This window comes from Hippopotamus amphibius, chromosome 2 (assembly GCF_030028045.1).
Source record: "Hippopotamus amphibius kiboko isolate mHipAmp2 chromosome 2, mHipAmp2.hap2, whole genome shotgun sequence".
NCBI classification, from domain to species: domain Eukaryota; kingdom Metazoa; phylum Chordata; class Mammalia; order Artiodactyla; family Hippopotamidae; genus Hippopotamus; species Hippopotamus amphibius.
Genome location: NC_080187.1, coordinates 48,666,837 through 48,773,071, shown reverse-complemented (window position 1 = coordinate 48,773,071; position 106,235 = coordinate 48,666,837). Strand labels below are relative to the sequence as shown.

General features: G+C 38.9%; 2 protein-coding genes across 2 annotated transcripts; both read right to left on the bottom strand.

The window, feature by feature from the left end:
* Nucleotides 1-44,000: 44,000 nt before the first annotated feature.
* Nucleotides 44,001-90,286, bottom strand: C2H9orf57 (chromosome 2 C9orf57 homolog). The gene is made up of 4 exons (XM_057720629.1): nt 90,132-90,286; nt 50,996-51,096; nt 47,180-47,335; nt 44,001-44,125 (listed from the first exon to the last, which is right to left on the bottom strand). The coding sequence occupies exons 1-4, from the start codon at nt 90,284-90,286 to the stop codon at nt 44,001-44,003; spliced, it is 537 nt and encodes a 178-aa protein (XP_057576612.1).
* Nucleotides 90,287-95,911: 5,625 nt separating this feature from the next.
* On the bottom strand, nt 95,912-96,524 carry LOC130846110 (NOP protein chaperone 1-like). Its single transcript, XM_057724124.1, has one exon. It carries the CDS (start codon nt 96,507-96,509, stop codon nt 95,937-95,939), a length of 573 nt encoding a protein of 190 aa, XP_057580107.1. The 5' UTR covers nt 96,510-96,524; the 3' UTR covers nt 95,912-95,936.
* Nucleotides 96,525-106,235: the final 9,711 nt, after the last annotated feature.

Genomic DNA, 106,235 nt, shown 5'->3' with positions numbered 1-106,235 from the left:
TACTCAGTATTTTTCTGGTGAAGTGCTCTAAATTTAAAGCAATAGGTCCAATTGTTATTCTAGAAAATACATAACTGATACACTACAGAGTGTTCAGAACATCTGGAAACATAGAGAATTCTGTATGTATTATACTTCATCCCAAATCATACTGAACATTATATTTGGAAGTACAACTGAACAGTTACATACTGTTTAAAAATAAGTTTCTCCTATGTTTCTCGCCTTTGGGACACTTGTGGCTGCCAGTGGAACAAGGCAGGTGCAGGGAGAACAGCTGTCGGTGGACAATGACGAAAACAAGACTTACTGAAACAAACAAGTGTTTCTTTTAAATGATTTGGAAACAATTTTGGAATCCATTTCTTGGCAATGGAAAGAGTACACTTCAGATCCTTTTAAGTGATTGATTTATATGTGGGAAGCCCTCAATTGGTAGTTCTGGAAATACTTAATGATGCTATGCTACTGTCCATAAAATTGAGAGGATATCCTACAGAAAATGAAAATCCCAGAGGAAGGAAGACATGTGGTAGCATGCTGTCTCTGCATGGGCACAATCACCTTAATACAAAGTTTGTACTGGAGAACTGTAGTGACGTGACCAGTTACAACTGAAATGGGCCCTGGGGATGGATTGGAGAGAAAACAGGAACCCACAAAACAATTCCATTATTTGTTTGAAGAAGCATCCGACTGGGCAGTCTTTCTGAGTTTTTCCAGTCATATGGCTTCCTCATTTGCTCCTTTTCTGTGAGCCACTTAAGTACATTTTGCCTGCATGTGGAACATACCTACAGTCCAGAAGTCAGTCATGTTCTTCCCAGCTGTAAACTGACTACGAAGAGGACTAAAACATCATGGAATTGAACTTAAAGTAGTGAATTTGCTTTTTTTTTTTTTTTTTTTTGTTCAGTGCTGCATTAGGGGATGAAAAGATTTTGAAAGCATTTCAACTCTGGGGATGCTGACCCCACCAGTATTCAAGAAAGCTGTGAATCCACATGTGCACTTAGTATTGACAGTAGACTGAATAAATAATGTCTTACACGTGTCTACTATTTTTATGTGTAAATGTGATTAAACACAAATTCAATTAAAATTATTACTGAGTTCACAGTATTCTTAAAATTGTTTCCTCAAATTATACCAAATGTTCAATTAATATATATAAATATGCCAGGCTGTCACTGGTTTTGTGGTTAAAATAGGATTCTAGTCCTGGAAATGGTTGAGAATCACTGCTAAACGTATCAGCCTTCACTGTGCTATAAATTCTGTAAAATTGTATAAAAGCTTTTCCCACAACATAGTGATGATTCCATCTCTATACTTTTTAAATGCTTTATTGAGGTATATTTTATATGCCATAAAGTTAAGTGTATAATTTTATGATTTGGTAAATTTACAGTGTTGTACAATTATCACCACAATCTAGTTTTAGTCCATTCCCATCACCTCAGAAAGATCCATCATGCCCAGTTTTAGTCACTCCCCATTCCTATTCCCAGCCCCAGTCAACTAACCTTTCTGCCTCTATAAAATTGCTTTTTATGAACCTTTCAGATAAATGAAGTCATAAGATATGTAGTCATTAAGTCTGGGTTTTTTCATCTAGCATGACATTTTTGAGATAGATCCATGTTATAAAATGTGTCGGTAGTTCATCATTCTTTTTTTCTTTTTTGCTGAATGAGATCCCATTATATGGACGTATTAATTTTGTTTACCCATTTCAATTTTTACTGTTTCCACTTTATGGCTATTATGAGCAATGCTGCTGTGAACACTTGCATTGTGTTTGTGTGGACATATGTTTTCATTTTTCTTGAGTGTATGTATACCTAGGAGTGAGATTAATGGATCCCATGGTAAATGTATACTTAATTTTTAAGAAGCTACCAAACTGTTTTTCAGAGTGGCTGCACCATCTTATAGTCCTGCCCTCAGTGTTGGTGGGTCCACACTGAGGAGGTTCCACAACCTCACCAACACTTGTAATTGTCGATCCATTTTGATGATCACCATTCTAGTGGGTATGAAGTTTATTGTGGTTTTAATTTGTTTATTCCTAATGAATGATAATGTTGACTCAACATCTTTTCATGTGGTTATCAGACAATGGTGTATCTTCTTTGGTAAAAAGTCTATTCAGCTATTTTTCCTATTTTTAAAATTGGGTTGTTTTCTTACTATTGAATCGAAAGATTTATTTATGTATAGTCTATATACAAATCCTTTATCAGATATAACTTGGAAATATTTTTCTGCCAGTCTGTGGCAGATATACAAAGGTAACTCAATTTAAAAATATTATCCTTCACATTAAGTAATTACCAGTGTAGAGATATAATAATCCTTCTGGTAGCTATGGAAGTTTGCAGTCCTGAAGCCTGACAAACTGTCCGCTGCCCCTCCCAGCTACATGCTACATCATTCATGAAAATTTAAGAGCAACCGTTATGCATGCAGTCCTGTTTGGGTAGATTTTTAGAATCGGAAGACATGTGGAGAGCATGTAGTCCAGCACATTGCCCCAGTAGGTAAGTTAGTGTGAAATTTCATGTTAGGAATTTTTGTTCTCTTCTGTGATGGGTAAACTGTGGGCATGTCCAGTATGACTGTGGAGGGGAGGGGAGGGGTGTGGTATCTCTTGAGAATGTGAAGAAGTGGCTTTTGTTATCTTTAAATCAAAGTGGGATTTCAGTATTTGAGTACATGTGTAAAGGTATGTGTGTGCATATGTCTGTATATGTAAATAAATAAACATGATTGGAGGAGGTGGTTCAACCAGACACTTCATGAAGGATACAAAAGAACAACAGGATCTACCTTCAATAATGAAAACTGTGTATACAGTAAACCATAAAAGCCAAATGTGGATTCTCATATCAGCCTATGGTTCTTCCTAAGAAAATAGTGTATAAACATTGTAGTAGCAGGAACTGTTTTGGTCCATCTAGAGCCTCTTTATTATTTTGTAGTTTTATTTTCAAGATTGCTCTTGTCCACCACTGGACTGGCTGCTTTTTGCTCCACATCAGAGAGTTGTTAAGTCTTTGCTTATGTTCTTATTCAAAAATGAGTCTGCATCAGTTGTTTTCTATAGAAATCATTTAAAGATGTCTTACATAAAAATGCCCTGTGGGACTTCCCTGGTGGTCCAGTGGCTAAGACTCCGTGGAGGCTCAGGTTTGATCCCTAGTCAGGGAGCTAAGATCCCTCATGCTGCTTGGCATGGCCAAAATTTAAAAAAAATTAAAAACCAAATAGGGCTTCCCTGGTGGTGCAGTGGGTAAGGATCCACCTGCCAATACAGGGGACATGGGTTTGATCCCTGGGCCCGGAAGATCCCATATGCCACGGAGCAACTAAGCCTGTGTGCCACAACTACTGAGCCTATGTTCTAGAGCCCGCGAGCCACAGCTATTGAGCCCATGTGCCACAACTACGGACGCCCATGTGCCTAGAGCTGGTGCTCTGCAGCAAAAGAAGCCACTGCAATGAGAAGACCTTACACCAAAACAAAGAATAGGCCCCCTCACTGCAAATAGAGAAAGCCTGTGTGCAACAATGAAGACCCAATGCAGCCAATAAATAAATAAATGTATAAAAAAATAAGAATAAATAAAATAAATTCCCCACACCTGCGATTTCTTTCTGCCTGATGCAGTTTCTTTTCTCTTCTCTCTTCCCATTTGGTAGAATGAATTTGTTCCTGTTTGAAACTAAAAATATTTTCTCTGCTGCCCAAAAGTGTGGACACTCAGATCACTGTATTAGCCCCCCCTCAAAAAAAACCCCAGCAACTGAGATATGATATTGGGCAGTGGTCCCCAGACCTGGTTGTACATTAGAATCACCTGTGCTGTATATTTAAACTACGGACCCTCCAGCCCCTTAGGCAAGGCTCTTCTCCAAAGTTGATACCAGCTAGCTGGGGGAAGCCAGTAGGGAAGGCCGAAATGGCTCAGTCGGCCAAGGTCCGAGCTGTTGGTGCGTTGTGTCATTACAGTATGTTTAGCACAGCTAGGAGGGTGGACTCACCCTGCTCAACAGCCTGGTACTACCGACCCTCGGGCCCAGGGCTGTCTAAACCTCAGGTATGGGCATAACTGATGGGGACAAGCTAGCCTTAATTGGAAAACTTCTATTGTAAGGGGCAAATGTGGGTGAGATTTAGGAGCCATAGGGAACTATAGCAGGAAGATTAAATCTTGTGCTATGCGAGAGAGATGCGGACAAACTATTGGCAGAGAAGTGTCTGACTCCTGACTGGGTGACTTGTGACCACGTGGCCCACTTGGATTGCAGCAGCTCAGTCTTTGGGAGGTAGTGAAAGGAGGGGAGGAGTGAGAGGGGTACTGAAGGGCAAACGCGTCCTTTCCTGAGCAGGGGTCAGCGTTCAAGTTGCTGAAGGGAACCCGATTAACCTCCGTTTCCCATCTCCTTTCCTCTGCAGGTTCTGGTTCTAGAGCATATGATCTGCTCATTTGCTCAGGATTCTTAAGTTCTTGGGAATAGGTTTATGGAAGTTACCCACACCCACTCCTTAAATGTCTTCTTTTGTTTTTTGGTGGTGGCGGGGGGAGGTAGTCTCTCTTTTAACATAGCTTCATATGACCTAGCATTCTGAGACATCCAATTTCGGTTCTATCAGATGAGAGAAAAAGTGATAGTGAGGCTCCATTCTAATTATAACTTTGTCACTAAGTAGTTCTATGACTCCAGTAAATTACTTCGACTGCCTAACCTGTAATTTCTCCTTATGTAAAATAACAGAGTTGATCTAGATCAGTGGTTCTCATCATGTGGTCCGAGGACCAGTAGCACCAGCATCACCTGGGAACTTGTTACAAATGCAAATTCTTGGGCACTACCTCAAACACACTGAAATACACTTGGGATGTGGTCCAGCAGTCTGTGTTTGCACAAGCTTTCCAAGGTATTCTGATGTTTGGCAAAAATTTGAGAACCACTGGCCTAGATTAGTAGTTCTCAGCAATGGCTGTGCATTAAAATCACCTAGGCAGCTTTTATAACCTACCAATCCTGAGCTTCACCCACCAAAGAATCTGATTTAAATGACTTCTGGCGGGGCCCAGACATTGTTATGTGGTTCTAATGGACATCTAGATGCTATCTGATATCTGTTACAACTGAAAATCACTATTTCTAAATGTAAACGTGGGCATCCAGACCTGTAGCCTTCTTAGGCCACTAGGTGTTGCCATAATAGAAAAAAAAAAAGGCATTTTCAAAACTGCTGCTGGATATGCACAGAGGAAGAAAAATGTATTTCTTAACTTCTGATAACAGGTTATTCTGTGATTTATATCTGAGTACAATATGTTAAATATTCATTTGCAATTTGTTCAATTTTACGCAAAGGAAAAGTCCATGGATGATAGAATGAATTGCAGTATATACATACACTAGAACACTCCTCAGCAATAGAAATAAACAAACTAGTAATGCACACAACCACAATGCTGAGTCTCACAATTTGGTGAGGAGGGAAAAAACAAAAAACCCACCCCTTCTCGCCCCCAAAACTGGACACAAAATAGAAACACTGCATGATGCCATTTAAATAAAAATCAAAAACAGGCAAATCTAATGTACGTTGGTAGAGGTCAGCATAGTGGTCACCCTTGGGAACAGGGTGGTGACCACTAGAAGTAAGCACAAGGGAACTTTCTAGAGTGCTGGAAATGTGCTACTTCTTGAGCTGGTGATAGTTATATACATACTATGCATATGTATATTGAACTGTACTCTTTAAGATTTGTGCATTTTACTGTATGTTATTCCTCAATAATAAAGACTTAAAAAGTTGAAATGTAATCCTCAAGGGGAGTTACTTGGCACATCAGCCCAGTATCACTCAGTAGACTATTTTATCTGTGCCATCTGTGGTCACCAGACATGAACACAGCACTTTGATTTCATGTTGATGTTAAACTACAGTGTACAGTCTATCAATCTCTATGACCCCAAGTTAAGAAGGTAACGGCATGATCTCTATAAATTTAAAGCCCTTGTTTGTTTTGAGTATTTGTACCTGTCCAGGGCACACATTCTGCAGCAATCACTTGGGTAATTGATTCTCTTAGGGCAACCCTCTGCTATTTCCTCCTTACTCTTCAAATCTTGTAATAGAATCAAGGAAATAAAACTGCCTGTTCTTTCTTATCTGCAGAAAAAGTCCTCACCACCTCTCCTGTCAGTGATAGGAGGTCAATTGCATCCTAAAAAATCAAGGTGAGATAAGAAGAATCAATCTTTAGCAGACAGAGACAAATCCTTGCAAACTGTACTAAGCCATTCACTGTCAAAACAAGGCATATTAGAAGGGCATTCAGGGAAGAAAAATGTGTGGGGGAAATGAAAACTAGAGTCACTTAGCAAAATGCACAAAAATCTATCGGAAAGGGAGCCTTATCATAATAGATGGGAAATTACCATCCATTACTCAGCTATCACTTTAAAGCCACATGCTGGGTGATCTGATTTCATCGTAAGCCCTGCTAATCAAAAGCAGGGGCTGGACTGGCTGACGCCTACCTATGAAATCACTCAAAGAGAGCTGAAATCTTTATTCAGCTGGGACTATATTAAATGCTGTCAGTTTTCCCTGATTCAGTCATTTTGAAATGCTCTGCTCTGTCTCATTATGTTCCAATCACTTTGATGTCCTTCTATTGGAATTGGGTAGAATACATAGAGCAGATTTTTTTCTTCAGGTAGTTTGTTTGCTTGTTTTTAATTAATTAATTAATTTTTTTTATTTTATTGGCTGTGTTGGGTCTTCGTTGCTGCACAAGGGCTTTCTCTAGTTGCTGCAAGCAGGGGCTACTCTTTGTTGTGGTGTGCAGGCTCCTCATTGTAGTGGCTTCTCTTGTTGTGGAGCACAGGCTCTAGGCGGGTGGACTTCAATAGTTGCGGCACATGGGCTCAATAGTTGTGGCACACAGGCTTAGTTGCTCCTTGGCGTGTGGAATCTTCCCTGGGCAGGGCTCAAACCCGTGTCCCCTGCATTGGCAGGTGGATTCTTTACCACTGCGCCACCTAGGAAGTCCAGGTAATTTGTTTTTATCATGCTTTGGAACTCAGTCTGTGGATGTGTTATGACATAGCTCTGAACATTGAGGTATTTTCATTCATTCACTTATGCCAAACTGCCCCAGGTGCTATGGGAGAATCCATGGAAGGGTAAGATAGTTTCTGCTCCAAGGGGTTTATAATCAACTTTTGAGGACTGAACATAAACACACTAATGTTAATTTTTAAAAAACACAAGATATCTTCCATTCGTCCCTGTAGATTCACTCTCTATTTTGCTGCCCTTGCCCTGTGACCTGGGAGCCTGACCTTATGGGTTGCATCCATGGATGTCCTTGCCCTTTGGCTTCCAATTGAATTCATTCAATGGGAATCCCTGAAAGAAGATTCCAGATTATTCCCCTAATCCCCTTTCTCTGTGGTCACCATGGGCAGGCTGAGTAAAAGTAGAGAGAGGGTCTGATGGTTCTCTGCATATAGAGCTCTCTGTCTTCCAGATCTGGAAGGACAATCTCATAGCTCTTTCAGGCCTAGGGGTGGTAATGATGCTATGCTGTTCCTAGTCTCGGGGTACAGTACCAAGATTGTGGGTTCCCTATACCCTACTCATATCTTTGTAAACAGTCTCTGTAAACCAAATTCTCTGTAAACCATCCAATTTTAGAGTGTCATCTGTTTTTTTCTGAGATCTTGATTGACAAAAATTGTCACAAGTGGTCCTGGGAAATAGATGCTCAAAATGGGATTCTGGGTTTGGGTTGCACATCTATTTGAAGAACTTAGAGATACCTTACTTGCCAACAGGAAATAGGAAATATAATCTCTGATGTAAGGTAACATCCTGATTATTCAGTTTATCAGTGGGCATGAGATGAAGTACAGGAAGAGGACAAGGCATTGGGACATCAAGTAGCTGTGGCATTCAATCATTATGATGATAATAATATTTATATAGATCACTGAGCCACCTCACTTCTTCTGACAATCTTAGAGATTGCATGAAAGATAAAGGAGAAATGAAATTGTGTTTCCAACTGTAAGTGGATAATCAGAAAGCCTTTTGAAGCTTTTGAAGGTTGTCCGATTTTGAAGGATGAGAGCATCTCCTGTAGTCATGGAATAGATGGCATTGTGGTTACTATTATAGAAAGGGTCAAGGGAAAACTCTGGAACTAAACAACTTGCCTCTTCAAGATAGTAAGCCAAAAGTGATTCTCCGTTTCTAGAGGAATTGCAGAGGTTGGTGCCACCATCAAACACTTGAAAGATTTGTGTGTGTGATTCTACCATATCCGCTTTCAAATTGCTTGTTTGGCTAGTGTAAAAGTCAGATGGGCTATGGAGATGTTACTACACACTTAAACAGATGGCAATAACAATCATAACCATGACTTGGCTAGAGTATCATTACTAGAACAAATTAATATAGTCCTACGTATCTGTTTACAGCTGTTGAACTGGCAAATGCTTTTTTTCTATTCTCATCATTAGTAAAAATCAGAAGCATTTTGAAGTAGTTTGCCTTTTTAAGGCAGGGCAAAGTATACCTTTCCTGATTTGCCTCTAGGCCATGTGAACTCTCCTGCTCTCTGTTATAAAACAGTCCAAAGGGACTTTGGTCATCTTGATAGTCTACATAGCATCAGTCTAATCCACTACAGTAATGACACAATGCTAACAGAAACTGGGAAACAGAAAGTAGCATGTATCCTAGATGCCTTTATAAGTCACATTCATTCTAGAAGTTGGGAGAAAAGTCTGAGTGTTCAAGGGCCTTCCATGTGTGTGATGTTTTGTTTTCTTTTAATAAATAAACTTTTATTTATTTATTTATTTATTGGCTGTGTTGGGTCTTCATTGCTGTGTGCAGGCTTTCTCTAGTTGCGGCAAGGGGGGCTACTCTTCATCGCGGTGCGTGCACTTCTCAGTGTGGTGGCTTCTCTTGTTGCTGAGCACAGGCTGTAGGCACATGGGCTTCAGTAGTTATGGCACACAGGCTCAATAGTTGTGGTGCACAGGCTTAGTTGCTCCACGGCATGTGGGATCTTTCCGGACCAGGGGTCCAACCTGTTTCCCCTGCATTGTCAGGCGGATTCTTAACCACTGTGCCACCAGGCAAGTCCATATGTGATGTTCTGACGTGCAACAGGCTGAGACATGTCTCTTTAAAGTGAGAGGCATGTTGCTGCACCTTGCATTGACCACCACAAAGAGACACAAGGTGTGTTGGGTTTCTTTGGATTTTGGAGGGAGCATACGCCACATTTGAGCATAATATTCCAACCCACTTAGCTGGTGAGCAGTGACGCTCACAGTTTTGAGTGGGTTCCAGAGCAAGAAAGCATTCTGAAACAGTTGCAGGCTGAGCTGCAAGTTGCCCTGCCACTTGAGCCTTATGACCCAGTAGACCCAATGACACCCCAAATATCTGTGACCGACAGAATGTCTTATGGAACCTCTGGCAATCTCCAGTAGGAGATTGTTCATGGCAACTTTAGAGTCCAAAGCTGGGGGGAGAAACCTAAATGTTCATCAACTGGTGAATGGATACATAAATTGTGATATTTCAATAGACTACTACTCAGCCATAGAAAGGAATGAATTACTGATATGTGCAATGGTAAAGATGAATCTCAAATAATTATGCTAAATGAAAGAAGTAATAAAGAAAAAAGCATAGTTGCTGTATGATTTCATTTATATACAGTTTTAGAGGAGGCCAGCTAATCTATAGTGACAGAAAGCAGATCAGTGATTGCCTGGGGCAGGGGGGGAACTGGGGGGGTTGACAGGAGAGATCACAAACTTTTGGTGATGATGGGTATATCTAGTACTTCAATCGTGGTGATGGCTTCATGAATTTAGCGGTATATATTTAAACTCACCAAATTGTATATTTTAAAAAATGCAAGTTATAATATGTCTATTATACCTCAGTAAAGCTGTTTCTTTATATTTATTTATATTTATAACCCAATCCAGGAAGAAATTTCCTGGGTTTAATTATGTAGTATAGGAGTTTCAGCAGAGAAATAGATCATGGAAATCTTGCACAATTGGGAAGATGAGAGAAGGGAAAGAAAGAAAGGATGTTTGCGTACTCAGTAGCTTCCTAGGGTTTTTTGGTTTTGGGTTGGTACTTCATCTCATGTGATCTTCATGCCAATCCTAAGAGGGGGTGCTATTATATAGATTGTAGAAATAAGGAAACTCTAACTCAGAGAGGAAAAGTTTTAACTGAAATCCGTCTAAATCCACTTCATGTTCTTCTGCTTATACCATGCTATCTTTCTTTCTCAGGCCAGAAATTGAAATGGGCATTCTATAAGAGGTATAAGTGAAAGTAAAGATTTGGGGAAATAGATTCCAAAAGGTAAGAAGCAACTGCAGCAATGGCAGCAGGAACAACTGTGTTTGAGAAACAGTGGGCAGGCTAGCTTGACAGAGGAAAAGTAGCCTTTGGGGAAAGCAGAGGCAGAAACACTTATAATGGTGAGCAATAGTCAGATTTTTGAAGGCCCTGAGCTTCAGTGTGGAGAGTAGCACTTTGTGCCATAGCTTGTGGATCTTAGTGAACAACAGGATTCACTTACCCCTTAAGCAGTAGGCACAGTGCCTAGGACTTCGTGATATTTTCAGGAACCCACAAAAAAATGTTTAAATCCATTGTGTGTATATGTGTGTATGTACACACACACACACACACCCCCCATATCTTCTTTATCCATTCATCTGTCAGTGGACATTTAGGTTATTTCTATGTCTTGGCTATTGTGAATAGTGCTGCTATGGACATAGCGGTGCATGTATCTTTTCAAAGTGTGGTTTTGTCTGGGTATATGCCCAGGAATGGAGAGGCTGGATCATATGGCAACTCTATTCTTAGTTTTTTGAGGAACCTCCATACTGTTTTCCATAGTGGCCGCACCAATTTACAAGGAAAGACTTTAAAGTTTAGAAACCGAAGAGGTTAAACAGAAAGGCTAAATGTGTCATGGCCTGAGATTGCGAAATCAGGAAAATCTGGTTTACAGGAAATACTGATGCTCTGCTGAGTTGGAGGCTGATGCTGAAATTCTGGTATGAAGTGATAAGGATTTTGATCTGGTGGTGGCTTTGAGAAGAGGACAGTGTCTTTGAACTGGCGTCTAATTAGATTGGGAAGAGAGGGTTCAATATGGGAAACCACCCCTGGAATTTCCCACGTCTCCATCTGCTAGATGACCCCAGGCTTTCCTCTTACTGCCGTGACAGGAAGACAGAAGTTCAGAGGTTCCTCTCACCAAAGGCTGTGCTGGGTTACAGCCTTCACTGCCATCACCTTTAGCCTCTCTCATGTCTCTGGCACCCCACCTTGTTCTCTGTGGTCCTATACACTTATGTAGATTATTGTATCATTTACAAGGGTGAGTCAAAAATTGTCTGTACTCTGGTTATATTAAAACTTCTATAAATTCTACAGCCAGTGTGCGGATAATTTTTGACCCATTCTCGTACATTTGACATTATAATGTGAAGAGCACAATGTCACTGTAATTTTAGCAATCACAATTTTTATTTGTAGAATACTTTATAGATGTAAGAGTGTTTACTAGGAAGTGCCTTATAGCATACGACACCTCTGAGAGAGAGGAAGGGAAGATTTCCTAGTCTACAAATAAAAGCTTGTCAGAGGTCTGTCTTTGATAGTACTGGGATTAAAGATCATATCCTTTGATCTAATTCTCTTTCACTCCACCACTCACAGTCAGCTTAGATTTAGTTGAAAGAAGTCAAAGTCTTCACCACTTTGCAGGTTTCAATTCGATTTTAAAATACCAAAAACTTCTTTAAGGAAAACCTCAGTCTCTCCTGTCCACTCATCTTAGAGATATCTTCTAGGCACCAATAAAAGCCCTTGTTCCTAGGGTATACTTAGCCTTGATTTATTTCATCTTTCTCCTTGGAGCCATTATTCCCTTCTTTCTCTTTATTCTTTCTGTTCTGTCTATCTCTGTCTTTGCCCCTACACTCTCTATTCCCTCTCTTCTCTCTCCCTTTCTTCCTCTATCCATTTTCCCTCACTCCCACTCCTTTTTTCTCTTTATTTTTCCTTTTTATGTTCCTATTTTGATACTATCTCCCCAATATTTGCCTTAGCATCCTCATCAATCTGCCGCCTGCATCGAATTTAATTATCCGTATCAACAAATAACCTTGTTATATTTCCTTCATGCTTACAAAATAAACTTGCATTTCCAAAGTAAATCCATAAACTTTTTACAAATATATATTCAAACAATATAATTAGAAAATAAGCAAAGGACACGAAGAGACATTTCACTGAAGGGGATATATGGATGGCAAATAAACACATGGAAAGACGTTCAACATTAGCCATTGGGGGATGCAAGTAAAAGCCACAATGAGCTATCACTACTACCCATCTATTATAACAGCTAAAATTAAAAATAGTGGCAATACCAAATGCCGGCAAGGTAAGGATCTCTCACACATTGCTGGCGGGAAGGTCAAATGATACAGCCACTCTGGAACATACTTGGGCAGTTTCTTAAACTACTGAACACACACTTAGCATATGACTTAAAATCACAGTCCTGGGCACTTATCCCCTTGACGTGAAAATTCATGTCCATACAAAAATCTGTACATGAATGTTCATGGAAGTTTTATTTGTAATAGCGTCAAACTGAAGACAATCAAAATGCCCCTTTGTAGGGGAATGATTAAACAAATGTTTCTCTTTTATATACACAAGGTTGTTACAGACACTGTTTTGCAACATGCTTCTGTCCTCCCCCAACTCACTGTATCTTAGAGATATTTTCACATTGCTCAAAGGCTTCCTAGGTGGTGCAGTGGTTAAAGAATCTGCCTGCCAATGCAAGGGACATGGGTTCAATCCCTGCTCCAGGAAGATCCCACATGCCGCAGAGCAACTAAACCTGTGTGCCAAAAAAAAATAAATAAATAAAAATTAATTAGTAAAAAAAAAAAAGAGCAGCTGTGAATTGTTCCAAGAATAATTCCCCACTCATTTTTGCAACTGTATAGTATTCCATTATATACAGTTACATGCATCATAATTCATCGAACCGGTCCTCTGTCATTGATGTTAGGGTCCAATCTTTTGCTGTCACAATAATATTGTCAATGAATAACTTTATATACATGTCATTTTAAAGGCATGAATTTATGGATACAGGATAGATTCCCAGAAATGGAATTGCTGGATTAAAAGACTCTGCAATGGTATCTTTAATAACTTTAGCAAGTGACTGGGGTTGTCCATTTAAATTCCTACTAGCAATCAGAGTGAAGTGTTGATATTCTTTGCCAACAGAATGTGTTTTTACTTTTTGGAATTTTAGTCAATCTAGTAGAGGAGGAAAATGGTACCTCAGGATAGTTTTAATCTGCAATTCTTTCATTATGAGGGAGGTTAAGCAACTCTTCATAAATTTATAGTCATCTGTACTTCCTTTTCTGTGAATGGTCTTTGCCTATTTTTCATATTCTTTGCCCATTTACTGTTTTTTTTTTGGTGTTTCTCTTTTTGATTTCTAGGAGCTCTTTAAGTATTAGGGAGAGTGGCTATTTTTCTGTGATATTATTTGTAAAGATTTTCCACTATGAATCTAACTTCAAAGTCACTGTTTTCTTATATATTATTGCCTTTGAACATAAGGCAAATGCTTTTTTAAATTTATTTTTTTGGCATTATGAAGTATACTTTTCTCAAACAAGTAAATCATTCTCTTGCAGCTTGACACAATGTTCCTCTCTTTTGTTGCAGAATATTCCATAGGTATCGCAGTGTTGTCTTCTGTGTACTGTTCCTTGAGAAATGAGATCTTTCCAGCCCTGAAATTTGCCAGCAGAGAGGAGGCCTGCCCTGCCTCCTCCACACTTGGGAGCCCTTGGACTCCTCTCTGATCATCAGTGGGGGGGCTGCTTTCAGTTGTAGCCAGAAGTAGTTCTCAGGTGGTCCTAGAGTTCAGACTCCTGGATTAAGGCTGGCTGTTCTTCTGGACCTGCTACTTCATCACTTAACCTTACAGAGAATTTATTCCTGGATAATTTATACTAGCTTGGAATTTCTTGTTTTGTTTTGATCAGAAGTGGTACCTGAAAAACCACAATACCTAGAGAGCAACACTTGCTTTAAGAGCCTTCTTGAGTTCGCGGCCAGCATCAGCATCACTGCTCATGCTACATTTCTAGGATCTGAAGACTCAGAATGGGTAGAGAGAAGGTAATAATAGCGTTTAGGTGTGTGGCAATGGCCCTAACTGCCTCAGAAGAAGTCCTGCACTTTTGGGGTGACTTCTTGGTTTGTCTGTGATGGATAGGAGAGTGAGAGTAGTGGAAACGGCTCTGACGTTCACCTCCTTCCTGCTCAAACCTGGTACATGTAGCTGGCAGGGGTTTGCAGCTGGCCTCTGTGCTGACTGATCCATGACCGTGTGCTACCTATTGTTGAAGATTTTCTCTATTCACCCTCCACACTCCACCCCCCCATCCCCACTGGAGGCTTTGTTCTTCTTTCTTTCTTTTGACTACAAAGTTTAGTTTCAAGGGTCATAATTTGAACCAGCCAGTGATGGTTTCTCAATCACATTATATGTACTGAACATTAGGATCTGCTTCCTAACGGTGGATGTTTTTATTTTGAAGTCCTGTTGGGACTTTCTATTCTTTTGCACAGTGTTCCCCCCCATCCCCCAACCCCCTTTTTTTTTGTAAATCCCATTAAGTCAGGGGGATGTTTCAGCCAAGTGTTCTATAGCTGCCCTCTTAAACAGGAAGGACTTAGAAGCAGCTTTGGGAACCAAACTCTGAAAGTTGTATCCATTTTTTGGTCTGACTTTTCTAGAAGTTGGTGTGCTAATAACACTCACTGCTTATCCATATTGTAAGTAATGTAACAATTTATTGGATTGTTTGTATTTTGAGCTAAGAAACACTGGCCCTAGGAGAACCAAATACTGGGATGTACTGTCTCCCTGAGCATGTGATCTAGAGCAGTGACGTGTGACGGGGGATGCATCAGGATAGCCTGTGATGCTCATTGAAGGCCCTGATACCTCACTCTTATAGGTCCTAGCTTCTCCTTCCTGGTAGGTGGGTACTTGAGAAAATGGGATTGATGTTTGACAAGGGACACAGGAAGGCCCGTCTGTTTAACCCGCTTACTTGGGCTTTCGTTATTCTTGGAGTAGGATCCAGATTCCTTTCCAAGGCACTCAGGCCTGTGTGATCCACGGCCTCACCACCCTTATCTTCCTCTGATAGTGTCCTTCTCTTTTCTCACATTTCGGCCACACCAGCTTTTGCTGTCTCCCAGGAACGCTAAGCTCATTCCCACTTTAGGAACTTTGTATTATCTGCTTCCGTGTCAGAGTGCTGTTCCCCAGCTCTTTTCTACCCAGACCCCTCTTATTCTTCAGGTTTCAAGTCAAACATCCCTTCTTCAGAGAGGTCTTCCCTGACCTCTTTATCTGAGGTATCCTTCCCCAGAAACTCTACATTTCATCAACCTGGCTTTTTTCTTTTCCTAGCATTTTTCAAAATCTGTAATTTTCTTAGTTACGACATTCTCATTGACCATCATCTCCCAGCGGACCCTAGTCTCCACAAGGGCAGGCAGACAGTTTGGTTCTCCACTGTACCCCAAGTATGCATATGGTGGGCCATCACTAATATGAAATGAAAAGAATGGATGAACTCAAAGACATACCACTATCCTTTTGGAAATTTAATGGTAAGAATTATGAGGAAGATATGACATAATTCTTGTTTTAACATAAAACATCTTTTTCTAAAAAAAATATTTATTTATTTGTCTGCATGGGGTCTTAGTTGCAGCATTTGGGATCTAGTTCCCTGATAAGGAATTGAACTCAGGCCCCCTGCATTAGGGGCGCAGAGTCCTAACCACTGGACCACCAGGGAAGTTCCCATAAAACATCTTTAAAGACATTACTGTGGTAATCCCAGGGTCTGTGGCAGGAAACAATTTCCCTCAGGCCACTAGGGGACATGAATACCTAAACCACTTAGTCTTATTAAATTGTAGACAAGAATAAGTCATCATGAACTTTCACCTGTCAACGTCTTGTCTCACCAGGGCTCTGTTTTCACATGTGTTACTGTTGCTTTACTTTTTATTACCATGAAATAGATTTTACTTCCCTGGTGGCACAGTGGTTAAGAGTCCATCTGCCAATGTGGGGGACATGGGTTCGATCCCTGGTCCGGGAAGATCTCACATGCCAGAGCAACTAAGCCCATGCGCCACATCTACTGAGCCTGTGCTCTAGAGCCTGCGAGTCACAACTACTGAGCCCACGTACTGCAACTACTGAAGCCCACCTGCCTACAGCCCGTGCTCCGCAACAAAAGAAGCCCGTGCACTGCAATGAAGAGTAGCCCCTGCTCTCGCAACTACAGAAAGCCCGAGCTGCATGCAGCAATGAAGACCCAGCGCAGCCAAAAAATAATAAGTAAATAATAAAGTAAATCTTTAAAAGAAAAAAAAAGTGGATTTAAGTGAATTGCTAATACTTTCCTGCCTTAAAAAGCAGAAAAAGGTAATCCAATTTACTCATTTATGGTTAGAAGCAGAGTGTTTGGAGCTGGCAGGCACTAGGCAGAGGTACTAGTAAAACATTTTCAAGAATCTTAAAGAGTTTTCGAAAAGAAATCTACAAATATTTTTTAAAATAAAGAGTTTTTGAACTGGATGCATTCTTAGAGATCATTTGGTTTAACGCTATTTTCCTGGAAGACTAAATGGTAAAGTGGAAAGAGACGTTGGGTGTGTAGACTGCCACTTAAGAGCCTGTGTGACCTGTGGCAGATCATTTAATTTCATGGAGCCCGGCTTGCCTCAGCTGTAAAGAGGAGGGGGAGAAAGAGAAGAGTCAGTTTGTCCCAGTTAGTCCACGGTGATTGGTGCAGGTGAACTTCATTAAGTCAGCCGCTCAACAATTGCTTTTGAAGAGTTTTCGAGGTGTTAGCAACTGAGATGTGCTTTTAAGTCATGACTATGAGTTTCCAGTGTCTTCCGGAGGACTGCTCGTTTCTTTGTCCTGCTGTGGGTTTTGGGATATGGTTTCCCTGCTCTTACTGCTCTAAGAACCCCCACTGTTTTAGTCTGATGGCTGTGTCCCCTTTTTGCTGGTGCTTCTGGAGCTATTAGGAATTCGTTCTTTTAAAAATATTTTTTTTCTGCCATTACAATGGGATTTGAACAAATAATGAGTAAGTACATGTTCTCATTCCATCATCTTTGAAAAAATATTATGACATATAAAACTAACGTAATAAACACCGGAGCCATTTAATACATAAACTGTTTCCAGGACACTTGGTGTTCCCGTGTTTTCCTCCCCTGAGAAGCGTTCACTTTTCTGAATTCATGTTCTATCATTCCCATGTACTTCTTTATAATTTTCCATATGTCTGTGTATCCCTAGACTATATACATGTGCACAGACGTGTATTTGCATATAATTTATATATATATACACACACGTGTGTGTGCGTATATTTTTTGCCTGGTTTTATACTTTATAGAAATGGTATAATATTGCACACATCTTTCTATAACTTACTGTTTTTACTCTGGTTCATTCCTTTTCATTGCTCTTAGAATATTCCATTTTACAAGAATACCACAATTTAATACCTAAAATTTTTGTCTAACTAGGAAACGTCTTCAACCTAATAATATTTTTTGCCTTAAATTCTATTTTGCGTTAGTACTATAGCTACAAAAGCTTTTATTTTTGTTAGTGCTATCTATATTTCAATTCTTTTATTATCAATTTTTCTATGTTCTTATGTTTCAGGTCTTTCTTTTGTATATAGGATATGACTGGAGATTTTATTTTCCAGTCTGACAATCTCAGTCATTTAACTCGTAAATTGAGTTAATTTTTTTGTGTGATTCCTGATGTGCCCAAATTTATTTGAGTTATCTTTTGCTTTCTCATCCTGATGTTTCGTATGTTCCCTCTTTTTTTCTACTGCTGCTTTTGTTACTGACCCTTTAGAGTTGGTACCAAACAAGGGTCTTCCTGCCCAGTGTCGTTGGAGCCAATAGAATGAGACCAAATCTGGTTCAGAAGCAAAGGAAAATTCTAATCTTTGATCAAAGAATGGAGAGGTGCGAGCGAGCACCCTAGAGTACTTGTTCTCCAGACTGGCTATGGGTGGGGCTGCTTTATATGGATCTTATCAGTAGGGAGGGGAGGGGGAAGGGGCAGCGTTCCTGCAGGTTGGACGCAGCTGTGCTGCTCCGGCTCCAGACCCCAGCACCGTGCCCAGCGTCTCTGCACACGGCCCGATGCCGCCATCTTGAACTGAGGCATCCTGGGCGGCGCGTCTGCGCACGCGCCGGAGTGCAAGCATCAGCACAGCCATTTCTCACTGGGAGCTCTGTCTGCAGTGCTGGCTGCAAGGCTTCTGAACGCGGCATCTTAGGAGCAAGTGAAAGACTAAACACAAAGGAAAAGGACAAAAAAAGGTTAGATTTGATTACCCAGAATGGGCTTTGCCGGTGACACTTTCTTCTGAATTTATTTTCAATTTGACTTGCAGTTTCTTCTGTTTTGGATTTTATGCACTCATTTCTTCTTCTTTAGTGAGTAGCCTTAATTAACAATCAGAAGTGCATAGAAAATATTATATCTTGCTACTGAAAATGTGGTTCAGGAAGCAATAACGTTGGTATCACTTGAGCGTTGGTATTCCTTGAGCACCTGTTAGAAGTGCAGAATCTCAGGCCCTGCCCAGAACTGTTGTCGGCATCAGTATTTGAACAAGGTCCCCTGTTGATTCATGTGCACATCAAAGTGTGAGAAGCACTAGTTTAATGAAAAAACATCTCCTGTAATTAACAGATATTAACATCTTGACATAATTGCTTCATGTATTTATTTTTTTCTTTACATATTTAAACATAAATTGCAGAAAGGAAAAAAACGTGTATTTCAAATAGTTTAATATGGGTCTCTTAAGATAAGAACATTTCTATATATTTGCAATATCATCATCAATCTTAACAACATTAAGTATAATTCCCTAATATCACTTCGTACTCAATTAGTATTCAGATTTCTCCAACTATTTCCAAAAGAGCTTTTGCAGTTATTTAGTGTTTACTAGGATCCAGTCTTGGTCTCTGTGTAGCTTTTGGTCAGTATGTTTTATGTCTCTTAACCTTCTTCGAATCTAGAATACTGCCCTCCCACACACACCTTTTCTTTTTATGACTGTCTAGTTAAAGACAGGTCAGTTGTCTTGAAGAACGTCCTCAGTTCCCGATTTGTTTGACTGCTTCCTTGTAATGTTTAACTTGTTAAACATGTTTAACTTGTTCTTCTAATCCCTATATTTCCTGTAAACTACAAGTGAGAACTAAAGTCTTGATTAGATTCGGGTTAAGCATTTTTGGCAAGAACACATCATGGACAATGTTGTTTACTTACCATTGCATCACATCAAGTTGCACATAATGTCTCATTTCATTTCTTAGTGATGAGAATATTCATCACTGCATTTAGATGGGCTAAGCCTAATGCCTTCAACATAATGTTTGGTCTTTCCTCTTATGACTCACAGGTAACCCATGAAATATTTACTTCAAATATTTCATTCTCCATCCAATTTTTACCTATTGGTTTTACTGTTCATTGGTAATCTTTGCTGGACCCTTTGTTGTTGTTGTTGTTAGGTGCTACAAAATGGTAACTTTCTAATTTTTATTTCTTTTACATGTATTAGCTAAAATTCTTTGATAAGGAAGAGCTTTATTTTTGGCTAGAGCTGTTGGGTTACTCTATATGTATACTTGAACTTGGGGGAGGGGGCTGCCGTTGGGTCTTTTTTGCCCCAAGGGCTTTCTCTAGTTGCAGCAAGTGGGGGTTACTCTTCGTTGCGGTGAGTGGGTTTCTTTTGTTGCAGAGCATGGGCGGGCTCTGGGAGCACGTGGCCTTCAGTAGTTGCAACATGCAAGCTCAGTAGTTGTGGCCCACAGGCCCTAGAGTGCTCGGGCTTCAGTAGTTGTGCTCAGGCTCAGTAGTTGTGGCACACGGGCTTAGTTGCTCTGCGGCATGTGAGATCTTCCCAGACCAGGGCTTGAACCAGTGTCCCCTGCATTGGCAGGCGGATTCTTAGCCACTTCGTCACCAGGGGAAGTCCAGGGCTGTTGGGTTACTCTTAATTGCAGTTCTTACTTCAAAAGTGGTAGAAAGGTTTACAATCTTAACCCTTACAATCCGAATGTGTGTACTTAACAAAATCTAAGTTAATCCGTGCCTGCCCCCTGCCTCCACCTGCCCCCTCCCCGCCCCGCCCCCCCCAAGTTCAAGGACCTTGGCATTTGTCTTAAACGTTATTTTTGTCAGGGTTTTAATTCTATCTTCTTTTGTTTTCCCTCCAAATTAGACTTCATTATTACTGACATATAGTCAATCTCTATGTGTTTATATCTACCGGGATCTTAGCTATTTCTTTATCCCCTCCTTCCTGTTTCCTTCTCTCACCTGTGATCATTTCCCATCTTCAGGAACGTCTTTTAGCATTTCTCTAGGGAAAGTCTTTTGGTGGTAAGCAATTTTAGTCTTTGTTTTTCTAAAAAGGAAAAGAGTTTTACTCAGTATGTGCTTGTAGGTTGACCATTGTTGTCCTTGGTCTCCTTCAACCATAAGGAATTGCTGGTCACCACTCTGCCTTTCAATTCTGTGACTTCCTTTTGTAGGGTCCCTGTTTCCTGTATTCCATGTTGCCTCCTTCGTTGTTGTTAAAACTCCTTTACTTTGCTGAAGCACATACGACAGTGGCTTCTTAAGAAAGGACACATGAGCTAAATTTTCGGAGCCCTTGCATGTATGTGTCTTTATCTTCACACTTGATTTGTAATTTGTGAATTACTTTTCCTGTCTGAAAATGGTGTGGATCTTTAGTTTACTTTGTTCCTCCAAAATTTTATTGCAATATGCTAAGATGTGAGTCTTTTTCGTTTGTTTAAATTGGGCAGTTGGTGAGCTCTTTCCAGCTGAAGACTGACAATCCTATAGTCTGGATGTTTTTGTTTTGGATATTAGTTCTTTGATAATATCATTCCTTCCATTTTATCTGTTTCCTTTTTCTGGCACTGCTATTTGTCACTTGATAAATATCTTTTATTTTCCCTTTATGTTTCTTGTCTTTTTTGTCTTATTTCCATTTCTTTGTCTTTTGTATAAGGCATTCTGGGAGATATACTTAATTTTTATCATCTAACTCCTCTATTGAATGTTTAAGTTGTTTGGTCATACTCTGAGTTTTCACAGAACACTTTTTATTCTTGATTCCTTTTTCATAGCACACTGTTTGGTTTCTAAGGATGAAATATCTTCTCTTGTCTCAATGAAAATAATGATGGTTTTTAAAAAATATTTTATTCTACTTCCTACATTATACCTGTTTCCTCTGGGCTACCTTTTTTTTTGTGTTTGGTTTGGGCCTCTATTTTTCCTACTTGAAGATGTCAACAAATGTCTGGCTATCCTTGATTCATAGCAGACAATATATTCTATGAGAGTCTGAGAGAAGATTAAAGGATAAAGAGGATTTGCTTTGGCTGCCATTGTTTTTGAACTAAACATCGAATTCTTGATTACTGTCTTTCAACTTCATACATTATTGTCTTGGGAGGAAAAAAATCCAAGCAATCTTGACTTTTTAATAAGATGACTATGCTTTCTATGAGCGAATGATTTTTAAGCATACTTTTGTGGGAGATTTTTTAATAGTATTGAGTATAAGGAGATATATTACTTTGTCTTAAGTTTTGGGAGGGCCAACATTTTGCCCTTGCATACTTTCACAAGCATCAGACTATGAGTTGGGAGGCCTGGGTTCTAGTTTTTGGTTCTTGCTGTGTGACCATAGGTGTATCACTTACCTTCTCTGGGCTTCAGTTTCTTTAGGTATGAAATGAAATTCGTTTTTCTCATTGGGCCATGATGGGGATCAAATGTGATATGCCAATTGTCTTCACCCATAAATCATCAGTCAAAATATCCCTCCATTCCACAGAGATCTGTAAGCATGACACTTGTTCCTCAAGACATCATCCTTTCATAAATGATTACCTTTTGACTGAGGGTTGGCAAACAGCTGCCATATTTTAATTTCTTGTGACTTCTTTGTTTACAGTTCTCTAACCTGGTCTAGGAATGAAAGAATTGTTTCAATTATTTGAATCTGGATGAGACTCCTGAGGTCATATTCTATTTTATTTAGGCTTTGAATGGTCTTAAAAAACAAACAAACCCCCCACAAAAACCTGGCTGCATGAAGTTGATGTCACAAACTTGATGTCAGAAAAATGACTTTAGTCCATTAATAACCTTGGGTGGACAAGACAGGTGGCCACCCAAGGTTATTCATGTGTATAATGCAAGTATAAAGGAAATACTAATCTAAGAGTGACTAAGGCTAAAAGTAATCCCCTTCAGAACTAGGTCAAGCAGTTTATTTAGGGCTTGGATGGTGAATCAGTCTGTGGAAGCTTGGACTTCCAGGTTGAGGGACTTGCAAGGTGTTTTTGGGGAGTGTGTGTGTATAGCTTGGTCAGAAGAGTGATTCATCCTTCTAGAAGAGCCTCTCTGCATCTCTGTCTCTCTCTCTTGTGCTCTCTCCACCTTTTTCTCACTCATTTTCTCTAGCTCTCATACTCTCTAAGACTCTCTTTTGCTCTTTCTCTTAGACCTGCTTTGACTGCTGTTCCTTCCTGGCATGTCCTTTTAAGGTCTAGAGCAAGGGTTTTGCCTGAGACTCGTCAGGGCTGGGGAGGGAAGAGGACTGGTATCCCTATGACTACTATGGGTGGATCTCGATCTGCATCCCTTCTAGTATTCTTCTGTCCATTACTTCATCCTGTTCTTTATTTGGAACTCAGGGATGTCCACAGGGAAATGTTACTGGAGATCTAGATGCTATGGTCATCTCTTGTCAGTCCTCATTTCCTCCTATTCCTGCTTTAGTCTATGTTTTGAAGACCACTAGGCTTTTGGAAATATTTGTGTGCAAGAAAATGGGGAGTTTTACGGGTCCTCTTTATGTAGGGGGCACACAACCACAAAAAAAAATAGATAAGAAGGGAAACATAAGTGGTGAAGTTTAATTTTCATTCTCAAGAGGCTCATAGATGGCATTAAAAGGTAATTAGTCACTGATGAGCTTTAAGGGGGACATTTTTATGCGTATTTTTCTTCAAAAACAACCCACAGTCATGACAAGCCATGACAACTGAAATAAATACAACTAGTAATTAAGCACAGGTTTCCAAGATAATAATCCAGAAAGACCAAGTACAGAGAGAAGGAAAGATATATCTGTATGTTTATTGAGACACTATGCTAGCTGGAAAGCTATAGCAATGTTAAAAATAATAAATGACCCCAAGCACTTTGGATAACATAGCTGGATAAGAACAAATGGGTAACATCAGTGAAGTAGACTGTGCCTCTGTGGGTGAAGAGATGTTGTCAGCCTTAACTCAGTCCACTTCTGACATTTATCAGGCACACACCAGGGACAAAGCCCTGCCTTAGGAACTGGAGGGAGCTACAACATAAGTAAGACACTGTCAAGGAAGTAAAGACTTCCTGCTGTTTCATGTGTATCACATTTACTCAGATTATGCGGTTCTTGTGTTGGATTGTGTTATGTTCTCATCGGTTTTGTTCCTGCTAAGGCTGTGGGGTGAAACATCGTACTGTCTCTGTGTGGCATGTGGGTCTACCCTGAAGAAAGGGGCTGGGGAAGAGAGGCCAGATCTGTCAGGAAGCCAGAGCTCAGAGGGCTCTCAGAGCTCAAATATGAGCCACATTATCTGGTTGGGTCTAGTTCTGGGTTTCTGTGGGTTTTTTTTGGTTTGATATTTGACCGTTTTCCTTCTGAAAACGATCAGATGGTCTCTTTTCAATGGTCTGGGCTTGTTTCCCCTGTGCTTCTGAAGACACAAAGAAGGGTCTTAGATCCTTTCAAGCAGTGGTTTTCAAACTGTGGTCTCTGGACCAGCAGCATCAGCATCTACCTGGGAACTCACTTAGTAATGCACACTTGTAGGTCCCACCCAGACCTATTGGATCAGGAACACTGGGGGTTCCTGAAGTGATGTGTGTCTTAAGCCTTCCAGGAGATTCTGAGCCTGGCTCCCTGACAACAGCTATTTGGTGGTGAGAACTGAGTCAGAACAGCGCCCTCTGGAGGCCACATGGTCAAAGCAACTATGGAAAAGTTGCTAAATCCAGGGGGAAGAAGGGGGAAAAGTCCAGGTTTCCAAGCTCAGCTGTCCCTTCACACACAAAGAGATTTCTACCACAGTTAGCTTTAGAGGCTCTGGGATGATTTAATTAGGGGATGTTTGTGTTCTCTTTATAATAGTCCAGGCCCTCAAGATGGGTGAATTCTTTTTGTTTGTTAATTAATTAATTAATTTATTTTTATTTATTGGCTGCATTAGGTCTTCATTGTTGCGCGCGGGTTTTCTGTAGTTGCAGAGAGTGGGAGCTACTCTTCCTTGTGGTGTACAGGCTTCTCATCTGGGTGTCTTCTTTTGTTGCGGAACATAGGCTCTTGGCACATGGGCTTCAGTAGTTGTGGCACGTGGGCTCATTAGTTGTGGCTGGCAGGCTCTAGCACGTAGGCTCAGTAGTTGTGGCGCATGGGCTTAGTTGCTTCATGGCATGTGGGATCTTCCTGGACCACGGATAGAACCCGTGTCCCCTGCATTGCCAGACGGATTCTTAACCACTGTGCTATCAATAAAGCCCAAGATGGGTGAATTCTAAAATGAGTATTTGCTGTTCTATTTGCTTTTCCCAGTTCTGGTCTTCACATCACTCCCTTATTCAAAAACCTTTAGTGTTTCCCCATTAAACACTCCCTTCTGCCTGGTCTTCAGTGCTTCTGCAGCAGGTCCTGTTCCTGTTCTCAGGCTCTTGCTCATGCCTTCCCTACATGGAAAAATGTTGTTTCCTTACTTCTGTGCTATTGTAGTTCTGGCAATGACAGCACAATTTAAAACTGTGTCATCTCTTTAGGCTGAGCTCCTTGAGGACAGGGACCGCATTCTATTCCTTTTTATCCCCAGCATTTAGCCCAGTGCCTGGTTCACAATAGGTGATTGGAAAATGGTTTCAGAATGAATAAATGGATGAATATAACTCAAGGTCTAGTCATGTAGAACTAGTTGCTGTCCCTGGAACTTCTTGTTTTTTCCCTACAGTCCCTTTCCATGTGAAATCCCTCCCACGTTCACCTCTAACTTTTCAAAATCCCACCCATCCTTTAAGATTCACTCCTACTGCTCAGTGAACATGAGAAAGTGAACTGTAGACTATGGAATGTTCACTTGATCAGGCAGAGTCATCAGCTGGCAAGTTTACAAAGTTGCACTGTTCCCAAGGCAAAGTGCATCCCTGATAAACATAGCACAAATGATAACAATAACATTAATCTATAACATTAATGGTTTGTATTAATTGAGTTTTTATCGTGTGCCGAACCTTATAGTAAGCCTTTTACATATATTATCTTATTTAATTCTCAAATTAGCCTATGAAGAAAGTGTTATCTGTAAAATAATAAATGAGGAAATAGAGGCACAGAGGGGCTAAATAATTTGCCCAAAGTCATATAGCTAGAAATGTCAAAGCCAAGATTAAAATCCAGGTCTGGTCAACTCCAACATCATCACTCTTAACTTGAAGCTAAATAGATTACTGACAAACTATATAGATGTTAGAGACCTTGGTGATATGGAATCACGAATATAAACAGACTAGCAAAAAATCTGAACTCACGTATCAGTCAATGAATACATTAATATTTATTGAGCACCTACTATAGGATAGGCATTGTTCTAGGAGTAAGAGGATATAGAGAGTGAATAAGTCAGGCAAGATCCCTGCTCTCAGGGAATTTACTTTCCAGTGGGAGGACCTCTTGGAAGAGAAAATATTCAGGTAAGCCCTGGATGACTAGGAGTAGCCATGTGAATATTTAGGAAGCGTCTGTTCCAGGTAAAAAGAAGGAAGTGCAAAGGCCTCAAGGCTAAGAAAACTGGTGGAGGAACCAGCAACCACAAACCGCTGAGGGGCACTGACCCTGGATCAAACTTTCTGGGCACAGGTGCTGTGAGAGTAGGAAGCAAGCCCAGGCTGTATGTGGCCCAGAAAGTGAAGGTAAGCACAGGGGGCCAGTACCCTACCTGGGAAGGAAGACTGGAGCGGATCCTGATACGGCTCTGAATCTTTTCATCTGTGCCACTCACACTATTCCCAGTACTGGAAAATGAATCAAATTTATAGATGACTTTGGGGCAAATGCAAGCATCATCATTAAATAATATCAACACAATTCCACAAAGACCAATATAGTGTATAATGTCGTCTAGGAAAAACTTTCTTTTCAGAGGCATCATACTGACTGGGTTCTGCATGTCAGATGTCTCCCTACTTTGTTGCATTTTCAAAGTAATGTGATAGGAACCGAGCCCCATTTTCACTAATGCTCCAATGGGAGGATCCAATTTCCATGGTCTGCAGGGATACATCAAGGATCAGGAGTGAGGCCCAAGTGAGAGTGAATCTTTTGATAAAGATACAGAATTTAAAAGCAGTAAGACAGACTAAAAGTCAACCTGCTTTTTATTATCGCTATGCCCTGACAGTTATATACAAGGTCAGTGATAAATTCCACCTTCCTGCTGGGGTGGACCATCCCCATAGTGGCCCTCCTGGCATGTTTCCAATTCCAAGTCCAGTTTATGATGTGTTTTTGCTCCTCCTTTGGCCCCATTCTTGATGTCTTCCATGTGGTCCCCTGAGTCTGGCTTCCTTCTCGAGTGATTGTTGCCTTGTTAGGGGTGCTATGAGGAGCTCCCTTCCGTGTTCAGAGGCTCACCACACTTCCCTTCACAAAAGAACTTCCCCACATTGTGCTGCTTACCGGCTTTTGTCTAAAGCTATACTTCCTTCAGAGCATCCCTAAGAAAGAAGGCCTCTGGGACTTTCAGGGCTGTTCTGCTCTCTTGGCTGTGGCTCTAGCAGTGAGTGGCCACAGCCAGTCACTGCAATACATCCTCCAGGACACCAGCATCCATACCTCTTTGTGGAGTATATCCACAACCATTTACGCACAAATATTTAAGGAGCATCTCCCATAGGCCAGGTGCTGCCTAGACACTGTGGGGAGAGCTGTTAACCAAACAGACATGGCCTCTGCCCTCAGAGAAAATTGTTAAACAAATAAGAGAACAGAATAATTTCAGATGATGAAAAGTGCAATGAGGACAATAAAAGAGGATGATGTGATAGAGAGCAGCTGGGGGCAGTACCACTTAGATTCGGCAGGTGGGGAAAGCCTCCCAGAGGAGGACATTTGACTAGAAATCTGAATACCCCAAACAGACAGACAGGCCAAACAATTATGAAAAGACCTGGAGAAGAACATTACAGACAGGGGAAAACACGAGGGCAAAGTTGCTGAGCTATGAGTAAACTTGATGTATTTGATGCACTTATAGCAGAGAGAGGGGAAGGGATGGAGTGGGGTGGGTCCAACAGGCAAAGGCTATGGTGAGGAGTTTACATTTTGTTCTAAGGACAAAGAAGAGCCATTGAGCAGGTGAGTGGCCCAGTGTTATTTACATATATACAAGTTATATTACTTATTTAATCCCCTCAACAGATAGTGAAGAAAACAGTGCTTAAGACAAAGAAAGGAAAAGTTATGTGATGGATCCAAAGGTCACCCAGCAAAGGCTGAGCAGAGCCTGAAACTCTTCAAGTTTCAAGTCCAGTGTTGTCCTCTGGGCACCAGCTGAGTGCGAAGTAAGATTAATGGCAAGGACAAGAGTGTGGATATGGTATTTTATTCACACACATGCTAAGTACATGATAAAGGAATTGGGGAATGGAGGTGTCCTGGAGTGATATATTTCATAGTAGACTTACATGCAGCAGTTCATCTAGCTTTGGAAGATTTCTAGAAGACAGAGGAACTGGTTCTGGAAGAGCCTGACTTTAGGATTTTCAGTTCTATAGGGTTATGGGATAATAGTGATATTGAAATAGCTTAATCTTTTCCTCCTCCTTATTATCAATAGTTCAATCATATGGAACACTAACTGTGTGCCAGGCACTGTTCTAAACGCTTTATAAACCTCCCCCTCACCCAGTCTTTGAGTGAACATTACAGTCAGGGAAAAAGGCACAAAGTTTTTGAGATACTAATAAGCTTGGCATGTTGGATGAATAGAAAGAGGTCAATATGCAAAGAGCAGTGATGCATTTTCTCTTCACATCAAGCCAATGAGGAAGGTATTGCCATTATTCCAATGTTGCAGACATGGAAACTGAGGCATGGAGACGTTAACAATTAGCCCAAAATCAAACAGTGACTGAGTGGCCAGAGCCCTGTAGCCCACACTTTTAAACATCATATCACACTGCTATTTGCTGAGTGCACAGTAGGACCGGAGCTCTATACAAATTGTTCACGACCCAGCCCTGGAAGATGGCCATCATTAGTTTCCTCATGTGGTAGATAATAGAAGTTCAGAGAGTATAAATAATTTCGCCAAGTTGTCCAGTGGGCTGGGATTCAGATCCAGCTGTGACTGGTGCCTAAATTTACACCCTTTGCTTTACATTCTGCTGCCTCTTCGGCTCCCCAGGGAGGATCCCTTTCTTAAACTGGACGGAATAGCAGGCCTCTACCAATCAGAAGCGCAATGCTTAAACCTGGGGTCAACAGCATTTCAGGTGTTCTTGTTATTAGTGCACCTGAGATGCTTGGACTGAAAAAAAGTAGCTCTGGAGTGTTGCTGAGAGGAAGGTATAGGATTTAATAGGCAGGACCCACCCGGAAGTCATGACCAAGAATGTGGCTTAAAACCTAAAGCCACAACTTCTCCCGCAAGGAAGAGCTGCATAAAGTGACAGCCACTAGGGAACTAGGACGGTGCATGAAAGAACTCCAGCCTATACCCCATTACAGTAGACCCACTATCCAGTCTTTTTTTCTCATGTTTTCTCAATGACCGTCTGACCCATTCAATACTTAGTACCTTTTGTATTTCCCAAGTGGCAGGCTTGTGGTGACTTTGTTTTTTGGCCAAGAGAATTCCAGTCATGTGTATATATAAATTCTTCAGCTTGTATTTCTCTGAGTGTTTTCTCACATTTCCCATCAGTCTTAAATATTTCTTATGATTGTTTTCTAACAGTCGTCTTAACGAATACTAAATGTAATTATGTATGTATGTTTGCTGTTGAAGGGACTACTTATAATGACTATTGTGTGCTCATATTGGATTTTTACCATATCATTTAATAACCATGAAATTTGTACAGGAAAAATTTTTTATGAAATCTAAAGTCTAGTGCCAAGATAATTAACATTTTAGACAACAAGGTTAAGATATAATAGACCTATTGAAATCTTAGTTAAATTGGTATCTATATTTAATCTTGCTAAAAATTTACTTAAAGCTTCTACTGCCTGTTTTCTAGGGCTTTCTAGTCTTATGAAAAAGAACTGATACAGGACTTTAAACGGGTCTATTTCATTGAATCTATGTAGTCAACAGGTAGCGTGTTGCCGTGAGTAAATTGTATCAAAACTCCAAAATTTTATGAATATTATCTATAAGCCTATGATTATAAGGGTCTTTTAGGTTAAGGAAAGAATTTACGTCCGCAAGACTCAGAATTCAGGAGGTTATACTTTTCTGTAGATTATTAATATTCAAAGCTGATTCCCCCTCCAAGTGCTGCCTAGAAGTGAGGGGAGTTAATGGCCCCAGGAGCAATCCACAGCCAGTGAGGGATGGGAGCCAGTGAATAAATGCTACAGCCTTCCATCCTTCAGATGGAAGCTTCTACTTTTCAGGGGGTACCAGCAGAATCAAGATAGGACCAACCCTGACCATGCACACTTACACTGGCTTTTCTTCCTTTCTTGATTCACTTACCCTTCTCCCTCATTCCTGTTTCCTGGACCCATCTCACAAATAAACAAGCTGCCCTCAAGTCCTAGTCTCAAGTTCTGCTTTAAGGAGAATCTAAACCAAGATATTTAGACCAGAACTAGCCCTAGAGAACAGACCATTAAAATGATCTCTGGAAATGTCTTACTGGTGGTTGGTTAGTGGTTAAGTATGTGATGTTATCCTTTGCGTGTGGTAGCATCACAGTTGCTAAGGCTTTCAGTGTGGTGGGTTGGGTGGCATATAAGTGAAAGGGGAAGCACTGAGTTGTTCAGAAGCTCGGCACTTGAGTGATATGGGCAGTGGCTATTATAAAGATGATGGAGTTCGCTGGATGTCTGCCTCGGAATTTTTGAAGGAAAAGAAAAACACATCCAGGTCAGTCAGCTATTAATTCAAGGAAAGCTGTAAGAGCCAGAAGTCTTGCTTGGCAGTATATAAAAAGAGTCTTGTCTCTTGCAGCTATAGGGCAGCCTGCACTAAAAATCAGGCCCAAGATTTAAATAAGGTGGCAGAGCTGCAAAGAATACTTGAATGCACAAGCCTCCACCAGTCTCCTGTGCTAAAGTCAGGGCCTCAGGATAAAGAAATTTTCAAGGATGTGTCTAAGAACCTTGAGCCCCTCCCTATATTCCTCTGAACTCACCAGGCTGGCAGAAGCAACAGTCTCCTCTTGCCTGGAGACCATGCAAAGACATCCCCTGAGGTGGCTGTGTTGCAAGATGATGTTTGTTCTCAAGATCTGACATTCCCAGCCTCCAGCTCATGGCCTGCAGACCAATAACTAGGGTTCGGTCTCAGCATGACCGAAGAGGGGAGGTTTAAAACTTACTGTGGTAGAAATAGGTGTTCACCCAAATAATTGCAGGGTGTGGCTAGTATGTACTGTGTAGAACCAGGGGACCATGTGCAGGAATGGATTTTGAGAGTTTCAGTATGGGGGTGGTGGTGGTGAGGAGCAGAATATATGGGGGAGAGGGAAATGACACTGGAGGACTCTCCTGTGACTTGGCATTAAATGTCCTGGCAAAGAAACATGCAGCTGGACCCGACACGCTACTGGTGTGGGAAGCTTGAACATGATGATGACCTTCAGCAAGTGAGGGGGAGATGCCAGAACTGATGTGGAGGCATATGGAGGAAGGAGTCAGTATGATCAGAGAGGCGGGCATGTAGAATGGACTTACTACACAAGACCGGAGAAACCACCTGCTGAGTTGATTCTCAAAGAGGACCCAGAAGGTACTGCTTTATAAAAGTGGTGAAGAACGTACTAGTGAGGGGCACCAAGAATCACTGAAAGCTCAGTGGTGGCTGTCCTTGTAGGCGGGCATTAACAATGCAGGTGCTTTTGCAAAATTAATCTTCCTAGTGTCAATGGCAAGAGTAAGATTTCAGGATAACAGGCCGGTGGCAGCTCCTACGCATCAGATGCAAAGTATACATAGTTATCATAATTAACAGGGAGGGTGGAGTATCAGGCAGAGCACCTTGACCTGCAGGATCTGTAGTAATGGTTAATAGACTATGGTGTTTTTAGGGATGAGACAACTGGATTGCCAACCAAGTAGATGCTTGAAGTGTATAACCAGAAAAAATGAAGAACTGTTGAGCAAAAGACTGATGTCACTTTTCTGCTACAAACAGTCTCTCACCCAAATTTCATATTTGAGTGGTTCTCAGACCCAAGGCCCATCACTTGAAGGGCAGGAGGGGCCCTGAAAGTAGGCTTCTGCAACTCTCCAGCAAGTAAATACAATGCATATTCCTTTAATTCTTCCCCCACTAGAAGTATATAACAAAAAATTTTCTATATGAGCCCTGTCCATATAGACACAGGAACTGAACTCAAAATCTCAGAGGCTCTCCATTATATTCCTATTCAGTTCAATTGCATGACCTCTGCAAAAACCAGATGGGTTATTGCAATAAGGATGGACTATATAGACTTAAACAAAGGTACCCCCAGTTATAACTGCTGTACTGTATGTGGCATCTTTATTGTTACAGATCTGCCACTTGGTGTATGGTTATTGGTCTGGGAGTACATTTTCTTTCAATTCTTTCAGTGAAGGTGATCAAAAGAGTCCACAATGTGGAAAAAACACTGATGCACATTCACTGACTTGGACCAAAGTTATATTAACATTCCTGATCTCTGACACAAAATAATCTTCATAAACCTTGATCACCTTGATATTTTGCAGCATAACACGCTGGTCCATTATATCACTGATATAATGTTAATTGGAGCTGGTGAACAGAAAGTAGCAAATGTTACGGATGCTTTAGTTAGACATATGTGGTTCAAAGGATAAAAGATAAATTGAAAAAGATTAATGGGCCTGCCGTACTGGTGAAGTTATTAGGGGTCCAAATGTCTGGGTTATGCTGAGACATCCCTTTAAGGCGAAAACCAAATTATAGCACTTTATACCTTCAATTACTAAGAAAGAGGCTCAGTGTTTGTTGGGCCTCTTTATATTTTGGACACAGTTTTGAGTGGAGACCAGAGCAAGAAAGGACTTTATCACAGGTTAGGGTTGCATTGCAGTCTGCCTGGACGGTTAAATGACTGCTAAATGATTCAGCAGACCCTGTGGTGCTAGATGTACCCATGGTGGAAAGGATACTGTTTAGTCTCTGACAAGCTTCAATGGGAGAACCACAGCACAGACCTGTAGGGTTCTGGACATCATCATGCCTTCTGTAGCAGAGAACCACTCCCCATAGTAAAAGAAGCTCCATGAGGGCTATTGTGACATTGTAGAGATGGAGCAACCTGACCATAGGATATCAAGTGACTATGAGAATGGAGTTGCTCACCTTGGGCTGGCCGACATCATAACTCCTGAATCACAGGGAGCTGCCAGAATCCACTGCACGATGAACAATGGTTCATGAGGGTCAGGCCCCAGCAGGTCTAGAGGCTGTGTCACCTTGGTGGCATAGCACCTCTTTCTCAGTTTATGCACTTGATCTCACGGCCATTTCCAGATGATCTGATGGTGGAAGAGGAAACTTATTGTGCTTGGTTTATAGGTGGGTTGAATCAGCATATTGGGAGAAGGAAACGAACAGTTACCACATTATAGTCATTCAGTATTGATCTTCAAGGACAGGGTGAAGGGAGTCCTCCTGGTAGAGAGAGCTGTGGTTGGGATACTTGGTTGTTTAATTTGTATGGGAGGAGAAATGGCAAGAGATATGGATATATATATATATGCTTCTGGGTAGGGAACAAATGGTTTGGTTAGTTGGTCAGGGGCATGAAATTATAGAAAGATTGGAAGATTGGAGATACGTAGGTAGACCTAGAAGAGTGGACATAAGGGCATTCACTCCAGGGCAAATGCTCAGTAACCAGGTGGACAGGATGACTTACTCAGTGAATATCAGCCAGTATCTCTCCCTGACCACCCAATGCTTGAGCAATGGGCCCGTAGATGGAGTGGCTGTACTATTATAAGTGGAGGATCTGTATTTTTCCGGCAGAATGAACGGCCTCTCACCAAGGCTAACGTACTCGTTCCTGGCTACTGTCAATGCTGAGTTTCCAGCATGTTAGTACCAAGGGATGACATTGAACCCTCAGTGGGGTACAGTACCTGGAGGAGATCAGCCAGCTGTTCAGTGGCAGGTTGATAACACTAGACCTCTTCCACCTTGGAGGTGGCAATTCAGACCATGTTATGCCAATCCATGTCTGGGACTTCATTCTGGTTAAGGGGAGATAGTTTTTTCTGAGATTAAAAGCATAAAGAGGATCCATAAATGTCTTTGGGTATTTCTGGTTTAAACGTAATTACTAGCAAACCATTTGGTCATTTCCTCTGGTTCTTCCTTTAGGGAACATGAGGTGGGACAGTGAGCTGTTACCATTTTCCATAGGAAAGCCTTTTTAGAAAAAGATTTTAAATGCCTTCTTCGTAAATAAAAAATTCTGGTCCCAACTTCTCCCTCAGGTTCTCCTGCATATCTAAACCCCCTCTAACCTTCTAGCACTTATGACATGGGTGTAATAAGAGTTTGTCTAGTCTTAACAGAAAGGATTCTAACATTTTGAACCATCTCTAGAGTAGCATTTGTTAAAGCAACCAATGACTGGGCACTTCCTGCTTGCTAGCCACTGGACTAGGTGTTTTTCATAAAGTATTCTATTGTCTTTCAGCACAATTGTGCAGGGCAAATATCAGGATCATGACATTGTTGATGAGGACACCACAGGTCAGAGAAGTCAAGTGACCCGCCCACAGCTGGTCAGTTGTGCAGCTCGGACAGTCGTGGTTCTCAACCATGCACATAGGGTTCCCACTTGATTTTTGAACTTCAGAGCTAAACAATCCAGTGGGTCCACTGAACTCACTACACCCCAAGAATTACCTTCCCTCCTTTCTTTTTCCTATATTTTTTATCCTTTTCCCCTCTGTCAGACTTCAGACCACATCCATAGGCACGGTTACAGGTTGTGATTAATTAACTTGCCAAAAAGACCACTTGGCATACATTTTGATAACTCAAGGATTTTTCCTTGCGTAACTTGGTGCAGGATACTGTGACCTAAGGAGATAATAAGCAGAGCATCCTGGCTTGATTGACAAAGGAAAGAGCAGTACAGGGAGTCACTAGGATGGACGGTAGAGTGCAGTTCGCACCGTTGGCCACCAGATGGCAGAGACACTCAGGGCAGCTGGGCAAGCAGGCTGCAGGGGCGCTGAGGGCGTGGCTGAGGTGAGGCTCCCCGCAGGCCTGAGAGCCAAACGTGGAAGGGTTTGTTAACAGCGTTCTAAGCAGGGGGGACCATTTGTTTAGGCAAACGTAATTCGGAAAGGTTGAAAATAGAATTCACTGGTGAGTTTCAAACAGGCTCACTTTGGTTCTGATGGAGGATTTACGTCCGCCTCACGAGCCTCCGACACCCCCACTTTCAGAACTGCTGTGTACATTATCCTGCCCTGCCTTCTTGATGGAAACTTCAGAGCAGAGAGCAAGAAAGAAGAGGTGGTGAGCACGTATCATGTGCCAGACACTGTGAGATCCAGTGAATAAATGTTATTGACCTTGTTTTACAAATAAGAAAATTAAAGTTCAAAAAGTTGAGTGACGTGCAGTTACTAAACGGTGGAAAGAAACTCAACAGCCTCGATTTTTTTTTTTTAGCTCCAAAGCCTCTGTTCTTCTCCTGATACAGACCTTATTCAATATCTACTAGACCTCTCCCTTGAGGTTCAGATTTATGTATTCGACCTCATACTGGCAGTCTCCATGTGGACATCTAAAGAGTGTCTCAAACGTCGTATGTCCAGAAGAGAGCATTGGGATCCCTGTGGCCTGCAAGGGTCACCTTCCACACTGAAGATGACTTACGCCTCTGTCCCCTTCAGATCTCTGCTTGGAGAAGCCTTGCTCTACCCGTCCTATCTAAAATAGAGCAGGCACCATCACTTTAGCCCACCTAATTTTATTCTCATAGTATTTGCTTAACAGAAATTGGGTTACTGATTGTTGTCTCATTACTCCACTATAATGTAAGATTTCTAAGAGCAAGAACTTGTTCACTGCTATGTCTATGGTATCTAGAAGGGTTCCTGCACATAGAAGTGCAAGAAATATTTCCTATTCTTAGATGTCCACTGCACTTTTCCAATATTGGCCAGCATTACCTCTCACCTGGCTTGCTGCAAAAGCCTAAATGTTCTCCCTGCCTCCAGCTCCAATTATTTTCCAAGCTGAAGCCACTGTGACCTTTCTAAGATGCAAAGCTGTTCATCCGTTGCCCTTCTTAGACTTTTGGGGAGGATCTGTGTTAGTCTGGACCCTGGATTTTGAGCATCAGAAACCCAGCTTGCTCAGGCAAGGAGAAATTCTAGGGCACAAGAATCTAAGAAACTATTGAGTCAATAAAGTGTGGGAGGAGCTGGGATGCAGCTGGGCTTCAAGAACAGCGGGGTGGGGGATTCAAACGCTCCCTCTTCCCCATCTCTCAGTACTTTTCTGTTATCACCTTTATTCTCTCTCCTTGCACACTGGCATTTTTCACAAACAGAAAAACACAGCTGCTCACAAGTTACAGGTTTGCCATCCTTGTGTACAGATAGCGACTCCTGTTCTTAGTTTAAGCTTAGTTTAAAAATTCCACGTCAGAACTCCAGTTGGCCTGTTTTGGGTCATAAACCTAATCCAGAAACAATGAGAGTTTTCAGGGGGTAGATTAAGACACAAGCATTTTCTTTTCTTTTCTTTTTATTTTTAAGAACTTTTATTGAGATACAGTTAACAGACAATAAACTGCATATATTTAGAGTGTGCAGTTTGGTATCCCAATCTCCCAATTCATTCCCCCTCAAACCTCCCCGCTTTCCCCACTTGGTGTCCATATGTTTGTTCTCTACATCTGTAAGACACAGGCATTTTCTGTGGAAGCACTGTTGTTGGAGTGTGTGGATGAGGCCCAGTTCCCAGAAAAGGTGGAGAGATTCTAGAGAGCCAGCACACGGTAGGCTGTCACAGTCCTTTGTTGTTAGAGGAAAGGCAAACTCCTGGCATGCTCCAAGACCCTGCCATGTCTAGCCCGGCCTGCTTTTCCAGCTAAGCATGGGTCTTTTCCTCCCAGCTTTACTGAGATACTGTTGACTTAAAACATCTGTACGTTGAAGGTGGACAGTGAGATGACTAGATACATGTATATGATGAAAAGATTACCACGATAAGGTTTGTTAACATCTCCCTCCCTTCACATAATTACAATTCTTCTGTGTGTGTGTGGTGATAGCATTTAAGATCTACTCTCTTAAAAAGCATTTAAGTATATAGTACAATATTGATAATTATAGTCACCCTGCTGTGCATTTGAGCCCCTGATCTCATTTATATAGTAGCCGGGAATCAACACAGGTCTTGATCTCTCAGTCTGGGTACCAGGCATGCTGAGCTCTGCTTGTGCCTCAGAGCGGAATGTTGATCCCTCTATTTGCAATCTGTATCAATTAGATTCTCCAGGGAAAGAGAACCAATAGGATGTATATGTGTATATAGAGAGAGTTATTTTAAGGGGTTGGCTCATGCGATTATGGGGATGAGCAAGTCCAAAATCTGGCAGTTTGGAGACCCAGAGGAGAGTTACAATTCAAGTTCAAGGCTGTCTTCTGGCAGAATTCCGTCTTCCTTGGGGGAGGGTCCATCTTTTTTCCATTAAGGCCTTCAACTCTTCAGATGAGGCCCTCCCGCATTGTGGAGGCTGTTCTGTTTTATGCAAAGTCTACTGATTTAAATATTAATTCCACCTAAAAAATACCTTCACAGAAACACCTGGAATAATATGTGACCAGATCTGGATACTGTGGCCTAGACGAGTTGACACATAAAATTAACCATCAGAGAACGTTTTCCCTCCAACCTCACAAGTCTTCTGGCTTATTCCTATCTTTCAGATTTTAACTTAGTCATATCTCATTTGAGAGCCTTTTGTGACCAGTATTGGAGTAGGTACATCCCTTTTGAACCCCATATATCAGCCTTTATTTATTGATAGTCAGATTTATTACATTACAAATGCCAGTTTTTGTGGTTTCTTCACTTGCACCAGAAGCAACTGCATGAACATTGAAATTATTCACTATTGGACCTTTATGACTTTCATTTATTGAATTAATGAATCCTACATGCTTCAGATTTCTACCCTTATTGACTACATCTTCTTTCTCTCTCTTCCTTCTCCATAACCAGAGCTGTAACTTGACCAGCCACTATATTTTTGCCCCAGGGCTCTGAATTTTACAGTGTGTCAATTTTTAAATGATTGTGCAATTAATTCAATAACACATGTGTGTAGTATCACTAAGTTTAACACCTAGTTAGCAGGAATAATTAGTTAAAATAGGAAACTACCAGATGGTAATATCGATAACACCCATATGTGAGCCAAGACATGCATTGCAAAGTTAATTTGAGGGCATGTTTTATGCTCACCCTGGCACCAAAATTGATAGTTACAGTGCTGCTGGAAGTTCCATTCTACACAATAATTTCTGATGGCACATCTATTAACTTTATTAAGTATGCATGGGGATGAGAAGGCATAAAATATACTCACGCCAAGAAGTGATGGGAAGGATAGATTATGGACCTGCCTTTCTGTATTTGTCCTACTATTTGGAGCATTAGGATTTGAAGTTCTGTCAAAAAAGGCTACAAAATTACTTACTGGTGGTAATCTGCAAAGATCAAGGAAATATGCAAATAGGAGAAGCGTGTCCACCAGCAGGTACAGCCACCTCTAGTGCCTTCACGTGCAGGATTTGCAGCCGTATGGGTCTGCCCCTGGGAGGGAGGGTGTGAAATACTCTGGACAGACAATCAGTGCTGTAATGATGTGGGTGTTTTACCGTGTCTCCGACGTTGAACATTAGCCTGGAGTTTTAACCATAAAGGTATTAGCACATGAAATTCTTCACTGCAGAAAATCAAAATGTAAAAGAAGGCTCCCTGTTTATACAGCTTGTAATACTCAGCACTTCAGACTTCTCTCCATCATTATATAACTGAATGTTTCTTTCTGTGCAAAATCCTAGTCAGACTCAGAGTTGTTTATGAAGCTCAGAGTTCAATCATCATCCATTCCATTGACTTCTGTTTCTTTGTTCCTGTGCTTCCTTCAAAGACCCTAAGTCACATGCCTCAGAGACTTGAAGCATATGCTAAGGAGTCAGGGTTGTACCATCCCAGAGGCTCATTTCCTTGCCCACCCGTGTGGTTCTCCCAAGGACTGGCATTTGTGGAGGAGTGAAGGTCATATGGACATCACTGGACGATTCCCCTCTGCCACCTATCAGCTATGCCGGTCTCAATCTCCTCATCAGTACAGTGGGGAAAACAGCAGTGGCCATATCAGTGATAAAAGTTGTGCTTTCAATAGTAAATAAGTAAATAAAATAGAATGAAATAAAATGATAAAATGTGTGCTCTCCGGAACTTCAGAAAACCTTGTAACTGAGTGCCGGCAGGCAAAATGTTAACATCCCTCCTTTGCTAATGTAATCATTTTCAGCCTCTTCTCTGCCACATCCTCCAGATGCCCCCAATTTATCTATTGCAAAGAGTTTTCCTTTAAATGAATTAAGAGGCATTAGCCACCAAGGTTTCTATTTCAGTTACAGAAAGAAAATGTAATCAACAAGGAAGCCAACCTGGTATTCAGAGGATCAAGGAAGGTCCTTAGATTTATTAGCACTTCAGTCTGATGTTTTATAAATAGATTAAAATCAGGCTAATCTGGTATCACTTTGTCTTTAGGTGTAAGGGATAGGAAAAAAATAAGTTAGCTGAAGAAGACTTGAATGGATAGGGGCTTGAGTGGGAGGTGTAAAATAAAAAGATGTGATTGCATGTCTCTAGGCCATCTGTGTGTTTCGAGGGAAATTATGACTGAGAAATCATTAGAATGAAAGGAAGACAATATGACACTGAGATGCTGCTCTTGAAATCAGATCCCATGTAAACCAAGTATTGTGTGAGTCAACCTTGGGGGAAGGGAAGGGCCATACCACCCCTTGCACGATCAAGTGTGTTCGTTTCCCATGGCTGCTAGAACAAGAACGCAAATAAATTATCTTACCATTTTGGAGGTCAGAAGTCTAAAATGTGTCCACAGAGTTGCATTTCTTCTGGAGGCTGTAGAGAAGAAGCTGTGTCCTTGACTTCTCCAGCTTCTAGAGATTGCCAAATCTCTCTCTGACCTCTGCTGTCATATACAAGCAGACCTTGTTCTATTGTGCTTCACAGTGTTGTATTTTTTTTTACAAGTTGAAGGTTTGTGACAACACTGTGTGGAGCATTTATCGGTGCCATTTTTTCAACAGCATTTGCTCACTTCACGTCTCTGTGTCACATTTTGGTAATTCTTGCAATATTTCAAGCTTTTTCATTATTAATATATTTGTTATGATGATCTGTGATCAGTGATCTTTGATGTTACTGTTGTAATCGTTTTGGGCGCCACTAACCATACCCATTTAAGACCAGTGAACTTAACTGACCGGTGTTGTGTGTTCTGACTGCGCCACTGACCAGCTCTTCCCCTATCTCTTTCCCACTCCTTGGGCCTCCCTATTCCCTGAGACACAAAAATCCTGAAATTAGGTCAATTAATAACCCTACATTGGCCTCCAAGTGTTCAAGTGAAAGGAGAAGTCATATGTCTCTCACTTTAGATCAAAAGATAGAAATGATTAAGCTTAGTGAGGAAGGCATGTCAAAAGCTGAAACAGGCTGAAAACTAGGCATCTCACACCAAACAGTTAGACAAATTGTGAATGCAAAGGAAAAGTTCTTGAAGCAAATTAAAAGTGCTGCTCCAGTGAGCACATGAACGATAAGAAAGAGAAACAGCCTTATTGCTGATATGGAGAACGTTTTAGTGGTCTGAATAGAAGAGTAACCAGCCATAACGTTCCTTTAAGCCAAAGTCAAATCCAGATCAAGGCTCTAACTCTATTCAATTCTATGAAGGCCAAGAGAGGTGAGGAAGCCGCAGAACAGTTTGAAGCTGGCAGAGGTTGGTTCATGACATTTAAGGAAAGAAGCCACCTCCCTAACATAAAAGTGCAGGGTGAAACAGCAAGTGCTGATGTAGAAGCTGCAGCAATTTATCCAGAAGATCCAGCTCAGATAATTCATGAAGGTGGCTACACTAAACAATAGATTTTCAAAGTAGATGAAACAGCCTTGTGTTGAAAGAAAATATCATCTAAGACTTTCATAGCTGGGGAGGAGTAGTCAATGCCTGGCTTCAAAGCTTCAAAGCACAGGCTGACTCTCTTGTTATGGCCTAATGCAGTTGGTGACTTGAAGTTGAAGCCAATGCTTCTTTACCATTTTGAAAATCCTAGGGCCCTTAAGAATTATGCTCAATCTATTCTGTCTGTGCCCTGTGAATGGAACAACAAAGTCTGATAGCACATCTGTTTACAACATGGGTAACTTAATATTTTAAGCCCAATGTAGAGACCTACTGCTCAATGAAAGAATCCTTTCAAAATAGTACATTATTGTTCATTGACAATGCACCTTGTTATGCAAGAGCTCTGATGGAGATGTACAGGGATTAATGTTGTTTTCATGCCTGCTAACACATCATCCATTCTGTAGCCCATGAGTCAGGAGGAATTCCAACTTTCAAGTCTTCTTATTTAATAAATGTATTTCATAAGGCTATAGCTGCCATAGATAGCAATTCCTCTGATGGATCTGGGAAAAGTCCACTGAAAATCTTCTGGAAAGGATACACCATTCCAGAGGCCATGAAGAACATTTATGATTCATAGAAAGAGGTCAAAGTATCAACATCAACAGGAGTTTGGAAAAAGTGGATTCCAACCCTCATGGATAACTTGGAGGGGTTCAAGACTTCCGTGGAGGGAGTAACTGCAGATGTGGTGAAAATAGCAAGAGAACTAGAATTAGAAGTGGAGCCTGAAGATGACTGCATGGCTGCCATCTCAGGATGAAACTTGAATGGATGAGGAGTTGCTTTTTATGGAAGAGCAAAGAAGGTGGTTTCTTGAGATGGAAACTCTCCTGGTGAAGATGCTGTAATGATTGTTGAAATGACAACAAAGTATCTAGAATAGTATATAAACTTCATTAATAAAGCAGTGGCAGAGTTTGAGAGGACTGACTCCAGTTCTGAAAGAAGTTCTACTGTGGGCAGAATGCTATCAACAGCACCGTATGCTACAGAGAAATCATTTGTGAGAGGAAGGGTTAATTCATGTGGCAGACTTCATTGTTTCCTTATTTTAGAAATTACCACAGTCCTCTCAGCCCTCAGCAACCACCACCCGGATTGGCCAGCAGCCATCAGCATGGAGGCAAGACCCTCCACCAGCATGAAGAACTGTTAAATTAAGGGGTGCACCTTTTTTTTTTTTTTTTTAGAAATAATGTTATTGTACACTTAATAGACCGCAGTAGAGTGTAAACAGAACTTTCATATGCACTGGGAAACCAAAAAATTCACGTGACTCCCTTTATTGCAATATTTGCTTTAGTGGCAGTCTGGAACCAAATCCACACATCCCTGAGGTATGCCTATAATGTTAGAACTTGAAGGGTCTGAGAGATCATGTGATCCAATCCTCTTCATCTTATACAAGAGGAGAATGAGATGCAGAGAGACCAAAGTGACTCACCAAGGTTATCAGCTAATTAGTGACACAAAATAACAGCACCCACACCCCACACCTGCTTCCTATTTCTCTCTCTCTCTCTCTTTTTTCTTTTTTGGCAGAACACTCTTTGACATAAATCGCAGCAATATCTTTTTGGATCCACCTCCTAGGGTAATGAAAATAAAAACAAAAATAAACAAGTGGGACCTAATTAAACTGAAAAGCTTTTGCACAGCAAAGGAAACCATAAACAAAACAAAAAGACAACCCACAGAATGGGAGAAAATATTTGCAGTGTGACTAGAAAGGGATTAATCTCCAAAACATACAAACAGCTCATGCAGCTCAATATCAAAAAAGCAAACAACCTAGTTCTCTTCTCATTATATCACTTGGATTGTGAATTAAGGTTGGGAAGCCCTCTGAATTTAGTCACTGATTATCTGATCTTGTCATTTTCCCCTCAGTATATTGAGTAAATAATATTAGTTATATTTTAAAAAATAAAAGTAAAATCTCCATGAAGTTCACTGATTTAGGATAATCACTGTTTACCAATGTAGACGATGCAAAGAGTGATAGAATAATAGCAAACGGATTTAAATCTCAGGATGAGGAGACTTTTTTTGTAGTTTCAGAAATGTGGTCTAAGGAATATAGGTAAAAATGAGTGTGGAGGAAAATGTCTAGTTTCCTTGGGCTTTTTTTTTAAATGCTTGTTTTACTTCAAAGTTTATAGAAAAGTATTTGTTGAAGGCCCACTGTGTGTAAGATGTTTTCCTAGGTTCTGAGAAAAAAAATAATAAAAGAAGGTTATGAGATTTATTATTTACCATTTGAATTTCTCAAACTCCTGGAAATACAGAGAAAAACAGCTTTGAATTTTAAAACACAGCAATCTTGAAGTTGCAAAAGTAGGGCATTGAATGAGAATAATTGAATATGTGGCACATTAAAAAATGTGAAATGCAGTTCAAATTATATTCATAACCCTTTAAAATTCCTTGTGGATGGAAACCCATTTCCCTGCTTCTGCTGCATTGCTTGATCTGCCAAAACTAGATTAGCCAAAGCACTAAGGCGTGGTTAAAGTATGGAAATTCAGAACTTTGACAAATCCTAACACAGATGGGAAAATCAAGTACCAACCCTCACACCTGCCTGATCCCTTTGCCATTTGGGTTCATAGTTCTTACAGGCCAGGTCTGCTGATTCCTGGCTTATTTTTCCTGCAGTATTTGTTAAATCAGTTTCTCCTGTATAATAAATTGCCCTGAAAGAGCAAGGCAGTTTGCTTTGGAAACGAAATGAACACTTTCAGGTCACTAGGTATCTTGTGATACAATTCATTTGTAACTGTATTTTGGAGTATGGAAATATTTAGGAAAATTAGTAAACTAGAGATATGCATAATTTGACTCAGAGAGTCACATTTTTACTTCTTTGTAGCTGTGAAATCACAGGAAGGTGAAATAAGAAAGAGGAGAGGAGAAAGATGGTGTTGGAAAGGATGGTTCTGAGATGGGTTGGGGCTGGTGGCTGAGAAGTTGGGCACCTTGAAATCCAAAATTGATTTCAGACCAAAACTCCTACAACCTGCAAGTCTGAAGCTTTCGCAGAAGGCCGATTGATGGTAGCTGCCGTCTTGAGATGACCAGTTCAGGCTTTGAGATTGACTGATTACTCAAGCAACTTGGATATGGGCCCCTGGCTCAAAAATTGCACAAAGGACGATGGCAGCAGTGAGTAGAGTGAATTTCAGAAGCTGTCACAATTCTCTTGAAGCACTCATCTTGGTGCTCTGTACAGCCTTGAATTGAATACCATTGAACTCCACCTGGGGGAAACAAGAGGTCATAGTAGAATAATCCCTTGGAAGGTGCAACCTACCTGGCCTCAGATGCTTCGGATAACTAACAGGTTAAAAAAAAACAAAGCAAAAACTCTAGGTCTACCAGGATACAATCATTTTGCCTTTTAAGAACTCCCACCTAAAGTTATTCTAGTTGGGTGCTTTGTAATACAAAAGCTTTGAGATTGTAAAACAAAACAGCTTTCAAATAATAATAAGAGCTAATAATAAGAGCTATGCAATTGCCATTGACTGTGTAGAAATTTCTGAAATGTTAGCTGTTTGGAAGCTTGCTAATAATCATTCCTCAGTTTTACACAGGTCGTGAGTTATTCAAAGGGCTCAATGCACAGGAGGATCATTTAGATGTGTAAGTGCTTCTTAGGAATGGAGGTGTGTCTTTGACCTCATTTAATTTTCGCCCAGTTACAAGTAGTAATGCATGTTCACTGTGGAAAATGTGGAAAATACACAAAAGTGGGAAGTAGGCGACAGTAGTGTCCTGTAATCTTAGCTTTCCCAGCTTCAGTTGTGTGAGGGAGAACACAAAGAAGCAATTCTCTAAAGGCAGCAAAACTTGGTTGGAAACTTGAGAAATCAGTAGTCTTTCAACTTGGGGCGATTTTGCTCCCCAGACCCAGGACATTAGATAATGCCTGGGAACATTTCTGTTGCTACAACTTGAAAGATATTACCGGGATGTAGTAGGTATGGACCAGCAGTGTGCTAAACATTCTACAATACACAAAATAACCCTGTATAACAAAGAATTATCCTACCAAAGTGTCAACAGTGTTGACAAACTATTGATAAAACCATCAAAAGCCTAAGTTCCAGCTGTATTTGTTTTGCATCAGCATGAAATGGCAGACTTTCCATGTTAGAAAACTGCTCCTTTCCACAGCACTGCAGTTATCCCAGGTCCCTGACCCAACCAAGAGCTATTGTCAAGATGTTGCTATATAAGCGTCCAGGCTCTTTCTTAAGTGCAGAGCTTTAAGATAAACTTAAAAGATGATTATCTGTCCACATTCAGGAAGAGAAGAGCAGTCACCGAGAGCTAATATTTCATAGTTCCTCAGGGCTTGGCTCCTTTCCTCTTTAATAAAGAAGGCACAGGTGAGAGTCAGAGGGAACTTGGGGCTCTGAGAGGGGACCAAGGTTCCACAGGTTAAACAAAGCTAAAGTAACTCTGTTAAAACCAAAACCCCAGCAGACGTGACCCCAAAATCTCTTCCTCTCTCCCAATTGACTTTGATTTCCTCTAATTTGTTTTTTCTTCCCTTCCATTTCCATAGAGAAATTTAGAGTTTTGCTTTGTGGATTTTTATACATAAGTGGCATACTGTACATACTGTTTTGCAACTGACTTTTTTTCTGCTCAACAATGTTTTAAAGATTTTTTTCATGTTAACAAAGGGATCCGGTTCATTCTAAATATTATATAGCAATCCACGGTCTGAATATATAATAGTTTAACACATATAGACAAACATTTAGATCATTTTGTTACTTTATATTAAATATAATGCTACAATGATAACTTTGATACATGCCTTTTTGTGTTACATGTAAATATTTCTCTTCAGTAGATACCAGTGAATGAATTGCTTTGTAGAAAACTGCTTATTTAAAATTTTAACTGAAATTCACAAATTGGCTTAAAAAAAGACAAACCAGTCTAAACTGTCATTAGAAAATATATGAAAGTTCCTATTTCCCCATATTATCACTAAATCTTGATATTATAAAACTCATAATTTTTAGCAATCTGATGAGTTAAAAATATTATTTATATAATTTGCATTTCTTTGATATTTACTGATGGATTGAGGTGCCTTTTATGTTTTTAGGTGAAGTCATTTATATCTCCTCTTCTAAAAATTGCCTTTATATTTCCTTTAACAAATTTTGTTTTGTTTTGTTTTGTTTTTATTGTTGGTATTTTAAAAAATGAGTTTTTTAGAAGTTCTTTATTCTGGGTAGATATTAATATTTTTCTGTTATTTACTTTCCAATTATTTTCACCCAATTTATTCCTTATCTTTTGAATTTTGGGGTTGTCATTCATTTCATAAATTTAAAAATATTGATATATTCAAATTTATTTTTTATTTCCTTTATGATTTTTGCCTTTTGGATGTTAAGGAGGCCTCCTCTTTTTCAAGCTTAAAATATGTTCTTCAATATTTTCTTCTAATGTTTTCATCATTTGGATTTTTGTATTTCTCTCTTTAATCCACGTGGACAAGGCTGGCTTCCTGGGAATGAAACCTGTGTGATTGTACAGAGCCCTGCACCTAGCAGGAAATTATATATTAATTTTTTGTGAGGATGTGATTGGTGTGAATGAGGCAGTATATAGATTTATTTAAGAATGTGTGCTCTGGAGTTAAGTACTCACATTTGAATTAGACTACAACACTCCTTAACTGTGTGACACCATGCAAAGTTCTTAATCTTTCTATGCCTCAGATTTCTCATCTTTAAGTTGGGAATAGCAACAAGATCCAGCTCATATCATTGATTTATTGATGTGATGTAATCTAGGTAAAGCCCTTAGTAAAGCATCTAGCATGTAGTAAATGCTCAGTGAATATTTGCTCTTACACAAGGAGTTTTCTTGTGCTTATTTTATTTTATTATTTTTTTATAAATTATTTATTTTATTGGCTGTTTTGGGTCTTTTTTGCTGTGCACAGGCTTTCTTTAGTTGAGGTGAGTGGGGGCTACTCTTCGTTGTGGTGCGCGGGCTCCTCATTGCCGTGGCTTCTCTTGTTGCGGAGCACAGGCTCTAGGCGCATGGGCTTCACTAATTGCAGTACATGGGCTCAATTGTTGTGGCTCACGGGCTCTAAAGCGCAGGCTCAGTAGTTGTGGTGCACGGGCTTAGTTGCTCTGTGGCATGCAGAATCTTCCTGGAGCAGGGATCAAACCCATGTCCCCTGTGTTGGCAGGCAGATTCTTAACCACTGTGCCACCTAGGAAGCCCCTCTTGTGCTCATTTTAATTAAATGTTTTTAAAGTATTATGACTTACCTTTACTATGGACCTCTTTTATACAATACTGTCCAGGTTTTGTTCTGCAGGTTCCAAAGTCCAAAAGACATCCATGGAAGGGGATTGAGAGGTTGCATGATCTACAAATCACACCTTCAGCACCTTCGAGTACAGGATAGAAAAAATAAGGGGAAAATAGAGATGGACATCAGGGAGAGAAAAAAAGAGAGAAAAGAGAAATCCAAAAATAAAGCAGTGATTTTCAACTTTAAAAAGTGAGCAGTATTTTATAAGTTGATTATAAAAACTCACATAAATTTAAAATATTTTTATTTTGAGAATTTAATAGGGGAAATTTCATAACATATGCTACATTAAAGAACTGGGAGCACTCTGAACTGATACTAATTAAAAATGAAGCCAGGTGGACTAAACAACTTGGTTAAAATGTATTCTGTCCCTCAGAGCCTAATTAAATCAAACCAAAGTTATTTAGCCAGACTATTTAATTTCAGCCATATATACACTGTTAGGCCTTCATTTCCATGTCTAAGGCAGTACACTATATATAGTAGATTCTCTGTATTTATTGCTTGATTAATGTTTACATATTGGTAATCTTCAATACTCAAATTCAGTGGCTTAAAATGAAGTGTTATTTATTTTGGTTATGTAGAAATAGCCCAGAGATTCTTGAACTTAGTCAATGTAGGTAGGATTTGAAGACATTAACTGGAAGGTCACTTTCCAAATCTGGCTATGCATCAGATTTACTTAAGCAGTTAAAATAAAATGAACACAGATTTCCACAGCCTCCACAGAACCTGAGTTAGAATCTATAAGAGGTGGGGCCCAGGAATCTGAATTGTAGATATCCAGAAACAGTGGAGGGCATGTGATTTGAATATAGAAGTCTGGACCAGTTTTTGAGAACCACTGGTTCTACTGAATTCAGTTATTATGATTATTATAACCCCTGCAGGAAGCTTTGGCTAGTGATGGAGAGCTCATCATCATTAAACACAGCTCAGATTGTTAAAGGATTCTTCTGAAATTGAGCTGAAATTTGTTTTAATGTTCATAGTTCCAATCTTTTAATATATGAAAACCATTGCTGTTCCACTCCTATTCACTGCTTAACTCCAAAGAAGAGTTTACTAAACATTTTGTGCAATGTATTTTATATCTCCAACATATTGGGGATTAGAAGAGATCACTTTTAGTAGAAAATAGTCTAGCTGATGAGGCTAATTAACCTCTGTTGACTATTTTCCCCAGCTTCAAACTCATGTAAAGTCATTTTGGAAATATCACATTGGTTTTCTCACTGAGCATGACAGAGTTGCAATCCATAATCAACGATCAAAGAACTAAGCTTATGCCAAGGACACTGCTAAGCAATTTACATTTCCCACAATAAACCTTTCAGTCAGGTATTATAGTTGCCCACATTTTACATAAAAGAAAACTGAGGCCTTAAGATTTTAAGCAGCTCACTCCAGGGGCAGAGACAGGAGTTGAAAAAGATCTGTTGAAATCGAAACCCCTTGTTTTTAGCAAGCACACCACGTCACTAAAGTTGCCTACCTTTGTGTCACCAGACCTTCTGATGTCACCTTCTTCTTGCTGGAGATTTTGACTCTTTCAAGATTCAGGGTCAGTCGTCTGCCCAGAATACTAGGGCTGCTTGCTTCTTCAAGTCATGCCTAAGTGAATTTTCCTCCTGGACTCGTGATTTCTCAATTCATAACTTGTCCTTAGAGATCCACTGCATGGCTCGGACCTTTGGTGCCAGTGGCCCGCGCATGGTGGAGAGCTTACCTGATGCCAGGTCTTTCTCTGCCATGTCTGAGGCCCCTGGACTGTTTTCCTGGATGAGATCTGCTCTAGTTTCTTTCTTTCCCTCTCAGATGGTCCTTCTTCCTTCTGATTCCACACCCAGTATCCACAGCCTTCTTCCTAAAACCCTGTCCCTGACATTCTTTACGACAGCTGAAGCTGATGCCTTAACTTTTAGGCTTTCTGCTGACTGTATTTGTTCCATTGCATGAATACTTATAAATATGTTCACAGATCCCCTTTCCTTTCTTCCAGTCTCTTTTTGTCTGAAAATTTATTGTTAGTTTTATTAATATAACTAACATATATTCCAATTTGACAACTAAATTTGAATTTTCAGGTTTTATGTTAAATTTATAGTTTCCTCACATGATTAATTCTGAAGTATGCTATTCTACTTTATGACCTTATTGTAGGGAAAACCTAATAGACTATATTTAATTACTCAAATGCATATTATAAATATATGTGTAGTTATTTAAACATTATAAATCATGATGATGGTGATCTTTTTAAAATAACCATCCCTTACTTCATGGACACGCCTTACTTTGAAATATCTCTTTTTGCTGAATTTTCTTCTTTTATCCTCACATCTTTCCTGCATATCCAACAAAATTAATGCACTCTGCTGCCTGGATCGTTTTTTTTTTTTTTTTTTTCATGATATCCCAGACAGGGAAGTTGTTTTCTTGAAATTTTTAATCTATTCCTATGTTTCCTTCCACATTGTTACAGAAGAGAAGTATAAAGACTTAAAATGCAGAGACCCAAGCAGTCTGAGTTTTCTCCTGCCCTTTCCGCAAGGGGTAATCAAAACTCTATTGCAGATTGTATTTAGTAATGAGGGTGGTATGGGGAGCAGAGACTACAAACAAGTGGTCCAGGGGCTAGACCTGGGTTAACTTGCATAGTGCTTTCAAAAATTTTAACATGTAAAAGTTGGGAGAGTTTTCCTATAAACTTGAATTTCTGGCTTCTTCTGAAGAATCAGATTTGGCCGTGTTCGGCTCTCCTTTCTCCATGGCAGCTGGGTACTGGCTGCCCTCCTCTTGTTTTGTTACTGGATGGCTTTTATATTATCTGACCAAACACTTTAGGCATTTGAGATGGTGATCCTAGTATTAGGTAACAAAAGTCTCTAAGTCTTAGTATCAGAATTTTATTTATCTCTGGGATACCATGTAGATTCTTCCTGCTGACGTGTGGTCTCCAGGCCAAAAGCATCAGCATCACCTGGAAGCTTGTTGGAAATGCAGACTCTCAGGCCCTACACCTGACCTGCTGAATCAGATTGTGCATTTTAACAAGATCCCCAGGTCATATGTACATTAAGTCTTCTGACTCTAGGAGACCCTGCCCTGTTAACCTCTGGGTTTAGCATAGAGCAGCCACCTTCATTACCATCTTACCATTTCATTAGGAAGGAGAATTCCCACATGCTTGAAAATGCCTTTTTGGAGATATTACCTTCACGAACATCTACCTAGTTTGAAGGGTCTTAGGAATTCTGTAAAAGGGAGTGAAAGCTCTCTGTTGTATGGCTCTTTTATAAATGAAGGAATATTAGAGTTGGTGAAGATGAGCGCATATAACAGAAAAAGTGCTAGGAGAGCCTTGTCTATGCTTATTTGGTCAAATTAATTCATTTTGGGGCCATATTTATAAGGGCTTCCTGCCTTGGTTAGTTCCAGCTTAATGATAATAAAATCAACATGTGGCCCACCTTCTACCAGCTCAGTTTACTCATGCATAAAATGGGAAATAATAGCACTTAACTTATAGGATTGTCATGAGGATTCAGTGCATTAATACAAATAAAATATTTAGACCAGTACCTGTCATATAGTAAGTGCTGAATAAATGTTCGCTCTTATTGTTATATAAGGGTTTACTCAGGCTTCGCTATAAGCACCTTAAATACTTTATTTAAGGCCACCCTCCACTTATATTGTAATTCTGCAATTTCTTGAGTAGTTTTTCCTCTTTTTGATTTATGTGTTCTTAATGACTTACCACCTGAGAGGCAGAACAAGATAAAAGCACCACCGAAGATGATCCTTCTCATTTTAAGATTTCTAGCTGAAAAAGAAGATGCAAGGAAAGACACGTACCACCATTAAATCTTTCCTAGGGAAGTAATAAAGTTGTACATTTGTTAGCTATTAGAAAAAGGGAAATGACTAAGTTTCATTTATTTCATTAGGAAAGTATAAATCATTTTATGAAGGGGGAAAAATAATGTACCTGTCTTTGTCAAAAATTCACCATAGGAGACTTCCTAGGTGGTGCAGTGGTTAAGAATCTGCTTGCCAATGCAGGGGACACAGGTTTGATCCCTGCTCCAGGAAGATCCTGCATGCCACGTAGCAACTAAGCCTGTGCGCCGCAGCTATTGAGCCTGTGCTCTAGAGCCTGTGAGCCGCAACTGTTGAGTCCATGTGCTGCAACTACTGAAGCCCACATGCCTAGAGCCCGTGCTCTGCAACAAGAGAAGCCACCACAATGAGCAGCCCATGCACCACAAGGAAGAGTTGCTCCTGCTCGCCACAGCTAGAGAAAGTCTGTGCGCAGCAGCTAAGACCCAATGCAGCCAATAAATATATAAATTTATAAAAAAAAAATTCACCATAAAACTTTTCCTAGTTCCAGAACATTTTAATGTTAGGTGTCTTCTTATTATCAAATACCATTGCCTCCCTTAATAATTTCCCTGAATAGATGGCTAATGGGAAGCGGCTGCATAGCACAGGGAGATCAACTTGATGATTAGTGATGACCTAGAGGGGTGAGATAGGGAGGGTGGGAGGGAGGCTCAAGGGGAGGGGATATGGGGTTAGAAAAAGACAATAATAATTTCCCCGAATTGCAAAAATAGGAAATGAGATAGATAATATTTCTAGAATAATATCCTGTTAAAAATACTTTTAACTATTAGCCAAAAACTTTTTATTTGTGCTTTTTCATAAACTAGTGCTTTCATTACAAATGATCATGTTTATAAGGAAAGTATTTGTATGATAGCTAACAATAGTTAATACTTATTAAAATTAAGAGAAAGAAATTGTCAGATTGGCTAAAATATAACATTTCAGTTATGCGTGACTTACCTGCCTTCTTCATAAATGTATTGTGGGAATTTTCTAGGTCTGAACTTTTTTAAAAAAATAACAAGTAAAATTTCTGATGTAATAAAGTCCGTTATAACTGAAACCAGCAAGACAAGTCTCTGATCCTCCAGATTCCAAACTGTTTAAACAGTAAAAGTTGCCCAAGTAAACAGTTAGGAAAAATTTTCACCTGAACACTCTGATCTGTATGGAACTTAATTGCTTTATTTATGAAATTAATATAATAAGCCTAAGTCAGGCAACAGTGAAACTAATTAAGTAAATTTGGCTACAGATTTCTGTGTTCACTCTGCTAGACATTAATTAGTTCACATACACTTAGCCATGTGGGCCTTCTATCTGCTCATTATATAAAATACTTGATCCTGATATTCTAAAAAATACCATGTAATCTTTACAGCAGAACTTGGTGCATTCAGAAAGCAATTTGATTTTTTAAAATGTTTATTTCTAAATTAATATGTAGTTCCAAATTAATACATTCTTCTTGAAACAGATTAAAATATGAAGACTGTTGAAATCTCTTTTGACCATATTCCCACCAAACTGAATGTCTACCCCAAATGTAACCATATTAAATATGTTGGGTGTCCTTTTTATTCTGTGCATTTTCATAATACACTTATAATTTGGGAATATGTGTAATATTGCTTTTTGTTTTATTTTTGTAAAAATAGTATCAAATGCTACATATTATTTTTCTGTTTGTATTTCACTCAAAAATATGTTTAAAATCTTTCTAGCTTAGTCTTTAAAACTACTTCATTGTTTTTCATTGCTATATAATATTTTTGGTATGGATATACCATATTCATTTAGCCACTCCCTGGTTGATGAGCACATAGGCTCTTCTGTTTTTCGTTTTTTTTTAATTTTTTTATTTTTTTACTTTTTGGGGGGTACATCAAGTTCAATCATCTGTTTTTATACACATATCCCCGTATTCCCTCCCTTCCTTGACTCCCCCGGCCTCGAGTCCCCCCCACCCTCCCCGCCCCAGTCCTCTAAAGCATCTTCCATCTTCGAGTTGGACTCCCTTTGTTATACAACAACTTCCCACTGACTATCTATTTTACAGTTGGTAGTATATATATGTCTGTGCTACTCTCTCGCTTCGTCTCAGTTTCCCCTTCACCCCCCGCCCCCGCCCATACCTCGAGTTCTCTAGTCCATTCTCTGTATCTGCATCCTTGTTCTTGTCACTGAGTTCATCAGTACCATTTTTAGAGTCCGTATATGTGAGTTAGCATACAATATTTGTCTTTCTCTTTCTGACTTACTTCACTCTGTATGACAGACTGTAGGTCTATCCACCTCATTACATATAGCTCCATCTCATCCCTTTTTATAGCTGAGTAATATTCCATTGTGTATATATGCCACATCTTCTTTATCCATTCATTTGTTGATGGGCATTTAGGTTGCTTCCATGTCCTGGCTATTGTAAATAGTGCTGCAATAAACATTATGGTACATGTTTCTTTTGGGATTATGGTTTTCTTTGGGTGTATGCCCAGTAGTGGGATGACTGGATCATATGGTAGTTCTATTTGTAGTTTTTTAAGGAACCTCCAAATTGTTTTCCATAGTGGCTGTACCAACTTACATTCCCACCAACAGTGCAGGAAAGTTTTGTTGCAATGTGTATATATATCTTGGGCACATATGCAAGTAGTTTTTCTAAGACAGATCCTGAAAAGTGGAATTGTTTGTCACAGAGTATATTTGTGTGACATTTTAATACATACTATCAAATTGCCCCTGAAAGTAACTATCAATGTTTCTACCACCAGCTGAGTATGAGTACTTTTTTTCCCTCATACCCTCATTAATACTGAATCAAAGATTTACAATATAATGTTTATTAGTATCTAAAAATCTAAATTAAAATAAAATTATATTTTAGCCTATCAAGTTGACAATGATGAAGAAGTTATTATTGAGAAAGGGTATTCTGAAATATGTGCTTTTAGTGTCAGGAAATTTAAATTAATGTGTGTGTGTTAGTAACATACATACTATTAGTACGTTTACTCATATATATGTTAGTGTATTAGCACATGTGTGTATTAGTACATATGCACTATTAGTACATTTACTCTTACATGCATAGATACACAGTAAAGACTCTGTATTACACCATCTATATTATAGATGTGTAGCTTGCTTTAAAAAATTTAACTTTATATTTTGAGTATTTATTTTGTCATTATTCTTTAAGCATATATTTTTAAAGATTCTGTAATATCCAATATAATAAGTCAATGGACTTACTACAATTTATTTAATAATTTCCACATGTTTGTGTATTTCTCATACTTTAGTTGTGTTTTACTATATTTTTAGGATAAATCTGTAGCAATGGAATTACAGGAACAAAAACAATAAATATTATATACAGTTTTTGATACACATTAGTAAATTGTTTTCCAGAAAAGTAACACCAGTTTAGAGCTATAGTATGGCATATTCATTTAAAATTGTTTTAAATTGAAGTATAGTTGATTTATAGTGTGTTAATTTCTGCTGTACAGCAAAGTGATTCAGTTATATATATATAATACACACACACAATCTTTTAAAAACATTTTTCCATTGTGGCTGCATTCTGTATGTAATAGTTTACATCTACTAACCCCAAAATCCCAATCCATCTCTTCCTACCTTCCCTTCCCCTTGGGAGGAGTGAAGTCTGTTCTCTATGTCTGTGAGTCTGTTTCTGTTTGTAGATAGGTTCATTTGTGTCATATTTTAGATTCCACATGTAAGTGATATCATATGGTATTTGTCTTTCTCTTTCTGACTTACTTCACTTAGTATGATAATCTCAAAGTCCATCCATGTTGCTGCAGATGGCATTATTTCATTCTTTTTTATGGCTGAGTAGTATTCCATTGTACATATGTACCACATCTTCTTTATCCATTCTTCTGTGGATGGACATTAGGTTGTTTCCATGTCTTGGCTATTGTGAACAGTGCTGCTGTGAACATAGGGGTGCATGTATCTTTTTGAATTATAGTTTTGTCCAGATATATGCCCAGAAGTGGGATTACAGGATCATATGGCAACTTTATTTTTAGTTTTTTGAGAAACCTCCATGCTGTTTTTCATAGTGGCTATAGCAGCTTATATTCCCATCATGGCATATTCATTTTTAAATTCCCAGTGCTTAGCTTACACTGTGCCTAGGCCATAATAAGCTAATTTTTCTTTCATCCCTTTGGAATTTTTCCTTTTGCTCACAAATCTTCCATGTAAGTTTGTCTTTGGCCCTGAGGAATCACTATTAGAAAAGTATTTCCTTGAATCAAGGTGACATAATCTGATTAGTCAATCCATAAACAGATGTTTACACAAATATAAACTCTTAGGTATTAATTATGAGGACATTTTCCTTGATATATATAATCTATATCTCCTTTCCTTTAATGAGAATTTTTTTTGACTCTCTAATTGATATCTGTAGGAAATAGATTTTGGTGAAAGCAATCAGTATGGAATGTGGGGCCCTGAAAGTGATCATTGAGTGTCTTGGCATTTTGGGGAAAAAATTTCCGTCTGAGATGCCCTAAGAAATGTGACCGGATACAAAATAATGATACTCAAATCAATAGCAGTACATACTGTGTGATTCCATTGAACATATAAAATTCAGGAGCAGGCAACATGAGTCTATAGTGATTGAAGATGGAATAGTGGTTAACTCTGGGAAGGAGGATGAACTTGAGAAGGGACTTGAGAAAACTTTCTAGGGTGAAATGAAAATGTTCTATATTCGATCTAGGTGGTAGACATGTGTTTATATAAATGTAAAATGTTATTGAGCTGTACGTCTTAGATTTGTGCGTTTTACTAAATAATACCTTCAGGGACGTATGTTATCATTCCCCTCCTCATTAGGGATAAATCAGTGGGAATGTTTTGCAAGCACCTCTGTATGAATTAGGAACTTACTGAATTGTGTAAAGGGAGTGACATTATTCAATAAATATTTATTCAGTTTCTACTATATTCTAGATATACCAATTTCAATTTTTTTTCTAAATCATTCTGGTAGAAAAGCAAAAGTTAGGTTGGCAAAGTGAGACTGGAAGCAGAGAGAAAGTTAAGAAGGTGTTGTACTAGCTCAGTCAAGAGACGTTAGAGCCTGGAATGGGGCAGAAGCAGGAGGAATGAAAAAGAGGAAATGAATGAGAGAAGTGTAAGGACTAAGTGTTCACTATTTTAATGCTAATGGTCTTGAGTCAAAGAACAGCTTAGTCCTAACTCTCTCTACTATAGCACTCCACTTATCACCCTTTACAAGAGTTATCTCTTTATATTCTCTCTCGCCAGATTGTTATCTCCTTAAGTGAAGAAATGCTGTCTTTTTTTTTCTTTTATAAATTTATTTATTTATTGGCTGCATTGGGTCTTCGTTGCTCCGCATGGCTTTTTCTAGTTGCGGAGAGCAAGGGCTACTCTTCCTTGAGGTGAGTGGGCTGCTCATTGCAGTGGCTTCTCTTGTTGTGGAGCACAGGTTCTAGGCATGCGGGCTTCAGTAGCTGTGGCATGCAGGCTCACTAGTTGTGGTTTGTGGGCTCTAGAGCACAGGCTCAGTAGTTGTGGCGCACAGGCTTAGTTGCTCTGCAGCATGTGGGATCTTCCTGGACCAGGGCGCGAACCTGTGTCCCCTACATTGGCAGGGGGATTCTTAACCACTGAGCCACTAAAGAAGTTCCAAGAAATGCTGTCTTGTTATCTCCAGCTTCTGTAGAATGCCTGGCACATAATAGGTACTTGATAAATGTTTGCCAAATGAATGAGATATTTTTGGTAGAAGGAAGATCAGAGGAAAGAATCTCAGAGTAGTATGGGGGTAAGAGATTGTGAGAAGGATAAGTGACTTGAATGACAAGGATGAGCAATGAGGTTGGATAGACTCTCCTTGGGCTGCTATAGACTGAGGTCCCAGGTAGTGTTTAAGGCCTGAGGAGATGAGCAAACTCTGACTTTTTCTAGGGGTTGTTTTTCTATCTCCTAAGATAGTTCTACCCTGGCAGTAAGAAGGAAGAAGTAGCTTGTCTCTAGGATGCAACCTTCTGAATGAAATCCTAGAATCCAAGCTAGCTATAAGTCCAGAGTTCTCAAAGTTGGATAGGCTGGAGCACCTTGGAGAGCTCTATCCAGGAAAATCAGGCCAGGATTATCTGCCTCCCTGGATGGTCACCTCTATGGTAATATAAAGACAGTTTAGTGACCTTAAATAATTCAGTTCATCATCCTGAGCCTTGATTTCCTCATCTCTATAATTAGGGGCTGGATTGTAGTGTTCCGTGGTTCTATTGATTCAAAAGCTTGGTAGCTCCATTTTAGTCCTCCATCTAGTGAGCAGAAGGAGGAACCCTAAAACCACAACTTAGATGAAACCTCCTTAGTAGCAGGAAAGAACATCTTGTATTCTATGAACCTTGATTTCTCACCATAGTAAGAGAAGTGTATATGCATATACAGGGGCTGGTGCCTGTCACCATGGACATATAGATATACACACTGCAGAGTACCGCTAGTGAGTCACATTTAAGATGCTCTCCTCTATTTTTTGGTATATTTTGTGATGAAAAGAAATGTGAAGGTGCATCATTTTAATGTTATGCCCAGGAGGGTAAGAGCAGGTTTCAAAAGTGCTCTAATACTTACCATAAGACGAGTGATTTATCTGTGGAGCCAATGTCATCCTGACATCTCTGCTAAGGACTAATGTTGAATTATATTACTTTGAAGTTAGAAAACATTGCCAACAACCTGCTTAGAGATGGAAAATATTTTTATTCCCATTTGGGGAGATTCAGAGAGATTACAAGATTTCCTTAATATGACGCATTGAGTAAATGAAGATCTGGGCCGAAAAACAACCAAGTGTCCTCATTCTTCATGAGGTTGCTTCCTAAAATACAAATAGAGTCTGAACTTCCTTTATGGGTGACAGAAATCTTACAGTAGCAAATGAATATTATAACTTATATGCAATAATAACTAGAATTTGTAGCAGTTTAAGATTCTAAAGCAAACTTTAGATATTGCCATTTATTCAGTATTTATTGATCTCCTACTATGTCAGATACTAAATACTTAAAGCAAAAGAAAAAAAGATAAACAATAGCTTGCACTCATGCAGCTTGTATTCTATTGAGAGAGAAAGAAAATCAGAAAGTAAACATACACACATATAAATAAATTAAATAATATCAAATAATGATAAATGCTATTAGAAAACAAAATAGGGAAATGTGATAGAGAGTGATAACAGATAGGAAATATCTATCAGAGTCCCAGCAGGTATTATGGGTTCAATTGTGTCCTTTGAAAATTTATATGAAATCCTACCCCTATACCTCAGAAGGTGACCTTACTTGGAAATAGAGTCATTGCATATGTAATTAGTTAAATCACATCACTAGAGTAATTCCTAATTCAATATGACATAAAGGAGAAATTTGGACACAGAGACACACAGGAAGAGCATCATGTGAAGAGGAAGGCAGAGATTGGGATGATGCTTTTATAAGCCAAAGATTGCCAGCAAACCATCATTGACTAGGGGAGAGGCATAGAACACATTCACAGCTCTCAGAAGGAAAAACCCTGTCCACACCTGTGCTTGGACATCTTGCTTCCAGAACTGTGAGATAATAAATTTGTGTTGTTTAAGTCATCCATTTTGTGGTACTTTGTTATGGCAACCCTAACCAACTAATACATCAGGAAATGGATGACACACTCAAGGTAAAAGGGATTTTAATGAAGGAAAACCAACAACGGATGATGAAACACCCCAGACCCCAAAAGAGGAAATGACTGTTATTCCTGAGCCTGAAGGGATAAAGGGAAGGAGCCATTAGTGGAAACTTGTGGGAGGTGATAGCTATAGAACTTTGGTAAAAGAACATGGCCACCACTAACCAACAACTCAGCATTGGGAGAACCAGGGAAATACCCAGATCTTTCTAAATACCCAGATCTTTCTTTCCTTCTGCCTTCTGTTTCCTGCCATTGCTTTCCATTGGCAAAAACCCAATGGAAAGAGAGAGCAAAGAGGCCTGGTTGATGTATTCTATGAAGGTCAGCTTTCTGAGGGACAGGGTAGAATGCAGAAGAGTAGACAGGATATCTGGAGGAACAAGTGAGGACTATCTAGCAGGGATTAGAGAAGGTTTTTTTTTTTGAGGAGATGGCGTTTGAGCTGAAAACTCAATGAAACGGTGATCATAGGGAGGTGTGTTCCTGCAGAGGGAATAGCAGGTGTAAACGCCCCAAGGTGGGAATGAACTAAGTAATTTGGGAAGCAAAAGGAGAGCCAGAGTGCTCATAGTGTGGTGAGTGCAGGGGAACACGTACTTGGTGAGCTGAGAGGTGGGCAATTGTTGGAACTTTTAGGGCCTCATAAGGTGTCAAGAAGAAGGTTAGACTTGTAATTATAATGGGAAACAAATAGAAAATTTTAAATTAGTGAGATGTGATGCGATGTGCATTTTGAAAGGATCCCTTTAACTGCTTTGTGAAGCCTGGTTTTAGGAGGACGAGTGTAGAAGCAGGGTGCTTGCTTTGGAGGTGACAGCAGTACCCAAATGAGACATCGTGGTGGTTTGGTCAAAGGTGGTAGAAAAGAAGGTGGAGCAAAGGGGACTGTTTGAGGGTCTATGTTGAAAATAGGGAAGGTAAGACTTGTACTTCAATTTATATGGGAAGAAAGCAAAAATGAATCAAGGTCGATGTCTGGGTTTTTTGGCTTGAGCAATTCAGTGTTTCATATTTACCAAGATAGGGAAATCAGGGGAAGAGCAGATTTGAAAGGAAAACTATGAGTTCTGATTGGGATACATTAAGTTTTAAATATCCTATAAACTTCCAAGTAAAGATTTCAAGTAGCAGCTGGCAATGAATTTCAAGCTAAGGAGAGAAGTTAGGGCTGGAAATATAAATTTGATGTGTTATTTGAAGCATATATATGAAATTGGATAGAATTGCCTACTGCAAGATTATACATAGAGAAGTGAGGTCTTTTTCTGGCAATGCAGAAAGCTTGAGATTCTGAAACTCATGTCTGCTGTGTGACATCTAAAAATACTCAAAGACAATTTAAAAAAACCCTTTGAAATAATCAAATGAGCCCTTTAAGAAACTAATGAAAATTCTCCAAGGTTAGGAATAAAGAGGACCAGGAGAACCTGGGGGTAAATGTTGTGGACTGAATATTTGTGTCTTCCCAAAATTCATATTGAATTTGAAGCCTTAGCCCCCAGTGTGGCTGTATTTGGAGATGGGGCCTTTGAGGAAGTAATTAAGGTTAAATGAGGTCATAAGCATGGGGGCCTGAACTGATAGGATCAGTGTCTTTGTCAAAAGACACTGGGACCTCCAGCTTCCACCCCCTTTCCTCGGTGTGAAGACACAGCGAGAAGGCGGCTGTGTGTAATCCAGGAAGAGGGACTTCACCTGAAGTCAAGCCTGCTAAAATGTTGATCTTGGACTTTTAGCCTCTAGAACTATGAGAAAACAAATTGTTGTTTAAGCCACTCAATCTGTGATGTTTTGTTATGGCAGCCTGAGCAGACTAAGACAATAAATGAACCTTGAATCCTTTGCATATATTGAAGCCACTGGATATGGTTGGCCTAGAGCTTTGGAACACAAGGAATATTGGAACACAAGGAATCTTGGGTCAGTGCAGAGCATAGATTTTGCTAGAAACCGCCTTACCTAAATCCAGGACATAGAAAGATCTATGTCCTTAGGTAAAGGGTGATCTAGGAAAAAAAGCTCTCCTCTCAAAAGCAGACCGCAATATTGGGCATGGTACTGGATGAATATTAAAGAAAAGAACTGTCTCCTCCTAACAATCTCTTTCTTATTTGGCTGAATTTATATTATTTTCATGGTCCTAAGAACTACAGGCTAAGGATTGTAGTTTAAGGTCCTCAGGCACAGAGCAGAACCAACACAAATTCTCTTTAGAGAACTTTTTCTTTGTTTTAGGCCTCAGAGAATTCCCACAAAGTTCAAGTAAGTTTAATACACATGAGAAAACAAGCTACTTTGAACAAAGGTAGCAGAAACAATAAGCATAATTAGAATTGTAAAATATTCAAATTTGGAATTATTGGATGCAGAATACAGAAAAGTATGTTATTGTTTAGAAAATAAAAGGAGGAAATAAAATCTGACAAAGAAATAAAAGACTACTAAATTGAACAATCAATAGATTGGGAAAAAAGCAGATTGAATTTCCAGGAACAAAACATATAATCTTTAATTAAATATTTAGTGCCATGTAACAGACACTAGTGGTAGGGTTTACTGAAGTGAACGAAATAAACAAAAATATTTGACCTCCTACAGCTTACCCTCTAAGTAAGGAAATCTGTAAAAGTTAAAACATAGCGGAAGGGTTTAAGAGCAGACAGTTCAAGCTGAAGTAAGAATTAGTGAAGTGGAAAATAAATCTAAAGAAGTAACATAAAATTCTGCCTAGAAATATAAAGGTATGAAAAATGTGACAGAGAGATTAAGTGATAGAGAAGATAAGTAAGAAGGTATAAAAGACAGTAAAGTTATAAAAGGAGTTAATAGAATATGTGAAAGCTGATTTTCAAACATTAATGGTTGATAATTTGTTAGAGGTCATGATTTTTCAGGTTCATATTACAAAAGTAAGATGTTAAAAGTAGCCTGAGAGAAAAGACATTTCAAAAACCAAGGAATGACAGTGGTATTGACACTTGACCTCTGAAAAGTAGGACCCAAAATACGTGGAGTAGTATCTTCAATGTGCTGAAATAAAGTAACCAAAAGCTTGGAATGTATGTATTCAACAAGACTATATTGCAAGAATGAAGATTAATTAAAAATCTTTCAGTAAAAGAAAAATGAAATTTACCAAAAATACCCCAACCAACCAAACAAACAAAAACCAACCAAACAAAAAAACATGCCCAAAAGAACTTCTAAAATTTGTACTTCAAGAAGAAGGAAAATGATCCTCAAAAATGGTTTGAGATGTAAGATAAAATAGTGAGTAAAAATTACGGTAAACATATAGGAATATATAAACAAAAGTTAAAATTAAGACAGAGCTAAAATATAGGGCCACAGTTGCATTATAAGAAGTAAGGTGATTGCATTTAAAGCACTCCCAATTTTTATATTTGTATGTAAGGTAGGTAAAACTATCTTTATATTCTATTAAGCTAAGTGCCCACTTACAGTCTAGTGACTAAGAGAATAGAAATAAGGTGTATATCTTCCAAATCAGATGAGGGACAAAAAGAAATGAGAAAAAAATATCTACAGTTTAAATGTAAGAAGGAAATGTGAGGAGAAAGGAGAAAAAAAAGGAGAAAAACAGAAAGAAACAAGGGGCAGAAAAAACAGAAAGCTTGAAATAAGATGGAAAAATAAATCCAAATATATTAGTAATCACCACATATTTAAATGGACTTAATTCTATAGTTAAAAATCATAGACTGTCCGGACAGCTTTTTAAAAACACATCTGTATATTGTTTATTAGATATACACTTATGACATGAGGACAAAATAGGATTAAGATAAAAAGAACAGAAAAACATATTTCAAGTAAACGTACATCAAAATAAATCTGGTGCATCATCATAGCTGACTAGACTATAAAGAAAAATATAATACTGGAGATAAAAAACGATTTCTATATAATGACAAATTTTCAGACAAATAGTCCTAAATTTGTTTTAATATATGAAGTTTCCAAATAAATGAGATAGATGATAGGTGACAGATAAACTGATCAAACTAAAGCAACAACAGACAAATGTACAATCATAGTGGGAGATTTTAATACGCATATCTCAGTGTTTGATAGATCAAGAAGACTGAAATCACTATAGATAGAGAAATTTGAATATAATTAACAGTCAGTCTAAAGGACAAATACAGAACTCTCTACTTAATAATTGGAGAAGGTGTCTCTTATTAAGAATACCCAGATCAGTTCAAAAACAGACTGCTTCTTAGGCCATAAAATAAATATTGACATTTCAAAGAATCATTATCATATAGAACTCATTTTCTTACCAATGCAGTCAGAAACAAAGTGCTAACTTAAAAACATGTATTAAAAAATAATATCTGAAGCATCAATGAAAATGTAATAGAAATAGAACTGAATAGTCATGAGAATGCTACATAACTACAGATTTACCTTTACCTAGAAGAAGCATATAGCCTTAGTTGTTTATTTTAGAAAAGAAGAAAGACCAAAAATGAGATAAGCATTCAACTTAAGAAATGGGGAAGAGAAAAATTATAAATGCCAAGAAAGCAGAAGGAAGAAACTGTGAAGATGAAAGCAGAAAGTAGGTAGAGTAGAAGGCAAAGATAGACTGAATGGATGAAAAATCAAAAGTTGATTCTTTAAAAGTACTAATAAGATGGCCAACAGGCACATGAAAAGATGCTCAACATTGCTAATTATTAGAGAAATGCAAATCAGAACTACAATGAGGTATCACTTCACACCAGTCAGAACGGCCATTATCAAAAAGTCTACAAATAACAAATGTTGGAGAGGGTGTGGAAGGAATCCTCTTACATTGTTGCTAGGAATGTAAATTGGTGCAGCCACTATGCAGAACAATACAGTATGGAGGTTTCTTAAAACACTAAAAATAGGGTTACCATATGATCCTGCAATCTCGCTCCGGGCACATATCTGGAGAAAACTCTAATTCAAAAAGATACATGCACCCCCATGTTCATAGCAGCATTACTTACAATAGCCAAGACATGCAAGCAATCTAAACGTCCATCAGCAGATAAGTGGATAAAGATGTGGTTGGTATACTGTATGTGTATACAATGGAATATTACTCAACCATAAAAAATAATGAAATAATGCCATTTCTAGCAACATGGATGGACCTAGAGATTATCATACTAAGTGAAGTAAGTCAAACAGAGAAAGACAAATATCATATTACCACTTATATGCGGAATCTAGAAAAAATGATACAAATGAACTTATCTATAAAACAGAAATAGACTCACAGACATAGAAAACAAACTTATGGTTACCAAAGGGGAAAGCGGGGGAGAGAGAAATTAGGACGTTGGTATTAATAGATATACACTACTACCTATCAAATAGGACCTATATGTAAAACAGATAAACAATAAGGATCAATGGCACAGGGAACTATATTCAGCATCTTGTAATAACCTATAATGGAAAAGAATCTGAAAGAGTACACCTGAAACATTGTAAATCAACTATACTCCAATTCAACAAGACAGTCCTGGATGCTGTTACAAACTCTCAAGATGTATCCTCTGGTGAACCTGCTATCAGAGTGACAGTACTTCTTGTTTGAGAAAAAATAAAAATGAAAGGGTCACCTGTTCTCCAGTCCTTTTCTCTACCCCTGTATTTCCCCACCCCCACCCCCCAATAAAAACAGAAAACACTAGAATTTATTTATATGTTGTAGGTCTAGGTGAAAAAAGAAATAGTTTCACTGCTCTGAAAAAAAAAAAGCTCTTAAAAAGAACTAAAAGTACTAATAAAACTGACAAACTCCTAATAAAATTAGTCAAGAAAAAATAGAATGCCAAAATTAAACAACTATTCGACTGACTGTGGATTTCTTATCAGAAAAACATAAAAGAGGCCAGAAGATAGTGGAACAATATAATTAAAGTACTAAGAGGGAAGAATTGTCGTACCTGAATTCTACATCCAACAAAAGGAAATGTCCTTTAGGAATGTAGACATTCCTAATGGAGAATGGAGATATTCTCAGGTGAAGAAAAAGCAAGAACATTGTCACTATGATACTTATTCTAGAAGAAATGCTGAAATTCCAAGTTCTTCAGACCGGAGGGGAATGATACCCGGGAGAAACTTGGAACTTCAAGAATAAAGGAAGAACAACAGAAATGGCAAATATCTGGGTAAATAGTATAGATTATTTTTCTTTTCTTAAGCTCTTTAAATACATGTGACAGTTGAGCAAAAGGTATAACATTGCCTGGTAGGGTTTTCAACATAGCACAAATGATGACTATAATATAAAGGAGGAAGAATGAAGGGTCCCATGTGGTTGGAAGGCTTTTACATTTTATTTGAGATGGCAAAATATTATCTCTAAATAGATTAAGAAAGGTTTCTATGTTATAATCATGACAGCATCTACTAAAACAATAATACCAAGAGATATATCCTCTTGGTAATCATAGAATAAATAGAAAATCAGCAAGGATTTAGGAGACCTGAAATTCTTTCAAGTGCACATGGAACATTTGCTGACAGATAATATTATTTTCATAAAACAAATCTTAAAATTTTAAAAGAATAGAAATCATACAAAATAGTTTATGTGATTAGTAGATTTTTGACAAGGTCAAGAAAGTATAGTGTTTTTTCAACAAATGGTGCTAAAACAATTACATATCCATGCAAAAAAATTCACCTGAACCCATACTTCACACTTCATACACAAATTGACTGAAATGCACCACAGAGCTAAATATAAAACATAAAATATATGTACTTTCCACAAGAAAACATAGGAGAAAATCTTTGTGATTATGAATTGAGAGTTCGTAGACACCAAAAGCATTATCCATAAAAGAATAAAAAACCTAATAAATTGGACTTAATCAAAACTAAAAAACTTTGTTCTCCAAAAGATAGCTACAAGACTAAAATGAAAAGTCATAGACTAGGAGAAAATATTTGTAAATCATGTCTGAAGAAGGACTTGTATTCAGAAAGTGTATAAAGAACTCTCAAAACTAAATGATAAAAAACAAACAGCCTAGTTAAAAAAAAATAGGCAAGGGATTTGAACAGACAGTTCACCAAAGAAGATATACAGATGGAAAATAAGCACATGGAAAGATGCTCACCATCATTAGTCATTAGGAAAATGCAAATTGAAGTAATAATTAGATACCAGCATACACTGTTAGAATGACTAAAATAAAAAAAAGAAAAGAAAAGAAACCTGACAATACCAAGTAATGGCTAGGATACAGATCACCTGGAATTCTCATTCTTTGCTGGTGGGGATACAAAAATGGCAGTGTCTTTGGATAACAGTTTGGCAGTTTCTTATAATAATAGACATACACTTAGCATATGACCTAGCGATCTCACTCCTACATATATTTACCCAAGAGAATGCAAATGTATGTTCACACAAAAACCTGTACAGGAATGTTTATGGCAACCTTACCCATAACTGCCTCACATTGGAAGCAATCCAGATGTCCTTCAATTGATGAATGGATAAACAAACTGCAGTACATCCATACAATGGAACACTACTCAACAATAAAAAGTAGTGAACTACTGATAAACAAACAGCAAAAATTATCTCAGTTGCATTATTCTGAATGAAAAAAGTCATACCCATAAAGCTTCATATTCCTTGGTATCATTTAAATGGCATCTGGAAAAGGCAAGATATAGTGGTTGTCAAGGATTGAGGTGGAGGGGAGAGACTGACTACAAAAAGATAGCATGAAGAAATTTTGGGGGATGATCAAACTGTTCTGTACTTGTTTGTGGTCATAGTTACAACACTATGCATTTTTGAATTTTAGTGGATATAAATTTAAAAATTAATAGGAAGAAAGTCCATGAGACAGGGAGAGAGACTGCGAGCTATAAGAAACAATAAAAAGGGGGTATTCTAATTTATTATTTATATTGGGGGATCAGGGAAGACTCTGAGGAAGTGACTTTAAACTGAGCTGTGAAGGATGTGGAGGAGTTGGCTAGGTGAGAGGTGACGGAAAGATTACAGGCCGAGGAAATAGCTTATAGAAGTACTTGACAAGGCAAGTGATCACTTTGGTTCTATAAGCTGAGAGAAAGCCAGTGTGGGTGTAGCCCAGAGCACTAGGGCAAGAGTGATGAGAGGTGGGATTTAAGAGAGAAGGCATTGTGGGCCATTTAAAGATTTTGGCTTCTATCTGGAAACATAGGATTTTGCTAGCAATTAGGAATAGCTTGATTAGATTAAGAATTATGCTTTAAAAATAGGGCTGCATGTTGGAGAACAAATTGGAGAGGAGAGGAAGTAGAAGTTGGAAGATTTGCTTGGTGAAGTGACAGTCCCAGCATAAAAGAAAAAATGGTCTGGGACATAATCTTTTCATAGACTGTATGTAATTCACACTAAATACAACAAAAGTACATATATACAATGGAATATTAGCCATAAAAAATAACAAAATAATGCCATTTGCAGCAACGAGGATGGACCTAGACATTGTCACACTGAGAGAAGTAAGTCAGATACAGGAAGACAAACATATGATATTGCTTATATGTGGAATCTAAAGAAAAAGAGTACAAATGAACTTATTTATAAAACAGAGTAGAGTCATGGATGTAGAAAACAAACTTATGGCTACCAGGTGATACTGTGGGGGGAGGGATATATTGGGAGATTGGGACTGACATATACACACTACTATATATAAAATAGAGAGCCAATAAGAACCTGCTGTAGAGCACATGGAACTCTACTCAATGGAATGGCCTATATGGGAAAAGAATCTAAAAAAATTTTAAAGAGTGGATTTATGTATGTGTATAACTGATTCACTTTGCTATACACCTGAAACAAACGCAGCATTGTAAATCAACTCTACTCCAATAATAATTAAAAAAGAGGAACTTCCCTGATGGTCCAGTGGTTGGGGCTCTGAGCTCCCAATGCAGCAGGCCTGGGTTCGATCCCAGGTTGGGGAACTAGATCACACATGCTGAAACTGAGAGTTTGCATGCTGCAACTGAAGATCCCACATGCCGCGGCTTAGACCCGGTACAGCCAAATAAATAAATAATAAATAAATATTTAAAAAAAAGAAAGAAAAGAAAATGAGGACAAACTACTATGCATAAAATAAAAAAGCTACAAGAATATATTGTACAGCACAGGAAAATATAGCCATTTTATTTTATTTTTCTTAATTAATTAATTTATTGGCTGCACTGGGTCTTCATTGCTGTGGGCAGGCTTTCTCTAGTTGTGGTGAGTGGGGACTACTCTTAGTTGTGGTGCACAGGCTTCTCATTGTGGTGGTTTCTCTTGTTGTGGAGCACTGGCTCTAGGTGCGTGGGCTTCAGTAGTTGTGGCTCATGGGCTCTAGAAAGCAGACTCAGTAGTTATGGCACATGGGCTTAGGTACTCATGGCATGTGGGACCTTCCCAGACCAGGGATCGAACCCGTGTCCCCTGCATTGGCAGGTGGATTCCTAACCACTGTGCCCCCAGGGAAGTCCCTAGCCATTATTTTATAATAACTTTAAGTGAAGTATAATCTATAAAAATATTAATCACTATGTTGTATACCTGAAACTAATATAAAGTAACTGTACTTCAATTTAAAAAAAAAGATATGCAAAGTCATTATGAAGAAATTATAAAACTTTACTAAAAGTGTGTTAGTTTCCTAGAACAGCCATAACAAATTACCATCAATTGGTAGATTAAAACAACAGAGAGTCATTCTCTCACAGTTCTTTATGGCAGAGATCCAAAATCAAGATTTTGGCAGGGCTGCAGTCCTCCTGAAAGTTTTAGGGGAGAATGCTTCCTTGCCTTTTCCAGCTCCTGGTCGCTCCAGGTGTTCCTTGGCTTGTGACTGCATAAATCCTATTTCTGCCTTTACCTTCACATGGCCTGTCTTCTGTATCTGTCTTCTCTTCTGTATCTCATGACACTTGCTATTAGATTTAAGGCCCACCTGAATAATCCTGGGTGATAGCATCTTGAGATCTTTAATTACAAAGACGCTTTTTTTTTCCCAGATAAGGTCACATTCACAGGTTCCAGGGTTTAATACATGGACATATGTTTTGGGGGCCATCAATCAGAAATAAAGACCCAAATAAATGGAGGGATGTATCGTGTTCAAACCAATGACAGCTATTATAATGATGTCAATTTTTGCCAAGTCGATCTTGCCAAATTGATTCAATGTTATTATATCTCCAAAGAGTTTTTCGATGGAATGGAACTAATGGATTCTAAAAAGGACAAATAGCCAGGATACTCTTAAAAAAAAAACTAGGTGAGGAGATGTGACCAACTAGATATAAAGATTTATTTGAAAATTATACTAAAAAAAATCACATGGCATTGGCACAAAGATAAACAAACAGACCAATGAAATAGAAATTAACCTACACATATATTGAAACCTGATAGATGTGGCATTGCAGATCTGTGGGGGAAGAATGATTTCTTAGGAGATATTCCTGGAGCAATAACTTATCCATGCTGAAAAAACTGAAATCAGATACCTACCTCACACGATATCCAAACACCAATTCCAGATGTTTTAAAGTGCTGCATGTAAAAGCCAAAACTTTAACACTATTTGAAGAAAATACAGAAAATTATGACATTTGAGCAGGAAATGACTTATTAAGCAAGAAACAAAAGTACTAACAATAAAAGAAAAAAAGATAAATTTTACTACATTAAAATTAAGAATTTTTTGTAAATGAAAAGATATCAAAGAGAATAAAAAGATATGCTGAAAATTTAGAGAAGACGTTGGAATACGTACAACAAAAGATTGATATTCCGAATATATAAAGAATTTCTGAAAAAACTAAAAGACCAACAAAATATACATATATATTCTATCAACATGTATTACTATATCTATTAGATTATATTCTAATATAAAACTGGGCAAAATGCATAAGGAGGCATTCTAAAGAGGAAATATGACTACAAAAATATGTTCAATCTCATTTTTATTATGGAAATACAAATGAAAACATTAATGAAATATCACATTACACCCGCTAGATTAGCAAAAATTTATAAGTTGTAAAACATTGTATTCTGCTGGGCCTGAGAAGCGAAAGAAACTGTGATAGTGGATATTGGTACAAACATTTTGGATCACAATATGGCACTATATAGTAAATTCCAACTTGTGCGCACCATATGACTCAGAGATTCTCTTCCCAGGAGTACACTTTGGGGCTTAGAGAACCTCTCAGGCTATAGACAGCAGACATGTACAAGAATGTTCACAGAAGCAAGGTTTGTAATGACAAGTAACTGGAATCAACACACACATCCATCAGTAGGAAAAAGGGTGAATACAGCTTTGTTGTACAGTGGTGGAAACTAGTACAACGGTGTAAAGTAATTATACTCCATTAAAGATCTGGAAAAAAAATTTTTTTTTAATAAAAATTAAAAAAAATAAAGTGGTTATTGATAGATTAAAAAAAAAGATGTAGTCATAGCATGAAACACTGGAGAACCATGAAGAAGGGTGAACTGCAGCCGCTCACCCAACCACAAAGGACTGTTTCAGACTTAATATTAAATGAATAAAAAAGAATGACTTAGAGGAATGCATTAATGTTTTATAAAGTTTACATTTAGGTTTTATAAAGTTTACAAACAAAAACTAGAAGACATTTTCCGTTTCATAATCGGGCAGCTGGCGGGGGTATGACTAAGCAGAGGTTAAGTGAAGCACTTGCCTCAGGTGCAAATTTAAGGGGTGCCAAAAAACTCAGTAATCAAGATAAATCATATTTTAATGCTATATTAAAAAAAAATCAAATTGGCAAACCACAACCCTCATTCCAGCCATCTGATTTTTCAAATAAAATTATATTGGAACCAGGGCTGGTGTCAGGGTGAGCCAAGTGAGGCAGTGTTGTAAAAGTACAGGATCACATTCTGTCTTTACCTAAAATTGTCATATTTTGTTCATCATGGGCTTTTTTCACATTAACTTTGATTTTTAAAATATTGCATTAAAATATTATTTTCCTGATTTTGAATTTTTTGGTGCCCCCTTAAATTTCACACCCAGATGTCTCACTGGCCCCACTCTAGCCCTGGTCCTGGTTGGTTTTATTATTAAGCTTCATATAACTTCCAGAATGTCATATATATTCTTTAGGATTTATCCAGTAATTCAAAATTTTTAAATTAAATAAAAGATAAAACATAAGCAAAGAGGGCTAAGGAAAGAATTTTGGGGTCACTCCAAATTTCAGTAATTTAGAATAGATGATGCAAGTTAAAGGGATCAAGAGGAGAAGCCAGCCAGGTAGGAGGAAGAACAGAGACTGTGGCATTTTTCCAAGAGTGGGAATATTTGCAAGTCTGTTGGGTCAAGGCAGCTGCTGCCGTAAATAACTAGACAATCACCTGTTAAATATGCACTTTTTCAGTCGCTTAGACCTTGCCTTCAGAAATCTTACCTAATGATAGTCTAGCTGTGGGAAGAAATCACATGGTGCATTCATGCACATGAAACATAAATTATAATGTAAAATTATGAAGAGCTATATTTTTGAGCAATCAAAGGTTTAGATGTTGTCTTTAGCATTTTGAGTCGTTGACATAGCATGCTGAATTTATTTGAGAGACTGCTATGCCTCTACCTGTCTTACTTTGCTGACTGGTATATTCCTCTTATGCTTCACGCCTCAGCTCAAGTGCAGTCTACACTTAGATGTCTTCCTCGTGATCAGTTTTTTCTTCTGTTTTTCACTTGTCATAATTGCTGCAGAACTGTGTGAGGAAAGAAGTTTTTGAGGCCTGCTTTGGATGGTAGAAAGGGCCAAACTGGAAGAAAGGAAGATAGACATATGCTCTCAGATGATTTAAGAGTGAGGCAAGCTGAAATCCCCTGGAGGCAAAACTTGTGATTATGTCTGAGCTGGTTAGAACAGAAATGTTCAAGAATATGAACCAAATTTAGAATTTAAAAGAATGAAAGGAAGAAGGTTATGTACAGTTTTAAGGACTGCATTCAGATGCTGGGCAAGTCAAGAGTTCCTCCCTCTCTCCCTTCCTCTCTTTCCCATCAGCATTTATTGAACACATACTATATGCCAAGGCTGATTTAGGGATGGGACTGGTAAAATTCGTGATATGTGACCTGACACGATGGCTTAGAAGTATTATGATATTTTTTGTTCATTCCAATTTGTACATTATTATTATACCATCTCTGAAATTGGACAACATTTTATAAGCATACCATCATTTGATATCCTTTTTCTTTATTGTGTCTTTCAGTTGAAGGTGACTCACACACGGTATTTGCTAAAATCCTGTAGCGGCTTCGTCTGCCTCTCTGTGTCAGTTTTACACAACAGCCAGATGTTGGTATGGAGCCCCCTACATGGCTTCCTCATAGAATTCCAAATAGGGGACAAGTTTGTTGCCCTGCATGATGGCTTCATTCGTATCACTCCATCTCTCTGCTGAACAAAGTTTGGAGAGAGAAACTCTAGAGTCACCCTCTGACATCACCCCCTCCTCTCTTCCTTCCTCATCTTCCAACCTAACCCCAGGCAGAAAAACAACATGAGAACCTTTACTTCCCCTTAATCTGATATAAGATTCATGTTTAAGCTATAATTATGAACATTAGTTTCTTTTCTAGTTTATGGGAGGAATTTTATACTCATTCATAGGAATTAATTCTTGAATGTTAAATGGAAACCACAAGAATTTAGCAAAACTTATTTAGCAGCTGTTTTCTGCCCTGAATCAATAAGTCTTACAAGGGGGAAAGGTTGTAAAAAACATAGGGGTGGGAGTGGGAAGGGTTAACACATGCCAGTTTAATAGCTGGAAAAATATGATCCCTTTTGTACTCAGTTCTTTCATTTTTTTATCTCTTATTGCTTTAGTCCTTACATCAAGAACAATAGCAAATATTCCAAACTTCAAAGGAAATACATCTAGGTTTTACTTAACTATGGTTTTGATTGCTTTTTTGAGGAAAAAAACCTCATAAGTGAGTTTAAAAAATGTGTTAGTCTTAAGAGTTTTCATCAGAAAGTGATGTTGATTTATATCAAATGCCTTTGATAGACATATCAAATCTATCAAAAGTATCATCAGATTGTTTTTCCTTTGATATATTGTTAACAATACTATACGTTTTCTGAGAGTGAATAATCCTTGCATTACTGAAATAAACATGCTATAGTGTATTATTATTTTAGTATGCATTCAATTTTCTGGTGTCTTATTTCTGCTTTTCCCATCTATATTAAGTGAAATTAATATATATAGTATGTGTGTGTGTATGTGTGTGTTTTCTATTCTGGTCAGGTTTGCTATCAACATTATGGAAGTTCTTAAAATAAATTGGGAAGCTTTCTATATTTTTTTAGATGCTGTGAAGTTTCAAATTTATGCTCTGCCTTTTATAAAATGTGTAACTTTAGGCAAGTTGCTTTACTTGTTTTTAAATCTCTTTTGTAAAAAATGAAATACTTAAGCTTTTCCCCCTTTTGAAATAAATTATTTTTTAATTTTATTTATTTATTATTTTTTGGGAGGTACACCAAGTTCAATAATCTGTTTTTATACACATATCCCCGTATTCCCTCCCTCCCTTGACTCCCCCCCACCCTCCTTTGAGTCCCCCCCACCCTCCCCGTCCCAGTCCTCTAAGGCATCTTCCATCCTCAAGTTGAACTCCCTTTGTTATACAACAACTTCCCACTGACTATCTATTTTACAGTTGGTAGTATATATATGTCTGTGCTACTCTCTCGCCTCCTCTCAGCTTCCCCTTCACCCCCCGCCCCCTCCCAAACCTCGAGTCCTCCAGTCCATTCTCTGCACCTGCATCCTTGTTCTTGTCACTGAGTTCATCAGTACCATTTTTAGAGTCCGTATATGTGAGTTAGCATACAATATTTGTCTTTCTCTTTCTGACTTACTTCACTCTGTATGACAGACTGTAGGTCTATCCACCTCATGACATATAGCTCCATCTCATCCCTTTTTATAGCTGAGTAATATTCCATTGTATATATATGCCACATCTTCTTTATCCATTCATTTGTTGATGGGCATTTAGGTTGCTTCCATGTCCTGGCTATTGTAAAGAGTGCTGCAATAAACATTATGGTACAAGTTTCTTTTGGGATTATGGTTTTCTTTGGGTATATGCCCAGTAGTGGGATGACTGGATCATATGGTAGTTCTATTTGTAGTTTTTTAAGGAACCTCCAAATTGTTTTCCATAGTGGCTGTACCAACTTACAGTCCCACCAACAGTGCAGGAGAGTTCCCTTTTCTCCACACCCTCTCCAACATTTGTTGTTTCCAGATTTTGTGATGATGGCCATTCTGATTGGTGTGAGGTGATACCTCATTGTGGCTTTGACTTGCATTTCTCTGATGATTAGTGATGTTGAGCATCTTTTCATGTGTTTGTTGGCCATCTGTATGTCTTCTTTGGAGAAATGTCTATTTAGGTCTTCCACCCATTTGTGGATTGGATTATTTGCTTTTTTGGTATTAAGCTTCATGAGCTGCTTGTATATTTTGGAGGTTAATCCTTTGTCCGTTGTTTCATAGGCAACTATTTTTTCCCATTCGGAGGGTTGCCTTTTAGTCTTGTTTATGGTGAAATAAATTTCTATAATTTGTATTTCTTTTGTATGTATTTATAATTTATATTTTCTTCTTTGAATTTCAAATACATTACCAGATATATACTATTTTAAAATAAGCTAGCTGACCAATAAGGGGTTAATATCCAAAATATATAAACAACCTACATGGGAAAATAATCCAAAAAAGAGAGTTATATGTGTATGTATAACTGATTCACTTTACTGTACACCTGAAACTAACACAACATTGTAAATCAACTATACTCAGATAAAAAATTTAAAAACAGAACAAAAAACCTCCTAAATACGCAAAAAGCTCATATAACTCAACATCAAGAAAACAACCTGATTTAAAAAATGGGCAGAAGAACTGAATAGACATTTTTCCAAAGAAGACATGCTAATGGCCAAGAGGCACATGAAAAGATGCTCAGCATTGTTAATCAGAGAAATGAAAATTAAAACCACAATGAGATATCACCTCACACCTGTCAGAATGGCTATCATCAAAAAGTACACAAATAACAGATGCTGGCGAGGATGCGGAAAAAAAAGGAATCCTTGTACACTGTTGGTAGGAATGTAAATTGGTGCAGCGACTATGGAAAACAATATGGAGGTTTATAGAACTACCATATGACCCAGCAATTCCACTCCAGGATATATCCAAAAGAAACAAAAACACTACTTCAAAAAGATATGTGCACCCCAATGTTCATAGCAGCATTATATATAATATCTAAGATATGGAGCAACCTAAGTGTCCATCAACAGATAAATGGATAAAGAAGATGTGGTGTCCATATATATGTGTGTGTGTATATACATATATATGTGTGTATATACATACACACATACCATGGAATACTACTCAGCCATAAAAAAAAGAATGAAATTTTGCCATTTGCAATAACGTGGATGAATGTAGAGTATCATGCTTAGTGAAATAACTCAGAGAAAAAGAAATACTGTATGATATCATTTATATGTAGAATCTAAAAAAATAAAGCAAACTAGTGAATATAACAGAAAAGAAACAGACTCACAGATATAGAGAACAAACTAGTGGTTACCAGTGGGGAGAGGGGGAGGGAAGGGGCAAGATAGAGGTAGGGGATTAAGAGGTACAAATTTTTATGTATATAATACATAAGCTACAAGGATATATTTTACAGCCTAGAGAATATAGCCAATGTCTTATAATAACTATAAATGGAATAAAACCTTTAAAAATTGTGAATCACTGTGTCACATAGATGAAACATATAATATTGCACAACTATGCCTTAATAAATTTTTTTAATATTTTAAAATAAATAAATGAAATATAAAATTTGTAGTAAATTTTGTATGTAAATTTTGCAAATCTGAGTAGTAATTTTGTATATTTTGCTTTTTAAAAATATTTTCTTGTTTAGTCTTTCTAGCAGTTTGTCTGTCTGTATGATTGGTCTTTCTACAATCTAGCCCCTAGGTTAATTTATCAAATATTTTCAAATTCTCCAGTGTATGAAAGTTTCATATTTATCTCTTTTAAACTCATTCTGTTGATTTGATTATATATATATTGGATCTCCTGGATTTATACTCCACAGCTCTTATCTTTTATTTCTTTTATTGCTTTTTCATTTTTCCCTCAAGTTGTGGGAGAATTGCTTGGGGCAATTCTTTTTAGTTACTGCTTATTCTGATGTTCAATATGCAAAATCCTCTTCAACTAATCAGAAAATTTCCAAAATTTCGTACAGAAATATTTAATCTCATTACTCAGATCGTCACTCAGCTTAATACCATTTTTGACTTGTGCTATTTTTTCCTATTTTCAGTTATTTACGGAATGAAAGAGGGAGATCAGGGTTTGTCCGATATTGGTGGCCTAAGTGCTTTTAGAGCTTATGTGGGTTTGAAGTTCCAGACCAACTAAGCCTTAGGTTACCTGGGGCAGCAATCCCATTATTTCTCTGACAGAGTTGCATTTATTTGGAGAGAGCTATGGCAGCCTTTTTATTTTCTCCCAGCATGGCAGTCCATCTTCAGTGTAATATATTTGAAAGGACCCCAAGATCTCTGCTCCTTGTGGCTCTGGCATGTAGTACACTCCCCAGAGGTAGAGGCTGATTCCTATGTGCCCCTTATAAGGTCACCAGTGGCCTAATTGTTACCTCCAGCCCTTGCAACTACAATGAAGGACAGATTTTGTCCTTTTCATCTAATTTCCAGACTTCAAAGAAGCCTGGGGTGATAGGTCTTTTCTTTATGGTATTTAGCAAAGATTCCTTCATTTCTTAATTACCAGCATTGCTATGTTTCCTATTTATGATAGCTATAGGTTATTTCGGTAGAAAACTTGGATGGAATATAAGGTAGCTAAATGTATCCTCAAGTCACCATTTTTAGCTGAAAGCCATCTCTGCCTTCCTGAAATCTGGGACAGCTACCAAATCAACACCCACATGTACTAGTAATGGCTGGCAGAGTAGGGAATCGGGGGCAGAGGATTTATGCCCTATATTTATTCCATTTCTCAGTCATCACCTACAAGCAGATGTCTTCTACAAGAACACCAATTCAGTGGCCAAGAGTATCTTGGAAAGAGGAAGCCAAGACATTTTCTGTAATGCTTCATCCTCTAGTGTTTTCGATATCAATTAAATGTTTAATAATGGTCATCTGCTTTCTGCATTCTGCAATCCCATCTGTTGCTGCTGTCACGGTCCTTCAGGAACACAGGTAGATACCTTTAAAACATCTCTGTTTTACCCCCTACAAACCATTTCTCGTTAATAAGATTTACCTTCAAGTGGATGGAAATTTAAATAATTCCTCCCACATGTACATTTTATTCTTTTAGATTGTCAGCATCCCATTGCACATGCCCATCAACTAGACTAAGGAATTTTGACAAGCATGCCCAGGTTTTAATAGTGACATCAAGTTTCCTTTTAAAATTCTAGAAACACATACTTAGCTTACCATTTTATATTTAGGTTTTATTTCCCATATAATTTTTTTCCTCAAGTACTGACTGGATTTCCTCTTGTTTTCAACTAATCACTGTGTAGTAGGTAGTGCTCAAATTCAGTGAATTAGGAGCAAAACTTTTGGAAGCTTAGCATTTGGCCAAAGCCTTGAAACTTCAGCAAGAAGAATGCCACGACTTCAGCTATTTCTGGGAGGTACATGTGAGATAGGACACTGGGGCAGAGAAGCCTATTTAGGCTTGAGGTTTGATACAAGCACTACTTTGGGGATTTACCAGGAACACCTAGATGGGGTGACACTTAATGTGAGTGTATCCAGTCTTACTCATAGGAAGATTGCCAGGGGCTATTTTATTGCTAACACTTATAAACAAAATTGGAAACCTTCTAAATCTGTAGATGACTAAACAAGTTTGACTAGAGTAATAGAGTGCTACTGATGCTACAATACATGTGGTTATTACCATTCAATAAACATTTATAGAGTAACTACTGTATTCCAGTGACCGTGCCAAAAGCAAAGTCTACCAAGATGCATGAGATCTGCCCACCAAATCATTTAGGGATAAGATTATATTTAAAAGAGGAGCCTATAGAATTCTGTGATTCTACCCATTGTGTTTCATCTAACTCCTTATTGATGTTTTCAAATGTTTTATTTTAGAAAATTTCAAACGTATATAAAAGGAGAGAAAATAATGTAATGAACCTGATGAATTCACTGCTCATCTTCAAAAATTATTAACACATGGTCAAACTCTTTTTATCTAGATTCCCTCAACTCTTCTTCCATTGAGATTACTTTGAAGTAAATCCTGAACATCATACAATTTCCTCTGTAAATATCTCAATCTGTATCTCTAGAAAATAAGGACTCTTTTTTTAACATACCCACAATGCCATTATTATCACATGCAAACAAATTTATAATAATTCATCAATATCATCACATAAAAGTTCACATTGAACCTATTGCTTGCCCTATTTAAAAAAACCTTTTGCTTTTGTTTTTGTTTTATTTACGATAACTTTCCTTTTTAAAATTGGGATATATTTGCTTTACAATGCTGTGTTAGTTTCTGATGTACAATGAAGTGAATCAGCTATGTGTATACATATATCCCCTCCCTCTTGGACCTCCCTCCCTCCCCTCCAATCCCACCTCTCTAGGCCCCCAGAGAGCACTGAACTGAGTTCCCTGTGCTATACAGCAGGTTCCCACTAGCTATCTATTTTACACATGGTAGTGTATGTATGTCAATCCCAATCTCCCAGTTCATCCCACCCCCTTCCCCCGCCAACCCATGTCCACAGATCTGTTCTCCATGTCTGCATCTCTACTCCTGCCCTGCAAATAGGTTCCATTTTTCTAGATTCTACATATACTTGTTAATATATGATATTTGTTTTTCTCTTTCTGACTTACTTTACTCTGTATGACAGACTCTATGTCCATACACGTCTCTACAAATGACCCAATTTCATTCCTTTTTATGGCTGAGTAATATTTCATTGTATATATGTATCACATCTTAATCCATTCAACTGTTGATGGACATTTAGCTTGCTTCCACGTCCTGACTATTGTAAATAGTGCTGTAATGAACATTGGGGTGCATGTGTCTTTTTGAATTACATTTTTCTCAGGTTCAGGAATCAATCAACACGTATAAATCTAAGCTCCCTTGCTAAAAGTGCAAGTTCACTGAGGCCAGGGACTGTACCTCGGGGAAGCTACTCTAGTAAAGAGAATATGGGATTCCATGGCCTGGCTATTGTAAATAGTGCTGCAATGAACATTGGGGTACATGTGTCTTTTTGAATTATGGTTTTCTCAGGGTATATGCCCAGTAGTGGGATAGCTGGATCATATGGTAATTCTATTTTTAGTATTTTAAGGACCCTCCATACTGTTCTCCATAGTGGCTGTATCAATCTACATTCCCACCAACAGTGCAAGAGGGTTCCCTTTTCTCCACACCCTCTCCAGTATTTATTGTTTGTAGATTTTTTTTGATGATGGCCATTTTGACCCGTGTGAGGTGATACCTCATTGTAGTTTTGATTTGCCTTTCTCTAATAATTAGTGATGTTGAGCATCTTTTCATGTGCCTCTTGGCTATCTGTATGTCTTCTGTGGAGAAATGTCTATTTAGGTCTTTTGCCTATTTTTTGATTGGGTTTTTTTGTTTTTTTGATATTGAGCTGCATGAGCTATTTGTATATTTTGGAGATTAATCCCTTGTCAGTTGCTTCATTTGCAAAAATTTTCTTCCATTCTGAGGGTTGTCTTTTCATCTTGTTTATGATTTTCTTTGCTGTGCAAAAGCTTTTAAGTTTTATTAAGTCCCATTTGTTTATTTTTGTTTTATTTTTATTACTCTAGGAGGTGGGGCAAAAAGATCTTGCAGTGACTTATGTCTAAGAGTGTTCTTCGTATATTTTCCTTTAAGAGTTTCATAGTGTCTGACCTTACATTTAGGTCTTTAATCCATTTTGAGTTTATTTTTTTGTATGGAGTTAGAGAATGAACTTAACACCAAAGGATTTCATTCTTTTACATGTAACTGTCCAGTTTTCCCAGCATCACTTATTGAAGAGACTGTCTTTTCTCCATTGTATATGCTTGCCTCCTTTGTCATAGATTAGGTGACCATAGGTGCATGGGTTTATCTCTGGGCTTTCTATCCTATTCCATTGATCTATATTTCTGCTTTTGTGCCAGTACTGTGCTTTCTTTCTTTCTTTTTAAATTAATTTTTATTGGAGTATTGTTGCTTTACAACGTTGTGTTAGCCTCCACTGCACAACCAAATGAATCAGCCATACACATACAGATATCCCTTCCCTTTTGTACTTCCCTCCCATTTAGGTTACTACAGTGCATTAGGTAGAGCTCCCTATGCTATACAGTATGTTCCCATCAGTTGTCTATTTTATACATACTATCAGTAATGTATATGTGTCAATCCCAGTCTCCTAATTCCTCCCAACCCACTTCTTTCGCCCTTGGTATCCATACATTTGTTCTCTACATCTGTGTCTCTATTTCTGCTTTGTAAATAAGATCATCTATACCATTTTTCTGGATTCCATACATATGCATTATTATGCAGTATTTGCTTTTCTCTTTCTGAGTTACTTTACTGTGTATGACACTCTCTAGGTCCATCCATGTCTCTGCAAATGACCCATTTTCTTCCTTTTTATCCAGTACCATACTTTCTTTCTTCTTTTTTTAAGAACTTTTATTGAGATACAATTGACATACAATAAACTGCATGTATTTAACGTGTACAATTTGATATTTTTTTCCTTATTAGTAATGTATATATGGCAATCCCAATCTCCCAATTCATCTCACCCTCCCGGTCTCCCCCCTCCCCCCGCTTTCCCCATTTGGTGTCCATATGTTTGTTCTCTACATCTGTGTCTCTATTTCTGCCCTGCAAACTGGTTGATTTGTACCATTTTTCTATATTCCGCCTATATGTGTTAATATATGATATTTGTTTTTCTCTTTCTCACTGACTTCACTCTGTATGACAGTCTCTAGGTCCATCCATGTCTCTACAAATATCCCAATTTCATTCCTTTTTACAGCTGAGTAATATTCCATTGTATATATGTACCATGTTGTTATCCATTCATCTCTTGATGGACACTTAAGTTGCTTCCACGTCCTGGCTATTGTAAATAGTGCTGCAGTGAACTTTGGAATGCATGTGTCTTTTTTTTTTTTTAATTAAAAAAATCTTTATTGGAGTATAATTGCTTTACAGTATTGTGTCAGTTTCTGCTGTACAACAAAGTAAAAGAGCCACATGTATTCTATATATTCCCATATCCCCTCCCTCTGGAGCCTTGCTCCCAACCTCCCTATCGCACCCCTTTAAGTCTTCACAAAACATCAAGTTGGTCTCCCTGTGCTCTGTAGTAGCTTCCCACTAGCCATCTATTTTACATTTGGTAGTGTGTATATGTCGATGCTACTCTCCCACTAAGTCCCAGCTTCCCCTCCCCCTGGTGTCCTCAAGTACATTCTCTATGTCTGAATCTCTATTCATACCCTGCCACTTAAGTTCATCAGTACAATTTTTCTAGATTCCATAAATATGTGTTCATATTTGTGGGAAAACAAATGGTATTTGTTTTTCTCTTTCTGGCTTACTTCACTCTATATGACAGACTCTAGGTCTATCCACCTCATTACATATAGCTCCATTTCATTCCTTTTTATGGCTGAGTAATATTCCATTGTAAGTATGTGCCACATCTTCTTTATCCATTCATCTGTTGATGGACATTTAGGTTGCTTCCATGTCCTGGCTATTGAAAATAGTGCTGCAATGAACATTGGGGTACATGTATCTTTTTGGATTATGGTTTTCTCTGGGTATATGCCCAATAGTGGGATTGCTGGGTCATATGGTAATTCTATTTTTAGTTTTTCAAGGAACCTCCATACTGTTCTCCATAGTGGCTGTATCAATTTACATTCCCACCAACAGTGTAAGAGCGTTCCCTTTTCTCCACACCCTCTCCAGCATTTACTGCTTGTCAATTTTCTGATGATGCCCATTCTAACCAGTGTGAGGTGATACCTCATTGTAGTTTTGATTTGCATTTCTCTAATAATTAGTGATGTTGAGCAGCTTTTCATGTGCCTCTTGGCCATCCATATGTCTTCTTTGGAAAAATGCCTGTTTAGGTCTTTTGCCCATTTTTTGATTGGGTCGTTTGTTTTTTGATATTGAGCTGGATGAACTGTTTATATATTTTGGAGATTAATCCTTTGTCTGCTGACTCATTTGCAAATATTTTCTCCCATTCTGAGGGTTGTCTTTTTGTCTTGCTGATAGTTTCCTTTGCTGTACAGAAGCTTTGAAGTTTCATTAGGTCCCACTTATTTATTTTTGTTTTTATTTCCATTCCTCTAGGGGGTGGATCAAAAAAGATCTTGCTGTGATTTACATCAAAGAGTGTTCTTCCTATGTTTTCTTCTAGTTTTATAGTGTCTGGCCTTACATTTAGGTCTTTAATTCATTTTAAGTTTATTTTTGTGTATGGTGTTAAAGAGTGTTCTAATTTCATTCTTTTACATGTAGCTGACCAATTTTCCCAGCACCACTTATTGAAGAGGCTGCCTTCTCTCCATTGTATATTGTTGCCTCCTTTGTCATAGATTAGTTGACTGTAGTTTATCTTTGGGATTTCTGTCCTGTTCCATTGATCTATATTTCTGTGTTTGTGCCAGTACCATGCTGTCTTGATCACTGTAGCCTCGTAATATAGCCTGAAGTCAGGAAGCCTGATTCCACCAACTCCATCTTTCCTTCTCAAGATTGCTTTGGCTATTCGGGGTCTTTTGCATTTCCATACAAATCGTAAAATTTCTTGTTCTAGTTCTGTGAAAAATGCCATTGGTAATATGATCGGGATTGCATTGAATCTATAAATTGCTTTGGGCAGCATAGTCATTTTCACAATGTTGATTTTTCCAATCCAAGAACATGGTATGTCCCTCCATCTGTTTGTGTCTTCTTTGATTTCTTTCATGAGTGTCTTATAGTTTTCTGAGTACAGGTCTTTTACCTCCTTGGTTAGGTTTATTCCTAGGTGTTTTATTCTTTTTGTTGCAATGGTGAATGGGATTGTTTCCTTACTTTCTCTTTCTGATCTTTCATTGTTAGTGTACAGTAATGCAGGAGATTTCTGTGTGCTAATTCTGTATCCTGCAACTTTACCAAATTCATTGATTAGCTCAAGTAGTTTTCTGGTGGCATCTTTAGAATTTTCTATATATAGTATCATGTCATCTGTGAACAGTGACAGTTTGACTCCTTCTTTTCCAACTTGGATTCCTTTTATTTCTTTTTCTTCTCTGATTGCTGTGACAAGGACTTCCAAAACTATGTTGAATAGTAGTGGCAAGAGTGGACATCCTAGTCTTGTTCCTGATCTTAGAGGGAATGCTTTCAGTTTTTCCCCATTGAGAATGATGTTTGCTGTGGGTTTGTCATATATGGCCTTTATTATGTTGAGGTAGGTTCCCTCTATGCCCACCTTCTGGAGAGTTTTTATCAGAAATTGGTGTTGAATTTTGTCAAAAGCTTTTTCTGCATCTACTGAGATGATCATGTGGTTTTTTTTTTTTATTTTTTTGGGGGTACACCAGGTTCAATCATCTGTTTTTATACACATATCCCCATATTCCCTCCCTTCGTTGACTCCCCCCACCTCGAGTCCCCCCCACCCTCCCCGTCCCAGTCCTCTAAGGCATCTTCCATCCTCGTGTTGGACTCCTTTTGCTATACAACAACTTCCCACTGACTATTTTACAGTTGGTAGTATATATATGTCTGTGCTACTCTCTTGCTTCGTCTCAGTTTCCCCTTAACCCCCTGCCCCCTCCCATACCTCGAGTTCTCCAGTCCATTCTCTGTATCTGCATCCTTGTTCTTGTCACTGAGTTCATCAGTACCATTTTTAGATTCCGTATATGTGAGTTAGCATACAATATTTGTCCTTCTCTTTCTGACTTACTTCACTCTGTATGACAGATTGTAGTTCTATCCACCTCATTCCATATAGCTCCATCTCATCCCTTTTTATAGCTGAGTAATATTCCATTGTATATATATGCCACATCTTCTTTATCCATTCATTTGTTGATGGGCATTTAGGTTGCTTCCATGTCCTGGCTATTATAAATAGTGCTGCAATAAACATTATGGTACATGTTTCTTTTGGGATTATGGTTTTCTCTGGGTATATGCCCAGTAGTGGGATGACTGGATCATATGGTAGTTCTATTTGTAGTTTTTTAAGGAACCTCCAAATTGTTTTCCATAGTGGCTGTACCAACTTACAGTCCCACCAACAGTGCAGGAGAGTTCCCTTTTCTCCACACCCTCTCCAACATTTGTTGTTTCCAGATTTTGTGATGATGGCCATTCTGACTGGTGTGAGGTGATACCTCATTGTGGCTTTGACTTGCATTTCTCTGATGATTAGTGATGTTGAGCATCTTTTCATGTGTGTGTTGGCCATCTGTATGTCTTCTTTGGAGAAATGTCTGTTTAGGTCTTCTGCCCATTTGTGGATTGGGTTATTTGCTTTTTTGGTATGAAGCTGCATGAGCTGCTTGTATATTTTGGAGGTTAATCCTTTGTCCGTTGTTTCATAGGCAATTATTTTTTCCCATTCTGAGGGTTGCCTTTTAGTCTTGTTTATGGTTTCTTTCGCTGTGCAAAAGCTTTGAAGTTTCATGAGGTCCCATTTGTTTATTCTTGATTTTATTTCCATGATTCTAGGAGGTGGGTCCAAAAGGATCTTGCTTTGATGGATGTCATAGAGTGTTCTGCCTATGTTTTCCTCTGGGAGTTTTATAGTGTCTGGCCTTACATGTAGGTCTTTAATCCATTTGGAGTTTATTTTTGTGTATGGTGTTAGGAAGTGTTCTAATTTCATTCTTTTACATGTTGCTGTCCAATTTTCCCAGCACCACTTATCGAAGAGGCTGTCTTTTTTCCATTGTATACTCATGCCTCCTTTGTCAAAGATAAGGTGCCCATATGTGTTTGGGCTTACTTCTGAGTTCTCTATTCTATTCCATTGATCTTCCTTTCTATTTTTGTGCCAGTACCATACTGTCTTGATCACTATGGCCTTGTAGTATAGTTTGAAGTCAGGAAGCCTGATTCCACCAACTCCATTTTTCCTTCTCAAGATTGCTTTGGCTATTCGGGGTCTTTTGCGTTTCCATACAAATCGTAAGATTTCTTGCTCTAGTTCTGTGAAAAATGCCATTGGTAATTTGATCGGGATTGCATTGAATCTGTAAATTGCTTTGGGTAGTACAGTCATTTTCACGATGTTGATTCTTCCAATCCAGGAACATAGTATGTCCCTCCATCTGTTTGTGTCGTCTTTGATTTCTTTCATCAGTGTCTTAAAGTTTTCTGCATACAGATCTTTTGCCTCCTTAGGCAGGTTTATTCCTAGGTATTTTATTCTTGTTGCAATGGTGAATGGGAGAGTTTCCTTAATTTCTCTTTCTGCTCTTCCGTTGTTAGTGTATAGGAATGCAAGAGATTTCTGTGCATTAATTTTGTATCCTGCTACTTTACTAAACTCATCAATGAGTGCTAGCAGTTTTCTGGTAGAGTCTTTAGGGTTTTCTGTATATAATATCATGTCATCTGCAAAGAGTGACAATTTTACTTCTTCTTTTCCAATTTGGATTCCTTTGATTTCTTTTTCTTCTCTGATTGCTGTGGCTAACACTTCCAAAACTATGTTGAATAACAGTGGTGAGAGTGGACACCCTTGTCTTGTTCCTGTTCTTAGAGGGAATTCTTCCAGTTTTTCTCCATTGAGAACAATGTTGGCTTTTGGTTTGTCATATATGGCTTTTATGATGTTGAGGTAATTTCCTTCTATGCCCATTTTCTGGAGAGCTTTTATCATAAATGGATGTTGAACTTTGTCAAAAGCTTTTTCTGCATCTATTGAAATGATCATATGGTTTTTATCCTTCAAGTTGTTGATATGATGTATCACATTGATTGATTTGCGTATATTGAAGAATCCTTGCATCCCAGGGGTAAACCCCACTTGATCATGGTGGATGATCCTTTTAATGTGTTGTTGGATTCTGTTGGCTAGTATTTTGTTGAGGATTTTTGCATCTAAATTCATCAGTGATATTGGTCTGTAATTTTCTTTTTTTGTAGTATCTTTGGTTTTGGTATCAGGGTGATGGTGGCCTCATAAAATGAGTTTGGGAGTGTTCCTTCCTCTGCAATGTTTTGGAAGAGTTTGAGAAGGATGGGTGTTAGCTCTTCTTTAAATGTTTGATAAAATTCACCTGTGAATCCATCTGATCCTGGGCTTTTCTGAGTTGGGAGATTTTTAATCACAGTTTCAATTTCATTTCTTGTGATTGTTCTGTTCATATTTTCTATTTCCTCCTGATTCAGTCTTGGAAGCTTATACCTTTCTAAGAATCTATTTCCTCCAGGTTGTCCATTTTATTGGCATACAGTTGCTTGTAGTAGTCTCTTATGGTGCTTTTTATTTCTGTGGTGTCCGTTGTAACTTCTCCTGTTTCATTTCTAATTTTATTGATTTGAGTCCTCTCCCTCTTTTTCTTGATGAGTCTTGCTAGAGGTTTATCAATTTTATTTATCTTCTCAAAGGACCAGCTTTTAGTTTTATTGATTTTTGCTGTTGTTTTCTTTGTTTCTATTTCATTTATTTCTGCTCTGATCTTTATGATTTCTCTCCGTCCACTAACTTTGGATTTTGTTTGCTCTTCTTTCTCTAGTTTCTTTAGGTGTAAGGTTAGATTGTTTATTTGGGATTTTTCTTATTTTTTGAGGTAGGATTGTATTGCTATAAACTTTCCTCTTAGAACTGCCTTTGTTGCATCCCCTAGGTTTTGGATCATTGTGTTTTCATTGTCATTTGTCTCTAGGTATTTTTTGATTTCCTCTTTGATTTCTTCAGTGATCTCTTGGTTATTTAGTAGAGTATTGTTTAGCCTCCATATGTTTGTGGTTTTTACAGTTTTTTTCCTGTAATTGATTTCTAATCTCATAGTGTTGTGATCAGAAAAGATGCTTGATATGATTTCAATTTTCTTGAATTTACCAACGCTTGATTTGTGACCCAAAATGTGATCTATCCTGGAGAATGTTCCGTGTGCACTTGAGAAGAATGTGTAATCTGCTGTTTTGGGATGTAATGTCCTATAGATATCTATTAAATGAAGCTGATTTATTGTGTCATTTAAAGCTCGTGTTTCCTTATTAATTTTCTGTGTGGATGATCTGTCCACTGGTGTAAGTGGGGTGTTAAATTCCCCCACTATGATTGTGTTACTGTCCATTTCCTCTTTCATAGTTGTTAACATTTGCCTTATGTGTTGAGGTGCTCCTATATTGGGTGCATATATATTTATAATTGTTATCTCTTCTTGGATTGGTCCCTCGATCTTTATGTAGTGTCCTTTCTTGTCTCTTGTAACATTTTTAATTTTAAAATCTATTTTATCTGATATGAGTATCACTACTCCAGCTTTCTTTTGATTTCCATTTGCATGGAATATCTTTTTCCATCCCTTCACTTTCAGTCTGTATGTGTCCCTAGGTCTGAAGTGGGTCTCTTGGAGACAGCATATATATGGGTCTTGTTTTTGTATCCATTCAGCCACTCTGTGTCTTTTGGTTGGTGCATTTAGTTCATTTACATTCAAGGTAATGATCAATATATATGTTCCTATTACCATGTTCTTAATTGTTTTGTTTCTGTTTTTGTAGGTCCTTTTCTTCTCTTATGTTTCCCGCTTAGAGACGTTCCTTTAGCATTTGTTGTAGGGCTGGTTTGGTGGTGCTGAATTCTCTTAGCTGTTGCTTGTCTGTAAAGCTTTTGATTTGTCCATTGAATCTGAATGAGATCCTTGCTATGTAGAGCATTCTTGGTTGTAGGTTCTTCCCTTTCATCACTTTAAATATATTGTGACACTCCCTTCTGGCTTGCAGAGTTTCTGCTGAGAGATCAGCTCTTAACCTGATGGGAGTTCCCTTGTATGTTGTTTGTCGTTTTTCCCTTGTTGCTTTAGTAACTTTTTTCTGTCTTTAATTTTTGTCAGTTTGACTACTATATGTCTTGGCGTGTTTCTCCTTGGGTTTATCCTGCCTGGGGCTCTATGCACTTCCTGGACTTGGGTAGCTATTTCCTTTCCCATGTTAGGGAAGTTTTCAATTATAATCTCTTCCAGTATTTTCTTGGGTCCTTTCTCTCTCTCTTCTTCTGGGACCCCTATAATGCGAATGTTGGTGCATTTAACATTGTCCCAGAGGTCTTGTAGGCTATCTTCTGTTCTTTTCATTCTTTTTTTCTTTATTCTTTTCCTCATCAGTGATTATCACCATTCTGTCTTCCAGGTCACTTATTTGCCCTTCTGCCTCAGTTAAACTGCTATTGGTTCCTTCTAGTGTATTGTTCATTTCAGTTATTGTGTTGCATATCTCTGTTTGCTCTTTAATTCTTCTAGGTCTTTGGAAAACTTTTCTTGCAACTTTTTGAGCTTTGCGTCCAGTCTTTTTTCAAAGTCCTGGATCATTTTTACCATCATTATTCTGAATTCTTTTTCTGGAAGAGTGCCTATCTCCTCTTCATTTAGTTGTTTTTCTGGCGTTTTATCTTGTCCCTTCATCTGGTACAAAGTCTTTTGCCTTTTCATTTTCTCTCTCTTTCTGTGGCTGTGGTTTTCAGTTCCACAAGACAAAATACTGCTGATACTGCTTGATTCTGCTGTCTGCCCTCTTCTGGAGGAAGCTGTCTAGGAGTCTTGTGGGTGCTTCCTGGTGGGAGGGACTGATGGTGGGTTGGGCTGGGTGGGTGGAGCTCAGTAAAACTTTAATCTGATTTGGTGGGCGGAGCTCAGTGACACTTTAATCTGCTTGTCTGCCAATGGGTGGGGCTGTATTCCCATCTTGTTGGTTGTTTGGCCTGAGGCTACCCAGCACTGGAGCTTACAGGCTCTTTGGTGGGGCTAATGGCAGACTCTGTGAGAGCTCACACCAATGAGCACTTCCCAGAACCCCTGCCAGCAGTGCCCCTGTCTCCTCAGTGAGCCATAGCTGTCCCCCACCTCTACAGGCAACCCTCCAACACCAGCAGGTAGGTCTGGTTCAGTATCCTATGGGGTCACTGCTCCTTCCCCCTGGGTCCTGGTGAGCACACTTTTTTGTGTGCCCTCTAAGAGTGGAGTGTCTGTTTCCCCCAGTCCTGTGGAGATCCTGCAATCAAATCCCACTGGCTTTCAAAGTGTGATCCTCTGGGGATTCCTCCTCCCGTTGCTGGACTCCCAGGTTGGGAAGCCTGACGCAGGGCTCAGAATCCTCACTTTAGTGAGTGGACTTCTGTTGTATAACTGTCCTCCAGCTTGTGAGTCACCCACCCAGCATTTATGGGATTTGATTTTAACGCAATTCCGCCCCTCCTACCATCTCATTGCAGCTTCTCCTTTGTCTCTGGATGTGAGGTGGTTTTTTTGGTGAGTTCCAGTGTCTTTCCATTGATAATTGTTCAGCAGTTAGTTGTCATTCCAGTGCTCTTGCAAGAGGAAGTGAGCGCACGTCCTCCTACTCCGCCATCTTGATTCCTCCTTCCTCTTCACTTTTAAAATCTGCTTGCTGTGCTGAGATAAGAACAAGATGACCTAGCAATCAACTGTAACCTTGAGATGTTCTGATAAGTATGGACTGTTCTGCTCCTGCTTCTGCAAATTTCTGTTTGGAAACCCCCTGCACATAACCCATAGCAACTCCTGTGCTCTGTAACTGCCCATAACCTATAGTAACCAGGTAACCAATCAACCAATGCTAAGTGTAACCATGTGCACTGACCCCTATAAAAGTAAAGCTCACCCTGAGTTCGGGGCCCCAGAACTTTAGAGCTTTAGCTCGTCTGGGACCACCGGCTTAATAAACCTGAGTTCTCCAACTCTCTGATTGTGGTGCTTGGTTTCTCAACAGATTGATTCGATTTCCACAACATTTCTGGAGACTCCAGTGAGATTCCAACCATGCCGGCCCCTTGAGCTGCCGGACTGGTGGCTTGACCCGATCAGGATGAAGGAGCTCCGAAACAAAGAGGAGGTGTGCTACCTGATGGTTTTCCAGGTTGTTTTTCGGACCAGTGCTCTGACTCTCTGGATGGCTGGCCCTGGCCGGACTCATTGAAGCGATGGACCAACTCACCAGGAACGGCCATGGGATAAGGTAAGGCTCCAGGGCACAGAACCTACTCAGGTCCTATCTCTGGATGGAAGAGGAGCTTAATCACCTCCTATGGTCTTCAGTAAGAAGACTACCAGGTAGGGACCTTCCCAGAGTGGGGAGGCACTATGATAAACTCTGGTCTGAATGTGTGTGTGAGTGAGAGCCCTGGTTTGTCCTCGTTCTAGGGCAGTTGTGTGGCTCCTTCTCCTTCGTGGCTGTGGAGTCTGAGTGGGCCCTAACCTGTGGTTCTGTGGTGACCTCATATGGCTCAGGGTGATATCTGTCTCTGGGGGGCCCAGTCTCTCCCTGCGAGTCAGGTTCAGGTCAGGAGCTTAAACTGACCCGCCAAAGGTAGGAGGCACCTAAGTTCCCCATGGGGACATGGCCAGGTGGACACCTGAATGGTCTCCTCTTTTGAGGGGACATCCACCCTTGTTTGTTTTCTGCACCACTGACACAGGGCAGGATAGTGGGGGAGGGGGAGGGGGGATTGGTTACTGATTTGATTTAGAAATTGTGTATGTCCAAATGGCCCTTTTGCCTTAGGGCCCTACCCCAAAATTTTCTTAAAACTTTAAGGCTCACTCTCCCTTTCCGTCAGCTGACTCTTTGAGCCGACTTATTGTAAAATTAGGTTTTCCCTGAAAGACTTGCCCCTTTTGCCAGACAGATCTGCACCTCTCTCTCTAGGTCCCCTGGGCCGGTCCGTGTGGAGCAGCACTCTCTGATGTGTTCATGTATACTTTTGGATTCTAGTTACGAGGCTGCCTTCCTCTGTCACCTTTCCTTCATAATCCTGATTCCCCAAGGATTTCAGGCTCTTCACTTAGGCGAGTAGCACGCAAACTGCTCCTCCGCCTGCTCAGTGCCCTCGAGAGGGTCAATCATCCCAGACCCCCTCCGGAGCCCCACCTGAAGTTATTCCTCCACAAATCCCATTATAAGGGACTGCCTCCTTTCAGCCCCATCTCCCTGAGACATTTAACGATCAGGGCCATCTTCAAGGAGGCATGTAATCGTGCTGTCTAGGAATACTGGGCTTTCCAGGAGTGGTGATATCAGTGCTACCTAGGTTATAAGGCCCTAAGACAAGGCCCTTTCTGTGTGTGCCCCTCTCCTTCCTGGTCAAAGAGGTAAATTACACTTGTCAACAATGGGGAAACAAAGTCATCTTAGGAGGAACTTGCTTGTATCTTTGAGAGGTAAATGTCTTATCTGGTCATCTAAGGAACACTCATCTGCTATCTTTTTAAATGCAGGTTTAAAAAAGAAAGAGAGGCAAAGTAATTTAAAACTTGACTTGTCAAAGATAAATAGAAATCCTAAATGTCTTTTCTGTAAACAGTAAGAGGGTTTAGCTATCTAGATAGGTCACCTCTAGATAGGTGACCTCGATTTGTTCCATCTGCTAGAAGCCAATTTAAATCCAACCCCTTGTGACTGATGGCTTTTATGTTATACCTGACTCAGTACTGAAATTTTAGAATGAAAATTATGTTGCCTCTGTGTTTGTTTGTGTGTTCATATGTATCTATATGTTTGTTGTAGGTGTATGGTATCACCAAAAGAATTCATAAAAGAGCTCTAATAGGCTTAAAAAAGTTATTAAGTGCTTACAAATACTCAGAAATAGAAAATAATCTGGCCAGAATGAATTTCAGGTTCATGACATCTGGAAAATTCAGTACTAAACTGATATCTGGTATTGAAGATGGCTTAAGCTTGTTGGTTTGATTAATACAGACGTTTTAGAGTCGTCAACATTAAGAATAATTTTATATAAATTTTTATTTTGCCTAGGTGTAATATAAGTGAAATAAAATCTTATTACATCTGTTACAAATTTGTCAGCAAGAAAAGTAACTTGATGTAAAGAGATTCCTAAGGAAAGAAAATGTAAATGAGATAAAAGCTTTTAGGTAAACTCTGTCAAGAAAAATTATGCTTTAGGAATATCTACCTAAAATAGTCTCTCCAGATCCCGGTAATGGGAAGTTCTGGAGTTGCCCTAAATTAAGTGATGAAAGCTTATTGACCAGCTAGATCATTCCCAAATAAAAAAAGATACTAAAACATTAATTACTGAACATTGTCTTCCTTTTACAGAGAAACAAAAGGGTATTTAGGACTATTGATGAATGTTTGGTGCCACTTTCTGTAAAAAAGCAAATGTTTTTAGAAAATATCACTGGTATTTATGTTCACCAATCTATAGAATGCTATCATAAAGGACAGTTCATGGTTGCTTAAGGAAAGTAGGATGTATGTTTTCAGTAAAAAAGGCCTGAAGAACGGAATTACATTTTATTAAGAAAAAAAGTAGGTTTGACTTCTGTTTCTGAATGGGAAATAAAGTAATGATACAGAAAGTGATAAGGAGGTTTGTGAAAAGTAGATCCTGAGAAAAGAGTTTTGTGCATGATCAGGATTGACTAAATTTAGATAAATTTAGTTGAGTAAATCAATTTTAAAAGTAACTGGTGCAAAACAAATTTGGCTTTTCTCTCTGTTAAGAAGACAAGTTTTCTTAAAATGTTAAACTGCCTTTTGATAACAGATTTTAAGTTTCCTTACCTTTTAAGTGATCTGTATTTGCCTTTGAAATATTGTTTCACAGGGACCTGTGAGCCTATCTGACTAAGTGTTCTAAACCCTTTTTGGTATTTGTTTTTAGCAAAACTTCCTAAAACAAATTTTGATAAAGTCCTTTTGACCTCTAGCTAACTTTGGGATGCTTCAAAGGGCCCCTGAAACATCCCAAAGAGAGATATAAACCTGGTTCACTTGGTACATTAAGTTACATGGGAAGCATTATCAAACAAATAATAAATCTTGGATTTTAATGCATGGTAATTGTTATTAATATAGATATTCTAGAAATTATATGGAGTTCCTAAAATTCTGATATGTCCTGGTAAAATGTTATCAGTCATAATTCTAGTTATTATCTTAAAATGTTGTATGTCACAACAGTAACCAAATTGGCCTTGCGATCAGATTTTAAACACACCTTCTTAGGCCTTACGTCTTAAGACGATTCTGCTTTTATTCTGGTGCCTTTGCAAAAATGCTTCCTCTTCAAGAAGATTTATAAAAAGGACTTTTGGATAAATACAAGTTTCTGACTTTCAGACCATAATGCTGAACGAGATTAAAAAAAAAAAATTGAAAAATCCTAAAAAAACCCCTGATGGCTTCATAAGCTGTTAACAAAAAGAATGTTACATAGGACTGAGTAAACTGGTAAATATGGTTATAAGTTTTATGGTTTCTATCTAAAAAATTACTGGTTTAAATCTGTGTTTTCCAAGTGTAAGGAAAATCTTCCCCTCAAACTAATTATGATTTACAATAATTTGGTAAATTATACTTTTGTAAATCAGGATTGAAACATTTATCTTTTCTCTCTGTTCCCTCCAGACATTGGAAACTCTTAGGTTTCCAGCAGCTTTATCAGATAAATTAGAAAGGCTACCTCACTAACATGTATAGAAAACTCAAGGTATTTTGGGAACCTTGAAAAGGGAGGAATTCACCTACATCTGTTAGGCAAAAATCTGTGATAAGCCCAAGTCCTTGGCATGGCTTTCCTAGCCCTGAGAGGTCTTTTAAAAGTCCAGTCTGAGGCTCCTTTTTTTTTTTTTTTTTTTTTTCCATGTCTGTTTTATTATAAAATAGTAGACTTTGTCTAACAGTTTCTTCCTCTCCTAATTTGAAACCCCCTCAGCCCAGTGGTCCCCAGGTGCACATTGGATTAGAATCACCTGGGAGCTTTAATTTGACTACTATATGTCTTGGCATGTTTCACCTTGGGTTTATCTGCCTGGGACTCTCTGCACTTCCTGGACTTGGGTAGCTATTTCTTTTCCCATGTTAGGGAAGTTTTCAACTATAGTCTCTTCCACTATTTTCTCAGGTCCTTTCTCTCTCTCTCCTCCTTCTGGGACCCCTATAATGCGAATGTTGGTGCATTTAACATTGTCCCAGAGGTCTCTTAGGCTGTCTTCAGTTCTTTTCAGTCTTTTTTCTTTATTCTTTTCCGCATCAGTGATTATCACCATTCTGTCTTCCAGGTCACTTATTCGTCCTTCTGCCTCAGTTAATCTGCTATTGGTTCCTTCCAGTGTATTTTTCATTTCAGTTATTGTGTTGCATATCTCTGTTTGTTTGTTCTTTAATTCTTCTAGGTCTTTGGTAAACTTTTCTTGCAAACTTTTCGATCTTTGCATCCAATCTTTTTTCAAAGTCCTGGATCATCTTCACCATCATTATTCTGAATTCTTTTTCTGGAAGAGTGCCTATCTCCTCTTCATTTAGTTGTTTTTCTGGGGTTTTATCTTGTCCCTTCATCTGGTACAAAGTCTTTTGCCTTTTCATTTTCTGTCTTTCTGTGGCTGTGAGTTTCAGTTCCACAAGATGAAATAGTGCTGATACTGCTTGATTCTTCTGTCTGCCCTCTTGTGGAGGAAGCTGTCTAGGAGGCTCGTGGGTGCTTCCTGATGGGAGGGACTGATGGTGGGTTGGGCTGGGTGGGTGGAGCTCAGTAAAACTTTAATCTGATTTGGTGGGCGGAGCTCAGTGACACTTTAATCTGCTTGTCTGCCAATGGGTGGGGCTGTGTTCCCACCCTGGTGGTCGTTTGGCCTGAGGCGGCCCAGCCCTGGAGCTTACAGGCTCTTTGGTGGAGCTAGCTAATGGTGGACTCTGGAAGGGCTCACGCCAATAAGCACTTCTCAGAACCCCTGCTGCCAGTTCCCCTGTCTCCTCGGTGAGCCACAGCTGCCCCCCACCTCTGCAGGCAACCCTCCAACACCAGCAGGTAGGTCTGGTTCAGTATCCTATGGGGTCACTGCTCCTTCCCCCTGGGTCCTGGTGAGCACACTTTTTTGTGTGCCCTCCAAGAGTGGAGTCTCTGTTTCCCCAAGTCCTGTGGAGATCCTGCAATCAAATCCCGCTGGCTTTCAAAGTCTGATTCTCTGGGGATTCTTCCTCCCGTTGCTGGACTGGCAGGTTAGGAAGCCTGAGGTGGGGCTCAGAACCCTCAGGACTTCTGCGGTATAACTGTTCTCCAGCTTGTGAGTCACCCACCCAGCATTTATGGGATTTGATTTTAACGCGATTGCGCCCCTCCTACCGTCTCATTGTGGCTTCTCCTTTGTCTCTGGATGTGGGGTGGTTTTTCTTTTTGGTGAGTTCCAGTGTCTTTCTGTCGATGGTTGTTCAGCAGTTGTAATTCCGGTGCTCTTGCAAGAGGGAGTGAGCGCACGTCCTCCTATTCCGCCATCTTGATTCTTCTCCACCTGGGAGCTCTGCGTTTATGTTCAGTGGCTTTAATTCAACTTGTTCTCTGTTGTTGGACAGTATTTACTTTTTGCTATTTTAAATGTCGCAATCTTATATAGAAATTTGTAAACAAAACTGTATTTGCTTAATTAGAATAAATTCCTAGAGGTGGACTCTCTGATTGAAAGGATACAGCAATCTTAGACTTCCCTGGCGGTCCAGTTGTTAAGACTCCGTGCTTCCACTGCAGGGGGCTCGGGTTCGATCCCTGGTCAGGGAACTAGGATCCCACATGCAGGCATCTATCACCTGTTTCTTGGATCATTTATTTCCCTGTCTCTTTTTTTTCACTGGCAGGACTATCCAGAACCTCTATCTTGCCTCTTCCATCTTCTGAATGAGGAAGCTTAATGTTATCGATGGTGACTTCACCTTCAGAAGAGGTGCTGTCACCTTCATCCTCAGATTCTGAACTGTCCTCTGAACTGTTTTGGGAATTCTCTTCTGAACTGTCCTCTTCTTTTGAATCAGACTGATTCATCTCAAACAAGGCCACATCCATTTGTATAACTTTTCCCAGAGTCTCGTCAATATTTTCAATATTGAAATGCCCAGGTGGGGCAGCTGCCATTTCTTTTCTTAGCTTTTCATTTGCGTGAGCCATCTGCGGCAGAAAGGTCTGTACTTGGTCCAGTAAGGGACTCCTCTCTATCCGAACTGTTTGAAGAGTGGAATTCTTCCTGGAATTAGGCTTGGAGTTGATGAGCAACTTGTCCCATATACCTCCGCGTCCGCTGCTCCCCGCTGTCAGCAGCTCCTTGGACACCGAGACCCCCGAGCCGTCCAGGGAAGACGACGAACAGCTCGGGCCGGACTGGGGTTCACCGTGGACCTCCATGCTGCTCTCTAGTCTTCAGAGAGAGGCTCCTTATAAAAGTTTCAACAAAGCCAAAAGCCTACATGATCAATTATAGTTACATAAATTATCAGGCCAAGTTTCTCTTGAGACCAGACTTATTTTGCAAACAAATTAGTCTTAATCTGGTTATATTCGGTAAAAATGAGGGTAATTTTAGAGGGAAAAGATTATGTTTCAATAAAGATTATGTGCCAGTTTTGCTGCTGGAGGTGTGTATTTGCTAAGATTCACTCCCTGGATAGTTCCTTGCTGTTACACTATAGTAATGTAAAGTCCAACTGAGTTTTTAAAAGGGACCCTCTAAATTTGTTTCTGAAGCTTATCTCAGTAATCTGTCTTTGGATAAAAACCAGATGCCTCACAACCTGCAACCATGGGATTATGGATACTAAAAGGGACGTAATTTAAAGGACAATCTGCAACCTAGATGGAAGGACACTTATCAGAGGAAAAACTACACTCACACCAGGACAAGAAGAAGCTGACATCAGAAATAGACAGCTAGCCCAAGATGCTAGACCTGACTCGTATGAGCACTTATAATGTTTTCTTGACTTCTTAGACCTTTATGTATAAATCGAATGTTTTTCTATCATGGGCACAATCCTATGCTAATTTAAAAAATCAATCCAATTCTTGGGTTTTCAGCCAATTGCCTATGACTAGTACTTTTGGGTTGCCTTGGTGGATTTCTCCCCTCCAAGGCTCTAATTGGATGGCCCATAAAAAAAATTTTACTCTAGAAAAAGAAAAAAAATTATAGTCCTGTTCAGGGGATCCCCTTGCCTGGCCAATTAATAATACCTGCTCAGATTTCTGCTTTAAGCAACCCATTCCGAAGTCCTGACCTCTTCAAAAACTGGTTTGGCGTGGGAAGCTCGTGGCTTAAGTATTTACTTGTAACTCTATTGATGCTACTAGCTATATTATTTGTAATTTTCCTGCTTTTCAAGATTATTGCTTCTTGTATTACCAAATGTGTGACTGAACCGCCAACAAAAATAATGATGACTAGGCTACTTGAAGCAGTTGATCAAATATATAGTTCTGTATGTGATCAATGATTGTAATAGTGTAACTCGATATGGGAAGATGCAACAAGAGGGAATTTTCCTGGACCATAACAGATTAGGAATACAGGTGGTCCAGAGAGCTTTGGCTTTTGTTACAAAGACCTAGCCCAGTACTGGCACATTGCGTGGCCTATCGGGGAGATCTTCATCAACCTAGGAAAGAGCCTTCCTAGCACTGTGGGATAAAATGGTCATGAAATGCCTCCCAAAGCATGGTCACATTTGTGACCATGAGGGGGCCCTGTCAACTATAACTTGGAACTTGCCATCTGCCTGCACAAGGACTAAATCAACTTGTGCTGCTGTAGCTACTAACCTTCCACATCCTCTGAAGGGAATTCAGGGTGAAGACCAAAAAATGAGGCACTCTGTGGTTTGGAGGATGGGCAAAACAGGTCTTTAGATAGTTAGATGTTTTCAGGAACTGATTCTATGAGTCCGACCCTTGCATCTCCTCATATCTAGAAAAACACTAAATCCCTACATGATGACATCTTCTCCTCATGATTAGCAAAACCCCCTACCAAAAAAAAAAAATCCTCCTTTTTCCTACTTCCCTTAGCCCAAGGTAAATTATTAGAGGTCCCAGTTTATGAAGACAGAGACCTCACCAGGAAACACAGGTCTCTACAGATTGGAAACTGGAAAGATGATGAGTGGCCTCCTAAACACATAAGCCAATATTATGGGCCAGCCACTTGGGCAGAAGATGGGTCCTGGGGCTACCGAACCCCAATTTACATGCTTAACAGAATTATCTGGCTCCAGGCGGTAGTTAAAATCATTACTAATGAAATGGCCAAGGCTCTTAATTTATTGGCAGAACAACAAACCAAGATACATAATGCTATTTATCAGAATCACCTGGCCCTAGATTACTTACTGGATGCAGAGGGGGGTGTCTGTGGGAAGTTCAATCTCAGTAACTGTTGTCTACAGATAGATGATAAGGACAAAGTTATAAAAAATAACCAACAAGGGGCTTCCTAGGTGGCGCAGTGGTTGGGAATCCGCCTGCCAAAGCAGGGGACACGGGTTCGAGCCCTGCTCCAGGAGGATCCCACATGCCGCGGAGCGGCTGAGCCCGTGCGCCACAACTGTTGAGCCTGCGCTTTAGAGCCCGTGAACCACAGCTGTTGAGCCCATGTGCTGCAACTACTGAAGCCCACGCGCCTGGAGCCCGTGCTCCGCAACAAGAGAAGCGACGGCAATGAGGAGCCTGCGCACCACAATGAAGAGGAGCCCCCACTCGCCGCAACTAAAAAGAAAGCCCGCGTTCAGCAAAAAAGACCCAACACAGCCAATTAAATAAATAAATTAATTAAAAAAAAAATAACCAACAAGATGACTAAAATAGCTCATGTCCCAGTCCAGACTTGGAGGGGATAGAATCCTGGAGAGCTTTTTGGGGGATGGTTCTCTTACTTAGGAGGATTCAAAACTCTTTGTGGAAATAGTTCTACTCCTCCTTGGGACCTGCCTCCTCTTACCTTGCCTTTTGCCATTATTCATGAGGATAATTTCCAGCCTACCTGAAGCCACTGTGGATAGGAGGGCCACCGCACACCTCCTAGCCCTGAGAGGTTACCAGCCCCTGGGCCTAGAAGATCAAGAGGTTGATGCCTTATAAGATTTAAGGGGCATCAAGACGGGGGGAATGAAGAGGAAAATTAGAAGTTTGTGCTCAGCTAGAAATAACTTCATGCTTGCTCTGCTTCTGTAAAATCTGCTTGCTGCACTAAGGTAAGAACAAGATGACCTAGCAATCAACTGTAACCTTAAGATGTTCTGATAAGTATGGACTGTTCAGCTCCTGCTCCTGCAAGTTTCTGTTTGGAAACCCCCTGCACATAACCCATAGCAACTCCTGTGCTCTGTAACTGCCCATAACCTATAGTAACCAGGTAACCAATCAACCAATGCTAAGTGTAACCATGTGCACTGACCCCTACAAAAGTAAAGCTTACCCTGAGCTCGGGGCCTCAGAACTTTAGAGCGTTAGCTCATCTGGGACCACCGGCTTAATAAACCTGAGTTCTCCAACCCTCCGATAGTGGTGCTTGGTTTCTCGAAAGACCGATTAAATTTCCGCAACAAGACAATTTTAACAACCTGTGGCTTTTTTGCCTCTTTAAACCCCTGACTCTTTCAATTTTACCCAAGTGGTAATTCCTAAAATCCCAAATAAAACTTTTTGTTTTTTGCAGCCTCAATACTGATTATTATTTGACAAGAGTAACGGGTAGGCTGAAAAATCATCATTGATTAATATTAGTATCATCATCAGGCTGACATTGGAGGGATTTGCCCCACAATCATCTTGATTACAAAGATACTCCCAATGAAGTGGCATGAAAATATACCATTTCCTGGTATGAGGGAAGAAAATAAATTTCCCTCTACCCTTCTGGCTGAGACCCCCTGTAATAAAGACAAATTAAAAAGAGAATAACAAGCCGAAGTTTAATAACATGTATACCTCCTGTATACACAGGAGAAACTGATAAACTCCTCAAAGTGGCCCAAGCCACCACCTTAAATATCATCTTCAGCTAGTGACAAAGGAAGGATGTTTGGAGTGAGAGGGTAGCCAGTAATGGGAGGATACCAGAAAAAGCAGGGTAAATAAGGGTAAGGTTTGTTATGCAGACTTAAATGCCTTCTCCATTGATGAGGTTCTTACGATTTAGGCATCCTCCCATTCTTGGTACAGAGAGGGAGACACACTTACAGATGGAGATTTCCTTTATAAAATGTAAATTTCCCTTACAAAAAGGTAACTTCTACTCTGTTTTCAGAGCATTTCTTGGATCTTGTTTCTCAAAATAATCAGCTCAAAACAATCATGCCAAAGAGATATATTTTGAGATGGCACCTTCTACCACCTCTTGCTGGATGTGTCTGATGGACTAACAGAGATGCTGTAAGAGTCCTTGGTTTACAGGTGAGTTTGTATATATGGCTTGAGGAACAAGATTAGACTTCCTTCAAGGTGCCATAATGCATTAGTGTTCTCACCATTCACTTAGTAAGTATTTATTGCTGGTTTTTGAAATTTCCTATTTAACATGTGTGTTAGTTTCCTAGGTCGGCAGTAACAGATTACCACAAACTGGGTGGCTTAAAACCACAAACATTCTTTCAGTTCTGGAGGTTAGAAGTCTGAAATCAAGGTGTTGGCAGCACCATCCTCTTTCTGAAGGCTCTAGAGGAGCATATTTCCTTGCCTTGCTCCCTGCTTCTGGTGTTTGCCAGCAATCTTTGGCATTCCTTGGCTTGCAGCTGCATCACTCCAAACTTTGGTTCCATCTTCACGTGGCCTTCTTCCCTGTGTCTGTGTTCAAATTCCCTTTTAAAGATACCAGTAGTCACTTAGGGCTGCCATCTGGGTGGGTGGGGTCTTAGTTTCTGCAGAACAACTCAAAAAAATGCATCAGACTGTTATGTATATCCCTGAGGTGGAACTAGGTAGGAGTCCTGTGACTCTGTTTTATTGCTGAACTCTTGTTTAAGCTATCATTACTTCTCTTGCTTGACTGCTTTTCCTTTCTTTCTGCATTCCCTTGCTTCTCTAGTTAGTAACTGCTTGAGTCTGATCTTTGGAACTTGGGGAAGGCCTAGGAGACTAAAGCCTTTTTCTATAAACAAGGAATGGAGGACACAGAGGTGCATTTGTACCTGGGAAGATCCTACAGGGACCTGCTTGGTTTCAGTCCCCCTTTTTCTTTGATACTCCTCAGTCTGGATGGGAACAGGAGCAAAACAAGATAGGAAATACATTTTTGGATAGAAAGGTTAATCATAGACTTGACAGGGGAACTTGGTTGTAGGGGGACTTAGTTTCAACCCCATGTGACTAGGAAGCCATGACACTATTGAATTGATAGAGATTCTTTTTCTTTCCACTTTTTCTATTGTCTTACTCCACCTCTCTTTGGTTTGAAAAAGCCTTCTTAGACAATACAGGTAGAGGAAGGCCCAATGGGCATACTGGACTAACAATAATGCAATGATTAAATGAAAAAAAAGAAGCAAAATAAGAAAGTGATGTGAGCACCGTGTTCTTGAGTTTGCAAGAAAAGGCAGTACTAGTGATTTCTAGAGAGTACTAGTCTATAGCCACAAGACCAGTAGCGCACCTACATGTACCTGACAAGGCATTTAGCACTGCTGGATTTGCTTTGATGCTGGTGATTCTATAGTACTACCCATCACAAACTTCTCTCTGATTCTCAATGCTTCAGTTTCTTTGGAACAAGCCCGATGGATAAACGCTTCTGGGGAAATGGAGACACAATTACACAAAACACATAAACAGGTGTAGGGGAAGAAAAATAATTTTCCCCCTACCCCTCTAGGTTCTTGACTGAGAAACCCCCTGTAATAAAAAACAGATTAACAGGAGAAAAAGAAACAGAAGTTTAATAACATTTTTATGCCCTGCACTCATGGGAGATACCCAGGAAACTGTATAACTCCTGGAAATGGCCCAAGCCACCAACTTAAATAACATTTCAAGCTAAAGACAAAAGAAGATTTTGGGAGAGTGGGGTAGGCAGTTATGGGAGGTTATCAAGCAAAGCTTGGAAAACAAGGGTCTGGTTGTTATGTAGATTTAAATACCTTTTCCATTGATGAGTTTCTTATTATTTAATCACACTTCTCTTCCTGGTATAGAGAGGGAGACACTCTTAAAAATGGAGATTTCCCTTATAAATGTAAATTTCCCTTACAAAAGGTAACCTACTCATTTTCAGAGCTTTTCCTGTGTCTGCTGTTTCTTAAAAATAACCATCTCAAAATAATCCTTAAGACAAAGAGACATATTTTGGAGTGGCATATTCTGCTCCCCTTCACAGGCCAACTGATTTACAGAAGTACACCCCTCTTCAGGATTATTTCTTGATGTATTTGATTCTAATTGGTTTGGTTCATGGAGACTCTGCACCAGAACACTCTTAGGCATACTTTTACTATTACTAATAATAACTATCTCTCTGCTCCAGTTGTATTCTCTCAAGGGTTTTGAATGCTTGCACACAGCCGTGGGCCAGCCAACAAATGGTCTCCTTCAGACTGGAATGACAAAAAAGATCCAAGGAACAAAGACAATGTTAGACTTATGAACCTGACATTATCTCCTCCAAAATAGATACCAAAGAGGCAATTATCACCTAGAATCACTTGCAACATTGTCTTTGATCGAATCTCTTGCTTGGCCAGAGGTTGATCAAAAGGTAGAATTGTCAAACTGATCTCACGTTTACCTTCCTTAGTAGATCGGGTGCTGCTGATCTTGGGAAACCACATCAGCAAAATGAAACTTAACTTTTAGATTTCATATTCTTGTTAATAGTCCATCAGCCCAGAAGTCAGACCATCTGGCTAACCAGTTTGTAATCACCAAGTAACACAGGTGATCTCCTGTTCCTAGGTAACCTCAACCAATCACATGTTTTTATTCCTTATTTTCCTTGTTCCCTATTTTTCATTCTATAAAAGCTTCCTTGCTTCTGCCCCACCTTGAAGTTCCCCAGACTCTTGAGAGGAGACTTCCCATTTCATGAAGTGTTAAAAATTTGTTTGTATTGCCTAAATTGTCCTTTGTAATCATCTTAACAGCACATATTGGGCATTTAAAAATATTGAATTGATCTATGCTAGGCCTTCCTAAATGCAGAACAAGGATTCAACTCTCATAATCACCAGAGCAATTTTCAAAAAATATAGAACTTTAGTTTTAAACCAATCTACTGAATCAGAATTGTTGGAATATAAAGTCTGAGGATTTGTATTAAGTAAAAGTCCCTCAGGATGATTCTAATGCTCAGCTAGGATTGGGTCTAGTAGTATATAATGAGAAATGTGAAAAGAATTTATCTTAACCCACAGAGACGTCGAAGGCATCCTGTTCCTCAGCATTTACTTTCTTTCCTTTGACTCTCTTAAAACAATATCCATAAATAAATATTGAATGCAAAGTGATTATTGACATCGTGGTTATGTATCATGCCTTCCATTTGAGAATGTTTCTGAGTTCTCGTTGATGTTTGGCAGTCTTGCCAGCACATCCTAAATTAAATCAGATAGCTGCTTCTTCTAGCAGGGCATTGGAATGACTCCAGCTAAGAACGGATCCAGTAACAAACAACTTAATTTATGATGGTATAAAAAGCCTCAGCCTCAGAATATCTGTAATTAGGAAGAGTCCAACTGAGACTGAGGTGTGCTAAAATGAATATTCTCCTCTCCTTCCTTTGCATACTGCACACACACAGACACCCACTTCTTATTTTCATAGATTCTCACATACAGAATACACAGTGAAAAATCATTTAGTCTATCATGTGGGCTTTTAGGCTTTTTGAATGAATAAAATATCTTGAAACTGTGATAATCCTAAGGGATAAAGTTGCCCCAACAGCCCTTGAGAGTTTAGAGGAGCTCAGGATTAAAGAAAATAGAGTCCTTTATAAAGATGTTCATGGTACACTCCATACTCTGGCATGTTCTTAAACTAAAATGGACTCATTAATAGGGGTCTACCCTCTGGCTCTACTCCCTGAGTCACCTAGCCTCTACTCATGAATCAGCTAGGATTGACCTCCCCGCATTAATAGGCTAGGTATGAGTGACATAAACCCCTACATACTAATGATTTAAATTAAGACAGAAATTTATTTCTCTCCCATGAAAACAGAGTTCTGAGGCAAGCAGTCCAAAGCTGGTGTGATGAGGCCACCATTAACGTGGACTCTGACTCTTTTCTGTTTGCTTTGCTATTGTCAAAAGGGGGTTTTTCTCTCATGCTCCAAGTAGGAAGCCTGAGTTCCAGGAAGCAGGTCCACAATCTGGCTGGCAGGAAGAAATAGGGGAGGAGAAGAGAGCACAATTCCTTTTTAAAGGACACAGCATTGGCCAGCCAGAGCCATACCTGTTTGCAAAGAGAGCTGGGAAATGTCATCTTTCTTCAAGTCAGCCATGAGGTTTGCTAAAATCTGAGATTCTATTACTAAGGAATAACTGGAGAATAGATAGTGGGGGACAAATCAATGATTTGATCCCATCTCTTTATAGGCGGCCTTTTTTTATCTATTTCTTGTATAGCCTTCAAGAGATATTCTATATAAATAGTCAAGCATACGTGTGTGCATATCCACACCCTGCTTCTTTTTTAAAAAAAAACTAGAAGTCTACAAATTACACTTCACTATTTTGTTTGTTTGTTTTCTGTGTAAAATATATTCAGGAGATCAATTTCTATCTGTCAATATAGATTTATATTATCCTTTTTAAATAGCTGTGGAGTTTCTCCTTAAGCTGAGACACCATAACTATAATCCCATTAATGGCATTTAACTGTGTTTTGGTCTTTTTTTTTTACTATAAATATGCAACAATGGCTATCATTCTAAGTTTGCTCACATGTGTAAACAAATCTATAGGATATATATATGTATGTATGAATGTATATATGTGTGTATATATATATATATATATATATATATATGAAAGGCAATACTTGGTCTAAATTTTGATAGCTATCATCAAATTTCCTCCAAAGAGTTTGTTCCATATTATACTTGCTCAAAAAATGTGATAATGCCTGTTTCCAAACATTCTTACCTCTATAGTGCTATAAATCTGCCCCTCCCTGCCCACGAGTGAAACATATTGCTGCACCATTTTATATGTAATTATCATTTTCCCCCTTGTTTTAAAAGCCATTTGTATTTCTTGTTTTATGAATTCTCTTCATGTTATTTGATCATTTTCCATTGGAATGTAGATTTTTCTTATTGATTTGATCTCATTATGTATTAAAGAAATAAGCCTCTTTTCTGTCCAATGAACTGTATTTTCCTGGTTTATTCCTTGACTTTTAACTTAGTTTATATTATTTTTCCATGCTAAAATGCTTACTTTGTACGGTTTAAATGTATCAGTAAGCTCTTTAAGATTTTCTACATTTTGTTTCTTGCTTAGAAATATTTTGCTTACTCTTATAAAAAAAAAAAACCCATATTTTCTTCTAGTACATTTGTAATTTTCTTTTTTAGGTTTAATTCTTTTCTGTCTGGAATTTATTTTATTATAAAAATGAGGAAGGAATCCAATTTTATTTTTGGCAGATGGTTAACCAGTTGTCCTGTACTATTGTTATTTATTGAATAACCCATCTTTTCTGCACTGAATTTAAATGCCACCTTTATCATATTTTAAATTCCCATAGGTATCTCAGTCTATTTCTGGGCTCTTTATTTTGCTCCATTGATCTGTCTATTTAGGCATCACTACCAAAATGTTTTAAATGCTTGTTGCTTTATACTGTCTTTTCATATACAAGGGTTAATTTGCCTTTATTATTTGTCTCTTTTAGAATTTTCCTAGCTATTTTTGCTTGCTTGCTTTCCCAATGAAATTTAGAGTCTGCTTATTTCATGAAAAAAAAGAAAGCCCTGTTGACATTTATGATAATTTAATAGAAGAAAATATCTTTATGACTGCCAAATGGTGTAGTAATTCATTGATTGTATAACTTTATTTTCTGAAAGTATTTATTGACTCTTTCTCTCCATGTGTATTTTGTTAGTTCTTCCCAAATGCTCTAAGAGCTCTGTAAAAATATGTC

What these genes read in the sequence shown, in the direction of transcription:
- C2H9orf57 (XM_057720629.1), bottom strand. Translation starts at nt 90,286, where the DNA reads ATGAGTCCGGCCAGGGCCAGCCATCCAGAGAGTCAGAGCACTGGTCCG. An exon ending in CAGCTCAAGGGGCCGGCATG is followed by an intron (nt 51,097 to 90,131) that starts GTTGGAATCTCA and finishes AAAGATTTAATG; the next exon opens with GTGGTACGTGTCTTTCCTTG. An exon ending in AAAAGAGGTCCATAGTAAAG is followed by an intron (nt 44,126 to 47,179) that starts GTAAGTCATAAT and finishes TGTTTCCCCCAG; the next exon opens with GTGGAGTTCAATGGTATTCA.
- LOC130846110 (XM_057724124.1), bottom strand. Translation starts at nt 96,509, where the DNA reads ATGGAGGTCCACGGTGAACCCCAGTCCGGCCCGAGCTGTTCGTCGTCT.